Genomic DNA, 109,624 nt, shown 5'->3' with positions numbered 1-109,624 from the left:
ATGACTATACACATATTCATTCATATGTGTATATGTACATGTATTCATGGCTGTTCTTCATTATTCAATAATTCTTATTGTGTGCTTATTATAAATCAGGCAGTGTTCTAGGGATATGTCAATGAGTAAAAGTCCACTGGACATATTGTACTGCACATATATAGATACAAAATAGCCTCAAGAATGTAAGTAATTTTTTTGAGAGAGTGTGAGAGCCTGTGGGAGCAGGTTGGCAGGGTGGGAGTCACAGTCAGGGAGAGGAAATAAGAGAATCTTTTTTTTTTTTTTTTTTAAGATTTTATTTATTTATTCATGAGAGACACAGAGAGACAGTGAGGCAGAGACACAGGCAGAGAGAGAGAAGCAGGCTCCATGTAGGGAGCCCAACATGGGATTTGATCCCAGGTCTCCAGGATCAGGCCCTGGCTGAAGGCGGCGCTAAACCACTGAGCCGCCCGGAAGTGAGAGAATCTTAAGCAGGCTCCACGCCAGTTTCAGAGCCCAGTGTGGGGCTCCATCTCACGACCCTGAGATCATGACCTGAGCCAAAATCAAGAGTCAGACACTAAGAATGTAAGTGAATCTGGAAATTAAGCAAACTGTATATGTTATTATATATAATTTTCAATCATCAAAACATTTAATTTGGTTAATCAATGATGAACTCGACTTCATGTTATAAATTGGTAACCTTTCCCAATTTCATCTATAAGCTTCATAGTTGAAAGCACTGAACTGGATAGCTGAATAAGTATATTTTTGACGCAACATCTTAAGACCCTTACCACATGCCAGAATTTGAACCTGAGTTCTCAGTTCCAGACTTGTTGTATAATTTCTTTTAAGTAGGTTCCATGCTGGGCTCGGGGCTTGAATTCACAACCCTAGGATCAAGACCTGAGCTAAGATCAAGAGTCAGATGCTTAACTAACTGAGCCACCCAGGTGCTCCTAGTATTGCAATATTAATTAATTTAGATATACAAATCTTTTCTTTCCAACTTGTGGAGCTGAGAGGTTCTGGAGGTCAGGAACTGTTTTCTCTTTCCTCGCAATCATACATCGCAGTTTACTCTTTCAGGAATTTGACCAAATGCTTACCTCAGCTTCCTCAACAAAGAACGTACACTTAAACTAAAAATAGAAGGCAGATCCTTTGTGCTTTTCAGTCATAATCAATATGACTATTCATGAAGTAATTATTTAAAGCTTAGCAGTTTAGACATAATCCCATCATTGAATTAGTCTTCATATCGTAGAGAGAAATTTCAGGATGTTTATTCACCTCAGCTCGCTTCTAAGCAACTGTTATCCTTCAAACTTATAGCCCCCTTGATAAGCATCATTTCTAGGGAGCAATTTTAGCTTATATAATAGTTTTTTGGAATACACTGTGGAAAGTACCTATTCTGTTTTAGGAAAACTATGGTCTCTCTCTCTCTCTCTCTTTTTAAAAGAATTCTTCTATGATGATTTCCTTGAACTGCAGACTCAAACAATAATTAAAGGTAGCAAGAAAGATGCTGGGAGAAAAGCCAATTTAATTGTACTAGCCCGAATAATTGTTTCTGACTTCAGCTTGCCCATTGTGATTTTTTTTTTGGCAGGAAAAAAATTAATATCAGACTCCAACAATCTTCAAACAAGTAAAAATTATAATCTGGTGGGTGTCTATTTAAAGTAACAGAATCCAAGGCAACACAAGAGGCTTAATTTTAGACATGCATGTTATTAACTAAGAGTAGGAAAGAGCATTATCTAGTAGTGAAGAGCCAGGAGATTGAAACAACCCTTTTAAAATTTATACTCTAGTTTCTTCAAGGTTTAAGTCGGATTAAACAACTTCAACTCCTTGTATTTAGCTGCTCTGTCCTTAAATTTGGATAAATTTGCTTACCCCTTTATCACTATGCAAAGTTGTTGACTAGCAAGACGACCAGAAAGCAAACTCTTTGTCTTAATTCAGGCTGCTACAACAAATTACCATAGATGGGGTGGCTTAACCAATAGAAATTTATTTCTCACAGTTCTGAAGTCTGGGAAGCCTAAGATTAAGGTGTCAGCAGATTGGGTGTCCAGAAAGAGCCCTCTTCCTGGTTTGCAGACAGCCATTTTTGCATTTTGTCCTCACAAGTGGGTGGAGAAGCAGTGAAAAGGGTTCAGAATCTCTTAGTTAGTGATACATGTGTATATTATATGGTTGACAGCTAGAAATGTTAAACTATTGTGGAGTGACCTCTTCAGCATTGTTGGGTAAAAGAGTGAGTTTTGGAGACTCCTCTAAGGCAAAAATATGGTTGGGTTATTATAAAGAACTAATAACAGAATTTAAAAATTCTAACCTAAAAAAAATTACTGAAAAATGAAAAGCTTGCTAACTTAGCATCTGAATTTAGACACTAAAATGTCTGTCTTGTCTAGTGATGTATTTTAAAATGTTATCACTGGCTACAGGCAGGCAGTAGCTCCACAAAAGTAGCAATTAATGTGACAGCAGTTAAATGTTAAGACCAAATTAGGGGGAGTTATTTACTCTCATTGCTATTATTGGAAGCATATAGGAGGTACCCAGAAGCTACTATAAAGGAGGTTATGGATAAATACACACTACTTTTTATACTCATCTTGAAATGTACAATTGCTCACAATCCTCTCAAGAAAAAAAAAAACCTAAAGTGAATAAAATATAGAACAATTTACAGTCTTGGATCTTGTGTGTTCTTTTTTAAACAGCAGCCACAGTCTCCAAACATTGGATAAATATTGAACTCTTTTCTTAAACTTTTTGTTATGGAAATTTCCAAACATACACAAAGTAGAAAGAATAGAATGAGTCCTCATGTTTCTATTACCTGCATTCAACATTTACCAACATATGACCAGTCTTGTTTAATACCCTCCTGTCCCCTGACCCCAACCACACTAAATTACTTAAAATCAACTGTCAGTCCTGAAGGTAATGTAATACTGTGTGCCAAGTATATTTCAATTTTAAAAAAATTCTCTCAGCAATGGGGTCTAACTTCAAATATTTCTTAAATCCAACCACTCTGTACCACCTACATTGCTATTATCTTAGCTTTAGTAATCCTCAAACTTCTCTGTCTCAGAATCCCTTTCCTCTCTTGGAAACTATTGTGGACTCCAAAGGCCTTTCTTTGTTTATGTGGTTATGTTAATATCTGTCATCATTATTAGAACTAAGGGCTGCAACAAATGTAAAACATTTATTCATTAAAAAATAATAAGTCCAGAGATGCCTGGTGAGAGACACACAGAGAAAAACAGAGACATAGGCAGAGGGAGAAGCAGGCTCCCTGCAAGGAGTCAGATGTGGGACTTGAACCTGGGACTCCAGGATCACGCCCTGAGCTGAAGGCAGATGCTCAACCGCTGAGCCACCGGGCTGTCCAAAGTGTGGCTTTTCATATCTACTTCTGCATTCAATAACTTCTGCTTGAATGTATCACATGTCATGTAGCCTCTGGAAAACTCTATACTCATGAAAGAATGAGAATAGGAAAGGCAAAAAATGTCTTAGTATTATGAAAATAGTTTTGACCTTGCAGATCCACTAGTATGTCTTAGGGATTCCTAGGGTTCCTCAGGCCACACTTTTTAATGTTCTTTTTAACATTAAAGTTACATACCATAAACTTCACCCTCATAAATTATACAGTTTAATAGTTTTCAAGATATTAACAAAGATATGCAACAATCACTATTATCTAATTCCAGAACGTTTTCATCATTCCATTAGCAAGCATTACCCACTCCCCCTCATATCATCACCTGGTATCACCGGTGATAACCACTAATCTTTTTTCTTTTTCTATGAATTTGCTAATTCTAGACACTTCATAAAAGTTGAATCCATACAATATGTGATCTTTTCTTTTTGGCTTCTTTTACTTAGCATGTTTTCAAAGTTCATTCATGTTGTAGCATGTATCATACTTCATTTCTTTTTGAGGCTGAATAATACTCCCTTCTATGAGTATATCACATTTTAATTACTCATCAGTTGATGGACATTTGGTTTGCTTCTCCTTTTTGGCTATTACTGGTAATGTTGCTATGAACAGTAGTGTACAACTGTTTTTGTGGGCAGGTTTTCAGTTCTCTTGGGTACATACCTGGGAACAGAGCTGCCAGGTCATATAGCAACTCTAAACTTAACTTTTGAGAAACTGGAGAATGGAGAGAGCACATTTTGAGAACCACATCCCTAGTGTGAGCCACTCTCACTTACTGTCTGGACTATTCCAAGACTTGCCTAACTAATTTCCCTGATCCCACCCTGGTGCCCTTGAAGTTTTTTTTTCCACACAACTGCCATTGCCATCTTTCTAAGAACTCACATTAGAACACATCCCTCTACTATATAAAAACATTCTGATGGTCTTCCATCACAGGTAGAATAAAATCCAAACGCTACCAGGGTTCAAACATGATCTAGTCCCTCCTTACCTCTTTGATTTACCTCCTCACTTGCTGTGGGCTAGCCCAGGGACTTCTGCTTTTCAAACATGCCAAGCCCCTCCTCCCACCTCAGTGCCTTTTAATTCATCCCCTTCATCTGGAGCCTGCTTCCTACTAATCTTTGTTGTGATTGGTCCTTCTAATTTACATTCAGATCTGTGCTTGAAAGTAACGTCCTGAGAAGAGCCTTCCTTGGCCTCCCCGTCTAAAATAACCACTCCCACCAATCACTCTAATCACTTTATCCAACTACATTTTATTTAGTGTACTTACATTGTTTACCTATGTTTAATTGTTAATTTCCATCATTATATCTAGTTCCTAGAGATTCAATAAATATTTTGGCATGAGTGCAATAAAAGCCAAAGGCGGGTGTTCCAGTTATTTATCACTGCATTACAAACTATCCCAAAACGTAGTGGTTTATTTAGGCTAGGCTCAGCTGGGTGATTTTTCTGTTGGTGTTGACAGTAGTTACTTGTGTAGTTGCCAGGGACAGCTGAGGCTGGGCTCAGCTGGACTTCCCTTCCCTCACCACATGGCTTCTGCTTAGGATCTCCACAGCAAAGTAGTCGGATTTCTTACATAGCAGTTCAGGGTTCCCAAGAGGGAAATGGTGGAAGCTACTGTCCTTTCAAGACTTAGGAACTAGCACAGCATCACTTCTGCCATAGTGTGTTGTTAATAGAGTCAAAAAGGCCAGCCCAGATTCAAGGGATTATTCAGGGACATGAACACCGGGTGTGTATCATTGGGATGGTGGTGGGAGTGGGGGGCAACCAGTGAAATTGGCAAGCACTCCATGCAAAGGCTCAGTGTATTTTGCTTATTGTTATTACAACTATCTGATAGCTGGAGGAGGAGATTCCTTAGAGAGTTGGCTGTATTGCAAATTAGAGCATCTTTTCTAATGCAGAGGTCTATGAATCAGAATAAAGAAAAAGCTTGGGGGATCCCTGGGTGGCGCAGCGGTTTGGCGCCTGCCTTTGGCCCAGGGCGCGATCCTGGAGACCCGGGATCGAATCCCACGTCGGGCTCCCGGTGCATGGAGCCTGCTTCTCCCTCTGCCTGTGTCTCTGCCTCTCTCTCTCTCTGTAACTATCATAAATAAATAAAAATTAAAAAAAAAATTAAAAATATTAAAAAAAAAAAAAAAGCTTGGGATCCCTGGGTGGCTCAGCGGTTTAGTGCCTGCCTTCCGCCTAGGGCGTGATCCTGGAGACCCGGGATTGATTCCCGCATCGAGGGAATCTGCCTGTGTCTCTGCCTCTTTCTCTGTGTCTCTCATGTATAAATAAATAAAATCTTAAAAAAAAAAGAAAAAGCTTATTAATTATTTTGAATATAGGAGTCATTACTGCAGGGGCTCCTGGGTGGCTCAGTTAAGTGTTTGCCTGCTGCTCAGGTGATGGGAATCTCTGCTCAGCGGGAAGCCTGCTTCTCCCTATCTCTCAGCGCCCCCCCCCCTCCCCCGTGCTTGTGTGCTCTGTTAAATAAATAAATAAATAAATAAATAAATAAATAAATAAATAAATAAATAAATAATAATAAAGTCAGTCTTTGCTGCAACTTGATCAGAAACCATACACCTGGAGATGGACACGTTTTATTATAGACTCTGTAGCTGTATTTTTAAAATGGGATTCTAATGAAATCCTTATCCAGGCAGCATAGCACAGTAGTTAAGTACAGGACACTGGAGCCTGACAGCCTGAGTTTGAGTCCTGACGAGACAGCTTACTAGCTGGTGATCTTTTTTTTTTTTTTTTTAATTTTATTTATTTAAGACCGAGAGAGCGAGAGGCAGAGACACAGGCAGAGGGAGAAGCAGGCTCCATACAGGGAGCCTGTGCAGGACTCGATCCAGGGACTCCAGAATCACGCTCTGGGCCAAAGACAGGTTCTAAACCCAGGGATCCCCACTAGCTGGTGATCTTGAACAAGCTGCTTAACCCGTTCATACTTCAGTCTCCTCGTCTGTAAAATGAGAAGAGCAAGAATGATAACTACATAACGGGTTTTTGAGAATTAAGTTGGTTAGTATCTGTAAAGTACAGGATAATGCCATACAGTAACTGGTACGTAAGCATTTGTTAAATGAAACACAAATTTCAAGAAAAAAAATACTGAAATGTTAATTCTAACAACATCAGTAGTTACATTTATCAAACAGTAGATAACCACTCCTTTTTTTTTAACTTGCCAAAAGGCAATTGAACTAAATCAAAATAATTTACCAGGATGTAATCTAAACCCTTCTCTCCTCCCAAGTTTTCTCCAATCATTAACTATATAAACACAACTAGTGGTCATGCCAACTAGTCAGATAGGTTTGGTTTTTTTTTATTATTCATTTTTGCAATTACTTAACATGACTTTAAGACTTTGACCTTTATTGCATTTTCTTCCACCTTCCTTAATAACCCTTTTAAAAGCCTTCAGAAAAAGACACAATAATGACTAGCAAGTTAAAGTAATATTAAAAAGCAATGCTTGTTCAAAGGTTGGGTTTGATTATGGAGGGTTGGAGGTCACACACAGCTATGAGTGTCATAGTCCCAAGAGGGCTGGTCCATGGTCTCTGACACCCAGGTTAATTCAGGGCCACTCCAGGAAGTTCGCTTGCAGCTTCATGAGCATAGACTATTCCAGACTCCACAGTCTCTTCCTCTATAAAACATGGAATCCTAGGCAAGCAAGAGCTGTAAAAAGGGGGAATAAAGTTAAAGTAGCTTTCAATGGAGCATTCAAGGGTAAATTTGCAGGCCATATCACCACTGGTGATTTTAGAAAGCCTGGGTAAAATGGATTCCTTATAAAAAAATGAAACTATCATCTTATGTTTATATGTCATAGTAGCTTTTCAAAGTGTTTTCAGCCTTAAAAAAAAAAAAAAAAGATTTATTTATTTATTTGAAATAGAGCAGGGGAGGGGCAGAGGGAGAAGGAAGATCTCAAGCAGACATCCCCCCACTGAGCATAGAGTTGGATGTGAGGCTTGATCTCAAGACCCTGAGATCAAGACCTGAGTCAAGACCAAGAGTAGGATGCTCAACTGACCAAGCTACCCAGGTGCCCCTAGAGTGTTTTCAGCCTTACCTCATGAACAGCTTCAGGAACACAGCAAGACTAATATAATAATTATTGCTTCCATGACAATCAGCATTCCAAAGATGAGTAGTCAAGGCAGAAGGTTAATTATAAATAAAAAGAGGTGTGGATCCACTGGCCTGGCAGTTTGTCCGAATCTGAATGAATTATACGGAGTCCGTGGGTTCCCTTGTCTTCTCTGCACCTCTTCAATACCTGCCAAACATTGAGCACAGACAATTACGACTTCTATTCTCGTTTCTTCTAATTTCATTTTTCGTGAAGCTATAACAATAAAGGGGAAAATGGAAGGCATGTATAATCTTACTTCAATGCAATTCATTCCTACATATTTTCTTCCAGAATTTGCCCAGTTGCATGCAGGTTTTTATATAATTAGTGTCACAGTGCACGTGCTTTTCAATTTTATTTTTTCTCCTCTTATAGCAATATTTGTTCATGTTATTTCATAATCTTCTTAATTATTATGGCTTCATATTCCTGTTAGTTGTTATGTAATAACTAGTCATTTGGCCATAAAAGTTGTAATGACCATCTCTGTTTTTATACCTTCTTTGGCATAATTTCCATGTGATGAATTCCTAAGATTATGAATTGTGGCAGGCTCTATGTTCTAAAGATGACCACAACAATATCTTCCCATCCCATTGCTCTTCTGCAATGTGACTGTGACACTCCCCTTTGAACATGGCTGAGTTCTGTGACTGTTTTGACTTATAATGTGGTAATGGTGACACTATGCCTGTTTTGCGTGTAGCCCTTAATGGGCCTGATAACACCTATTTCCTGCTTCTAGAAAGCATAACTATCCTGAGATTACATGGTGTGCAAGACCTAAGCCACATGAAGAAGCCCTGGGGTCTGAGATGCCACGTGGACGATAGGAATAGCACAACAGCAGTGAGACATCAGACATATGAACAAAGACACCACGTTGGAAATGTATCATTTAGACCTCGCAACCCCACACGAAGCCAGGTGAACTGCCCAGCAGAGCCCTTCCTACAGAACTGCATGAAAAAATAAATGGTTGTATTAAGCCACTAAGTTTTGTGATAGTTACCTGGTCATAGGTATTTGAAACATGAGTGTAGGGGCCAAGGGCAGACTGTCCTAAGATGGACCACTTTGGTGTGATTGAGTTACAAAGCAATCAAACCCCAGCAGATTCTGGAAAAGCTCTTTACCTCCCCCCCCAGCTGCCTAAAAAGATAGATAATCTGTTCTAGGAAGAGAGCTATCACCATAGATAATTACATTTGAAGAGGAACTAGTATGGTAGACAGGGAGGAACCTAGGAAGGAGGGTCTGACCAAAGTCCCCTACATCCCATTGTGTCTGAGGGGCCCACCAAACATTTGTTCACCAAACACTTTGTTTCATCTTCCTGTGAATTGTAGTCCTTCCTTTTGAAGTCCCAGACTCCTACCCACTTCTCCTTAGTTCAGAATGACACGCATACCTCATTTTGCCTGTCTTCTGTGTGGATTCCTCCTACACATGAAATTAAATTTGATTTTTTCCCATTAATCTGTTTCATGTCAATTTAATTCTCAGTCCAGCTAGAAGGATCTTGAAGGGCAGAGGAAAGTCTTTCTCCCTGACGTGGGTCAAAAGATTAAAAGAAAAAAAAATCCCAAATGCTGGCAAAAGCATTTCTAACAGAACTGAACCAGTTTGTACAATTTGCAGTGCCTTAAAAAGTCTACACTTCTCAAGATGCAAGCCTAAGAAGGATTGTATTGTCTGTGCTGTTTCTGAATTACTTCATTTAAAGAGCATCCAACTCCTTTTTAAAAAAAAAAAGATTTTATTCATTTATCCATGAGACACACATACACACAGGCAGAGAGAGAAGCAGGCTCCATGCAGGGAGCCTGATATGGGACTCGATCTGAGGACTCCAGGATCATGCCCTGAGCCAAAGGCGAGTGCTAAACCGCCAAGCCATCCAGGGATCCTCCAGAGCATCCAACTCTTAATTTTGCTTCTATTCTGAGAAGGTAAGTGCTCACTTTGGAGACCTCTGATTTTCTTACCCTCACCATCTCTGGTATATGTCCTTCCTTCTTGCCCCATTCACCTCACCCCCACCCCCCATTTTAGGTTCTGCTTATCCTCAAACAAAAATAATATCGGCCGCTCGCCTACTTTGAATTGAAACATACAAAGCAATTTGAAATTCCTTCAAGAAAGGAACGGAGAAGGGCTGAAGTGTGTATGGATACCTCTAAGGTACATCAAAGATAAACATACACTTGATTTATCAATTCATTCCAAAACCTTCTGGAGCACCTCCTATGTGTTAAGCATATTGATTTGCTCAGATACTCAGGTATCTAAGTGGTAGACACTAAGTCGAATCAGATTAAGGCTAAGGGGAATTTACTGGCACATGGAATCGAGGATTGGTTTCAGGTGAAGCCCGACCCAGGGCCAAACAAGACAAAGGAGGAACAGATTTATCGTTTCTTGGGCTGACCCTTGGTTGAGCGCTGGTTCTTTTCTCAGGCTCTGCATAGTTGGTTGAGGCAATAGTAGCTCCAGCCCTGTGGCCTCTTGAGTTCCAGTTCAATGAAAGAGAGAAATTCTTTCACGGGGCCAGGCACAAGCCCTGGCATTCAAGGACTGTAACCTCCCCGATCTTGCACCCATTTCTGAACCACTCCTGTGGCCTGGGCGGGGGTGGGGTGGGAAGGGTGAGGATGCACCGATGGGCTGAGGCTGGGCCACACAGTCCATCTTGGTGGTGAGTCAGCCTCTGAACCAATCACGTGGCCTGGGGTGAGGTGAGGGTGTGTTTGGGGAAAGGATGAGGATGCACGGATGGGCTGAGGCTGGGCCCCGCGTTCCATCCCGGCTCTGAGTCAGCCTCTTCTAGAGGTTAGACACTGAGATCCGGGGAGGGGAAGTAGGAGGACAGTGTCCCGAATGCAGCTGCCAAACACCGCATCTGGCTGTCTCCTGTTCCCATGCAGGAATTCTCCTACCACGCTATGGTGTTTGACTAAATACTGGGCCTGCCCCTCCCCCCCATATAATGAGAGTCTGAGTGTTGTCTCAGACACCTGCGGTTCACACTGCCTCGGCTTTGTTTCAGTGCTCTGGATGCAAGGATATTTCTAAACGTTTAGTCACTTCCCCTTTGAGGTGCCACCACACATCCATCTTTCTCAGGAGAAGCAGCCTCCAGGGGAAGGAAGGCAGCCAGCAGATGAAAAGCTACTTCTTTCCTTCAGCTCCTAGGAAAATGCATAATTAGAATCTTCCAAGATGTGAAGGAAGAGGGTAGAGCTAGATTTCCAAATGTGGGGTGACAAGTATTTTACAGAAGGACGGAGTTGGGTTAGACACCACCACAGTTCTTGCTCAGTATAGTAGTCTGTGGTCCACAGTCTGTCTTTCAGGACAGGCAGTTTGGGTGCTGTTTTTAAGAAGGGGAGAGGGCATTGGCTCCTGAAGTGGCTGGTGGGGAGGGAGGAGTCTCTTCAGGAGAGAGGGAAGGGTGAGTGGAGACAGGAAGACACGCTTCAGCCAGGTTCCAGTTGTAGTTGTCAGGCGGCTGCTGCTCCTGACTCTGGATTTTGAGCATTTCCACAAATCCTCAGAATTAGTTCAAATCATCAGCTGGCACTTGACAGCTTTTATTCCCTTGGCTCTTGAAAGGGAAAGTAAATCAGAGCTTGACTGCTCAGAACCTGGCAGGAACACTTTAATAAAGATGTTTATGGGGAGTGGGAGCAGGCTTGAGGATCCACTGTCATCTCTCAGGGTCCACTTCGATCCAGGCTGGCTTCCAGAAAAATAACAGCAAGTTGTGAAAATTGCAGGATGGCCCAGCTCTACTGCAGAATGGATTATCAGCCCTCGAGCTATGTCACTGCAAACAGAAGGCTATGAAAAGGGGAGAATGAGAGGGGAGATGTTATAGGGGCAAATTGGTCGAGAAAGCCCTGGTTCGCAAGGGCAATGTTTACATTCCCAAGGGAAGCAAAGTAAGCAGCACAGGAAAACAGGCAGCTATCTAGGAGAGGCAGGGGGAGCTCTGCAGGGGAAGTCACTGCCTGGCCAGTGAGCAGCATTTCGATGCTGAGCTAAAGGCAGAGGCGAGGCCCAAGTGTCGAAGTGTCCGGGGGGAGAGAGCTGTTCTCTCAGTATGGGTTGAACTGAAGTGCATTTCAGCATTTGGGCTGATGTTGCCTCATTTTAAGTTTTATTTCTCATGGATCGTCTTGTGGATCAGAAGAAACACAAGAGCCACACGAGCTGTGCAACAAGCGAGTAGATTCCAAACAGTTTGCCAAGGGCATTACAAATAATTGAGCCCTCTCACCTACCCTGTTGCCTTACAGACCTGTGTCTCTGTGTAAGGATCTAGAATGTCTCAGATCATACTAAAGCCCAAATTTTGTCTTTTATCTGAACTAGAACAATTTGAGCAATAGGAAACATGTTGAATTTGACCTGAGCCCTGTTTTCCTGGAAAAGAGTAACGGGAATTAAGAAATCCCCAACCCTTTCTGTTCTGGAACAGGGCTTACTGCAAAGAGCCACCCTTCCCCATAGGATTTAGATAAGACTCACTGATGTCCCCTTGTTTACCTGTGAAAAGCCTGGGCACAAACTCAAAATTCCCTTTGTAGCCTCATAAATGATTAGCTGAATTGCTTGTCTCCATTGACCAATTGCAACAAAATGCTGTTAACCAAATTTTGCTTAAGCTTCTCTACCTCCAGGTCTATGAACTTTGGCCCACCCTTGAGGCTTGCATACAGCCCGTGGTGATAATGGACAGGGCTCAGGGTCAAACGTTCTCTGACCCACCATCTAGTCATGCAGTCTTTCATCTCCTTCACCAGGGGTTCTTCTTTGCCTGGTTCACTCTTCTCTATAACAGAAAAACTCTTTTTACCTGACCCTCAAACTGCTTGCACACCTTATGGTCACAGCATTCTCCTATTGCTATAATTCCTTCCCCCATCCCTCTTGCCATAATCCTTTTTTTTTTTTTTTTCATAATCCTTTTGAATACAAGTCTCTTACTAAGTCTGGAATTTTTTTTGTGTGTATGTCAAACCAGAAATGGACGACAACCCATTAGCTCCTTTTCTGAACTCCTTCTATCTATAGATGTTTATAGAAATCAAAAATTCTTTTATTCTTTTGCCCCTTGAATGGGTTTCCAGCATGACTGCAGCTTACCAAGAAAAGACGACCTCTGACAAATGGTGAAAAGGGTAAATAATCTAAGTTAAATGCTTATCATGTGCTGGGTACTGTTTTAAGTGCTTCTATGTGTTATCTCATTTAATTTCCCCAAATTCCATACAAGCTAGATATTATTTTTAGTTCTGCTTTACAAAAATGGAAACTGAAGCAAAGAGAAGTTAAATAACTTAGTCAAGGTCAGATAGCCAATGAGTGACAGAGTTGGGACACGAAGTCAGGTTGGTCCAGGGCCACAGCTTGGAATTTAACCACCATGCCATGGGCTTTCCTTGGGGATGGCTTCGTGGGGATGCTCCTTCTATAGATAGGAAGCATGTGAAAAGAAAAAAGAAATCCTGGCAAGTGTAAGCTAGGCACTGACCTGGCATCAACAGCTGGGAACTGGTTTACCACTTAGCAAACATAAACCATTTCCCACAGCAGCATGTCTAGTAAGGTCCCTCTGTGACTGACCTGGAGTGATGCGAAAAAGAGCCCATACCATAGTGGTACCTTTTGCACAAAAACAAGATCCTTGGGCAGCCCCGGTGGTGCAGCGGTTTAGCGCCGCCTGCAGCCCAGGGCGTGATCCTGGAGACCCTGGATCAAGTCCCACGTCAGGCTCTCTGCATGGAGCCTGCTTCTCCCTCTGCCTGTGTCTCTGCCTCTCATTCTCTCTCTGTGTTTCTATGAATAAATAAATAAAATCTTAAAAACAACAACAACAACAAGATACTTGTATGAACCACAGCAAGGACCAAACATCTCCCTCTCCCTCTCCTGGCTAACATGAGCAACTGGTAGTTTTTTATCAATGACAATATTAGCCTGATCCCACTCCTGCCACCTCCTTGATAAAAATCAAGATTCTCAATCACTAAAATACCCCCACTTTCTGACAGAACCCAATCCAGAGCAATCTTCAGTTTATCGAACCATTCCCCAAATCATCTAACAGAAACCCCAATCCTAATGTAAGTCCCTTCTAATTCTCTCTTACTAGATACTACCAAGTTCCCAAGGTTTATAGTTATCTTTGCTACAGCAAGTAATGAACCCTACTTTTTATGATTACAAGTGTGAACCTAGTGGGCTGGTGGGCTTTAGCACAAGCCTATAGTTCCCTAAGGCATGGATTTGATGCTTCCTGAGGCCTCACCTGGTAGTTCTATCTTGTAATGGCAGGAGCTTCTACTGGGTCTTGCTTCTGCCTTTCCAGAAGCAAATTGCTTGCTTCTGTCTGCTTAGAACTTTCCTCTCCTTTTTCTCTTCTTCTTAACCATTCTTCCACCCCTACTCCTGCCTTCTTCCCCTTCAAATTCCTCTGGAAAAGGCTTTATTTCCTTTAGGATACTGTAAATGGTTTACCATACTGCAGAGGTCTAACTTGGTTATCTTCAACTCAGATTGGCCAGCTCGGGAATCCAAAGTCTCCCTGCAGTTTCTTGACACACCGAAAAATGGAGGAGACATGTCAACAGAGACTTCTGTTGGTATATTCAGATTCTATCTGTTGAATAAGAGACTCCAGAAGCATTTCTTCCCAGTCTACTTCTTTTTTTTTTTTTTTTTTTTAATTTTTATTTATTTATGATAGTCACACACAGAGAGAGAGAGGCAGAGACACAGGCAGAGGGAGAGGCAGGCTCCATGCACCGGGAGCCCGACGTGGGATTTGATCCCGGGTCTCCAGGATCGCGCCCTGGGCCAAAGGCAGGCGCCAAACCGCTGCGCCACCCAGGGATCCCCCAGTCTACTTCTTATGTTACATTTGGGCCCTTGGGATGAAGGAGAAAACTGTTCAAACAGCTAAATTATCATTCTTACTATTATTCCCAAACACTAATCACAGAAATCACAAAAAATTTTGTTTAATGGGCAGAACATTGGCTCCAAATTTAAAAGTTTTACTTTTGTTGAAACTTTCTTTTATTATCTGTAGACAATGTCCTATATAACAACTCATAGCTGTGGCCCCAATGACATAATGACATGTATAGAACACTTTGTGTCACATGCATATAAGTTTATGATGCAGAAATTCAAATATATATGGCGTGACCATGGCAAAATGAAGACAATAACCACTGTATTCTGCAACGTGGTAGTGAAAATGGATAACATTGTCATGTGCTTGACTTCCGTTATGATTATACTACATGAGATTTTTGAAGTGATGTGACTGAGCATATTAATGCAGGTCTCTATGACACTGCTTTAGGTATTTCCTAAAGCAATAATCCCTTATGGTAAAAATAATCCCTTATGGTAAAATCAATATGATTTTTAATCACATTTGTATTTTTTCTAGATATTTTCGGTTTATTTTAGAAAATACAAAACATGTATTATGTACTGAAATGATGGATATTTTTAGTATATGATGTGATGTTTTCTAACAGTGCTTTAATGACCACTCATAACCTGCATATCACTTTTTTTTAAAGATAGATTTATTTATTTATTTATTTATTTATTTATTTATTTATTTATTTATTATAGACTTAGACAGAGAGAGAGAGAGGCAGAGACACAGGAGGAGGGAGAAGCAAGCTCCATGCTGGGAGCCCAACGCTGGACTCGATCCCAGGACTCCAGGATTGTGCCCCGGGCCAAAGGCAGGTGCTAAACCGCTGAGCCACCTAGGGATCCCCCTGCATATCACTTTTAAAGTTCCACAAATAATTCATTGATAAATAAATTCTCATTGTAGAAAACTAAAATTCAGAAATATACAGAGTAAATATACAGAGTAAATAAAAAAGTCACCCGTAATTCTGGACTCTTTCCCCCAAAATCTCACTTCCCTAGAATAACCACTATTTCCAGTTGTGTGTGCTTCCTTCCAGATCATTTGCTTTGCATTTATATCCTTGTATATAGACATATTTGGTAGATAATAGTAAACGTTTATTCTGTACTGAAATGTTTCAGATACATTGTTATCTTATTTAATCCATGTAGGGGAGGCAAAAACTTACCTCTCTCCTCTAAGACTTTTCATCTGGGCTTGAAAATTAATTTGACAAAGACAGATTAGCAGGAGAAAAGCATACAGTTATTTAACATAAGATTTATGTGACATGGGAGTCCTTACAAGGAAATGAAGATCCAAAGAAGTGGCAAAATCTAAATATGCCTTTATACCAAGTTGAACAAAAAGAAGCAATTGTAGAAAAGCAGCTAAATATATGGGGAGGCTAAATGAAGATAAGAATTATTTGAATGAGGTCTGTTTGTACTGAATTCTCATGCCTCCAACTTCCTGCCCTTGATGATAAAAAAGTTGCTTTCATTTTGCTATAGGGAGAAAATCTCCAATATGGGGGTTTTATCTTCTGCCATTAGGAAGAAAAAGGAGAGAGAGTGCTATTCTTGACCCTACCTTGTTTTTAAGTGCCTTTAGCTCAAAGTAATCCTTATGCCAAAGCACCTATTTTGGGGTGGCATATATGCCACCCTTCATCTTCATAACACCCTCTATCTTCACAACAACCTTGAGGCTGGTGCCATTATCCATTTACTGGTGAGGAGCTGGAATCACAGGGGCAGTAACTACATTGTTTAAATCATACCACTGTAAATAATGAAATCAGATTTTGAACCCAAGCTGTCAGTTCAGTGTCACAAACTCCCAACCACTACACTGTGCTGCCCCCCAATGGCAAGTCAGTATCACCCCAGCTGCTTTTTGGTTTGCTAGCCACAGAAGTTAACTACCTGCATGTTCTGTGTAGATAATCACAACTGATTACTGGGCAACTTTGGGCAGCTGAACCAGAACTATTGGGATGCTTCCCTGTAGTATAAATACAAAAGAAACACAGTTAAAAGTGCTACTAGCTAAAATTGCATAAAAAATAATAACATTCTTTTTTTTTAATAATAACATTCTTAGGAATAAACAGTCTAAGTTAAGGTGAAAGATCTGTACTCTGAAAATGATAAAACTTTGATGAAAGAATTGAAGAATACAAATGGAAAGACATTCCATGCTCATGGATTGGTAGGAGAAATACTGTTAAAATGTCTATGCTACCCAAAGCACTCTATACATTTAATGCAATCCCTGTCAAAATCCCAACTGCATTTTTCACAGAGCTAGAACAAACCCAAAATTCATATGGAACCACAAAATACCTCAAATAGCCAAAGCAGTCCTGAAAAAGTAAAACAAAACTGGAAGCATTACAATCCCAAGGCTTCAAGTTATATTACAAAGTTGTAGCAATCAAAACAATATGGTACTGGCACAAAAATAAACACATAGATGAGTAGAACATAATAGAAAGTTCAGAAATAAACTCACAACTATATGGTCAATTAATCTTTGACAAAGGAGGCGAGAATATGCAATGGGAAAAAGAAATCTCTTCAACAAATGGTGTTGGGCAAACTGGACAGCTACATGCAAAAGAATGAAACTGGACCACTTTCTTATATTATACACAAAAATAAACTCAGCATGGATTAAGAACTTAGATGTGAGACCTGAAACCATAAAAATCCCAGAAGAGAGTACAAGCAGTAATTTCTCTGACATTGGCCATAGCGATAGTTTTCTAGATCTGTCTCCTGAAGTGAGGGAACAAAAGCAAAAGTAAACTATTGGGACTACATAAAAATTTAAAAATTTGCACAGCAAAAGAAACAACCAGTAAAACTAAAAGACGACCTATGGAATGGGAGAAAATATTTGCAAATGACATATCTGATAAAAGGTTAGTATCCAAAATATATGGAGAACTCATAGAACTCAACAGCAAAAAAAACACAAATAATCCAATTAAAGATAGGCAGAAGACATGAACAGACATTTCTCCAAAGAAGACCTCCAGATGGCCAACAGACACATGAAAAGATGCTCAACATCACTATTCATCAGGGAAATGCAAATCAAAACCACAATGAGATACCACTTCATGCGTGTCAGAATGTCTAAAACAGAAAAGAAACAAAGGTTAGTGAAGATGTAGAGAAAAGGAACCTTCATGCACTGTTGGTGGGAATGCAAACTGGTGTAGTTGCCATAAAGGGCAGTAGGAAGTTGGTAAAAAAAAAAAAAAAAAAAAAAAAAAAAGAACTAGAACTACCCATTGATCCAGTAATCACATACTGGGTATTTACCAAAGAATACAAAACACTAATTCTATGGGATAGATACACTCCTATGTTTATAGCAGCATTATTTATAATAGCCAAATTAGGGAAGCAGCCCAACTACTTATCAATAAAGAAGGTGAATATTATTCATTCATTTAAAAAAAAGAATGAAATCTTGCCATTTGCAATGATGTGGATGGAGCTAGAGAATATTATGTTAAGAGAAATAAGTCAGTCAAGACAAATCCATATGATTTCACTCATATGTAGAATTTAAGAAACAAAACAAATTAACAGAGGAGAAGAAAAAAAAAAAAGACAAACCAAAAACAAACTTTAACTATAGAGAACAAACAGAGGGTTATTTGAGGGGAGGTGGGTGGAGGGATGGGTGAAATAGGTGATGGAGAGTGGGAGTATACGTGTCTTTTTTTTTTTTTTTTTTCCTGATTCTATTTATTTACTTGACAAAGAGGAGAAGCAGAGGGAGAAGGAGAAGCAGGCTCCTTGGATCCCTGGGTGGCGCAGCGGTTTAGCGCCTGCCTTTGGCCCAGGGCACGATCCTGGAGACCCGGGATCGAATCCCACGTCGGGCCCCCGGTGCATGGAGCCTGCTTCTCCCTCTGCCTGTGTCTCTGCCTCTCTCTCTCTCTCTCTCTCTCTCTCTCTGTGTGTGACTATCATGAATAAATAAATAAAATCTTAAAAAAAAGAAAAAAAAGAAGCAGGCTCCTTGAGGATCAGAGAGCCCAATACAGGGCTTGATCCCAGAATCCTGAGATCATGACCTGAGCCTAAGGCAGACACTTAACTGACTGACTGAGCCACCCAAGTGCCTTGGAAGTATACTTGTCTTGATATATGAAATTGTTGAATTGCTATACTGTACACCTAAAACTAATATAACACTGTATGTTAACTATACTGGAATTAAAATACTACTATTACTATTACTACTACTAAAGTGCTGCTAGCTTGAAGCCACAAATGCAACCAGTCTAAACCTGTATGTATCGTCAAAAACTGAGGTCAGCTTCTCAATGAAACTGCAAGGTTTATTTAGCTGTCATAGTTCGTTGGTTGAATAAAATTAAATTTGGGGATATTTCATCACAACCCCTTTCTTGCCACATTCCTGACTCCCAGCTGGGTTCTTCAGATACTATTCCAATCTATTAAGAGCCAAAGAGTAGATTTGTCCTTGAATCACATTTTATACTCCCATCTTCATCTTTCATCTATATAATGAGGATATTCCTGGCCCTTTTCCTTCAGAAAATTGTGAGGATAATATTAGAGGACATTTAACCGAAGGCATTTTACCAACTGGAAAGATCTCCAAGTGAAGATGGGTGAATTAGCTCTGTGCTTCAATTATTTTTTTTAAAGATTTTATTTATTTATTCATAGAGAGAGAGAGAGGCAGAGACACAGGCAGAGGGAGAAGCAGGCATCATACAGAGAGCCTGACGTGGGACTCGATCCAGGGTCTCCGGGATCACGCCCTGGGCTGCAGGCGGCGCTAAACCGCTGTGCCACTGGGGCTGCCCTGTGCTTCAATTATTAAGAAACAATTAATGAAAGTCATCAGACATGATTAGTGTTTTTTTTTTAAGATTTTATTTATTCATGAGAGACCCAGAAAGAGAGGCAGAGACATAGGCAGAGGGAGAAGCAGGCTCCCTGCAGGGGGCCTGATGTGGGTCTCAATCCCAGGACTCTGAGATCACGACCTGAGCTGAAGGCAGATGCCACCCAGGTGCCCTCATGATTAGTGCTTTCCACAGAACATTCAAACAACTCAGTCTACCTCTGTAACTTCTTGTTAAAAATATGTGGTTCAGGGTTAATATGTGGCTCAGTTGGTTAAGCATCTGCCTTCAGCTCAGGTTCCAATCCTGGAGTCCTGGGATCGAGCCCCATGTCAAGCTCCCTGCTCAGTGGAGAGTCTGCTTCTTCTGCTTCTCCCTCTCCCTCTACTCTTCCTCTCCTTCTCCTCCACTCATGCTCACATGCTTTGTCTCTCTCTCAATAAATAAATAAAACCTTTAAAAAAATTTAAGAAAATCTGGTTGAAATATGGTAATGATAGAAAGCTACTCTTTTCTGTTACTATAAGTGCATTCCCTCCTAGGGAGTACAGAGCAATGGGGGAAAAAAGTTGCATTAAGTGCCTAGCACACAGTAGGCATTCAAATATCTGTTCAAAGAATAAAAAGGAAACATTAGTCCGAGTCCAGCCCTATTACATGTTGAGACATTTAATTTTTAAAATATTTTATCTAGGGCAGCCCCAGTGGTGCAGGGGTTTAGCGCCGCCTGCAGCCCAGGGCGTGATCCCGGAGACCCTGGATCGAGTCCCACGTCAGGCTCTCTGTATGATGCCTGCTTCTCCCTCTGCCTGTGTCTCTGCCTCTCTCTCTCTCTATGAATAAATAAATAAAATCTTTAAAAAAAAATAAATAAAATATTTTATCTATTTATACATGAGACACACACACACACAGAGAGAGAGAGAGAGAGAGGCAGAGACATGGGTAGAGGGAGAAGCAGGCTCCATGCAGGGAGCCTGACGTGGGACTCGATCCTGGGACTCTGGGATCACACCCTGGGCCGAAGGCAGGCAGTCCTGAGACATTCAAATTCATCACACTTTCCATATGCATTAGTTTTTCTCATCTTAAGAGAAAGAAGAAATAACATCTGCCGTTTTCTTAGCCTCTCAGAGACATCATGAGATGAAGATGACATATAAACTATTTTATCTCAGTGTGCAGATTTAAGTAAGATATATATGCACGTATTGCCCATGAAGGCCCCCACAGGTGAGGTGAGTTATCACCATGAGTGTGTCACCTGGACATCAGTAAGCGCTAGCAGTCCTCAGATCTAATTGTTAAGCAGGGGGACAAGGCTCCCTAGCAGTGTGTAGGCAGGAAAACGTGAATGGGGACTGTGAGAAGGAAGGGTCCTGATGGGGATGAGTATTCGGATTTGGGAGGACTAAAAAAGTGAATAGGAACTAGACAATAAATACTGGGAAGAGGATAAGAGGCAAAAGACTCTTCCAAAGGTCAGCCCTGGGACGCCCGGGTGGCTCAGCGGTTGAGTGTCTGCCTTCAACCCAGGGCGTGATCCTGGAGTCCCGGGATCGAGTCCCACATCGGGCTTCCTGCATGGAGCCTGCTTCTCCCTCTGCCTGTGTCTCTGCCTCTCTCTCTGTCTCTCACGAATAAATAAATAAAATCTTAAAAAAAAAAAAAAGGTCAACCTCAGAGTAGGAGCCTGGCAGTCAATGGGAGCAAGCTGGCAAACAGGTGACTGCAGTGAGCCCTGATGCAAGAGCTTGTCCTGATTCACTGCATCTGAGTCAGAATTGCTTTCCAGCTTTTCTTGGGAAGGTTTTGCTGACGTATGGAGATGAGGGTTGACGTCAGCACTTAGAGGTGGTCACGGTTTAATGGTCAACATTGCTTGTAGTTGTTGCCATGTTATTGTGTGTATTCACGGCCCTATCTGCTGCTAATGGGAAGTCATCCGTGCAAATAAAGTAAATATTGACATGTTTATGTACATGGTATATGTTTTTTTTTTTTAATTTTTATTTATTTATGATAGTCACACAGAGAGAGAGAGAGAGAGAGAGAGGCAGAGACATAGGCAGAAGGAGAAGCAGGCTCCATGCACCGGGTCTCCAGGATCGCGCCCTGGGCCAAAGGCAGGCGCCAAACCGCTGCGCCATCCAGGGATCCCTACATGGTATATGTTATTCGAATCATATGAGTGGTGTCATAGAGATAACACATTTGGGAAGCAAAATGAATGCTTAAGTTGGCAATTTCCAATGTGATTTGGGTAGTGCTATTAGAGATCTCAATGTCACATTATTCAAATACTAATGTGTTCACTTGTGGTTCTTCAGTGTTTGACTACTGCCTATAGGCTACAGTTTTTTGAAATACTACTAGACTCAATGTCAATTGATTATTAAATTTATGTCAGATATAGGGGTGCCTGGGTAGCTCAGTTGGTTAGGCGGCCGACTCTTCATTTCTCCGCTCAGGTTATGATCTCAGGGTCCTGGGATGTAGCCTGAATTGCAAGGCTCCACGCTCAACAGGGAGTCTGCTTCAGGATTCTCTGACCCTTCCCACCTCTGTCTTTCTCTCAAATAAATAAATGTTAAAAAGAATTTGTATCAGATATCCATCACAATGAATAAAGAGTAGGACCAATGTTGGGAGTGTTTTAAAAACTAAAGATTTCTGAATTCCTGGGAACTCTGATTTCTCATGCCTAAATCCCAAAGACAAGATCTGTCGGGAATTTGGAAACATTATTCTAGTTTTTTTAAGATTTTATTTATTTATTCATGAGAGAGGCAGAGACACAGGCAGAGGGAGAAGCAGGCTCCCTGCAGGGGAGCCTGATGTGGGACTCCATCTTGGGACTGGATCTTGGGACTGGATCTTGGAACTCCAGGATCGAGCCCTGGGCCAAAGGCCAAGGCTCAGCCGCTGAGCCTCCCGGGTGTCCCCATTATTCTAGTTAATGTTCTTTGTTATGTATAGGAGGGTTAAGGCTTTGCAACTGCGGAGAAGCAAGAACCTACATGTGATTTTTAGGTTTTAACCATAACATGGTTTAAAGTCTAAGGGAGAGAATGGTGGGGTGAGAGGAAGTAGGGTCAGTGATCTTCATCTATGGTCAGTGGTTTATTTCTTCCAGGTTAAGTAAAATCTTACACAGATTAAAATGCTTATGCAGGTTAAAATGTTTTTGATAATGTCACAAGGAGGCAAAAGTTCTACTTAACTCCTCTGTTATTAGAAATTTTAGGGCAGCCCGGGTGGCTCAGCGGTTGAGCGTCTGCCTTCAGCCCAGGGCATGATCCTGGAGTCCCGGGGTCGAGTCCCACGTTGGGCTCCCTGCATGGAGCCTGCTTCTCCCTCTGCCTGTGTCTCTGCCTCTCTGTCTCTCTGTGTCTCTCATGAGTAAATAAATACAATCTTAAAAAAAAAAATTTACAGAATTGGAGGGAATGCCTGGCTGGCTCAATCAGAAGAGCATGTGACTCTTGATGTGGGGGGTCATGAGTTCAAGCCCTATATTGGGTATAGAGATAAAGTAAATATTGACGTGTTTATGTACGTCAATATTAAACAAACTAATTAACTAAAAAAAAAAAGAGAAAAAAGTCCTAGAAATTTTACAGAATCCGAAAGGTAAAATTGAAACAGAAAGATGAAATTGATATTTACAGAAAGTTCCTTTGGTGAGAAATAATGATTAATAATTGTGGCAAAGCCAGTTTCATGTGTTCCATTTCATTTTCCTTTTGAGCTCTTGAAGAAGACTACAGTTCCCAGCATCACTTGCATAAAATACCTCTCACCATCTTTCAGGCTGGCTTGTTTTCCATGTGCATGGCTCGAAAGTAAGGTTCCAGGATGACAGAAGCACATAGAAGAAGGAGCACCCATCCCTAATTTGCTGCTTAGAGAACAACTGCCTGCTGAACCCTCTGACCAGGAATACATGAGAAAGGAACCTTTATAGTGTTAAGACCCTGAGAGTTCAGGAATATACAGTATGGTGAGTACAAAGTAAGGCACACTCATATTGTAATATATGGGATATTACAGGAAAAGGTATTCCCCATACCTGGAAATAATGTACCCACTGGGAAATCATCCAACAAAACTCACACTTAATAGATTAGGCAGCCATCTGTTTTTTTTTTTTTAAGATTTTTTTTTTAATTTATTCATTCATGAAAGACAGAGAGAGAGGCAGGCAGAGACACAGGCAGAGAGAGAAGCAGGCTCCACGCTGGGAGCCCGACGTGGGACTCGATCCCGGGTCTCCAGGTTCACACCCTGAGCCAAAGGCAGGCGCCAAACTGCTGAGCCACCCCGGGATCCCCTGCCATCTGTTAAAATAACTTCAGTAACCCAACTTTAATAACTCCAGAGCTCTTTCCATTTAACAGTGTGCCTCCACCATTACTTCTATGCCCTAGTTGTTCATTATGATTTAATAAATTGCAACTTATTGTTTTTCATGCAACAACCGCTTGGGAATGTGGTAGTATAAGACTCAACCATCATGCCCTGCCACAGTTGGTTTTTGGACTGTGTGGCAAGAAGGACCAGACTCTGGAATGTGAGGTCCCCGCCTGCTTTCTGCTCCAAGGAAGCCCTACCTTAGTGGCCACCTAAGCTTACCAGCCACAATCTCTCACGCAGCTCAGCTGTCCTTTAAGTGGTTTAAAGTAACTGAGGCCTTAAAAAAGCAGATCGTCAGCAAGAGGAAATAGCTGAAAGGGAAAAGCAAACTACTGAACTGTACGAATGCAAGAGAAAGGGGCCCCGTACCCATCATGCAGCAACAGTACATGCCTTCACGACAGGCAGAGCCATGGAAACTGAGTGGGGTTGGATGACTGCCATTTCCTTGACTGGGGGTTTGGTTTGGTCTAGAATCTGAGTCTTGTCTTGACATAAATAGCACTACTTATGCAAATAAATGTAAGTGCAAACCGTTTATTTATTTTAAAGATTTAATTACTTATCTGACAGAGAGCTGCAGGAGCAGGGGGGAGAGGCAGGGGCAGAGGGAGAAGCAGACTTCCCTGAGCAAGGATCCCCCCCTGGGGCTTGGTCCCAGGATGCCAGCATCATGACCTGAGCGGAAGGTAACCGCTTAGCCAACTGAGCCACTGGTGTCTCCCATTTATCTCATTTAAAGAGATAAAAATCTAAGGTCAGATTCTTAGATTTGGTGTTTCAGAGTTCAAAGAGATAAGATTATCTACTCGGGCAGATAGAAGTTACAGGGCCAAGCCAGAACTGGAATAATTCTACAGGCTCTTGAGAGAATGGAGAAGTCAACTACTCCCAAGACTACATTTTAAAAACACATAAACAAGGTATCTTAGTGACACAGTGAACCCCTAATCACACCCTGAATCTCTGGCAGTCTCTAGGTTACAAATACTAGTTTGTAAAAATCTCAGCTGAATGAATGCATGAAACAGCAGGTTGGTGGTTTTTCCTACTGCAACTGCCCTGGAAACGGCCCTTCCCCACTCGCAGCGCCGCTTGCCAGGCAGTTACGGGCCGAGGGCGCCCCCTGGTGGCCACCCGGGTGACCCATCAGGCGCGCGTGCTGCTCGCTTTGGGCTTGCCCATCTCTTTCCACTTGTACCTACTTATGTACAGCATTTCTTTTTTATTTTTGAAAAAAAAAAAAGATTTTATGCATGTATGTATGTATTTACGTATTTATTGAGAGAGAGAGCGAGCAGAGGGAGGGGATCTCAAGCCGACTCCGTGGGGCTGGGTGGAGCGAGGGGCACCAGGATCCTGAGATCATGATCCAAAGAAATCAAGAGTGAGTCATTCAACCCACTGAGCCACCCAGGCGCCCCGCTTTTTTTTTTTTTTCACATTTTTAAAATTAAAATAATGGAAAACAAAACAGGGTATTAAATCACATGGCAAACAGCACCAAGCAAAGACGGCACACTGTGCTGCTGGCTGTTAGAAACCTCTGCAGAGGGGCTCAACTTCCTCATTCGGTGGGTTCCAATATTTACTGTGTAGCAGTGCAGGTTTGAAACGTGCAGGGGTTGAAATTATGAAAGTCAAGAACTGCTGCAATATACTTTTTTTTCTTTTTGGGGCCAACTAGCTTGCCCTTCTTTCTTTTTTTTTTTTTTTAATTTTTAAAAAATTTATTTATGATAGTCACACAGAGAGAGAGAGAGAGGCAGAGACACAGGCAGAGGGAGAAGCAGGCTCCATGCACCGGGAGCCCGACGTGGGACTCGATCCCGGGTCTCCAGGATCGCGCCCTGGTCCAAAGGCAGGCGCCAAACCGCTGTGCCACCCAGGGATCCCGCTTGCCCTTATTTCTTAATGAAGAACTTAGTTCCATTCCAGACAGTTTTTTCCTCCCACATGTATACACATAGTTTTAAGAAAAATATAGCTTCTTTTGGTCCTCTTCTGTCCCTAATTCCGTGTACAGGTGCAAAACCACTTTTTTTTTTTTTTTAATATTTATGTATTTGAGAGAGACAGGGCATGGGGGGAGGGGCAGAGGGAGAGAGAATCCCAAGTGGGCTCCCCGCTGAGCCCCTAGGCTGAGGGTCGGGGTGGGGGTGGGGTGGGGAGGGGCTCCATCTCACCACCCTGAGATCCTGACCTGAGCTGAAACCAAGAGTGCAATGCCTAACTGTGCCCCCCAGGCACCCTGCAAAACTACTTTTAATAGTGGCTGAAAACAAAAGCCATATAAGTAGTGAATAAAATAAGAGTTTCTAAAAAAACTGAAGTGTCAACCCCTAAAAACTTTTAAGTACCTAGATGCTTCTCTTCCTCTTGTCACACGTTTCCACATTCCTTTTCATCCTTTTATTTATTTTTTATTTTTAAAATATTTATTTATTTTCCTTTAGATCCTTTTATTTTATTTTCTTACAAAGTCACTCTTTAATGACTTTTTTTTTTTTTTAAGATTTTGTTTGTTTATTCATGAGAGACACAGAGAGAGAGACACACGCACAGGCAGAGGGAGAAGCAGGCTCTGTGCAGGGAGCCCGATGTGGGACTCGATCCTGGGACTCCAGAATCACACCCTGAGGGAAGGCAGAGGCTCAACCACTAAGCCACCCAGGCGTCCCCCTTTAGATCCTTTTAAAACTCTACTCTTTTTCTTCAGGTGCCAACTTTCAAGATAAATAAAAAGCTACTGATTATATTTTTAATCATTGTTCCATTTATTTTCTGTTATTACAATAGAATAGTCTTAAATTTGTTTTTAAACTAGCATGGCATAATGAGCCTTTTGTTTGAGGGCCTGGGAACTAAGAATCATTTATTACAATGTTATTGTGTAAAGATATACTCCAACTCCTGAAATAACAAACAGACAAGGACTTCAGGTGGTGAGTTTATAAAAATTTTAGCTGATTGATTCATGTAGGGATATAATACTCATTGGTAGTTTAAATAATTATTATTACTATAAACACTTATTGAGTATTTCTTATGGTCAGGCTTTAAGAAGCTTGTATGCATTGACTCATATAATATTTTTTTGATTATTTATTTATTTGAGAGAGAGACAGAGAAAGCACAAGCAGGGAGGGGCAGAGGGAGAGGGAGAAGCAGGGCAGTCCTGGACTCAGGACTCCATCCCAGGACCCCAAAATCATGATGTGAGCTGAAGTCAGAGGTTTGCTGAAGTCAGAGGCTTAACTGACTCAGCCACCCAGGCGTCCCCGCATTGGTTCATTTAATCCTCACCACAGCCCTATGATGCAGGTACCTCTCACTGTCTCATTTTATGGGCAAGAACAGAACTTTGAAGCAAAGAGAGGCTAAGTTACTTAATCAAGGTCACTGTTAAAGGCAAGGACCAAGTCTTACCCATTTTCATTTCTCCCACAGTGTCTGCCCCTAGCAGATTCTCAGCAGAGTGTTGTTGACGAGTGAGCTGGTTGGGGCGATCTCTCTAATGGTTATCATTAGCCATCATACACGAGGTTTCTATGTTCGCAGTAGGCCCCTGAGGGACATGGACTAGCAAATTCAAAAAACGTCAGTGCCATATGTGTTGATTTCATCAAAGGAGCACTGGCGCTGTCCCCAACGTTCAGCTCCCAAGGATCACTGTGGGCTGAGGGTTGGGGACAGACTGTGAGATGCTGCTACAGAGGCAGACATGGCTCAATAGGCAGGGCACTAGAGTCTAGTGACTCCAGTCATCTTCAGATGTTGTAGAAAAAAATTGACATATGTGGGTGACATGAAAGTTTCTTTTCTGTTATTATAACAGCCTAAGATTCTAGAACTGAGCATCATGTTCTGCATAGATTAAACGAAATACTTTATGTAAAGGACATGAAATGAAGGACATGGGTGATACTAGGTCATGATTGTATCATCACTGCTAACAATGGCTAATTATTGACTTGTACATCTGTCTTTTGCAGACAGGGAAAGTTGGTGATACCTGGCTGTCTTACCATCTTTTTACAACGCATAATTAAAACACAGTAGTTTGAGCTTGGTGATGAGAAAGCTTTTCCTTTATCTTTCCCAATGGTCCTTATTTTGTGTACTTTATTTTCAGAGGCCATTAACATGTTGACAGGAACTAAATTGCCATCTTCATTTTGTTACTCCTCTGATCACCCACCTGCCATGATTGATTCCCCATTAAAATTACTAATGGAATCTAAGCTTCTAAGCCAGGCCATTGAGACCCTCTACCAACTGGCCCCCACCTTATCCTAATTTCATCTCCCACTCCCTGGCATCCGTGAATGCTCTTTATTCACTCCAGAAAAAAACATGTAAATTCTTGCCTTTCACTCTGTGCTTGAAATATCTTTCTCCTTTCTCATTACCAAGTCTAAATCCTGGAAGGCTAAGGGAATAGAGCCTGGTGCACAGCTTATAAGGGAACAGCTCCAGAACCAGACTTTGCCATCCCAGCTTCCTTGCGAATCATTTCTGAGCCCTCGAGCATGTTATCTAACCTCTCTGGGCCTCCATTTCATTACCTGTAAAACAGAAGTCATAATAGTTCCTACATTCTAGACTTATCTTGAAGCTTGAAAGAGACGATTTAAGTAAAGGACTGAGAACATTATCTGGTGGGTAGTGTGACCACAGCACGTCCGCTCAGCTGTTACTGTTCGTGTTGTCTTCTCTGGCCTGAACCTTTTCACAATAACAGCTCCTTTTTCTAAATTCATACACTGTCTCTGTTACTTCTTTGCTACATATTCACTCATTCCATAAATATTTGCTGGGTGCCTGTGATGTGCCATTCAACGTTCTCAGTGTTGTAAGCAAAACAAAGTCCCTGTCTTTGTGGAGCTTATATTTTAGCGGGGACACAAGCAGTTGGAAAATTAGATAAGGAAGCCATATGGTTTGTCAGATGGTAATAAAAATGTTGGGGGAAAAAATAGGGGAGGGTTGGGGAATGCTGGGGTGGGCGTGGCAGTGTCATCTTATATGGGATGGTCGAAGAGACCCTAGGACAAGGTGACCCAGAGCAGAGCTCTGATGGAAGCAAGGGGGAATCTTAGCTGTCTGGGTGGGGAGCAAAAGGGCAGTGGGAATGCTAGCTTAGCTCATGGGAGGAGCAGGAGGAAGGCCAGGGTGACTAAATCCTCAACAGGGCCAGGGGAGGAGAGTTGGGGGTGATCTCAGAGGTGCAGTGGTGGCCTTAAAACTCATTGTAAGGACTTTGGCTTTGTTCTGAGGAGAAAAGCAATTTGTACATACATTTATTTTTCTCCCAGGTAACTATTTTTTTTTTAATTTTTAAAAGATTTTATTTATTTATTCATGAGAGACACACAGATAGAGAGAGGCAGAGACACAGGCAGAGAGAGAAGCAGGCTCCATGCAGGGAGCCTGTGGGACTCGATCCCGGAACTTCAGGATCATACCCTGGGCTGAAGGCAGGTGCTCAACTACTGAGCCACCTAGACATCCCCCATCCTGTGTAACTTATGAAACATTTGTTCTGACATCTTTTTACTTCCTTGACCCTTCCTATGAAACATTATTGTGGAATGCCTGGGTGGCTCAGTGGTTGGGTGCCTGCCTTCTGCTCAGGTTGTGAGCCTGGGATCTGGGTTCGAGTCCTGCATCAGGCTCCCTGCGAGGAGCCTGCTTCTCCATCTGCCTATGTCTCTGCCTCTCTCTCTCAGTCTGTGTCTCTCATGAATAAATAAATAAATCTTAAAAAAAGGAAACATTATTGCATATTACACTTTAACACATTTTTCTCTAATCCTTTTATTCTGCTTTTTTCTTAGAAAATTTTTTTAGAGGTACTTGGGTGGCTCAACTGGTAGAGTAGCTGCCTTTGGCTCAGGTCATGATGCCAGGGTCCTGGGATGGAGCCCTGCATCAAGCTTTCTTCCTGGTGGGGAGTCTGCTTCTCCCTTTCCCTATGCCTGACTCTCCCCCTTTGTGCCACCCCCCCTCTGTCAAATGAATAAATAAAAATCTTTAAAAAAAAAGAAAAAAGAAAAATTTAAAGATCTTATTTATTTGAGAGAGAGAGAGAGTGGACAGAGAGAATAAGCATGAGTAGAGAGAAGGGCAGAGGGAGAGGGAGAAGCAGGCTCCCCACTGAACAAGAAGCCCAACAAAGGGCTCCATCCCAGGACTTGAGCTGAAGGCAGATGCTTAATTGAGCCACCTAGACATCCTTTTTTCTTAGAAACTATCAATAGTTGACATATGCCTTTATGTCTTCATTACCTGTCTCCTCCATGAGAAAGAGGACTCCATTAGGACAAGGATTTTGTCTTCAAAACATGTGCCAAGGTGCGCCTGGGTGGCTCAGTGGTTGAGCATCTGCCTTTGGCTCAGGGCCTGATCCTGAAGTCCTGGGATCAAGTCCCACATCGGGGTCTCTGCATGGAACCTGCTTCTCCCTCTGCCTGTGTCTCTGCCTCTCTCTCCCTGTCTCTCGTGAATAAATAAATAAAATCTTAAAAAGCAACAACAACAATAAAAAACATGTGCCAAGATTGACCACAGGTAACTGAAATCATGGAAAATGAAATCCTGGATAAGAGGGGGACTACTGTTATTCAAAAAATATATATTACAACAAATAACAAGGGGATTAAAATGGTACACAAGAAAATATTTACTTTACACAAAGGAAGGCAGTGATAGAAGGATGAAAGAACAAAAGAGACACGAGACAGAACACAAGTAGCAAATTGGGAGAAATCCTTCCTTATCAGTATATGCACAGTATAAATGGATTAAAACTCCAATTAGAAGGCAGAGATGAGCAGAGTGAACTAAAAAAATCCCACATGATCTAAGTATATCCTGTCTCCACGAGACTCACTTTAGATTCAAAGACATAAATCACTTGAAAGTAAAGAATGGAAAACTATATTCCATGAAAAGAGTAAACAGAAGATAGCTGGAGTGGCTAAAACAATATTAGACAAAACGGACAATTAAGACAAAAATAGTTATGAGAAACAAAGGACATTATATGATGACAAAAGGGCCAATCCATCAAGAATGTATTATAATTATATACACACTTAATAATGAAGCCACAAAATACATCAAGCAAAAACCGACAGAACTGAAAGGAGGTGTAGAAAATTTAATAAGTGGAGACTCTGGGACACCTGGGTGGCTCAGCAGTTAAGTGTCTGCCTTCGGCTCAGGGTGTCCTGGGATCAAGTCCCACATCAGCTCCCTGCATGGAGCCTGCTTCTCCCTCTGCCTATGTCTCTGCCTTTCTCTGTCTCTGTCTCTCATGAATAGATAAATAAAATCTTAAAAAAAAAGTGGAGACTTTAATGCCCCACTTTCAATAATTAGAACTAGGTGGAAGATCAACAAGGAAACAGAAGAGAAACTGCAAATCAACTAGATTTAACAGACATTGATAGAACCCTACATCCAATGAGAGCAGAATACATGTGCTTCTCAAGTACACAGGAACATTCTCCAGGATAGATAATATATTAAGTGAAAAAACAAGTCTCAATAGGTTTAAAAGTATTAAAATCATACAAAGTATGTTCTCCAATCAAATCCAAAAGATAAGCTGGGGCACCTGGGGCTAAGTTGGTTGAGTGCCCAGCTCCTGATTTCGGCTCAGGTTGTAATCTCAGGGTCAGAAGGTTGGGCCCTATGCTGGGCTCTACACTCATCAGGGAGTCTACTGGAGATTCTCTCTCCTCCCTCTGCCCCTCTCCCCACTCATGCTCTCAAGCTCTCTCTAAATAAATAAATAAATCAAACCTTAAAAAAAAAAAAAAAGATAAACCACAAGAATCCCTTCATAACCTTCATCTTAGAGACTTGGCATATTGAAAATCATATCAATGTAAGACTGTTCTCCAACAGTATCAAGAAGAACTCTATCAGAAAGAGAAGACATTGGGATGGCCGGGTGGCTCAGTGGTAGAGCATCTGCCTTTAGCTCAGGGTGTGATCCCGGGGTCCTGGGATGGAGTCTCGCATCGGGCTCCCTGCAGGGAGCCTGCTTCTCCCTCTGCCTGTGTCTCTGTGTCTCTCTCTGTGTCTCTCATGAGTAAATAAATAAAATCTTAAAAAAAAAAAAAAAGAAAGAAACAGAGGACATTGTGAAGATCATTTTTTCAAGGGCCTCAATGTACCCAGTAGGTGGCTAGCCATGAATAGCTTCTACCCAAGACCTTGGAAACAATGCCCAGCTCCATGCCTAGCATGGAGCCCAATCTAGGCTTGAATTCACAACCCTGAGGCCGAGACTGAGCTGAGGTCAAGAGTCAGATGCTTAACTGACTGAGCCACTCAGTTGCCCCTAGTTTAAAGCTTTTATTGCTAAAAATAAATAAAGTTTCCTTCTCTAATATTTGATACTTTGGGTAACGAAGGAGGATGAACAAAGAAAATGTTACACAAAACCGTTAATATCAAATTTCATTTCTCTATAGGCTTAGGATGAGGATGAGATTGGTTTTCCCTCCTAACCCCAGGTGGTCCAGGTCAGAATTAATAAAATACCATAGGCTGGGTGGCTTAAATAGCAAACACGTGTTTCTCACAGTTCTGGAGAGTGGAAGTCTAAGATTAGGGTGCCACATGGTTAGGCTCTTGGTCAAGTTCCTCTTCCTGTTTTACGCATGGCCACCTTCACATGGTGGTGAGCAGAAGAGAAGCAAACTCTCTTCTGTCTCTTCTTATAAGGGCACAAATCCCATCATGAGGGCTCCACACTGATGCCATAATTGATTCCCAAAGGCCTCATCTCCAAATACCATCAACACAGGGAATTAGGGTTCGAACATATGGATTTGGAGGGGGGTATAAACACACAGACCCTAAGAGCCGTTATGAACAGGACTTAGAGGCACTGTTCAAGACCTTCAGATAAATCTCATGCTAATACTTGTCTCCATAGTCATTCCCTATTGTCCCCTTTGTGCTACCACTCACTTGACAAATGACTGGAATTTAACCACAAAGGTAAAAGGCACAGGGAGCCTTGATGCTCATTCCTACCAGAGTCCGGGATAGCAATCTTCAGGAGTCATGTAGATCTCGTGAACTAAACAAGCTAAGATGGTCAAACCAAGATATGAAATTAGAGATCCCTGTTGACCAAGATGAGAGATTTCAAGACCCTGAAAGGCTGGACATTTTCCTCCGAGGACCTGGCAGGTGTCTGTCCAGTAGCTTTCTGCTCCATCCCTCCTGTACAGGACTTTAGCCCCATCTGATCCTGCCCATCATCACTCTAGGTAAAATCCAGATTGCTCAAGGTATGGCTGCTGAGCCTCCAGAACAATTCCTCTCTATTTCCAAAGCCACCTGAATTTTGGCAGACTCCTCTTGCTAACGTCCTATAAAGCATTCCACTCTTCTTCTAAACTGACTGCTCCTCTTGAGAGTTCTCATGCCAGGCATTCTCTAATAAAAGGTCATGCTAAAATTCTTGGGTTATTTTTTTTTTCCTATGTAAACAATAATTAAACTTTCTAAACTGCCCTCTGGGGGAATGCTTGAGTTCCTTTTAGAAACACCCCTGGAAAGTCTGATTAAGGTCAAGATAAAGAAACAGAGCAGCTTATCAAGACCTGGAGGAGATCATTCAGAAGTTAACAGGGATTTCACATGAATGAAAGAATGAAGAAATCTGAGAGCTGGAACGCAGAATAGAGTGGCTTTAAAATTATGTTTGATGTCCACTGTCTGTCAAACTTTTGGTCTCCTACGCAGCTGTGTCTTTTATAAAATAGACAGATTCCTGGGTTGCAGTCCCACACACCATTTTAGGTCGTCATCTCTAGGCCAGAGTCTGGGAACTGGAATTTAATCAAGTGTCTCAGATGGGTCTTATCACCAAGGGAGTTTGGAACACATGGTTCTGGAATTGTGTTTGTAAATAGAACTGGCATTGGGAGCTTTAAAAATTATAGCTCCCAGATTCCATTCTGAGGATTCTGTACCTAAACATGTGTTGAGGAGAGTGCTGTGTGTAATTTAAAACTCTTTTTCGGTGATACCCACTGATGGCACTGCCTTCCTGGAGGACCTGTGAGAAATGCAGACTTTCAGGGGCACCTGGGTGGCTCAGTCGTTGAGAGTCTGCCTTCAGTTGAGGTCATGATCTCGGGGTCCTGGGATTGAGCCCCGCATTGAGCAATTTGCTCAGTGGAGAGTCTGCTTCTCTCTCTCCTTCTGCCCCTCCCACCCCACTTGTGCTCTCTCTCTCTCTCAAATAAAATCTTGAAAGAAAGGAGCAAAGAAAGAAATAGGTACCTCCTTGACCTGAACCAGAATCGGATGTTTAACAAGATTCCTAGGTTGGTTGGTATGCATGTCCTGGTTTGAGAAGCACTGCCATGGGGTACTTGGAACTGCAAGTATTTTGATTCCCAATTTTATGTGGGACAAGCAAAGGTCTCCTTCCAGGGGGGAGGCACCAAGTCAGCTGGGAGAAGGGGCCCACCACACCTTTTTAGGTTCTGGGGTATATTTCATTTGAAAAAAGATTTTGCTGATGAGAAAATTGGCAAAGGCTCAGTGCTGCTGCAGGGCCATTTTTGTTTTAAACAAATGAAACATTAAAAATCAGCTTGGGGGCAACCTGGGTGGCTCAGCAGGTTTAAGCGCCTGCCTTCCGCCCAGGGTGTGATCCTGGGATCCCGGGATCGAGTCCCACGTCGGGCTCCCTGCATGGAGCCTTCTTCTCCCAATGCCTGTGTCTCTGCCTCTCTCTCTCTGTCTCTCAGGAATAAATAAATAAAATCTTAAAAAAAAAAAAAAAAAACTTTCTTAAAAAAAAAAAAAAAAATCGGGATCCCTGGGTGGCGCAGCGGTTTGGCGCCTGCCTTTGGCCCAGGGCGCGATCCTGGAGACCCGGGATTGAATCCCACGTCGGGCTCCCTGCATGGAGCCTGCTTCTCCCTCTGCCTGTGTCTCTGCCTCTCTCTCTATGTGACTATCATAAAAAAAAAAAAAAAAAAAAAAAAAAAAAACTCAACTTGGTTTAGGGGCACCTGCATGGCTCAGTCAGTTAAGCATCTACTTTAAGCTTAGGTCGTGACTGGCCGTAGAATTCAACACTTGTTTGCTGTCCCAAAACTTTTCTGTATGATTTCATATCAGTCTGGGGTCTAGGGTTTCAAGGGGAAGGAAGACAATTCACAGGGGGATGGGAAGAGCAAATGTTTGATAAATAAATGTTTGCCATGCTATGCAGATAAATCTTTCTTTCTTTCCTTTTTTTTTTTTTTTTTTTTTTAAGATTTCATTTATTTATTCATTCAGAGAGGCAGAGATATAGGAGAGGGAGAAGCAGGCTGCCTGTGGGGAGCCCGATGTGGGACTGGATCCCAGGATCCTGAGATCATGACCTGAGCAAAAGGTAGATGCTTAACCACGGAGCAACCCAGGTGCCTCAGCAGATAAGTCTTTCTGATGTAAAAATTTCTCTCTGAGAATAGCTCTCTTTCTGGTACAGGCTCCCTATCTAAATTCTTTTAGTCAGTTAAGAGGGAGGTCAGAAACTCTTTTTGAGTCTGTTGGGCTTTGTTGTCTTCAGCTGGAAATAATCTACATGCCAAAGTGGAATGTCCTGGGGCAGTTTGCCCTGAACCCCATCACCTACCCTATAGTCCAGCAATTCCACTCCTAGGTATTTACGTGAGAAATGAAAACATATAACCATAAGAAAAGTCCTACAAGAATGTTTAAGCTGCTTCATGGCTTTATCTGTAATAACCCCAAACTGGAAACAACAGAAATGTCAATAAGCAGAAAAAGAGGTAAAGTCTGTTCACACAATGGAAGGCTACGGAAAGACAGCAAAGAGTAAGGTACCACTATCAGCAATAACATGGTGAATCTCCAAAACATAATGCTAAGCAAAAGAAGCCAGATACAAAAGAGTACACACTGTGTAATTCCATTTATGAGAAACTCTAGAACAAATAATACAAACAAATGGTGAACAGACATCCAAACAGTGGTTGCTGAGAGATGGGTGGATGGATGGATGAGATTGGCTGAGAAGGGGCAGGAGGGACTTTCTGGGGGCAAAGGGAATGTTCTGCATCTTGACAGGTGTGGGTACATGCATGCATACATTTGTCAAAACTCTATCAGAGGCACCTGACTGGCTCAGTTAGGTACAGCATTTGAATCTTGATCTCGGGGTTGTAAGTTCCAGGCCCATGTTGGGTGTGGAGATTCCTTAAAAATTAAATCTTAAAAAAAAAAAAAAAAAACCACCCCAAAACCCAACACCTCTCATCAGACTGTTTGCTTGAGATTTGTGCATTTCAGTGCATGTGAATTAGGCCTCAATTAGTGGGAAAAAGAAAAGGAGACAAATTCCTGTCCTCATGGAGAGTCCTTCTGCTCATTTTAGTTCAATAAGCAAAATAAGTGATGAATGCCTGTGGAGAAAAGCAGAGCAGGGAAAGAAAGCATTGCAATTTCAAGTACGGTGGTCAGACCTTGTGGAGATGTTAGCATCTGAGCAGACTTAGAAGAGAGGAGGGGTAAAAATCTGCAACAAAATACCAGAGAACCGAATTCAGCAGCCTAGTAAGAGGATTACACATGATGACTAAGTGGGATTGATCCCTGGAATGCAGGGATGATTCAACATACAAAAATTGATCACTGTCATATACCAGATTAACAGAATGAAGCAGGAAAACCACTTGATCTTCTTAATTGATGCAGAAAAAGCATTTGACAAAATCAAGCGAAATGAGGGATTTAGTGGTGTTCATTTTCCGAGGGAAGACCATTCCAGGCTGGTGGTATAGCAAGCTGGGAAACAGCAAATGTGTTTGAAAACAGCAAGATGGCAGCAACATGGTGAGTCCAGTGCATTGGAAAAGGTATTATTGAAGGGAGAAAGTAGCAGGAATGGAAGCCAGAGAAGGCGCCAGGCATGTGATTGGAAGGCATGGTGGGTGGAGGTGCTACTGGAGGGTATTCAGTGGGGCAGTGACATGACCTGACTTCCTTTTCAAAGGATGGATCTGGCTCTCTGTTGAGAACAGACCTCAAGGAGCAAGGATGGAACTGGAGGAGTTAATTAGGATGCTGCTGTAATAATCCAGGCTATAGGCGATGGTGGCTTGGGCTAGAGTAACAGTGCAGGTGGTAAGAAGTGGTTAGATTCTGGGTATATTTTGAAGCTATCACTTAGAGGATGGGCAGGTGGATTAATTGTGGAGTGTGTGTGTGTGTGTGTGTATGTGTGAGGCCGAGAATGTGTCATGGATTGTGTCACCAATTTTTTTTTAAGTAGGCTCCAGGGGTGCCCGGCTGGCTCAGTGGCTGAACGTCTGCCTTTGGCTCAGGTTGTGAGTCCTGCATCGGGCTCCCTGCACGGAGCCTGCTTCTCCCTCTGCTTGTGTCTCTGCCTCTGTGTGTGTGTGTGTGTCTCATGAATAAATAAATACAATCTTTTATTTTTATTTTTAAAAAATTTTATTTATTTATGATAGGCACACAGTGAGAGAGAGAGAGGCAGAGACACAGGTAGAGGGAGAAGCAGGCTCTATGCACCGGGAGCCCGACGTGGGATTCGATCCCGGGTCTCCAGGATTGCGCCCTGGGCCAAAGGCAGGCGCCAAACCGCTGCACCACCCAGGGATCCCTTAAAAGAAAAATAAAGTAGGCTCCATACCCAGTGTGGAACCCCACATAAGGCTTGAACTCAAGATCCTAACAAAAAAAAAAAAAAAAAAAAAGGTCCTAAGATCAAGAGTCCAATGCTTAACCAACTGAGCCACCCAGGCACCCCAACACAGTCTTTCTTTAAACTTTAGGCTTTAACTATTACCAGTGATAAGTATTTCCACTGTATTTTACAACTGAACAAGTGTACCAGTGTGGTAACATTGTGGGTGAGAATCTGCTCTTTATACAGAATTAAGTCTATTTCACAGTTTCAGTTTTGCTGTTTTTTTTTTTTTCTTTTTTTTTAGTTTTTTGCTTTCACCATTTTAACTGACACACCTGGCAGATGTTAAACTAAATTTTCACTAGATGGCACTATAGCTTTAGTTGGCTGATGACTGAGCAGCTCTGCAACTTCTCAATCCCTTTTATAGCAAACAGGTCTTAAGGGACCCGCAGTCAGGATTTTTAGGTGTGACTTAACTCTGGATTTATAAGTGTGCCTCCTGAAGGAGCAGCAAGTGCAAACCTCAGATGAGGAACTGAAAAGAGGAAACTTGCACATTCACACAGACATGGTGTTACAGAACGGTTGCAAGGATAGTTTTGTGGAGAGAAGTTAGGAGGAAGTTTAAGCTCTTAGAAAACCCCAAACTTCACACTTGACAAGTTTGGGGAGAAACACATTCTGAGATGGCAGAGGCAAATTCACGCTTCCTTGCGTGTGTGTTATTTTTTTTTTAAAGTAAGCTTTACACTCAGTCAAGGACTTGAACTCAAGACTCCAATATCAAGAGTTGCATGCTCTACAGACAGCCAAACAGGCACCCCTTCTTGGGGGCAATTTATGTGTTTTCTGCATCTCAGGGCTGATTTTATTTTAAGATTTTTAAAAATTTATTTATTTATTTATTCATGAGAGACACAGAGGGAGAGAGAGAGGCAGAGGGAGAAGCAGGCTCCATGCAGGGAGCCCTGATGTGGGACTTGATCCCACGACCCCAGGATCACGCCCTGGACTAAAGGCAGTGCTAAACCGCTGAGCCACCCAGGCTGCCCTCAGGGTTGATTTGAAAACAAGACTGAAATGTCAATATTTTACTAGAAATATATTTACCAAAAAAATAAATGAATATATTTATATTTGTCATTTATATTTATAAACAGTTAAAAGCTGTTATATTTATAAACACTAGTCTCCCAAAGTGGCAAAAGAAGTTATGTTTTTCTCATCATTCCAGATAATTCCATTAGCTTTGTTGAATTGTTCTCCCAGCATTGAGGAAAAACAAAAATACAAAGCACTTATTTTTAATGTACCTGAATTGTGTAAGAACAGAAACACACACACACACACACACACACACACACACACACACAAAGAAAAACAATGCAAAAAGTTGGACTTAAAATGAGACACAATTTGAATAGAAGATGAATGGATGGCAAAGAAGCATAGAAAGATGCTCAAACAACATGGATGAATCTCACAATAAGCATGTTGAGTGAAAACAAAGACAAAAAAGAGAACATATTGTATGATTGCATTTATATAAAAATCTAGAAAATGCGAACTAATCCATAGTGACAGAAAGCAGATCAGTGACTGCCTGGGGATGGGATAGGGGGGATGTGGGCAAAGACAGGGGGGCACTGAATATGCTCACTATCTTGATTTTGGTGATGGTTTTATGAGTGTATATGTATATCGAAACATCAGACTGTATACACTTTATGTGAAATTTATTGCCTGTCAGTTATACAATAAAACTGTTAAAAATAAAATTTAATAATGAGACACTGATATGTAATGTTTGCTAATTTATTCATTTGTTTGCTTGTCTTTCATTTAACAGAATTGTCTTAACTGTGCCAGAAGATAAAAGAGGAAAGACATAGACTTTCTCTAAGTCTAGTAGAGAAGCCAGGCAATGGTAGTTCTGCTTGATATTCTCATTGGATGTACCCATAGGAAGCTAAGAAAATGTCGAGATTAGTGTGTGTATGTTGCAGAAGGCTTTTCAGAGGGCCTTGATCCGGACCTGAGCTCTGAAGGTTGAGAAGGTGGATGGAACAGTGAAGATGGGTTGTTTATGGGGCAGTGTTCACAGCTTGCTGTCTTAACCAAGGAGAGAGAGCCTACAGAGAGAACAAGGCCCTGCGCCAAAAATCATAAAGCCACATGATAGCTCAGTTGTTATCAGTTGACAAATCTGCTTGGTAGCACTTGGGTCCATTTTAATAAAAGCATGACAGCTCTTTCTTTTAATTAAACAACAATACATCAATACCCCGCAACAATAGAAAAGAAAATCCAGGTGTATTTTTCATGGCTTATCTGGTTTATTTTATAGGAATATAAGGGCTTTTCTGAACTATAGAATAGTCCAGAAAAAAAGAAAAACCCAAAACAAAAACATTTAAGTTGTACTGTAGAGAATGAGAGAGAGAGGAAGGTAGGATTGGAAAGAGACCAGTTCTAGGAATTCAGGCAACGGATCATAAGACTGAACTAAGGCAATAGCAGAAGGAAAAGAAAATGGATCAATTTTAAAATTACTAAAGTGGGGAAAGGACATTTAGCAGTCCCTTTAGCCTAGTTCCAAGTTTTAGTTAAGGTGTCTTCACTTTTTTTTTTCCTTCACATTATTAAATGCATCTTCAATGATGAGCACTTAAGATTTTTACTGGAAACCCTCTTTTGTAGAAATGTTAGGTCTGTCTCCTCTCCCTGGTGTCTTGGGGAATAATTGGGAGGTCCTTGCTATTCACAGGGATAGAATACAGAAGCGAGTTAAAAACAATTCTTTGACCAATTGATCTTGAACATGTATTAAGGTTTATTGCTAGTAAGATAATCGGAGTGCAGAAATGAGAAATTCTGGTTGAGAAAACAAAGGTATACATCAGCAGCTTTTTTTTTTTTTTAAATAGCTAGTTAATAAATACAATTTTATTCATAGTCATGAGTTAGGGGCAGATGGTGCTAGGCAGGGAAAGATAAGGGAAAGGCCCCAGAGTCAGGCTCTTACCCATCTCAAGAAAAGGGACACAAGACAGTAAAAACAGAAAAAAAATAAACCTGGCTCCCTAGCTCCAACATGTTAGGAGTATCCCCCTTTAATGGCTACTGAGTAATCGCAGAAACTCACCAGACTACAAAGAAATGTCATTAAGGTGTTATTGATAGTCCCTGCTCAAACCAAGATGGCATAAGATGGCATCTCAAGGCCAAGGGCTACCTGACTAGGCTCAGAGAAATCCCAGATGTAGAGAAATGTTATGCAGGAGATACTAATCAGAGAGAAGGGAACACCTTGTTTGGGCTCATGATATTTATAAGAACATCTTGTTTGTTATTGTGATAGTTACAAATTCACCATGTTGTTTCTAAATATAGACATGATATTTACAAATCCACCCTGATATTGATGAGAAATCTACCAAGTTCCCTGGTCAGTTTCCTATAAAAGACCATAAAAGGCCTCAGGGGGCAACCCTCTCAGGACCCCTTTCACCTTTAAGAGCTTTCTCTGTACCTCTGCTTAATAAACTTCTACTTCTTTGCTCACTTTGTTGTCCATGAGATTCAGTCTTCGACTCTGTGAGACAAGAACCAAGCTCTCCCTTATCAATATTAGTTTTTATAGAGGAAATGTAGGGCAGAGGGACTCAGAGAGGCTAGGTGCCTATCCTTCCTTCTAAAAGAAGCACAGCCATTCCTGCAAAAGCAAATGAGAAGGATGCCTCTGGGGTTGTTACCTGGAACAAGGTTTCATCTCCTTCTAAGTAGTTCCTAGAGGTTCCAGTTTGTAGGGAAAGTGGGAAACCCCTCGAACAGAGGGCCGAGATGGAGAACAGAAGCAACAGCCTCTAATTTTGAACAGGGTGGCTGCCAAACCATTCCCCCAATTGCAGATTCAGGTGCAGAAACCCGATTTGCCTGTTCCTTACTGGAGGTCAATTTTCTTTCTCCTTTGACACCCCAGAGAGGGTTTTCAGGGTCAGGTAGGGAGGCGAGTGGAGTTTGGAATAGGTGGAGGGTTGCAAGATGGACACGTGGGTCCAGAACTTGAGTGATAAAGGTTGCAAACAGATTTATAGTGTATATCTATGAAAATTAGAAAAGAGAGGACGTCCTTCGGGATTTAAGCTGTCACGGAGGGCTTACGGTGCGTCTGGGTTGCTCGCGCTGCATGCCTGGTGCCCAGGTGTGCGTAGGGGCTGTGGAGGAATTGCCCCGAGAGATGCCACTTTGGCTTGTGGATCTTTTTTTTTTTTTCATATGTGTGTGTGTGGATTATTTGGCTTGTGGATCATTTCTTTTCTTTCTTTTTCTTTTTTCTTTTCTTTTCTTTCTTTCTTTTTTTTTTTTTTTTTTTTGTTTTGTTTTGTGTGGATTATTTCTGAGCTGAAAACCATCAAGGTATAAAAGACTCAGGGAGAAACTGGCCTCCTCCAACTGCTTAAAAGAATTTAAACATGGGACGCCTGGGTGGCTCAGCGGAGGAGCACCTGCCCTCGGCCCAGGGCGTGATCCTGGGGTCCCGGGATCGAGTCCCACGTCGGGCTCCCTGCATGGAGCCTGCTTCTCCCTCTGCCTGTGTCTCTGCCTCTCTCTGTGTCTCTTAATAAAAATAAAAAAAATAAAAAATTTCAACAGAGGACCTGCTCCAGAAGAGATCTCTCACCATAGGTAACTGCAGTACCGTGGGACGCAGGTGAGACAGGTAGGAGTTTAGCAAAGTCTGACGATCGCTCTCGCCATCCCCTTGCTTCTGTGCGGCCCAGCACACATTTACTCCTTGTCGTCTTCTGTGAATTACTCTCCTTCCCTTTGAAGAGCCCAACTCCCTTCTCCTTAGTTCAGGATGACACCCAGAGCTCCTCGCCCCTTCTGTCTCCGCACTGGCGTCCCCCCAGGCACAACATGCAACTCGGGGTTGTTCTGCGGATGTGTTTAAGGCCAATGTAATTCTGCGAGCAGCTGGAAGCAGCTTTGTAGGGTGGAGGAAGGGAAGAGCAACGCTGCCCCGTCTCCAAGGCGTGGCTGGCACAGAGCAGACGCTCCACAGTTTGACAGGATTTCGCAGGAACCGGAGCTCGGGGTCCCTCCCTCGCTGAGCGACCTCAGGTGCCCCGCTCCTCCTCGGGAGGCCCGGCCCCTTTAAGAAAGGTAGGCAAAGGCGGAGAGGCTGCTGGGAAGGGGGGCGGGACCCGCGCTCCGCGCTCCGCACTGGGAGCCCAGCGTCCGCCTCCCCGCGGGGCCGCCGCGCGCCCGGTGCGGCTCTAAAGCATGCCGGGAAAGACGCTCAAAGGCGAGGGCTTAGCTTCCCCGCGCGCTCATAGCCCAGCCTGGGAAGGACAAAAGGACTGCGCCTGCGCCTTTAAGGCGGACTCCCGTTCTCGGAGGGAAATAACGTGGTCACGGACGCGTTTGGAGCTTCCCCCTTTTAACCCGTCCTCTCTCCTCAACAAGGAACGCAGGTACCGACCGAGTGTGCCGCGCCCAGTCCCGGGTTCCCAGAGGATGCTTCACGGGGGCGGGGAGGCGCCGCGCTAGCCCGCGGGGTGTCCCGAACCACAATCCTCTTTGCTGTGTTTTAAAAAAACATTTCAATTAATTATTTATTTTTACTTATTCATGAGAGAGAGAGAGAGAGAGGCAGAGGGAGAAGCAGGCTCCATGCGGGGAGCCCGACGTGGGCCTCGATCCCGCGACCCGGGATCCCGCCCTGGGCCACCCGGGCGTCCCTGCTGTGGTTTTGGTTTTGGTTTTACGGATTTTATTTATGCCTGCGCCTCTCATGAATAAATACATAAAATCTTTAGGAAAAAAAATAAGGGTTTTATTTGAGAGCGAGCACTGTGTGGGGAGGGGCAGAGATGGAGGGAGCAGCCGAGTCCCCACTGCATAGGGAACCCCTATGGGACTTGATCCCGGGACCCCGGGACCCCGGGGTCATAACCTGAGCCAGACGCAAACGCTCAACAGCCTGAGCCGCCCAGGCACCCGCTCCGCTGTGTTTTTAAGCTTAGGCCTCGGCCCTGAAGGGCAGACCCAGCACTTCCTAACGGGATCAGTCCAGTGAGAGAAGCGAGGCTGTCGGAGACCCTGGGATCCCGGGGCGTGGTGGGGGGTGACACCCACTGAGAATCTAGCCCGAGCTCACACACAGGTGGCCTGACGGGCATTTCGCCTGCCTTGTGTTCTGATATATTTATATATACGAATTAAATGTATTAATATACTAAATATATAATACATAATCTTATGTCACATTTAATTTAAATATATATTAAATATTAAGTATATATTAACATGTAATTTAACCATATATACTATATTAATACATCAATATATATTAATTTAAATTAAATATATTGTATAATATACTATAACGCATATAATGTATTATAATGTATATATTATATAATCATATAATTTATATGATTATATAATAATAAATATATGATAATCTATATTGACACAATATATAATTATAATACATATTTAAAGATTTTATCTATTTATTCATGAGAGACACACAGAGACGCAGGCAGAGGGAGAAGCAGGCTCCACGCAGGGAGCCCGACGTGGGACTTGATCCGGAGTCTCCAGGATCACGCCCTGGACTGAAGGCGTCGCTAAACCGCTGAGCCACCCGGGCTGCCCTGTGTGTTCTGATATTTTAATTGACCGCTTGCATCTACCATGTGGTTTGTAGATGCAAATATCTGGATTATCTTGAGAGCTTGCAAGATGTGGCAGGCCGTGTGCTTAACCGGGAAGCAGTTTGCTGGCCCCTTTGGTCTGCTCAGAAGCAGGCTCAGGTCGCCAGAGCCGCTCTGTTACAACCAGCGGCATCAGTTGTGGGTCAGCCCTCTGGCCCCTGCGAGGCATTTGCGTTTGGGGCCTCTAAATATTTGGGTGGATGGATGTAGGGATATTTAGAACATTTATGCGGATTTGGTCAGAGGTCCCAGATAACTGGACATATAGTTCAAACTGCTGTTTCTTATTCTTTTTGTTTTTTAAATCTTTTAAAGATTTTATTTATTTATTCATTAGAGACACACAGAGAGAGGCAGAGACACAGGCAGAGGGAGAAGCAGGCTCCATTCAGGGAGCCCAACGCAGAGCAGAACTCAATCTCGGGTCTCCAGGATCACGCCCTGGGCTGAAGGCAGATGCTCAAGCACTGAGCCACCCGGGCTGCCCTATTCTTACTCTCATCAAGGTGTTTTTCCTATTGGAACAAGCCTTTTTGGCCCAGGCTTGGTTAACATGAATCAGGAGATATTTACGGGAAGATGTTTGTGAATTGATATTCTGTAATGACAATTAAATCTGTAAAAATTTCTTTAAAGAAAAAAATTTGAAGCTTGATTACCTTGATGTTTTATGCTACAACAACCGTTATTGAAATAGAGGGTACTGAGGATAATTTGTATTATCTTTGTCCACAATTATGGTTTGGTAACCTCCACAACTCTTGGCAAGACTTCATATAGGCAAGAAGCGTGTTTGCCCTGGTAATAGCTCTACCTCACCTCTAGTCTAAGGTTCCTGAAGTCGGAGACTTCTTTTATTCACAGTGCCTGCTTAAAAGTAAGTGGTTTATTAAATGTATCTTGTGTGTATGTGAGAAAGGATTTTAAAGGTAAACCTTATTTTATGTAACAGGCATATTTCCGAGGATTTCTCTCAAAATCAAACGCTTGTATATTTGTTCTAAAGTATTAAAAGGCTTTTGTTGTGAAAAAGGCTTGTGTATGTGTGTGTGTGTTTTTTTTTTTTTTTTAAAGATTTTATTTATTTGAGAGAGGGGAGAGCGAGCGAGCACGCATGAGTAGGGGGAGAGGGAGAAGCACATTTTCCACTGAGTGGGGAGCCTGATGCCGGGGCTCCATCCCAGGACCCTGAGACCATGACCTGAGCTGAAGGCAGCCACTTAACTGACTGAGCCACCCAGGCACCCCAAAAGGCTTCCTTTAAAACGGTTGGATTTTCCTGAGTTGATGTACCAACACTTCCATCTGAAATGGACTTGCACTTGTGAATCCTCTGCTACAGATTTTTACACTGCACTATTTTCTTACTACACAATGGGATGTGGAAGTGTCCATCAGCCTTGGGATTTTCAGTATTCTTTCTGTTTTTAGAGACCCACCAATTCCAGTTGAGATCACCGTGGCAGCCAGACCTTTCCTTCCTCACAAGAAGCAGCAGCTCTTATCAACAGCAACAGTGACAGAACCTGTGGTTTGGAAAAGGACTCATGGCTTTGAACCTAGGCCGGAGAACATTTGCACCATTTGCCACGAATCACTGTAGTGTCTTTCTGAAAGCAGTGAGGAGTAGTGGTCTTTCCTTGTTTCCCTGGGGCCGCTGCCCTTGGAGACGAACTGGAAGCTTTTTGGACCCTGAGATGAAAGCTTTCCTGGAGGAGAACACTGAAGTCACCAGCAGTGGCAGCCTCACCCCTGAAATCCAGTTGCGGCTTTTGACACCCAGATGCAAGTTCTGGTGGCAGAGAGCTGACCTGTGGCCCTATAGCGAACCATACTGGGCAATCTACTGGCCTGGAGGCCAAGCCCTGTCTAGGTACTCTCCTGACTGAAATGGGAAGCCTTAAGGCCCTTCCAGATCCTTTCTGTTTTCTGCAGATTCTTTTTTCAGCCCCTTCCAACTCTATATTCTCCTTTCTCCTCACACAAAAATAACCAAACAGTAAAACCTCAAAGTCTTGTCACATACGGAGCAGTTTAAGCATACTCCAGATTTATCAAGCTATTTCCTCAAATACAGTTCTTTAAGAGAAACCCTAGGATTAACTGTCAAGACCCTAGATAGCTGTAAGTAATCTAAATTCACAGTATTGTCTGGTTCATGGTTCATAAGGTATGGCCAGTGCAGTTTCAAGATGGACCCCAAAGCCCCAACCCTTTAGTTCTCCTAGTTTAATCTCATAAATGTTGCTCCTTGAGTCTTATACTCCCACCCTTGAGCCTCTTCTCAATCCCAAAGAACAAGAGATGTGAGTGGGCCCCGCAAGGATTCCCTCTTTAGTGGCTTACTGACATCTCAGGTGAACTCTGGACTTGAATCTGCATTTAAAAAAAAATTTTTTTTTTTCTAAATTAAGCTTTATGCCCATCTTGGGGCTTGAACTCACAACCCCAAGATCAAGAGTTGCATGCTCTGCCTACTGAGCCAGCCAGGTGTCCCTGAATCTGCATGAGGTCTCTTCCACCTCCTCAGCCCCCATCCTGCAGAAGTGTGCTTTAGGACATTCTCTCACACATTCGCACTATGCTTTTTATTAAAACACAGCTGCTGAGACAAAGGCAAGAGTTTTCAGCATTTCAATCTGGTTTTTTGCTCTTATATTGGTAAATGATTAAACGTGCTTATACCTTGAGGTTATAGAGCTTTGAAAAGGATAAGGAGTTGCAGCAAGGGTATGGCCTAACAAAATTAATGTTGTATGTAGTTTTAAATGCAAAATAAATAAATGCATATTATAGTTTTTCGGGGAACCCTGGAGATGGGAGCTTTGTAGGTAATTTCTTTTTTTTTTAAATTTTTATTTATTTATGATAGTCACACACAGAGAGAGAGAGAGAGAGAGGCAGAGACACAGGCAGAGGAAGAAGCAGGCTCCATGCACCGGGAGCCCGATGTGGGACTCGATCCCGGGTCTCCAGGATCGCGCCCTGGGCCAAAGGCAGGCGCTAAACCGCTGCGCCACCCAGGGATCCCTTGTAGGTATTTTCAAACAATTCTGATTTTCTGGTTGTTGTTGCCAAAGTTTCAAGCTTTATTACTTACATCATACCTCAAAAATACTGACATTTTCAGTGACGTCTATTAAAGTGATTGTTTATCAACTTTAAATATAAATACAATCAAACTCCTTAACAGACTGAATCAGAGGTCACAAGTTGGTGCACTCACAGATGTGTTTTGTTTGGCTTTTACTTGTAAACTTAAAACAAAAAAATCAGTTTCTAGCATTTAAAACTTGGGAAGTTTTAAATGTAAAAATCTCTGATTTGAGGAACAGGAGTATCTGATAACATAGAATTTCTACATGGCAGTAGTGAGGTGAAGATGGGTAGCAGCTTTCCCTTTAGACAGGCCATATACACCCCTACTTTGCCATAATCCCAGATATTCTTTATTTTCCAGTGGTTTTGCTCAAGTGTCAGTTGACACTTTATTTCAGGGTTTTTCATCCATCTGCATTGTTTGATAACTATTTTGCCCTTGTCCAAATTCTTTGGTTGAACTGGACTTTGTGCCTTACCAGAGGTTATTGTAACACAAAATAAGCAGTAGGAAAAACACTCATGATGAATAATCAAGAGGACAGTGAATTTTGGATCTAGCTTACTGAGTCCACATTATAGCAGCATTCTGTTAGTCTGTATTCTTGGGGCTTGACAGTTTGTGGATCATAGGAAGTGCTCAATATTTTAAAAAGACATTTTTGAAAAAAAGATTTTTGGGGGGAGGGTGCTGGCTTAGTCATTAGAGCTTGCAGACTTTTGATCTTAGGGTCAGGAGTTCAACCTCCATGTTGGGTATAGAGCTTAAAAAAGACTTTTATTTAAACCTCTTACTGACCTTCTCCCATCTCAGTGTTTTTTGCTTTCTTTCCAAATTAGGTACCTTTTGGATAATCCTGATGTTGTTAGAGGAAAGTCTGTGTTAGATCTTGGGAGTGGATGTGGAGCTACAGCTATTGCTGCTAAGATGAGTGGGGCATCAAGGATCTTGGCCAACGACATAGACCCTAGTAAGGATTTCATATTTAAAAATATATTTTTTAAAGGTTTTATTTATTTACCTGAGATAGAGAGCAAGGGGGCATGAGCGATGGGACTAAGAGGAAGAGGGAGAAGCAGGCTCCCTGCTGAGCAAGGAGCCCAACCTGGGGCTCAACTTGGGGCTCAATCCCAGGACCCCAGGATCATGGCAGACACTTAACCAACTGAATCACCTGGGTGTCCCACTACTTAAAAATATTTAAAGCTTATCTTTATTCTCTTTTGGGATAATTATCTATAGATGCCTCAACGTGATAGCTTGTTTCCATGTGTATTTTGTAATCTGATATTGTGAACTTATTACTGTGAGGCTCCTATGAGGCCTGAATTGAAGTGCATATTTCTTAAGAGGATTTGTATTGATGTGTGTACCAACCTGGGAGTGCTTACTGTTAATTTCTGGGCTAGAGATTTCTTGAAATATGTAGGTTGTGTGTATTTGACCCAAAACCCAAGTAAGGATGGGCCTTGTGTTTTGAGGGAGATTTTATTCCATTAAACCCCAAGTTGAGACAGGTCAGTTTTAATCTTATCTGATTTTCTTTTACTTTACAGTTTTACTGAGGATCTAGCTCTTGATTATCCTTATTTTATTTTATTTTTCAAAGGGGTTGGGGAAGAGGAGAGACAGAATCTTGAGCAGGCTCCACGCCCAGTGCATGAGCTTGACACAGGGCTTGATCTCACAACTCTGAGATCATGATCTGCGCCGATATCAAGAGTCTGATGGTTGATGCTTAATAGACTGAGCCACCCAGGGGTCTCAGTTCTAACTTGCCACATTGCTCAAGCTCAAGGCTTGATTCCCTGTCTCCTGGACAGCTATAACAAACCAAACCTCTTGGTTATTAGATCAGCAAATGTTCCTGAAAGCCTCCACGTTTCTAGGTGTTTTGTATTGTTTGTTTTGTTTTCAGGATGTCCACTCATGCATTTGAAAATTGTAGTAAATAGTTTGTATTGGTAGAAACTTCTTTACCTAAAAAACCACTTTCAACAAAAGGGAAAAAAATATTATTAGGAGATTTTCTAAATTACTTAATAGGGGATTAAAACTGCCTAGCATATACCAATTCATTATATGCTTTTTAAAGTTGCAGGAATGGCTATCAGACTGAATTGTGAATTGAACCAACTGAATCCTTTTCCCATTTTAACCAAAAACATTTTGGATTTGGAACAAGATAAGTGGGACCTTGTTGTGCTTGGAGATATGTTTTATGATGAGGACCTTGCAGACAGTCTTCATCAATGGCTGAAGAATTGCTTTTGGACCCACAGAACTCGAGTACTGATTGGTGACCCTGGACGACCCCAATTCAGTGGACATAGCATTCAACATCAGCTACACAAACTGATAGAATATTCACTTCCAGAGCCCACTAGGAGGGAAAACAATGGATTGACAACAAGCACAGTATGGGATTTTCAGCCTTGAGTTATCCAAGTGCTTCCAAGTATGAATATATTATGTTTGGGTTTAACCCTAAAAGACTCTCCAGTTTAAAGCATGTAGTTCTTGTAAAATGGCAAATCTTGTTTCTAAAATATGAAGTCTTAAAGTTTTGTCAGCCTTTGTCATGTAATTTTGTTCTGCATTACATCAAATATACAAATCTCTGTCTGCAGTTTTCTAGTTTTACTGCTGTAGGAATAGATCCTAGAGGACAATACCGAAATGGTAGCAACATGTGATTCAAGTAGTGGAGAGGAATGAGAAAGTGTAGCGAAGTCTGTTTCAGTAGTTGAGGACAACTGTAGGTTGTATCTTTGAATTGGATACAATAAAAAATATAGAAGAATACTGTATGTCAAAAAAGTTACCTGTAAAGATCAAAGAGGCATCAAATTGCCTCATACAGTATTTAGTACATAATAGGACCTCAACTGGCAGTCCTGGATAAAAATAAAGATTTTAGAATATCCTATATACTGTTACCTTATGATTCATGCCTCTTTATGGCTCACCAAGGTTAGCTAGAAATTGGTTATGCTATCTCGACATGTACCAACTTGTCAGGATCTTCTATATCAATAAAAACTCTAGGACATAAATGAGAATGTGAAGAATAGGTATAGGACCCTGCTATTTGTATAGGAAAGATATACATATATAGCTACATATGAATATACATATAAAATACATGAGTTGCTTGCAACATACATAGAATGTCCCTGAAAAGATAAATAAGTAACTGAACAGTGGTTGCCTTTTGGGAGGGTACAGAGTAGCTGGTAGACTGGGGTGAGAGAGAGACTTAGGTTTTACCTTTGGGTCTTACTTATGATTTTGTACTAATTATGTACTGTAAATTTTCTAATCTCTAATTTAAAACTGAATACGAGCATTATATGTGTTGGGAGAAAAATATAAAATGCAGCCTTGCTAATGTCCTCTCATGTTCTTACACACTGCATAGGAATGGTTTACAACATGTGCATCATATATAAACTTTCTAATAATGCATGCACACCACTGGGATTTGGGTACCAGGGAGATGTGATCACAGTTACAGATATAGCAGAAATGTGGAGAAAACAGTGAAGAGCAAGTTGTTGCTTAGATAGGAAAAGAGGATAATTGGATGGGAGTTTTAGAGCTGAGGCTGCAGAGGATCTTGTGATTCTTGAACTTGGAAGCCAGAGTTTATTCCAGTCCAGGGAAACAACTCTTGTGCATCTAATTCCCATTGGTCTACTGGGTCTTAAACGTTATCAGCTCTGAATTTTGATTCAGCTTTGGGTTAAAATTAATAGAAATTACAGGCTACACTGGTGATATTTGAGAGGAAAGGGTTTTGTTGACCACGTCCTTTGAAAATTCAGAGTACTCTGTTGGTTATTGCCCTTCTCAGCAAGATAAAGAGAAAATTATATTCTGGAGCACTGTGGAAATCAACTTGATGGAACAAAGAGAAGATTTAAGTTTAAATATCTATTTCTGTTAACTTAATGACTTTTCAGGAGGGCACAAGAAGGTCTTTGAGATAATCCAAGTGTTACTTATTTTAAAATCTCCCATGGATATAATGGTGAGCCTTGAATGACTTCATAGTTTAACAACCAGGTTTGTATTAAGACCATTCATGTTTAAAGTGGTTATTGATATAGCTGGATTAATTTCTACCATATTTATAACTGTTTCCTATTTGTTGCCCTAGTTCCTTGTTTGTTTTTTGGTGTTTCACTCTTTTCTTTTCTTCTCTGTTATTTATTTGTTTGTTTGTTTGTTTATTTACTCATGAGAAACACAGGGAGAGAGGCAGAGACCCAGGCAGAGGGAGAAGCAGGCTCCCTTTGGGAGCCTGATGCAGGACCGATCCCAGGACCCTGGGCTTATGCTCTGAGCCAAAGGCAGATGCTCAACCAAGGAGCCACCCAGGCGTCCCTATTTTTATTTATTTATTTATTTATTTATTTATTTATTTATTTATTTATTTATTTATTTATGAAAATGACAGAGAGAGAGAGAGGCAGAGACATAGGCAGAGGGAGAAGCAGGCTCCATGCAGGGAGCCCAATGTGGGACTCCATCCCTGGTCTCCAGGATCAGGCCCTGGGCCAAAGGTGGCGCTAAACCACTGAGCCACTAGGGCTGCCCCATGTATTTTTCTTTTTAAATTTTATTTATTTATTCATGAGAGAGACAGGCAGAGACACAGGCAGAGGGAAAAGCAGGTTCCATGAAAGGAACCTGATGTGGGATTCGATGTGGGACTCAATCCTGGGTCTCCAGGATCATGCCCTGGGCTAAAGGCGGCGCCAAACTGCTGAGCCACCCGGACTGTCCAATGATATTTTGTATTTACTCATTCTTACATGTTCCTGAATGCAGTATTTAAGGAAGAAATTTCATAGGTGAATAGCAACTATTTGGGAAAAGTAGCCATAGAAATCAAATAAGTATCTGGGCAAAGGCCTCTCAGAACGGTTAAGGTGGATGATGTGGGTTTATGACATTAAACTATTATATTTTATTTTATTATTATTTTTTAATTGAAATAATAAATTCTGTGAGGATTTACGGGCCTGATGTTCAGCTTTGCTTTTGGCCAATGAACATTTAAATGCTTATGGAAGGTAGGGGCCAGAAAATAGCAAGGAAGATAATTATGCTTTTAGAGAGAATTTGCCTAATGGTTATTCATAACGGTAAATTTCTCTTACAACAGCTCAAATATGTAGGTAGGAGAAGGAAATCTTCAGGGAAAACCGGTAATTTAAAAGTTCGTTATTTAAGGAACAAACACAATAGTCCCTGCCCACCCCCCCCCCCCAATACTTTAGCGGGCATGCTAGGCTTACCACGTCAAAAACAATGACTCCGCAAACAAACAGGATAATGCGCTATTAAAATGTTTAAGAGTCTGTTAACTTCAAAGCAAAAACCACATTATTGGAAAGCCAATCTCTTAAAACCATTGTTTCCTGGGAATGTAGTATGAAGATCATTGCTTTGATAAGCTTCAATAAGCATCAATAAACAGTCCACGTCACTTGCTTTAGTTTGTTTGGGCCTACTAATTGCTCCAGGACTTCTCGTGAATGATCTACAGAAGAAAACAATGACAGTCTGTTAATCCGCAATAATCAAAGATACTTAATACGTCTTCAGGTATAAAGTAGGAATGACGATTACTATATCTCATAGAGTTGTTGAAAAGATTAAAGGGGATGATATATAAAGAATCACATACAACTAAAAACAATTAGTGGTAACCCTCCTTATTAGCTGCTGTGCGCATACCATAGTAATACTTGTAAAAAAATAGGCATTCATTGTTTTCTCTGTAATTTTGTCTTAATTTCATCAACTAGAGAGTAAAGGTATAATTTCACCATTAACCTGTAAATAAACTTTCTCAGGGTTCTGGGAAGCAACAGACACACTAACATGAAGAGCTTGAACAGAGTTTAACAAAGCAATTATTTACAAAGGAGTGAGCAGGATTAAAAAAAGCCTATAGGGGTGGTAAGATACAACTTGCCCAAAATGGTTAGGGGAAGGAGCAGTTACTAGAAGAGGGTAATCTGACCTGTAGGTAAACATCTTCCACATCGTGCAATAGTATTATAAAGCATGATTTTTTAATAGATAACTTATATGAATTCAATATACTTTAATAATTAGGGCATTTAGATTCTCTGTTATTCACAATGTATAGTAGTGATTTTAATATGGTTTACATTTTTTTTAATTCTTTTTTTTTTAAGATTTTATTTATTTATTCATGAGAGACCAGAGAGAGAGAGAGAGAGAGAGAGAGAGAGAGGCAGAGACACAGGCAGAGGGAGAAGCAGGCTCCATGCAGGGAGCCCGACATGGGACTCGATCCCAGGTCTCCAGGATCATAACCCGGGCTGAAGGTGGCGCTAAACCACTGAGCCACCGGGGCTGCCCTGGTTTACATTTCTTTTGCAAAGTCAATTTTATAATGTCTTTTAAGAACATGAATTAAAGCAAAAATACCAATAAAATGTTACTACTTTACAAATTATTCATAAGTTTACCAAGCTTTTTTAATAGATACAGCCTATGTTGCATAGACATCAGAGCTCCAAACCAGTCTTGGAAATTTTCTAGTTTAGTGGTTGTTAGTTATGGATTTCACAAACCAATAGAAAAAAAAGTGGGCCCTACATATGGTTCCTAAATTTTGTTTTAAACTAAACAAAAATAAGCCAAATACCAAGACGCAGTGCAAGCAAGAGAAACAGAATGTATGGAAATGAGAAGTAATTACAATTAAAAAAACAAAGGTTTACATCAACAACTAATTTTCAAAAACAGCTCATAAGAGAACAAATGTAGTTTTGTGATAATATATCCTTTATTATAGAAGAAATCCATTATATAGGATTTCAATTTTTTTTTTGATTTCTAAATCAAAGAGAGGTTTCAATTAGGTTGAAAGTAAAAGCACAAAGATATATCATGAAAACCGTAACTATAACAAAGCTAGAATGGCTTTACTAATAGCAGATATGGGGAGTACTTCCTAACTCATTCTATGAGACAAGTATTACCCTGATGCTAAAGCCAAATAAAGACGTCATACACATACAAAGCAACAGACCAGTATCTCTTAGGAATATGTACTCAAAAATCCTCAACAATACATTAGCAAGTCAAATCTAGCAACATATAGAAAAGCTCCTATGCCATGATCAACTGAGATTTATCCCAGGAATGAAAGGTTGGTTTAACATCTGAAAATCAATTAATGTAATACACTGTATTTCTTTCCCATTGCCTACTTTAATAAATTACTACAGCCTTATTGGCTTAAAGCAACACAAATTTATTATTATATAGTTTGGAGGTCAGAATTCCAAATTAGGTCTCATTGGGCTAAAATAAATCAGCATTCCTTTTTGGAGGCTCAAGGAAGAGAATTCACCTCCCTGACTTTTGCAGCTTCTAGAGGCTACCACATTCCTGGCATTCCTCCACGTTCAAAATGAACAACAGTAGCTAGAGTCCTTCTCAGACTGCCTTCTCTAGGATTTTCCTTTTGCCTGCCTCCTTCCCTTATAAAGACCCTCATGGGGACCCGTGGGTGGCTCAGTGGTTAAGCATCTGCCTTTGACTCAGGGCCTGATCCCTAATTCCCAGGATGGAGTCCCACATCGGGCTCCTTGCATGGAGCCTACTTCTCCTCCCTCTGCCTGTGTCTCTGCCTCTCTTCCTGTGTCTCTCATGAATAAATAAATAAAATCTTAAAAAAAAAAAAAAGACCCTTATGATTACCCTGGGCCCACCTGGATAATTCAGGATAATCTCCCTGTTTTAAGGTCAACTGATTAGCAACTTTAGTTCCATATGCAATCCTATATAACATATTCAGGTTCTAAACACTTTTGGGTGGGGGCATTATTCTGCCTATGACATATACCATATCAATAGAATAAAGGACAAAAACCACATAATCATCTCAATAGACACAGAAAAAGCATTTGACAATACTCATGATTAAAACATTCAGCAAACGAGGAGTAGAAGGGAAGTTCCTCAACTTAATAAGAGTATCTATGAAAGAACTAAAGTTTTAAGATTATACTTAATATTGAAAGATTAATGTTTTCCCCCTAGGATGAGAAATAAGGCAAGAATGTCTGCTCTTTCATCTTTTCTTTTCATTTTAATGATTTATTTATTTATTTATTTATTTATTTATTTATTTATTTATTTATTATTTATGAAAGAGCAAGTGTGAGAGCACTAGAAAGAGATTCCACCCTGAGCAGAAAGTCTGATTCAGGGCTCAATCCCAGGACCCTGGGATCATAACCCAAGCCAATGGCAGCCGCTAAACTTGCTGAGCCACCCAGGCGCCCCCGCTTTTTCCCCTTCTATTCAACATTGCATTGGAAGTTCCAGCCAAGGAAATTAGGGAAGGAAAAGAGATAAAAGGCATTCATGTTAGAAAGAAGTAAAACTATCTGTATTTGCACATACATATAAAATGTCTGTATATATAATGTTCCAACGGATCCACTAGAAGATTAGAATAAATGAGTTCAACAAGGCTTCACAGTACACAATCAATATACAAAAGTCAAACGTATTTATACACTAGCAATGAAAAATCCAAAAATGAAATTAAGAAAAGAATTATGTTTATGTTACCATCAAAAATAATAAAATACTTAGGGATATATTTAATAAAAGAACTGGAAAACTTAGTCTGAGAACTATTAAGCATTGTTGAAAGAAATTCAAGATCTAAAGAAATGGAAAGACATCTGTGTTCATAGGTCAGAAGATAATATTAATATGGCAATATTCCCTAAATTGATTGCAGATGCAATTCAATCTCTCTCAGAATCCCAGTTGTCTCTCTCTTTTTTTCAGAAATTGACAAGATGATCCTAATATGTATGTGGGATTCTAGGGATCCAGAACTAATACAATTTTAAAAAGAAGAATACAATTGGAAATTTATACTTCCCAATTTCATTTTATTTAATTTTTTTATTTTTTTAATATTTTATTTATTTATTCATGAGAGAGAGAGAGAGAGAGGAAGAGACACAGGCAGAGGGAGAAGCAGGCTCCATGCAGGGAGCCCGATGTGGGACTCGATCCCAGGTCTCCAGGATCTTTGGCCCTGGGCCGAAGGTGGTGCTAAACCGCTGAGCCACCCGGGCTGCCCCCAATTTCATTTTAATTGGTGTTTTTAGGATTATTTTGACATTTTTACTAATTATGAACATGTTATCAAACATTACAAATACATATTTGTTTCCAACTTTACTTGTGTCATCCTTCTGTAGAAATCTATTATTGCACATGAATTGGATGATATTTTTCCCTCCAATAAACCATACAGTATATATATATTTTTCCATACAGTATATTTTTATGTAATTTTAAAATTCTGTAATGTAATACTGCTAGGTGGCAGTATTACATTACTCAAAGTCTTGTCAGGCACCCTTTTCCTGAGAAAATGCTGAGTAGTTAGGACTGAGTTTCAGTAGTAGGAATAATCAATGCTCCAAAGAGAAACTGTGGGTTGGGTTCTCTAAGGATTTGGTGATCCCTTGCCAGAACAATGTAGAAACTGTAGGAGAAGAAAAATAATTTCCCTTCTATCTTTGAGTTCTTGGCTGAGACCACCCTGTAATAAAAGATAGATTAATCAGAGAAAAACAAACACCTTATCAATATGTATACCTCATATATGCATGAGAGATACCCAGGGAAAATGAGAAACACTCAGAGATGGCCCTAGCTACAACCTTAAGTACCATCTTCGGCTAAAGACAAAAGAAAGATATTGGGGTGGGTAGGGGTGGGAAGGCCAATTACAGGAGGTTACTAGACAACTAGACATAGCACAGTAAAAAGTAAAAGGTAAGGTTTACTATATAGATTTATGTTGGTGTCTTCGCCATTGATAAGATTCTCTTGTGATTTAGAGGCACCCATTTATTCCTAGTATATAGAGGGAGATACTTACAAATGGAGATTTTTCTTTATAAATGCAAATTTCTCTTACAAAAGGGTAACTTCTCCATATTCAGAACTCCTCTAGTGTCTGCTGTTTCTCAAAAATAATCAGGTCAAAAAAGTCCTTATCCTGAAGAAAGCATATTTTGGGGTGGCATATTGTGGCACCCTTCCAAACACAGATTCTCAAGATTGAAAAAGACTCAAAACATCATCAATACGAATCACACCGCTGTTGCTTGATGTCACGCTCCTTTTTCCCTCCCTTTTCTAGTAATAGTTAAGCCACTGGACATCAATGACTCAGGAAATTGTTCCACTAGGGAAAGAATTAGAGATTGTAGATAAGGTCACTTAAGGTTTTTATTTCCAGTTCTACTATCAAGTATTTCCACTTAAGCTCATTCTCTGTTCCCTTATCCTTAAAACAAGGGTGTTGTGTAGATGAAGTCTCTGGGAGATTTTACTATCTCTCAAAATATATGATTAATATAGATGGAGACCACCTTTTGAAAGAGATGTATGGCAGGAGATTTAGAGCACCAAGAAAAAGAAGAAACTGTGGGAAATATAAATTAGATTTTTCAATTGATCAAGGAAAATGTAATTTAGATATTTTTGTAGAATATACAATGAAAAAGGTAAGGCTGGCAGATTTTTACAAATAATGGTCAAGGCTATAATGCTTCATTACAGTGTCTGGAATAATGAAATTCTGTGGCACAGTATCGGTAATGAATAAATAATGATGAGGAAACAATAATACAGGATTTAGAAAAAATTAAAATATAAAATAATGAAAGAGTTGTCCTTTTTAAAAAAATTTTATTTACTTATGATAGTCACACACACACACAGAAAGAGAGAGAGAGAGAGAGAGGGAGGCAGAGACACAGGCAGAGGGAGAAGCAGGCTCCATGTCGGGAGCCCGATGCGGGACTTGATCCTGGGACTTTGCCCTGGGCCAAAGGCAGGCGCTAAACCACTGCGCCACCCAAGGATCCCAAAAAAGTTGTCCTTTAAGCAAGGAATCAACTTTACTTAAAGGAAACTGAAGGAAACCACTTGGGTCTTAAAATACTTTTTGTTTTGGGCTCTATGTGGTAAATCTTGACATATTTGCGATCTAGGAATCTAAGTAAAAAACCTCTTGTATAGTAATCAGGCTGAAACAAATCCTCACGTGTTACTAAAATTTGGGTCAGTTCAATCACAAGTGGCAGATTTCCTGTTTTTTTCCTGCCTTTCAGTGTAAGACATAAATTAATTTAGTGCTGTCTTATTGCTTTATTGTCCTTCTAAAATCTAAACCTCCATGCCTGCAAACACTCTGGAACATGTTTAGAGAATTATGAGAAACTGAAATGCATGTCTGTTGTAGTAGATTAGTAAAGGTGAGTGGGTTGAACTTACTGATTACCACTGCAGACATAATTGAATTAAAAAGAATTTAATAACTTGTAAGATTATTTTCCTGCTTCCATAACATCTATAAAAAGTACATTATGTTAAAGAACAAGTGAATTACTGGTTTTATTAAACAACTCATGAATCAGCATCCCATCTAGCAAGTAGAGAGTAGCTCTAGCAACTTGTACAAAATAGAGGGTTTTTATAGGAAGGAGAGTAGGGCAAGAAGTTGTTATCAAAAGAAAAATAGGGATTGGCTTCAGTGAGCTCACCTTCTCACAGGAGGAGAGACAAAGGGTCCTATGAAGTGGATTACCTCACCCTTCTTTGAGGGGGATGAAGAGGGCTCACGTGACAGATTATCTCATTGGTGCTGACCAGAAAGTTTTACATTGATTGGCTCAAAATTTTACTTCTGGAAAAGCTGAAACTGCAATTAAGTCTTAGTTTGCTGTACTGTGGCAAATGACTCTACCTTGGGCCTGTGGCTTTCTTTCTAAAAATTATAATTTATAGTATTTTATTTTATTTATTTATTTTAAAGATTATATTTATTTATTCATGAGAGACACACAGAGAGAGGCAGAGACACAGGCAGAGAGCGAGAGGCAGAGAGAGAGAAGCAGACTCCGTGCAGGGCGCCCAACGCATGACTCGGATCCCCGGTCTCCAGGATCACGCCCTGGGCCCAAGGCAGGCGCCAAATCTCTGAGCCACCCGGGCTGCTCCAAGTCAGAGTGTTTCTAACAGTTTAAGACCTGATTTATAATGTCGAGTTTTGTTTATAGTCTGACTTTTAAGGTTAAGAAACTTAAAAAAGTACACAGAATTATGGTAGAGAAGATAAATCTATTAATTTAAGGAATTTGAGGAGAAATGATGGTGACACTGTCAATTTGGGGGTCAGATTGCTTTGAGGATAACATTATAATTGAACATACTTATATACATATATTTTCACGGATAATAAATCATATTGTTTTACATCGTCATATACAAACAACCACAAAACTATATAAGCATGAGGAAAAATGTCATATAAGTTATCAAGAAAGAAAAAAAAACTTTCATTTACCAGCCTAGGTAAGGGGAGGGGGACTCTAATAAATAAAAAACCATTTATTTTCTTTGGAAAAAAATAAATAAAAATTAAAATAAAAGGTGAATATATTACCCCATTTTATTTTCATTCATTAATGGTAGCAATAATATACAAGGGAAGAGTAGAAATGATCTGGGTAGTTGAAAAACTTCAACTGCTTTTCTCTTTATGAGCCTTTATTAATAAAGCCATGGTGTATGAATTCTTTTGCATTATTATCAAATTTCCCAATTTTATAATTGATAATTATACGTAAGGGCAAATTGAGGTCCATAAAAGTGTTCTATGCTAAAAAAATTTTGGGAAATGCTTGCATAAAGACAGTTAAACAAGTTTCTTAGCTATAATTTCTCAGAGCCTTTGATAAATTAACATTTGAGTTAGGGACAAACAGGGCTAGGCTAGGGCTAGGTAGGGGGCCACGGAATCAGGCTCACAGAAATACCCAAAATGTTGGCAACCAGACCACCCTGCCCTAGGTGTGGATGGGGAGGGTGTCTTTTTATGACGGTCATATATGGCCAACAAAGAATAATCAGACCCCAAAGAAGAAGTAAGCCATTAAAGATGTTATCATCTGTTCTAACTCAAACCAAAACAGCACAAGAGTCTCAAGGCCACAAGTTTCCCAGTCAGTTCTCATAAAAGGCCAATCAAAAAGCCCTTAGTGTCATCCCTGTCAAGACCCCTCTCACTTCTGAGAGCTTTCTCTGTATCTCTGTTTAATAAACTTCTATCTCTTTACTCACTCTCTGTTGTCCACCAGATTCATTCTTTGACTCTGTGAGACAAGAACCAACCTTTCCTGTATCACATTCATTATAGTGGTATGTTGCATTTCTCAAACTTTTTTGGATGCATGAACACTTCTAGGTCTGGGGTGTCTGGGTGGCTCAGTTAGATAAGCATCTGACTCATGGTTTCAGCCAAGGTCATAATCTCAGGGTCATGAGATCAAGCCCTACATTGGGCTCTGCATTCAGTATGGAGTAGGCTTGAGATTCTCTCCATCTCCTCCCACTGCCCCTCCCTCTGGTCTTGCATGCTTTCTCTCTAAAATAAATAAATAAATAAATAAAATCTAACACCCCCCCCCCCCCCCACCAAAAACCACTTTTAGTTCTACGCTATTGTTGTGGAAGAAAAATTTTCCTCTACCCTTCAAGATTCTTCTGGCTGGTCACTGAATTAAATTAACAGGAGACAGATTAAGAGGAGAAAATTAAATTAAATTTGCATGTATGCAGTTCTCAAAGATATGGGACATAAGATATGACCAAGACAGACAGCTTTATACTTCTTCTTTTTTTTAAAAAGATTTCATTAAAAAAAAAAAAAAGATTTCATTTATTTATTCATGAGAGACACACAGAGAGAGGCAGAAACATAGGTAGAGGGAGAAGCGGGCTCCTCACAGGGATGTGATATGGGACTCGATCCCTGGACTGGGATCATGACCTGGGCTTAAGGCAGGTGCTCAACCACTGAGCCACCCAGGAGTCTCAAGCTTTTATACTTCTTAGACAGAGAAACAATAACTTTGTGAGGAACTGACAAGACAAAGAAAACTTATGTTTGAGAGCTTTGAACAGAAATCTAAACAGAATTGAGGCTGGGAAAGTAAATTATTAAAAGTAACAAGGTTTGTTTATATAGTCTTCTTAGGCCCTGAATTCCCCATCTCTGACGATAAGGATGTCTTTCTAGCTCCTGGTGCAGGGATGGTACCTTTCACATGTAAGATTTGTTTCCCGGTTTTTGGAGACAAAAGAAGGTCAGAGTGTTCTTCTTGCACTGGCTGTTTCTTCAGTAACTTTAATTCAAAATAATATACTCCATGGCATATTTTGGAGTGGTCTGCCCTAAGCCCTAGAATTATCCCTATGGTATTTTCTAGAACATCATACCATGTCACTGTAGTTAAGGGATTTCAGGGCAGAGCAAGGAAAAAGATATGACCACAAGGTGGCAGTAGGACACAACAAGTTGTATTTGGGCCGCACTTTGACAGATTTCCTTTCAGAAGTCCCTCACAACATGAGATTTTCCTAAGACAAAATGTGTGTGTGTATGTATGTGGGGGCACTACTGAGAAAGGAAGGAGGGTAAAGGAACTCCCAGAGGACTGGAGAGAAGGTTTATGTGTCATAATGTCGCTCAGCATCAAGATAAGGAGTCTCTGGGTCAGAGAGTTCCAAAAACTGGCCTGAGTGCAGTTTTTCAGGATACGCAGAGCAGGAAGGCTATAGATGACTAAAAATCTGCTTTAGGTTGTGTTTAGAATCATTGAATGGGGCACCTGGGTGGCTCAGTAGAAGTCTGCCTTCAGCTCAGGTCATGACCCAGGTCCTGCGATTGAGCTCTGCTTCAGGCTCCCTGTTCAGCAAGGTGTCTGCTTTTCTCTGTCTCTCTGCTCCTCTCTCCTTTCCCCCATCCTGTTCATGTTCTTTCTCTGTCTCTCTCAAATAAATAAAATCAAATCACTGGGTGAATAGATATTTGGTGCCAGTGGGCTTTTGAACTAATAGTCCCAATCTGCTGTGATGAAACAACTACATAAGACCATCTTTGTTGGTAAATGCTGGCCTAGATAACCTTCTAGGTTAAAACTACTGTTATCCTATTCCAAGTTTTTTGAACTCTTGTCATTTTAATGTCTACTTTCACTTCCAGTATAGCCACATGGAAAATATAAGAAGTGATTTGGAAGGGATATTGTATTCCTGCTCCAACTGCTAAAGTTAACTGATGATTGTTCTTTATTGTAAAGCAGTGGTTCTCAGAGTATGGTCTATAGCTCTTACAGTCTGAAAGTCTTTTAGGGTTATGAATTAAGACAGTCACTTTATTCATGGAACATCTTTTCTACTTGAAAGAACAGCTGAAAACCCAAAGTCGTTCAGACTCATCAGGCTATTTCTTTTCTTTTTTTAATTTATTTTTTATTTTTATTAAAGATTTTTTTTCTTTTTTTAAATTTAAAATCAATTAGGGGTACCTGGGTGGCTCAGTGGTTGAGCATCTGCCTTTGGCTTACATTGTGATCCCAGAGTCCTGGGATCGAGTCCTACATCAGGCTCCCCACCACAGGGAGCCTGCTTCTCCCTCTGCCTATGCCTCTGCCTCTCTCTGTGTCTCTCATGAGTAAATAAATAAAATCTTAAAAAATTTTTTTTAAATCAATTAATTAACATATAAGATATTATTAGTTTCAGAGGTAGAGTTTAGTGATTTCTCAGTTGCATATAATGTCCAATTCTCATTGCATCAGGTGCCCTCCTTAATGTCATCAGTTACCCTATGGCTCCAGCACAGATTATTTCTTGGAAAAGAGAAAAATGAGCTTATCACTTCAAATAAAACAAATCTCAGAGTTTGTGGCCAATGATAAAATTTTAGCTTTCAAATGAATTTTGGAAAATTTGTAGCTGCCATTATGATCTTGACAATTACCTAATACTGATATTAACAAATGTGATTTTTTTTGCTATAATAAAATGTCAACATTGGAGGATCCATATTACTAAGAGAATCAATATTTTCCAAACTGCCAATGCATGACATTACAAAATCATGTATGGGTAAAAGATCCAATCAAAATACAAGATAGACCAATGGATTATAATGTGAGTGTATAAAAATTTCATTGATATATTTTCACTTTCCACACTGAAACTAACCTTTAAGGAATGACCACTTATTGAGTTTGGGGGTAATATCAAAGAAGAGTGTCCACAGGGTAACCAGAAAGATAATGAAAGTAAAATTAGCAAAGATTGATTTTATATGTTGCCTAGCCAAGTTATTCTGAGATGAATATAACAGAACATTAAAATAGAACTATTTCAGCTCAGGTTCCAGGACTAGAGGTACCAGCTACTCTCTCATTCCAGTGAGATTCCAGATCACTTATATGTGACTTGCAAATGCTTGGTTGAAATCTGATTTTGGAATCCATGGCACTTCATCCATTCAAAGATACAAAAGTATTAAAGTGACAAGGGATGGAGAATTGGAAATTGAAGAAAGAATTTCTTTGAAGACAGCTGTGATTGGAGTTGTCAAAAGAGGGCTGGAGATGCTTGCTTTTCCATTTAAGCCTAGTGAAAGGAAACTCTGAGAAGATCATTTGGAGAGTCTGACATGTCCCTTGGAGCTTGGGGAAACACAGGGCACTAATATCTGACCCACCACTGAGAAAACTAAAGGGCAAAAGGCTATGGTGAGAGTCTCTGCAGCTAAAGAGAAGATGGAGGTTGGGATGTACCTATACTCTCATTGCCTAAAGTATGGGTTTCCTGTGGACAGATGGGGTTGCCTTATATTTTGCTCATGAAAGCAACCCAGCTAAGTTAGGAAACCGGAACAGAAAGCGACTGAAGGTATATTGCTGGATGCCTGGGGACAGAGGAAGAAAATAGTAGCTACTAGCCAGAAGAGACATGCTGGCTTGAATAAAAAAGAACAGCAGATAGGGGATGTGTCCTGGAACCCCCAAGTGCCCCACTTTTGAGAGAATATGGATCAGCTCACCCATAGGGCTTGGAGTGCTGACACTTGATCACAGTAGCACTGGTCAGGTAAGATTTTTCCTTCCCTTCCCTCTGTTCCTGCTTATCTCCATCCCACCCTGTACTAACACTGGTGGGATCAGAATGGTGGGAAAGCTGGGGAAAGAAGAGAAGTGAGGGATGGTAAAATGCAGAAACAACAATGTTCCCTTACCCACTGCAGCCAAATATGAACTGACTGGAGGAGCAAAATCTTTAATTTGAACTTGCTTGGAGTACTGCATGTACCTAAGACATTCTAATTACTGAAATGAGCAGTTTCAGTGATATGAAATGGCAAGACATTTTAACTATCTGAGAATGATAAGAAAAGTCAATCACACCTGAGATTTCATCTGGCAGTAGGGAAAAATCAGCCTCTTTAGAGCAGATTTGTAATAAAGTAATGTGAAGAAAATAGAGTCACTTTACGAGTACCCCTTGCTTGATATTGATCAAATGCACATATAATTCAGTGGACAGATTTACACACTTTGGTTGGTATTCAGGAAAGATTATCAAAGATTGCTGTTATCACATTCCATGTACTATGGTCTCCTCTATCTTAAAATAAGATCCTACTTGTTAGAATACATTTTTTTTTGCCTTCTTTGATGATCAGAGAACCTCTGCCTTCTCACAATCCTCAGGATAACATTCACAGGTACCAGTCCCCTGCACTCAGTCCTATGAGCTTTTCTTGTTCTAAGTAATTTTCTTTAAATTATTATTACTAATTTTAATAGATAAAACTATCCACATGATATAACATTCAAGAGGTACAAAGGTTATATAGTGCAAGCTTTTTCTTACACTTGTCCCTCCATAATTTTCTCTGGAGGTAAGCACTGTTAACAGTTTCTTTCTTTCTTTTTTAATTTTATCCATCCACTCATGAGAGACACAGAGAGAGAGAGAGGCAGAGACACAGGCAGAGGGAGAAGCAGGCTCCATGCAGGGAGCCTGACACGGGACTGGATCCTGGGACTCCAGGATCACACCCTGAGTCAAAGGCAGATGCTCAAATGCTGAGTCACCCAGGCGTCCCTGCCCAAAAGATTTAGTCTTTTATTATTATTATTATTATTATTATTATTTTATTTTTTTTTATTTAGTCTAAATTATAGATGTCACTGATACCAAATACAACTTGTATTGTAGGCTTGGTAGGCTTGGTTTACATTGACAGTCCAAACATAAGAAAGAACAGAGGTTTAAAAAAAAAAAAAAAGAACAGAGGTTAAAAGGACTTCTAGGATCATAACTCAACCTGGAGAGTAACTGTTTAGACTGTAATTAGAGAAACAAGCTAGAAGGACTGGGCATCAGTGCTGACTCACAAGTGAGGTACAGGGCAGTCCCAGTGGTGCAGCGGTTTGGCACCGCCTGCAGCCTGGGGTGTGATCCTGGGGACCTGGGATCGAGTCCCATGTCGGGCTCCCTGCATGGAGCCTGCTTCTCCCTCTGCCTGTGTCTCTGCCTCTCAGTCTCTCTCTCTCTCTGAATAAAATAAATAAATAAATCTTAAAAAAAAAAAAACCCACAAGTGAGGTACAGGTTATATACTGTGGTACACGGCCCACTGCAGGTATAATGCAAAAGGGCTGACATGGTCATATATAGTATCGTGGCTCTTTTTTTCACCACAATAATATTGTAGTTTATTAATTATTTTATGTAAATTATGACACCAAAATGATATTTTTGCAATTTTAAAATTTATGTTCTTATATATCACTATTAGCTCAACTAGATTTTATAAACAATAAAATCTATTATTACTTATAGATTACTTAAAATCTATTATTACTTATAGATTACTTATAGATATAATAGATTGACTCAGGGCAGAATCTTAAAGGTAGAATCTTTTTTTTTTTTTTTTAAATTTTTTTTTAATATATATTTTTTTATTTATTTATGACAGTCACAGAGAGAGAGAGAGAGAGTGAGAGGCAGAGACACAGGCAGAGGGAGAAGCAGGCTCCATGTACCGGGAGCCTGATGTGGGATTCGATCCTGGGTCTCCAGGATCGCGCCCTGGGCCAAAGGCAGGCGCCAAACCGCTGCGCCACCCAGGGATCCCAAGGTAGAATCTTTATATTTTACTATCTTTAGTAGTCCTTTCTTTTTCTTTTTTTAAGTAGGCTCTACACCCAGCGTGGGGGCCCAACATAGGGCTTAAACTCAATACCCTGAGATCAAGAGTCAGACACTTAACCAACCAAAGAGGGCTAACCAAAGAGGTACCCCTCTTTTCTCTTTTAAAAAAGTTTTTTTTTTTTTTTTTAATTTGAGTATAGTTGACACACAATATCATATTAGTTTCAGGTATACAACACAGTGATTCAGCATCTCTATATGTTATGCTATGCTCACCACAAATGTAGCTACCATCTGTCACCATATAAAAATATCACTGGTTATGTTCCCAATGCTGTACCTTTTATTTCCAGTATCATGGCTCTTACACAGACCAAATGGGCTGTAACTAATTTATTCTCCTTCAGTGAAGGATCACATTAGCCTAAGCATCCAAACTGCTCTGAGTATGTTAGGCTATGTTCACCACAAATGTAGCTACCATCTGTTACCATACAACATCATTGGCTATATTCCCTATGCTGTACCTTTTATTTCTGGTATCATGGCTCTTATACAGGCCAAAATGGGCTGTGATTATTTTGTTCTCCTTCAGTAAGTTATCTATCACTTTAGTCTAAGAGTCCCTATTGGTTTGAATCGCAATGGCTATAGTTTGATGAGATTAGAATCGACAGGTCATTTGGCACATTTTATAGATGTAATACAATAAGCTTGATTTTTTTTTTTTGGTCTACATAAAACATCATGTTTAATATCAAGACCATTACCATCATCATCATCATCATCACTAACAGTTATTGAACCCTCACTATGTGCCAGCCACCATATAAAGGATAATTATCATGACTAAGCCTATGAGGTAGGTACAACTATTATATCCATCTTACGGATGAGGAAACCGAATAATGAAATGGGTGGAGTAGTTTACTTAAGGTCATGCAGTTGTTAAAAGATGAATCCAGAACTTGAGCCCAACCAGTCTATCATACTAACCTGTTATTAGGGGGCATCCATGGAAGAGTAATATACGTATCTGAGGACAGCAAGTAAGGACAGCTTCTACAGCCTCATCAGTCAGATTCACACAATGTCCCATATGAATCTCCTATTTAAAAATAAAGAAAGGATAGTCAAAAGAAAAAACAGATTTATGATTACAGCATGAAAAACTTAGGAAATACTCTGATACAAAAAGAACCAGGGGCTCCTAGCTGGCTCAGTTGGAGGAGGAGGAGACTTTTGATCTCAGGGTCATGTTTAAGCATCATATTGGGTGTAGAGATTACTCAAATAAATAAAACTTAATAAACAACAAACAAGGGTGCCTGGATGGCTCAGTCCATTAAGAGTCTGTCTTTGGCTCAGGTCATGATCTCAGGGTTCTGGGATCAAGCCCCACATTGTCACGCTCTCTGCTCAGCAGGGAGTTTGCTCCTCCCTCTCCCTCTGTCTGCATGTGCTTTCTCTCTCAAATAAATAAATAAATAAATAAATAAATAAATAAATAAATAAATAATCCTTAAAAAATAACAGCAACAAACAAGACAAACAAAAAGAACCAAATCTCTCCTTGCAAGAAAAATTCTAGAGAAAGGACTAATGTAAGTATGCAGTAATTTGGAAAGTATAGATAATTTAAAAGTTAAGTGCACAACCATTTTATAAAGCAATATGGCAAAATCTATTAAAGCTGAAGGTGAGTATACCCCAGAACCTAGCAGTTCTAATTGCAAATGTCCACTATACAGAGTAGCTCCTGTATATGTGGACAATGAAACAATTTATAAATGTGTTCATTTAAAAAATTTTTTTTTATTTGCCCTCCCCCTCCTGCCTCCCAGGGCCACCCCCATTTAAAAAAATTTTTAAAGATTTTATTTATTCATGGGAGACACAGAGAGTGAGAGGCAGAGACATAGGTAGAGGGAGAAGCAGGCTCCATGCAGGGATCCTGATGTGGGACTCGATCCCGGTACTCTGGGATCATACCCTGAGCTGAAGGCAAACACTCAACCACTGAGCCATGCAGGCATCCCTAAATGTGTTCATTTTAATATTATTTGTAATAGTAAAGAGGTGGATAATTAGTAAACACATGGTGGTTTGTTAATGGAACAGATGAAACAGTTAAAATGAAAAATATCTACTTGTATTCATAGCCATAAATCTCAAACATGTTAGTTGAGACACTTTGGAAAATAGTATGGTGGTATCTTTTATTTTTTTTTAATTTTAATTTTTAAAAAGATTTTATTTATTTATGAGAGACAGAGAGAGACAGAGAGAGAGAGAGAGAGAGAGAGAGAGAGAGGCAGAGACACAGGCAGAGGGAGAAGCAGGCTCCATGCAGGGAGCCCAATGTGGGACTCGATTCTGGGACCCCAGGATCACACCCTGGGCCAAAGGCAGGTGCTAAACTGCTGAGCCGCTGAGCCACCCAGGGATTCCCCCCTGGTCGTATCTTTTAAAGCTAAATGTATACTTATTATATGGCCTAGTAATTCCATTCCTAGCTGTTTACACAAGAAAAATGAACATGTATGTCTATTATAAAGACTTGTGTGCAAATTTCCATAGTAGTATTCATAATACTCCAAAATTTGAACAACCCAAATGTCCATCAAATGGTGAATGTCTAAACAACTGTGTCATATCCCCACTATGGAATATTACTCAGCAAAATAAATAAATAAGTAAAAGGAATGAAATATTAACAATGCAACAACATAGATGAATCTCAAAAACATGCTAGGTTAAAGAGGTAAAAGAAAAAAGTGAAAAAACAAACTGTGTGTTACATGATTCCATTTATATAAAATTCTAGAAATTTTAAAAGCATAATGACAAAGTAAATCACTGATTGCCTAGGGATGGAGGCATGGGAGAGAACTGATTGGAAAGGGATGGAAAAAATGTTTTAGGGTGGTGGAAATGTTTTATACCTAATTGGGTGGTCAAAGGCTGTACAACAATTACCAAAATTCATCAAATTGTACACTTAAAATGGGTAACTTTTTAAATGCAAATTATAACTTAATAAAGCATGAAAAATTAAACACAGTTTTGAATGAAAAGCAAACTGTAATAGAACACATACATTATAAAACTATCATGTGAAAGTTTAAAACATAAGTCAATACTATATCTTGTTTATCGATCTATATCTATATTTGTCTATCCATATATATGGAAGTATACAAACACACAAGGTAACATATACAAGTGTCTTTAGAATAGTGGTTATTTTGAAGGAAGAAAGGGAGAATAAATGTGGGAGAAGCTTTATACGTGATATATTGTTTTTAACAAGGAACTGAAATAAATACAGAAAATGTTGAAATTTAAGTGGTTGGTCCATAGGTTTGTGTTATATTTCTTTCTGTCCTTTTCATATGTTTGAAATATCATATACCCCTTGTTTGATGTTCTAATTTGGAATCCTTCTGCACTGCTGGTGGGGATGTAAAATGGTACAGCCACTGTGATAACAGTATGACAGTGTCTTAAAAAATTAAACGTGGCATTACCATATAATCCAACTATTTCATTTCTAGGTATAAATCCAAAGGATTGAAAGCCAGGAACTAGAACAGGGATTTGAAAGTCAGGGATTTGTACACTTATGCTCTTAGCAGTAGTAGTCACAATGGTGGAAAGGTGGAAACAAATATTGATAGATGGATAAACAAGACATTTACATATATACATAACACACATAAGCATGTATATAAACATATACATATATAAACATATATACATGTGTGCATATATATGAATATGTCATATATATACAATGAAATATTATGCAGCCTTTAAAGTAATGAAATTCTGATACATGTAGCAACACAGAAAAACCTTGAACACATGCTAAGTGACATGTCAGACAAAAGGACAAATATTGTATGATCTACTTATGAGTTATCTAGAATAGGCAAATTCATAGAGAACAACTGGAACAGAGGTAGTTAGAGGCTGAGGGGAAGGGGTAATGGGGAGATACTGATTAATGGGTAACGAGTTTCAGTGCAGGATGAGGAAAAAGTTCTGGAGGTGGATTGTGGCAATGGCTACACAACAATGTGAATGTATTTAATTCCACTGAATTGTACCCCCAAAATAGGTAAAGTGGTAAGTTTTGTGTTGTGTATATCTGACCTCAATAAAAAAACATTTTAAGAATTCTGGAAATAAGATTTATCTAATAGTTGACACATATATGATATTAATATTTTTTCCTCCTGAAAAGTTATTAAGTTGGTGTATATATTATAATCAGTCATATCTTATAAATAAAGGAAATGTGAGTATATTGAAAACTCATAAAAATTGAGAAAAAAGGGGTGCCTAGATGGCTCAGTTGGTTAAGCATCTGCCTTCCTCTCAGGTCAGGATCCCAGGGTCCTGGATCAAGCCTCACATGGGGCTCTCTGCTCAGTGGGAAGTCTGCTTTACCCTCTCCCTCTGCTAATCTCTCCTTCTCCCCACCTTGTTTGTGATCTTTCTCTGTCTCTCTCAAATAAATAAACAAAATCTTTAAAAACATTTGAGGAAAAAAGCATCTTGCTATAAATTGGCAAAGTCTACAAAGAAATACAATTTGAGAACAGATGGAAGGAATAGTGTTCAACATTTAAAATATATCAAGGCACAAAAAAAAAATGCTGCAAACTGGAGTCTTGGCAAAATTGTGAATTCACAAAGTAACCTTCACAGGAACCAATTTTACAATATGAATTAGGACCATAAAGTATCCATATCTACTGATCCACTTTTTCTGGGTTTTGGAGTTCATTACAGAAATGGAAGAAAAAAAGTATAAACCCCAACATATAGCTCTAATAATAGCTCTAATAGCTAAAAAGTAGAAATAACCTGAATTGCCAACAACAAAAGGAAAGAATGATACATCCTATGAATAGATTTTGTTCTCTGATATATCAATGCCTAGAACATAGCAGGTACTTAATAAATACTTGTTGAATAAGTGCCTGGAATTGCAGTAAAACATGAGGATAAAAAGAGGATAAAATGATGAACAAAATGGTCTCTGGTCACTGGAGCTCAAATCAACAGAAATTTCAGAAATAATCATGACACTCAATATATGTTGTAACATGTTTGTGTGTTTGTCAATCTTTAGAAGAGGTCCTTAGGTTTTTTTTTTTTTTTTAATTATTATTAAGTAAACTCTACCCCCAAGAGTAGAGAGCTTGAACTCATAACTCTGAGATCAAAAGTCACATGCTCTGCTGACTGAGCCAGCTGGGGTGCCCTGAGGTCCTTAGACTTTAAATCAAATTGATTTTCAAGTTATAAGCAATTAAACAAGATTGATAATATAATTTCCAGGAATAGAATATATGAAAAGTGAGAGATTAAAACAGAGCATGTGATAAAAAGCAGGAATCCATATTATATTGTCCACTAGAGAAAAGTCAGTAAAAAAGATGAAAAAATTTGTATTTCAATTTGAGTCAGAAATTGTGGTCACAAAAATACTGGATGCTATGAAACAAAGATTAAAGTATATTCACCTTGTTTAAGGAAGGAATTAAGTTCTAATAAAGTTTAGAAAGATTTCCACTGAAATGTCTTGGCACTTACAGAAATAAGATTTGGAAAATTGAAAAAAAAAAAAACAAAACCCTTAATGATATGGCAGTATAACTGCCAACACTTATTGGTAACTGAATCTTTTTTTAAGTCTGCTTAGGTTGGTGCTCCTAATTTTATTTTAGTTTATTTTTTTTTTAAGATTTTATTTATTTATTCATGAGAGACAGAGAGAGAGGCAGAGACATAGGCAGAGGGAGAAGCAGACTCCCCACAGGGGACTTGACCCTGGGGATCATGCCTTGACCTGAAGGCAGACACTCAATCACTAAGCCACCCAGGTATCCTGGTGCTCCTAATTTTATAATGCTGAAGTAAATATGTAGGTGTGTTTTCTATCACTGCATGACCACTAATCTGGTGGTTTTATTAGGGAATGATAAACTAGGTTAACTGTTTGGGAATTTTATTAAAAATGATTATAAGATAATGTTATTGTAAGAATTAAAAATCTAATGAATATAAGGCAATAGTATGGAGGCTGGAATATAGTTAGTATTCAATAAATGTTAGTAATTTATTTATTTATTTATTCATTCATTCATTTATTAATTTATTTTTAGATTTTAATTTATTTATTTATTCATGATAGACATAGAGAGAGAAAGGCAGAGACACAGGCAGAGGGAGAAGCAGGCCCCATGCCGGGAGCCCGATGCGGGACTCGATCCTGGGACTCCTGGATCGTGCCCGAGGCCAAAGGCAGGCGCTAAACCACTGAACCACCCAGGGATCCCCCCAAATGTTAGTATTTTAAACAGTAAACATTATGGCAGAGTTTATTGCTCCTACAGTTAGGATCAATTTGGAATCTGGAACTTGGTATAAGAAAATATGGTAATTTCTTAATCAAATGATTTGTAAAAATATATGTGCTATAAATATATGCTATATATATGCTCTATACACATACTCATGCACACACATACATAAAAACATGATGTAGATATAAAAACAAAAAAATTGTCTCTAGGCAATAACTCAAGGAGAAATATTTTGGCAAAAACATGGTATTGCTATTCTTTCATGATAGTTATTGGTAACATTTATAATTCATGTATAGCCTGTTTACTTCCATAAAGAATTTGATGTGGCTTATCATTGAAAAGCATATCTATATTAAATAAGACTAAAAACCTCACTATAAATCGGGAAAGGAGGAAACCTAAAAACAGGTTGTAGGTGCCACATGAGTCACTGAATAGTAGGGCTGAACACTAATTTAGGATCTTCTTTTTTTTTTTTCTTTTTAGTTTATTTATTCATGACAGACACACACAGAGAGAGAGAGAGGCAGAGACACAGGCAGAGGGAGAAGCAGGCTCCATGCACTGGGAGTCCGACGTGGGATTCGATCCTAGGTCGTGGGATTCGATCCTAGGTCTCCAGGATTGCGCCCTGGGCCAAAGGCAGGCGCTAAACCGCTGCGCCACCCAGGGATCCCCAACCAGGCATTCCTAATTTAGAATCTTCTTAAGGAGCTGTAAAATATGGCTGTTGGAGAAGAAAACCTTTTTCCTCTTAGGTTCTCTTGGGTTTTATTTTTGGGAGCCTGTGGATTAAAATGACAAAGACTAGCAAGAGAAAAGGCAAATTTGGTCACACACAAGCTCACAAAGAAAGTGGCTCAAAGAAATGGCTACAATATAGAGTTTATATATCATCTTCATAGGAGAAAAGGAGGAGGAGAAACGACACTTAGAGAAAAACAAATGACTTTTAGGGAAAACAAAGTGCGCCTTTAGAGAGTAGATGGGAGTATGATAGTCTTCTGACAATGTTTATGTAATTTCTCATTTGATTCCTGCAGTGAGAGGAGTAATCTTTTTGGTATTGGGTAGTCTTCCTTGAAGGGGGTTTGATGGAAGTTGAAGTCTTTTGACTCTGTTTTTAGGTAGATGGAAGGAAAGTATTTCAGACAAAGCCTCTTTTAAAAGCATCTGTTGATTCTGAAACATCTAGCTCAAAATAATTTTTATGTGACAGGTATATTCTGGATCCCTTCATGTATATTAAGAAAATAGGATGGCAAGACACTAAGTAGTCCTGGTAATGAAAATTCTAAATAATATCTCTTTACATTGATAAACTTTCATAATCTTTACTGTAATAAGATTATCCTCAGATGTGTTAGAAGCTAAAACTTCTGGAAAATGAGAACTTTCATTGGAACTAAAATGGGTTTTTATTTAAAGTGTGCTTTACCTCCTAACTTTAACAGTTTTTCCTCACTCTGGAATAAAGAGATGGAGGCAAAAACCAAACCAAACCAAACCAAACAGGTGGCATGGGAACCCCTAATGCTATTAAGGGGCTGGTTGTTTGCTATATACAAAAAGCAATTTCTGAGGATAATATAAAAATTTAGTTAGCATCAACTTTATAGAGATTTTAAAATTACCTCTAATTTCTTGGCACAAGGTCCATTAACAAGAGCAACCACACCATCATCAGATACCTAAGCAAAGAGAACATGCAACATGGCACATAAATGGGAAAGCTGAAAGTAAAATTTTCGAAATATTACTAATTATTTATATGTGGTTTTATTGCCTCCCCATTCAGCAAACATGTGTTTTAGCCACACTTACCTTTTTTGCCTTTACTTAAAGTAATTGAGGGGACTGTGCCAAATTATATTGCAATTGTATAACCACTGAAGCATGAGGTGGTCAACAATTTCAACAAAAACCAAAAAATTAATTATGTTCTTCTGATGAGTCACTGAAATTCACTGGGCAAACATATGCAGTCTTTATATCTCAAGTCTGTATTTCACTTACCTGAGTAGCTGAAAAATCAACACACTGCAAAAATGGGCAGTTTTCTCCCAATGCGTGTAAGGACACATCAGTAATTCCTAAACAGCCACCTAAATCAATGATCTTTAACAGCCGACAGTTGAGTGCAAGAGCAAGGACTCCTTCGTCAGTAAGATTGCAGCATCTTTTCAAAGAAGCTTCATGGAGGTATGAACAAGAGGAAGCCACAGCTTTTATTCCTGGGGGAAAGCACGTACATATGTATATATAGGAGAAATGCAACTGGTTTTCCTTTTAGCAATCACCTGTATTGACATGCCCAACTATATGTTAGCCTTTTGCTAAGGAGTCCATTTCTGAGGTTATACTTACTTTCTAGTGATGCTGTGATTATTAAAACTTTTTTGGAATATTTCAGGAATTCTCTACATAGTCTGTAATATATCATTCAGAATATCTGCAAAGAATGGCCAGACTTTGTTGTTGACCAGTAAATCTGCCTTTAGGAGATAGCCAAAAGTCATTCAGAATCAAATTAGCTAATTAAATAATAGATGAATCTTCTTTTTGTTTTAGGGGCACCTGGATGGCTCAGTCAGTTAAGCATCTGCCTTCAGCTCAGGTCATGATCCCAGGATCCTGGGATCGAGCCCCATGTCAGGCTCCCTGCTCAGCTTGGAGTCTGCTTCTCCTTCTCCCTCTGCCCTCTCTCTTACTTGTGCTCTCTCTGTCTCTCAAACACATAAAAAAAATTTTTTACACCTTAAAAAAAGTTTTAAAGTAATAAGGTTAGTGAAAGGGAAAGGAGAGAAAATGAGTGGGAAATATCAGAGAGGGAGACAGAACATAAGAGACTCCTAACTCTGGGAAACGAACAAGGGGTGGTGGAAAGGGAGGTGGGTGGGGGGTGGGGGTGACTGGGTGACGGGCACTGAGGGGGGCACTTGATGGGATGAGCACTGGGTGTTAAAGTATATGTTGGCAAATTAAACTCCAATAAAAAAAATAAACTGAAAAAATAAATAAAGTAATAAGGCTAGTTTTCTTGTGCACTCTGAAGGGAAATTGCCCAATGTCTTAGGTAACAGTTTTCATGCTTATCCTTAAGAATCATATTTATGTCTCTCCATTCTCTCTTCCCTTTTGACTTTTAAATCCAATTAAATTGATGTAAATGCACATTGGAGACTGGTACATAATGTATCACAAAAATAAAAGAGTACTTTGGGGATCCTGGGCATGCATACACATTATAACAATGTTAAAAGATGCCTTTATGAGCAAAATACACAAAAAACAAGATGATGAATTCATGTGTAGGTAATTTTTACTGTTTTCCATATCTTAAGACAGGACTTTTAATTAATCAATTAATTTTTATGCCCCTGAAAGAACTTTTGTTTTATTCATCAATGTCCAGCATAAAAGTTCTTTTTAGTGAGCTATCATTTGTGTAAATATTTAAAAACTTATGTTTTTTTGTAATATTATGAGTAGCCTACTTGCTAACCAAGATGATTGCAAAATATAGCAAACTACTCACAAAACTTTCTAGAAAGAAAAGAGTTAAAATCCTTTTTGGTCAGAAAAAGAGGGATCCCTGGGTGGCGCAGCGGTTTGGCGCCTGCCTTTGGCCCAGGGCGCGATCCTGGAGACCCGGGATCGAATCCCACGTCAGGCTCCCGGTGCATGGAGCCTGCTTCTCCCTCTGCCTGTGTCTCTGCCTCTCTCTCTCTCTCTCTCTGTGACTATCCTAAATAAATAAATAAAAAAAAAAAAAAAAAAAAAAAAAAAAAAAAAAAAGAAAAGAATAAAAATCCTCTAATTTATGTAATAGTTTCACTAAAAAAATGTGGTTTGACTGGTTATAAAAAAACTATGTGTTATAAAAGGTACAGCATAAAAGGTACAGCATAGGGAATACAGTCAATGGTATTATAATAGTGTTGTATGGTGACAGATGGTAGTGACACTTGGGGTGAACACAGTATAATGAAATACAGTTTGTCTAATCATGAAGTTGTACATCTGAAACTAATGTAACATTGTACGTCAACTCTAATAAAATTTTTTTTCAATAAAAAATAAGCTATCATTGTACAGACTGATAGAAGAGTGCTAGTAAATTTAATCTGATGATTTAACTTTCTCTTGTAATTTTGCATTGAGAAAGCCCTAACAAAGTATGAACTGGTCAATGGCAAATCAATTTCAAAGTGTTCTGAGCTCTCTTACACAGATGTCCATCCACGTTTACTTTAAATTTGTTTCTCTCTCTCTCTTTTTTTTTAAAGATTTACTTATTTATTTGAGAGAGAGAGCATGCACGAGAGAGCACAGGGACTGGGGAGGAGGGTCAGAGGGAGATTGGAACTCTAAGAAGATGCCTCACTGAGCATGGAGCTGGATGTGGGGCTCAATCTCATGACCCTGAGATCATGATCCTGAGCCAAAACTAAGAGTTGGATGCTTAACTGACTGCACCACCCAGGTGCCCCTATATCAGATACATTTAAATTACTAGTAGTGACTTATCCAGGGTATTTCTTAACTTTTAGCAATGGTTATAAACAGGAATTCTAATTTGGAGTCTTTATCTTAGTTTGAATATTTTTATTGATACAGTTTTTATTTCTTTAACATCTTCATACTCACTTTTGACATATTTACTACTCCTTTGTTCCAAAATTATACTAGATGGTGAATAGTAATCTACTGATTTATTCAGTGTGAATAAACATACCTTTTGAAGTTATGGAAATTCTGTTTTCTTTTGAGGAACTTATATTTAATTTCTTTAATTTTCTGCAGTTGCACAGGTGTAGGAGAGCAGTATCTGAAATGTCACAGCTTCTTAGATCTAGTGTTTGGACTTCAGGATGTAAAATCTGTAAAAAAAAATACGTGATTTTGAAAAATTAATTTTTCTTATAAATATACATGTATATTACATATTCAGTGTCTTGGTGGTCATGACAGATGGTAGATGGAAAATATAACAAAGAATACAGGGATCCCTGGGTGGCGCAGCGGTTTGGCGCCTGCCTTTGGCCCAGGGCGCGATCCTGGAGTCCCGGGATCGAATCCCACGTCAGGCTCCCGGTGCATGGAGCCTGCTTCTCCCTCTGCCTGTGTCTCTGCCCCTCTCTCTCTCTCTGTGACTATCATAAATAAATAAAATCTTAAAAAAAAAAAAAAAAAAAAAGAAAAAGAAAGAATACAAAAACCTATCTGAGTGGAGACACATACATTAAGCAGGAAAAACAAGCCTACTTTCAACTGGAGGTGCAGTTTCTAGCGCCCCCAAAGTCTTTACTGGAACACATGGCATTGTTGAGATGCCTGGTACAGAGTAAGGATCCACTAGACCTGTGAAGCAGAATCAAGGTGGTGGCATGTGCTTATCTTTTTCTAGTAGCTCCTGACTCTCATTAGAGATTTTCCCTATGTGCCTCTACTCAGCAGGTATGAGTCTTTAATTGCTACGTATTGATGGTTATAGTATGTTGGTATTGTTTATCTAGAACATTTACCTCCTTCATTCTTATTGTGAGTACAAACAAATTCAGTATTACTGAATGCTTACTTGAGGGCAACAAATAGCAAATTTATTTCAAAGTGTTCTGAGCTCTTTTCCTTGTCTTGCTCTTTCCCTCCCTCCCTCCCTCCCTCCCTCCCTCCCTCCCTCCCTCCCTCCCTCCCTCCCTTCCTTCCTCCCTCCCTCCCTCCCTCCCTCCTTCCCTCCCTCCCTCCCTCCCTCCTTCCCTCCCTTCCCTCCTTTCTGAGAATGAGGGGATAGGGAGGGGCGGAGGAAGAGGGAGAGAATCTTAATCAGGTTGCACATCCAGCCTGGAGCCAGATGTGTGGGGCTCCATCTCACAGTCCTGATCATGACTTGAGCTGAAATCAAGAGTTGGATGGTTTACTGGCTGCCACCAAGGTGCCTCTCTTTCTTTTTTTTTTTTTTTTAATATTTTATTTATTTATTCATGAGAGAGAGAGAGAGGGAGAGACACAGGTAGAGGGAGAAGCAGGCTCCATGCAGGGAGCCCGATATGGGACTCGATCTGGGACTTATTTTAAAAATATTTATTTATTCATGAGAGACACTGAGAGAAAGGCAGAGACACAGGCAGAGGGAGAAGCAGGCTCCACGCAGGGAGCCTGATGCGGAACTCGATCCTGGGATTCCAGGATCATGCGTTGGGCCGAAGGCAGGCGCCAAACTGCTGAGCCACCCAGGGATCTCAATACTTCATTTAAAAGAAATGATTTTTAAAAGTTTATTTAAATTCAATTAGCATAATGTATTATTGGTTTCAGAGGTAGAGGTCAGTGATTCATCAGTCTTATAAATAACACCCAGTGCTCACTACATTAAGTGCCCTCCTTAAAGCCCATTACCCAGCTACCCCATCTCCCCACCCACCTCCCTTTCAGTGAACCTCAGTTTGCTTCCTATAATTAAGAGTTTCTTATGGTTTGTTTCCCTCTCTGATTTCACCTTATTTTATATTTTCCTCTCTTCTTCTATGATCCTCTGTTTTGACAAACACTTCAATTGAACATTCAGGCTGATTTAGAAGCCAATATAGTGTAGTGTTAAGAACATGTCTTCTGGAGGCAGACTGCCTGATATTGAACCCTATAAGTATGATCAAGCTCTTTGTGTGTGTGTGTGTGTGTGTGTGTCTGTGCGCCTCAATATCCTCATTCTTAAAATGGGCATAATATTTTGTGAGAAATAAAGGTGGCTTGCTTACAATATATGCTATATATAACTGTCAACTATTATTATAAATGATATTTTGGTAGGCATACTTGTGTGCTTTCCCAATTATTTTCTGGGGATTAATCTCAGAAGTAAATGGTAATTATATAAAGTGATGGAGATGTTAAATAACCCTATTGTAATCATTTTGCAATGTATAAATGTATCAAGGGGTGCCTGGGTGGCTTAGTTAAGCATCTGCCTTCAGTTTAGGTCATGATCTTAAGGTCCTGGGATTGAGGCCCCATCAGGCCCCCTGCTCAGTGAGGATTCTGCTTCTTCTCCCTCGACTCTCCTCCCCGCTTGTGCTTTCTTTCTTTCTCTGTCTCAAATAAAACAACAACAACAAACACTTAAAAAATAAGCATGTCAAATCATCACATTATATTGCATGCTTTAAACTTATACAATGTTACATGTCAATTATATTTCAATAAAACTGGAAAAATACTGGAACTAAAATTGTTGAGTCACAATAGTAAGCACATTTTTAGGACTTCTGTTAATGGCAAGCTGTCCTTTTAGCTAAAAGTTTTTTTTTTTTATTTTTTTAAAAATTGTTTTCTAAAAGGTTTTTTAAATCAATTTACACTCTCACCAACAGGAGATAAAAGTGACCATTGCCCACACTATTATCAACACTGGATATTATTATTTTTTAAGTCTGCCAAACTGAAAGGCAAACTGTGACTGTTATGACTAATACGGTTTTTTTCCTTTGAGTACTTCCTGATTCTTTTTAGTATTTTTTTTAAAGATTTGTTTATTTATGATAGACATAGAGAGAGAGAGAGGGAGGCAGAGACACAGGAGGAGGGAGAAGCAGGCTCCATGGTGGGAGCCCGATGTGGGACTCGATTCCGGGACTCCAGGATCGCGCCCTGGGCCAAAGGCAGGCGCTAAACTGCTGAGCCACCCAGGGATCCCCTAGTATTTTTCCTTTGAGTACTTCCTGATTCTTTTTAGTATTTGTTTTGATTTTTCTTATCAATTTGTAGGGATTCTTTAAATTGTCAAGATAACAAACTTATGGAGTTGCATGTGTGTGGCAAATATTTTTCCTAGTTTGTTACTTGACTCTGCTTCTTGTTTTTTCTTCTTGCTATAAGTTCATATTGTTACGTAATCAAGTCCATCAACTTTTTTCTTCTTGGTTTCTAACTTTGGTGTCATGTTTAGAAAGGCCTCCTCCATCCAACTATAAAAAGAGTTAGGAAATATTTCAAAGAGAGCCATCCAATGATGCATGCAACTTTGCAACAGATGTTAAATCCGGCTTTTTGAATAATTTCATAAGCAGGACTCATACGGATAGAGATTTGAGGGAGAACAACAAAGAAATCATACTTCTGGGCTTTAAAAAATATTTTATTTATTTATTTGAGATAGAGTGTGAGAGAGAGCATAGCTTGCTGGGGGTGGAGCAGAGGAAGGGGGAGAAGCAGACTCCCTGCTGAGCAGAGAACCTGACAAGGGGCTTGGTCCCAGGACTCTGGGATCATGACTGAGCTGAAGGCAACAGCCAACTGAGCTACCCAGGCACCCTGAGTCTTTTTTTTCCTATCTCATTCACTCCTTAGCTCTTTTCTATTTAGATTAAAATTAGGTTTAAATGAATATTAAGGATTGCCATAAAACAAAAATTTAAGCCACTGGAATATAGACTAAAGGATGAGAACAAAATGGAGATGATGGGAAAATGAAGAAAACCACCAGTTTTGGGTAGTGTCATAATATTTCTTCTTTGGGCCACACACAAACTATATACATCCACAGAACCATCAACAGTAAGAACCTAGGGATATTATTCTATCTTTACAGAGCTAAGCAGACTACAACACTAAAATGTCTATGTTCCAATGCAAGCTGTCATGAAGAAAACAAAGCATTCGAGGTACATCGGGTTAATGTTAAAAGAAACAGTAATGGCACGTCTAAGTGCATTTACAATACGAGGTTACAGGGACAGTCATGTACTGGAGTGCTATCATCAGTTTGTTCTCTTTTGATCATAGGCTTTGGTCATTAGAACCAGAGTTTCTGTAGTAGACTAGTCTAGTGCAGAGTCTCAGCAGACAGTGATGATGGCTGCAAACCCATTTTACAGTTAAGAGAACTGAGACTCAATGTCAGAAAGAGTGGCAGAACCAGGATTTTAATTCAGGCTGGAGGGCCTTACTATACTTATTGCCTTATAGAATAGCCAATTTTAGCTATTTTAACTTTAGGGAAGTTTAGAAGAGTGGCTTTTAACTGCTGATTGTTTTTTTTTTTTTTTTAAAGAAAAATTTTTTAAAGGATTGTATTTATCCATGAGAGACACAGAAAGAGAGAGAGAGGCAGAGACATAGACAGAGGGAGAAGCAGGCTTCACCAGGGAGCCCGATGTGGGACCCGATCCCTGGACTCCAGGATCACGTCCTGGGCCAAAGGCAGATGCTAAACCACTGAGCCACCCAGGTGTCCCTAACTGCTGATTGATAAAATCAATTTAGTAGACTCTGATCAACACTTCTGTAAATTGAAATAAGATAGAATAAAGTAGAAAGTATCCAAGTGTGCTATACATAGTATGGTTACATGTAAATGTGGTTTGTGGACCAGAGACATAATATAGCATGTATTCCTTACTGTAGGTTTTTTTTTCTTTTTGCCATTTGTGTATTCATTTTGCATTTTTATTTTTACTTTTTCCAGATTTATTGAGGTAAAGTTGATCAAAAAGCTGAAAACTTTTTGAAAATGTAGAGATCCAGGGTGCTGGTAGGATGAAGACAAGGGGAGCAGCTAAAAGAATGGTGAGAGAAGATATTTTTAGTAACTATTACACATGAACATTTTGGTTATCTGGGGAAAAAAAGAACCCCATGTTTCATTATATTTTAAAATTATTACTAATCCCACCATATGTCATTGCTCCAAAAGTCTGAAACCATATCTTTTTTTTTTTTTCAAAATTTTATTTATTTATTCATGGGAGACACAGAGAGAGAGGCAAACACGGGCAGAGGGAGAAGCAGGCTCCATGCAGGGAGCCTGACCTGGGACTCAATCCTGGGTCTCCAGGATCACACCCTGGGCCAAAGGTGGCACCAAACTGCTGAGCCACCTGGGCGGCCCTGAAACCATATCTAAACAGTAAAATATAATATGCTTGCTTTGCAATTGTACACTCTTACCTCACTTATATTTGAATCTGTTATCTGCCCCTGGGTACTCATTATTTTAATCAGTCTATCTTTTATGTTGGGAGGCAAAGGCTTAATGTCTGTGATATATCTGGAAATATTCTTCATGAAGCACCACAGGCATCTGAAATACAAATACAATATAATAAATTACATGGTACTGGTACCGATTTCTAATAACTTATGCTGTTTGCTTGCACTTAGTCTTTTCATAAACAGGGTGTACATGGTTTATTAATATTTGCAACTAAAGCTTGCTAAGATTCAAAAGCCTTGCACATGCCTGGTTAGGCTCTGAGGCTTTTCCCTTTGCATTTTTTTCTCAGCAAACCTCATTTACTAAAATGCATTCTAAGTTACAAAAAAAAAAAAAACCTTTTCCTAAGGCAGCCTCTGTAATTCCTAAGATATAGTTACTATCAAGATTTCAGTTACATATTCCTAAATAAATATTGAGCTAGGGCCTACGAACTGACAAGTTTTATCTATTAATGCAGCAAAATTTTCTCTATTTTTCTTAAAAGTTATGTATATAATGAAATCATGAGAGAACTACAACCACAAAGATTGCACAAATTGTACAAGTCATAGAGATAACAAACTTGGTGCCAGGAATGTATATGCATAAAGCAGAGTTATCAGGCAATAACCAAGGCCCATATGACCAACATATCTCATATGTAGTCTGAAATTCCAACTCTCTGAGAAACTCATACTATAAACAAACAAACAAAAAACAAACATAAATCTTACTTAAACCTCTGATGACAAATACTTCCACATATATATAATTTTACGTTCATGAATTTCTCTGCCCTATCCCTTCCCCTTCTGTTAGATTAGTTCCTCCCACTAATAGCTAGTGTATATTCTTTTTTTATATATATGTACGTGTGCACACACCTGCATTTTGGGGGTGGATCACTATTTCCTAAAATAGCCTCACCTGTAGACTCAGTTTTCTGTACCCTTTTTCATTCAATAATATCTTACAAAATTCTTCAAATCAAGTATAGTTCTAATGCTTCTTTACTGGCTTTATATATTTTACAGCATGGAGGATTTATTTAGTCATTCTCCTACTTACAAACATTCCACTGTTTCTAGGACATGTTAATATACATTGTCAGATTGTTTTCTAGAAAGTCTGTAATACTTCATATTTTTATCAGCAGTACTAGAGTACTGTATTCCTCTACATCTTTCAAGCAACAGGTTCATTTTATTTTTCCATTTATCTCAGTTTTCTCCGTTTCCCAATCCCATCTCCCACCACTCGAGGAATCCATTCTAATGTCTAATGTGTATCCTTTCATTGTATGTGTCCTTTTAACATGCTTGTTGTATTTCTGATTTACATATCTGGTATTTGTCATAGATTTGTTTAGTTTTTTTTTTTAATTTTTATTTATTTATGATAGTCACACAGATTGAGAGAGAGAGAGGCAGAGACACAGGCAGAGGGAGAAGCAGGCTCCATGCTCTGGGAGCCCGACGTGGGATTCGATCCCGGGTCTCCAGGATCGCGCCCTGGGCCAAAGGCAGGCGCCAAACCGCTGTGCCACCCAGGGATCCCAGATTTGTTTAGTTTTTCACTTACCAATGTTTTTAGGATCTACCTATCCTTGGGGGGTGGGGGTGAATGGGTGACGGGCACTGAGGGGGGCACTTGACGGGATGAGCACTGGGTGTTATTCTGTAAGTTGGCAAATTGAACACCAATAAAAAATAAATTTATTAGAAAAAAAAAAAGATGTACCTATCCTTAAATGTTGGACAGTCTCATGTGTGAAAAGTGGTATCTCATTATTACTTTAATTTTTATTTCTCTCATTACTAGTAAATTTGATATCTTTCCATGAACTTGCTGGCCATCTGGATATGCTTTTCTCTAAATTGTCTATTAATTTCCTTTGCCTATTTTGCTATTTTTTGACTTAAATTCCTAAGAGTTGTTTTTTATTTGCCAAATAAATGACTAAATTTGTATTTATGAGTATTCAGAGAATGTATATTCTTGAAGAGATGTAATGTTGTATTTTACATGTATGCCTAAATATATCTCTACATGTATATGTATATGTACACAGATATATTATGTGAATATGATAGTATTATTTAATTCTTCTGTTATTTTTTCTACAGTATTTATAGAACTCTTTTTTTAAAAAAGATCTTATTTATTTTAGGGAGACAGAACAAGTGTGAGTGGAGGGGAAGAGCAGACTGCACTGAATATGGATCTGGACACAGGGCTTGATCTCACAACCCTGAGATCATGCTGACCTGAAATCAAGAACTGGATGCTTAACCAACTGTGCCACCCAGGCGCCCCTAAATTTGTAGAATTTCTAATTTACAATACTTGTACTTTTAAAAAAGATTTTATTTATTTGAGATGGACCATGCATGGATGGGGGGCATGCAGAGGGAAAAGGAGAAACAGGTTCTCTACTGGGAAGTGAGCCTGATGTGGGCTCAATCCCAGTACCCCAGAATCATGACCCGAGCCAAAGGCAGATGCTTAACTGACTGAGCCACCCACATGCCCTGACAATACTTATATTTTGAAATCAAATTTTACTTTCCTTTCTACTGGTTTTTGTTTTTTGTACATTACTGTTTTATAATGAAAAATTTAAAAATACATAAAAATAAACTAGGATGACATAAAATCTATGCAGCATAAATCTAGAATTTTAAATTTTTAATAATTCTAAATAATTTTTAATAAATTCAAAATTTATTCTTTATCATAGTGTGTCAGATCTTTCTTAAGAAATAAAATATTTCAGGGATCCCTGGGTGGCGCAGCGGTTTGGCGCCTGCCTTTGGCCCAGGGCGTGTTCCCGGAGACCCGGAATCGAGTCCCACGTCGGGCTCCTGGTGCATGGAGCCTGCTTCTCCCTCTCTCTGCCTGTGTCTCTGCCTCTCTCTCTCTCTGTAACTATCATAAATAAATAAAAATAAAAAAAAATTAAAAAAAAAGAAATAAAATATTTCAGGTATAAATAAAGCCTCCTGTGTACATCCACATAGGTTTATTCTTTATCTCCCTTTGCAGAGGTAACCACTACCATGAAATTTTTAAAAAGTTTGTATCCATGATTTTATTATCATTTTAACTATAGTATATATGCATAAATAATATTGTTTTCTATACTTGTTTTTTTATTTTTTAAGTTTTTATTTATTTATTCATAAGAGACAGAAAGAGAGGCAGAGACACAGGCAGAGGGAGAAGCTGGCTCCATGCATGGAGCCCAACGTGGGACTTGATCCCAGGTCTCCAGGATCATGCCCTGGGCTGAAGGTGGTGCTAAACTGCTGAGCCACCAGGCTGCCACTGTTTTCTATACTTGTAAAATGTAGAGAAGTGTATTAAGTTTCCTACCATGGCTGAACTTGTCAATTGTCCTTGTATGTGACAATCTTCCTGTTTTATAAGACTTGGGTGTTAATGGCAAATTCATGATCATTACATCTTCTTGTGGAATATTCCCTTTATCATTAAGTAATATCTCTCTATCCATATTATTTTTCACATCAGATTGTATTCAGTCTGCTTTTAATATTGTTCTACCATCTTTCTTTGCTGACATGATTACAAGAACCATCTTGTAATTGTTGCAGGTAGCTGTAGTTTGTCCATTTGAATTTTGTTTATGTCCATTTTCAATGCTGCATAATACTCCATTGTTTGAACTGCTGATGTACAATTGGGTGGTTTATAATTTACTATTATGAATAATATTCATATGAATACTCTTGGACAGGTCTTTTGGTGCATGTGTTCCTGTGTTTTGATCGAGTACATGCCTAGGAGTGGAATTGCTGGCTCATAAGGTATGCAAATGTTTAGCTTAATGCCAAACGTTTTCTGAAATGACTGTACTGATCCTACTTTCATTCAATAGGAGTTTCTGGAATCCATATCCTTGCCAACACTCAGCATTATCAGTCTTTTTAATTTTAGCCAATTTATGAATATAATGGTGGCAATACAGTATGACTTTGAATTGTAGCATTCAAATCAGGGATTTGAATTTATTTATTCATTAATTTGAGCATGTTTTCATTTTTTTATCGTAATTTGGATAGTCTCTTGAGGAGTATCTGTTCAAGTATCCTGCCCAGTTTTTTGGGGGGTCTATGTTTTACTTAGTGGTATGTAGAGTTCCTTTTATATTTTGGATGTGAGCTTTCTGTTGGTTATATATGTTGCAAATATATTTCCCATTCTGTGGATTGTCTTTTCATTTTCTTAATTATGTCTTATGTTGAAGAGAAGTATAATCTAATGCAGCCTAATATATTTTCTTTATGATAAATTTCTTTTGTGTTCTGTTTATGAACTCTTTCAATGTCCTAAGTTCATGAAGATATTCTGCTATGCTTTCTTCTAAAAAAATTCATTACATGAATTGTTTTACCTTTCACTTAAAAAACAAATTTTTTAATTAAGTGATCTCTATGCCCAACGTGGGGCTCAAACTCACAAACCTGAGATCAAGAGTTGCATACTCTACTGATTGAGCCAGCCAGGCACCCCTAGTTTTCGACTTAAAAACTACCTGGAGGGGACGGCTGGGTGGCTCAGTGTTTGAGCGTCTACCTTTCACCCACGGCATGATCTTGGAGTCCCGGGATCGACTCCCACATTAGGCTCCCTGCATGGAGCCTGCTTCTCCCTCTGCCTTGTGTTTCTGCCCCTCTCTCTCTGTGTTCTCATGAATAAATAAATAAAATCTTAAAAAAAAAAAAGAAATAAAAAAATAAAAACTACCTGGAATTGATTGTTGCAAGTGTAAAAAACTATGCAGTGTCTGAGTTTTACCCCACTTACAAACTTACAAGTGAGCCTATTACCAATTTCTGAAAGCTGGCAGAAAACAAGAAATTCTTGGGTCAAAGAAAAAGGGCTTTATTACTCATGACAAGAGCAGTAGCCAGAGCTTCACATTTATGTTAGTTTCCCATGCCCTCCTTTTTTTTAAAAAATAGAATTTATTTCTTCCCCCTATGCAGTCTTAAGTCCTACAGTATAATGTAGATAGAGCTCAGACGAATGCTTGCTCACACAGCAGGTTATATTGTAGAAGACGACACTAAGCTTGGGTGATTCACAACTTTTATAGTAAACTGAAGCAAGTCTGCTTTTTTGGGGGGAAGGAGACAATATTTGCTGCACAAACAACCTTCAGCAATGCCCCAGCTAAAGAGTAGTCAAGATCCTACATTCTTGGGACGCCTGGGTGGCTTAGCAGTTGAGTGTTTGCTTTTGGCTCAGGGCGTGATCCCGGAGTCCCAGGATTAAGTCCCACATCAGGCTCCCTGCATGGAGCCTGCTTCTCCCTCTGCCTGTGTCTCTGCCTCTATCTCTCTGTTTCTCATGAATAAATAAATAAAATCTTAAAAAAAAAAAAAATCCTACATTCTTGGCATACCCATAAGGTTCATGGCAGATTGCTTCTCCCAATATCTACCCAAGATGTTCTTGGCTGAACTCAAATATTTGTATGAGTATACCACTGTCAGCTACTCTAATTAATTTGACCAACAAAGGCAGAAGCCAAATCTGTTCAATTTGTCTCTTAAAGCATTTAATTAAGGCTACTATCAATAGTATTCCAAGTAGCAAGATAAAGCCCATCTTTAGTAATGACCTTGACAGCACCCCCAGGGTCCCAGACTCAGGTAACTGTGAATAAGTATGCAAGAGGGGGGAGGAACAATAAGTCTATTTTAGACAGACAAGATGTTGTCCAATCTATCATCCACTATGAAACATGCAAAGGAATTTAAATTGTTGTTTCAATGACTATATTTTTCTTTTGTAGGGATTCTATTGTTTTTTTTAGGGATTCTAATTAAAAGGAAAAAAATTGGGGTGCTTGGGTGGCTCAGTCAGTTAAGTGTCTACCTTTGGCTTGGGTGTGATCCCATGGTCCTGGGAGTCAAGCCCTACATCAGGCTCCCTGCTCTGTAAGGAGTCAGCTTCTCCTTCTGCCTTTCCTCCCTGATTGTGCTCTCTTGCTCTCTCAAATAAATAACATCTTTAAAAAAAAATCTATTATTTGTATTCTCTTAAGGATAACTGTTCCTTTGTTTTTTTTAAATTTTTTTTTATATTTATTTATGATAGTCACAGGGAGAGAGAGAGAGAGGCTGAAACACAGGCAGAGGGAGAAGCAGGCTCCATGCACCGGGAGCCCGATGTGGGATTCGATCCCGGGTCTCCAGGATTGCGCCCTGGGCCAAAGGCAGGCGCCAAACCGCTGCGCCACCCAGGGATCCCCTGTTCCTTTGTTTTTAAATACTTTCAATACATTTGTTTTAAAATACCTTTCAAATTATTCTATTATTTGTAGTTCTTCAAGTGTCAGTTCTATATTTTCTGCTGAGTCTCTTTCGTGCTATTTTTTTGTAGATTTTTTTTTTTAATTCTTTAATCTCAGGAAGACTCCCTGCTGAGTCTAGAGCCTGATGTGAGGCTGGACACAGGGATCTAGGCAGGGCTCAGCCTCACAACCCTGAGATCATGACTTGAGCCAAAATCAAGAGTTGGTCCCTTAACCAACTGAGCTACTCTACTCAGGTGCCCACCCACCCTCCTTTTTTTAAAAAAAAGTTTTTATTGTTAAAGTCTTTTACTCAAGTAGTTTTGCACGAGAGACCTGTGTGTTGTGATGTGAAGCCATTCCCATAGTGAAGGTTTGAGTTTTCTCTGATTAAGGATCTTGTGTTTGTCTGGTTGGGCTTTAATCACAAAATACCACAGACTGGCAGACTCATAAACAATACAAATTTAATCCTCACAGCTCTGGATGCTGTAATTCTGAGATCAGAGTGCTAGCTAGCATGGTTGAATAAGGGCCCTCTTCCTGGTTCATATTCAGTGCCATCTCTCTGTCCTCACATGGTAGAAGGGTATGGAGATTTCTCTGGAAATTTTTAAAGGGCACTAATTCCAATCATGAGGTCTCTACTCTCATGATTTAAACACCTCCAAAAAGCCCACACCTACTAATACCATCACCTTTGGGGGTTAGGATTTTATTTTATTTTTATTTTTTATTATTTTTTTAAAGATTTTATTTATTTATTCATGAGAGACAGAGAGAGGCAGAGACACAGGCAGAGGGAGAAGCAGGCTCCATGCAGAGAGCCTGACCCGGGACTCCAGGATCACTTTCAGCCCTGGGCTGAAAGCAGGTGCTAAAACGCTGAGCCACCCAGGGATCTCCAGGGGCGGGTTTTAGGATTTTAACATATGAATTTGGGGCTTACAAAAACATTTAGCCCATAGCAGATCCCAGGAGTATTCACAAGTTCCAAAGCAAAGTTAATGTCATTTATTCACCTTGAGCTTTCTGCAACATATTCATGGTGAAAATTCAAACCATACACCTATGCATAATAAATATGAAAGATCAATTTTTCAACAGGAATTTCACTTTTGGCTGGGACTTTACATCCTTGTTAGGGGATACGGGTTTCTCTTGGCGGGTGGGGCATTAACCTCAAGCTAGGTGGTTCTGCAGCAGGGGTATATTCTGAAGGAGCTGAGTAATGCAAACTATCTGTTGACTATTCTCTCCACGGGTGAGCAGCAAGTCCTTCCCAGAAGAGTGATCTGAGTGGCACATCTCCATGTGTATCACTCTCATTTTCCAAAACTACCTTTCATTTAGGTGTTTGTACATTTTAAGTAATTCATACTGAATGGGTAGTAAGTTCTTATTTCCCAATTCTCATTCTCCTTGACTTTGTTATATTGAAATCAGATACTCCATCATCAACAGAAATTTATATCATTTATTCTAAAAGTTAAAAGCTTAATGAAAACATTCCCAGATTTTGTAATGGCTTTATTAAGATCTAACTGACATAACATTGGTGTTTTTTTTTAGCATATCCAGAGTTGTGCATTTGTCATCACTAATTCCAGAACATTTTCATTACTCTAAAAATAAATCTTTGGGCAGCCCGGGTGGCGCGGCGGTTTAGCACCGCCTGCAGCCCGGGGTGTGATCCTGGAGACCCAGGACCGAGTCCCACATCGGGCTTCCTGCATGGAGCCTGCTTCTCCCTCTGCCTGTGTCTCTCTGCCTCTCGCTCTCTCTGTGTCTCTCATAATAAATAAATAGATCTTAAAAAAAATAAATCTTGTACCCATTAGCAGTCAGCTGCCAATCTCTCCCATCTCCCACCAATCTATTTTATCTCTCTAGGTTAGCCTATACTGCACATCCACATAAATTGAATCATATATGGTTTTTTATTACTGGCTTCTTTTACTTAGCATAACATTTTTTAAGTTCTTCCATTTCAATTACTGTACTTTTTCAATTCCAGAATTTCCTTTAGGTTCTTTCGAATATACAATTGCTATTTCCTTACTGATATTGTCTATTTGATGAGACACTGTCATCATCTTTCCTGAAATCAAGGTGAAATTCATAAAATATAATTAAAGTGTACAATTCGGTGGCATTTTGTACATTCACAAATGTACAAAATATTGTGCAACTGCCACCTTTATCTAGTTATAAAACAGCTGCACTAGCTCAAAAGAAAATGTGTACCTATTAAGGATTCAGTCTCCATTCCTCTCTCCACTGGATATTTGACAACTACCAACTAGCTTTCCATTGCTATGGATTTATCTATTTCAGATATTTCATATAAATTAATTCATATAATATGTGGCCTTTTGTTTCTGGCTTCATCCACTCAGCATAGTTTCCAAGGTGCATCCATGTTGTTGCATGTATCAGTACTTCATTTCTTTTTATTTCTTTTTTATTTTTTTAATTTATTTTTTACTTCATTTCTTTTTAATGGCTGAATGGTATTTCATTAATGTGTATACCACATTAAAAAAATTATTTTTAAGTAATCTCTACCCCCAACAGGGGACTTGAACTCAAAATCCTTCTGAGATCAAGAGTAGTATGTTTTACTGGTTGAGCCAGCCAGACACCCCCCACATTTTATTTATTGATCATTGGTGATGGACATTTTGGTTGTTTCCACTTTTTGGCTATTGTGAATACTTCTGCTATGAACATATATATACAAGTATTTGAGTATCTAGTTTCAGTTCTTTTGGATATATACCTGGGAGTAGAATTGCTGCGTAATATGATAATTCTATGTTTAACTTCTTAAGGAATGGCCAAGCAGTTTTCTCCTTTATGTCTTAATATATGGCTTCCTTTAGTTCTTTGAATACATTTATAATAATTTCTCTGAAGTCTTGCTAACTCCAACATCTGGGTCCTCTCTAAGGCAGTTTCTACTGCCCATTTTTTCCCTATGTATGCGTCAAAGTTTCTGTCTGTCTCAAGTTTTTTTTGAAAACAGGACAGTTTAGATAGTATAACGCAGTAACTCTGGATACTGATCCCACACATTTCTGATTATTTACTTTAGTGACATGGTTGGAATATTTTAGTGAAGGCCATTTCCCTCACTGTCTGCAACCTCTGATTTGCTTCTTAGTGGGCCCAGCTTGGACATAAGCCTTATTCCCCTAGGATGTCAGTGGTTTCAGTAGGGCTCTCTGCAACTATCTCTTTTTCTGATTATTCTGTTAAGTCTGTATAAGTATCACACAGCTGTCAACCTTGGCTCATTACAGATTAATTGCTCTAATGTTTTCAATAATGTGTGGAGTATAAATTGCTCCACAATGTCATCCACTTCATTTTGGACTCCTTTGTAGTATTCATTTCTGAGATCAGTGTTAAGGTTTGCTCTGACTGTAGGGCAGGCTCTTGTTGGATGTCCCTTTCCCTGGTTCTCTCTGGTGAATTTCCTGGTCTATGGTTCAGCTTGCATTTCACATGAAGCTATCAGACTGTTAATACTTATTTAGATTTGAATTTCCTCCACTCTCTGTTTCAAATAAAATCTTCTTGACAGCTTTAGAATTTTTTGCAGCCTATCTTTGTTCCTGAGACAAATCTCAAAGCTACAATTTCAGAGCTGGAAACAAGGACAACTGATTTCTTTCTTTCTTTTCTTTTCTTTTCTTTCTCTTTCTTTCTTCTTTCTTTTCTTTCTTTCTCTTTCTTTCTTTCCTTTCTTTTTCTCTCCTTCCTTCCTTCCTTCCTTCCTTCCTTCCTTCCTTCCTTCCTTCCTTCCATCCATCCATCCATCCTGGTTTTATTTATTTATTCATGAGATACACACACACAGAGGCAGAGACATATGCAGAGTGAGAAGAAGGCTCCCTGTGGGGAGAGCCTGATGTGGGAATGGATCCTAGGACCCCAGGATCACGACCTGAGCCAAAGGCAGATGCTCAACCAGTGAGACACCCAGGTGCCCCAAGGATGATCTTTCTGAGTGAAATCCTACTTTAGGATCAGAGTGCTGGGAACTGCCTCTGGTCTCCCTAGCTTGCCTCTCCTAGGATGGAACCTCTACCCATGAATGAGCTGGGATAAGGGAGATCAGCATCCCAGTTCTCAACATGCCATGCTGAAATAGAGCCTCTACCCTAGAAGCAGGGGTTAGGTGAAGGTAGCAATCCCCCAACTGTCAATCATACTCACCCATAATTTAGCCTGTGAACAAGTATCAGGGGGAGGAATGTGACAAGAAATGCTGGCATTCTGTTCTTCTCAGGAAAATACTGAAGTCCTTGACTAGGAGCTGGGCGGGGAGAGGTAGCCCCATCACCTTAGCCATATCCATCTGGAGTGGCGTAGACTCTCGTTGTTCTTATTGAGTTTTATTTTATTTTTCTTATTGACTTTTAAAGGATTATATTGAATGAATGTTTTTTCATTTGCTGTATGCCCTTAGGAAGATTTCCAGAGACTTTAAGCAGTTTGTTGTCTTTTATAATTTTCAACTTTTATTCTTACTTAACGAGGGAGCAAATGTGGAGTTCCTCATGTTGTCTTTTTTAAGTCTTCCAAATACCATCAATCTTCTCATCCATGTAACACCTGTATCCTATTAATAAGAAACATGGTAACTCCTTTTCTTTCAAAGATGTACTTGGACTCTTTAAATAAATTGGTCATTTTAGGTTTGATTACTTTTCAGTATGAGGTCTTTCTATCCCAATTGATTCTAGAATTCTCGGAAAGAAATGGTGAGAAACATTTCACCAAAAGACAGACCTACTCATGTATTTTCAAAAATCCATAAAACTGGTAAATTGTTTAAAAAATTGAGGTGAGACAGTTTTCCAAATTCTGGCTGGGGGGTCACAGTTAGGTCTTTTACATCCATTGGTATGCACAGAAGGTAAGGTCCTGACTGCTCTTTATTTGGGCCATTTCTCAGGTAGATTGTGTTTGCAGCAAACAGTTCTGAGAGATAAGGCATTGTCTCCCTCCAAGAAAGGACAGGTTTGCTTATTTCTAGTTATGAAACTGTTATCACTCAAGCTCAATGTTTTTTTCCTGTAAGATACCCACTGTGCAGGCATCCATCTGAGCCCTCTGTTGTTACCCTTATAGGATTTGGGGAAGAAGGGCAACTGAGGCAAATTGCTCTTGTGGCTTGCTATGCCTTAACAAAGTCCTTTGTCACTAGCCCAGAAATCTTGTGTCTTCTGCTAGTATCCACGAAACAGTAACAGTCTCAAGTAAAATCAAGTCGTAGATCTAATGATTTTTGTGATGAGAACTGGATGCTAATGGAAACAAAGCTTTATGGAAGAGGGAAAAGAAAGGTTCTGTGGGCCAGGTCTGGGGATATGAGGAGATTGAGACCTGGTAGCAAATGCTCTCCTCATTTATAGCAATTTGTGCTCCAACCCAAAATGGTATTTAAAAAAAAATACCACCTCTAGTCAATGTACTCTGGCAAGACAATTTTTTGATCCACCTGACGCAAGCAGCAGCTGCAGCTGTTAATCTGACTTGCTGTGGGGTTTCTCATCCCTGTCCAGAAAAATTTGCATGGATATGGATGGCTCTGAACTTCCTTGTATTACAATTAAGGCTGCAATTAAGCAGTGACATTGCCCATGTGGCATAAGCAAAACGATGTCAAAGTGATCCAAATTAAGCTTAACGATAAATTCAAACTAGAGTGACTTGTGTCTCTTTAGTCTATATGGATATATGTAGAGAAGAATAGGCTATGGAATATTTCTCAGTTGGATTGAGGATTTCTCTTTGGCCCATCTATTGTCCCTCGTAATTACTGATGATATTGTCAAAGATTAATGGGTGAGCTTAAATTTCCTTGTGCAGGTCATAATGGATACTATTCTGGGCTTATTCTACATCTTGGCTGTCTGAAATAAGATCTATTGGTCTCCCTTGGGATTTATTCAGTTAGCCGAGTCTGGGATCTTGGGGGCAGAACTGAGGTCAACACTGCAGATTGGCCTCATCCTGCTTCTTGAAACTCTATTAATAGCCTTTGTTAAATGCTGTATGATACAAATTGAATACATTTGGTCCTAGCCTTTGCTGATCAAATTAATCAGTGAGGTTGAAAAAGTGTCATGCTCATGTGATAATTTGTCAGGAGCCAAGATGGTAGGACCAAAAGGTAGGATGTTGGGAAAGGCAGTTCTTTCTGGATTTTTCATCATCATGCCTGTCTTGCTGTGAATGACAAGAATACATGGTCCTAATATGTTTTATCTGGTCCATTCTCAGGGTTGTGTTTATAATGATCAACCCTGTCCAATAAAGTAATGTCTCCCTCCAGGACAAAGAGGTTGCTTACTGCTTACTATACAATGGCAAGTCCCCAAATTTCGTTTCTGTAACGCACCTCATGGCTTGATTAGACATTCATTTGGGCTGGGTTTCTCTCCTAGAATGCTACCCACTGCTTGTGTTGGCATCCATCTGAGCCACCTGTGTTGCTTCTGTGTGTCTTGGAGGTCAAGAGGAAGTGACATAAACATGCTAATGCTCATGCTGCTTGTTGTGCAATAAATAATAAAGTCCATTGTGCCTTTGACCCAAGAGACTTTGTTCTATCAGCGTCCATGAAACAAGACCAGGCTAAAAAATGTATTAGCTTATAAGAAGGGTAAAATCAAATTCTATACTAATATTCACTCCCCTTATATTTTCCTTTATGCAGATTGCAGCTATATTTTAAATGTTTCCTTTTTCCCCACAATGCCATCCTTTTTTTTCTGCCCCATCTCTCTCCCTAAGTCTTTTTCATCTGAGTCCTTTAGGGTCCTCTTTGAGCTCAGCTGTCTAGCCTGTGTCATGTATTCCCACAGTCAATGGTTTCCTCTTTCTGCTCCAGTTCCCTCCAGCAGCAACATCAGTGAGCTGGGACACAAACAAATTCAGCATTTTGAAAAATGCTGCCCTGAGAAGTGTTACATAGCTCATGAAGACTATCTAAAAGTCTGTTGGTCAAACCAAGAAAGTTTATTAAATTTACCACAGCACAGATTTGACAGGATTTGGGTAGTGTCTCAATAGGGAAGAGCTACATAAAGAGTACATCAGGATTCTCCCTCCAAGATGGAGAATGGGTTAATATTAGGCATAATCTGTGACTTAGTAGTGTTAAGACTGATGGACACAGGGTCTCAAAGCAGGTGAACAATCTATCCTGATAAACATAATGTTTGCTTTAACAACCAAATGTTTGTTTAGATAAAATGGTTGCAAAAATTTTCTGGAGCAAGTTATATTGACATAAGCGATCTCAGTTTTCAGGCCTAACAGTTGACACAGGTGGTCTATGTTCTCAAGACAAAATGAAAACTGGCCAGCTAAAACTTAGCAAAATCTTCAAAAGCTGTAAAAAAAAAAAAAAAAGGGTGAGGTGGGGAGAGATAGATATCCAATATGAACTGCTCCAAATTTTGTAGTTAAAAGAAACAACTTATTTATATTTAACCCATTAATTATATGGTGAATTAATATAACAAGAAACGATTTTTGGCAAAATGGCCTACTTTTATTATGAATATTGCATAAAATTTAGTCTTGGTCTTCTTTTCTCCTCCCCATATTCTCTCCCTTAAACTTAAAAATGGCTTCATCTATTACTTATTAGATATTACTTCTAATTTTAGACTCAATCCTTGATCTTGCTTTCAGATTATAAATTATAGTATCTTTATCTGCTTGTATGATATTTCTACTGGATGTTCTGATTCATTTTCCTCATAAGACACTTAACTTCTCCATGATTATCTAATGACATCACAATTCTCCTGGTCAACAAAGCTAAAAACTTTAGAATATGTTTTGCCTTTTCTTTTTTTTTTTTTAAATTTTTTTATTTACTTATGATAGTCACACAGAGAGAGAGAGAGAGAGAGAGGCAGAGACACAGGCAGAGGGAGAAGCAGGCTCCATGCACCGGGAGCCTGACATGGGATTCGATCCCGGGTCTCCAGGATCGCGCCCTGGGCCAAAGGCAGGCGCTAAACCGCTGCGCCACCCAGGGATCCCTGTTTTGCCTTTTCCCTTTCTTTCATCCTTCTATTCAAAACTATTGACCACATCCCGGATCCAAAGGAATCTCTAAGGCAGTGCTATTCAAAGTGCTAGTAAGTGAGGAGACTGGGATCTCATGCAAGGATGTAAACCAAGCAGTTTCCTTCACAGAGAAGTTCCATTCTCTGGACTAAACAGTACACTCAGTAAGAGTTGACTGTTAACCTGGATCAAGCTCCTTACCTTGTTACAATCTAGAAATAGCTTGCTGACCAACCACCAGCCAGAACATCCATTTCCCCAAAAGGATTAGGAAATATGATTCTCAAGGCAAATATGGACTCTCATATGGGGAACACTTTAGTATGACAATAAAGGTCATATGGTCATTTTTTGCTTTATTTCCAAGGTCTAGATAATTTTCCTAATGTGTTATTGTTTCCTCTTTTTCACTAAGTACTGTTTTATTTATTTATTAATTATATGTTAGTTATTCATCAAGAGAAACTATTCCATAATCCAATATTCATGTTTCATAGTTCAGGAATACAGGTGAGTGACAAACTCCCATGGAATTCAACCCAAACAAATTCTTTATGTTTCAAAATCACTTTGCACTCTGAAAGATACCAGCCTTCTTCACCTCCTCAAAATCTTTCAAGGAATCATAATTTCTGTATAAATCTGCATACTCCTTCTGTATTGATTAGACCACAGCAAAATTACAGAAAGATGCAACCCCAGGGATACAGTGAATGTTCCAACAATATGAAATCACAGATGCTTGGCCAGAAAGCCTCACATCTGAGGTTTTGTCAAAGCATTGGAAGTCATGGTCGTTATTCTGAACACCAACCTCAAACCTAACATTCTTCCTAACTCACCAAGCACTATGTTTGATTTTTTAAAAACTTACTTACTTACTTATTTATTTATGAGAGAGAGAGCACATGCGCACATGTATCTGGATACGGGGCTTGATCCCACCACCCATGAGATCATGCCTGAGCTGAAACCAAGAGTCTGACACTTAACCAACTGAGCCACCAGGGTGCCCCAGCACCATGTTTTGAAGCTCTTCATTTTCCTAACAGCTGCATAATATTCAATGGCACCTCTCCCAGTGATGGGCAAATTCTTTGTCACCACAGTGGAATTCTACAATGAACATCTTCATACATGTGTGTCTCCAGTTTAGGCTCTCCTTACCTCTTTCCAAGATTTTGCAACAGTTTCCTAAGTATCTCTTTATTCCCAATTTCTCCCTAATTCAAATCTTTCTCTACTCCAGTATAGTTCCAAAACCTTTTATAGCTCCCATGGCTACATACAGAATTAAACACTGTTATAGCATTCTGGTCCCCAAAGTTCTACTCCTAATTATATGGCTTTATGTCTCAATACTCTGCTATTCATATTGTATTCCCCAGACAAATTGAAATGCTACTTTCTGGCCTTCTCCCATATTTCTACCTTTCCTGCTTGTCAAGGCTTTGCCCTTATTATTCCACTCCTTCTTGGATGTATTTCTTTCCATTTCCAACTGTCAGATGCTACCAATCTTTAAATACAACCCCCTTTACAAAGCCTTCTCCTAGTCTTTATATTCTTTTCCTCATCAGAAATTTCAAAACTTTGTTAATCCCTCTTTTGTGCTATTATTCTAACTATATTATAGTTATTTATATATTTGCTTTATATTGGTTCCACAAAACTGTACCTTTTTAATGCTAGTTACTTCCCACAATCATCAGCATAGTGCTTCAAATGCCAAATATGCACTTTAAATACATGCTTAATTGAATATTGAGCATCTCCTAAAAATAAGGAACTGTGGCTATGAAGAGATAAAAGACTTCTGGCCATAGAAGTTCAGAGGATCATTGGTATGAATGTGTCAGGGAAGTGTCAGGATAAAGACAGGAATTAAAAGCCAGGTATTCAGCTAGGCTTTAGTCTGTCTTTTTAACTTGCACTCTTTTTTTTTTTTTTTAATTTTTATTTATTTATGATACTCACACAGAGAGAGAGGCAGAGACATAGGCAGAGGGAGAAGCAGGCTCCATGCACCGGGAGCCCAACGTGGGATTCGATCCAGGGTCTCCAGGATCACGCCCTGGGCCAAAGGCAGGCGCTAAACCGCTGCGCCACCCAGGGATCCCCTAACTTGCACTCTTAACTATTTCTCCAACAGTTTGTATTGATAGAAAGGAATTCCAATTTGGATTAGGTATAAAATTTAAGCCAAGAATGAAAGCAAGATACTTTTCTCAGGACTCTACACAAGCTTGAGTTATATAAAAAATCAACAAATTTCTCTTATAAAAAATGACTGTGGGGGTGCCTGGGTGGCTCAGTTGGTTAAGTGTCTGCCTTTGGCTGAGATCACAATCCCTGGGTCCTGGGATCAAGCCCCATGTGGGGCTGCCTACTCAGAAGGGAGTCTGCTTCTCTCTCTCCGTTTGCTCTTCCCCCTGCTTGTGCTCTCTCTCACTCTAACAAATAAAATCTTATAAAAACCCAAACAAACAAACACATGACTGTGGACTGAGGGCCAGAAGTTTATGAGATATAATGTAAATGTTACATCTCAGTGATTTCAAAAGCACTCAGCAGATTACGATAATTGTTCTCCTCAGCCTTAATTTTTACATGGCAATACTTTTAATGTAATATTAACAAACTGAAAGCTCCTGGAGAGAAGCAATTGCCATTGTAACTGCAAGTTCCAACACAAAAATCTCATGTGAAATAATAACAGTAACTAACACTTAGTGGTGTTTAATTACTTGCTAGCATTAAAATAAAATAACACGGAGATCAGCCTGAAAATTCCTCAAGCAGACAAAACCAGTTAGGTCACATAAGTGAAACTTAATCTAGCTTATATCATGAATGCAAGAGAAGCTTAACCTAGGTTATTTCTTGTAAATATCTCTGTAATGATAACACTTAAATCATCTTCCTAAAATGGTATGAGAATCACTTTTAAATAATCCCCTGCCATCTATAAACTCCCATTTAAAAAAAATTTTTAATTCCAGTATACTTAACATATGTTGTTACATTAGTTTCAGGTGTACAATATAGTGATTCAACAATTCTTTTTTTTAAAGATTTTTATTTATTTAACTTTTTCATTTTTAAAGGTTTTATTTATTTGACAGAGAGAGGGAGAGTGTACAACCAGGAGGAGTAGCAGGCAGAGGGAGAAGGAGAAGCAGGGAGAGCCCAACGTGGGGCTTGATTCCAGGAGCCTGGGATCATGATCTAAGCCAATGGCAGATGCTTAACTGATTGAGTCACCCAGGTGCTCCTATTTATTGATTTTAGAGACAGAGAGAGAGAGTGCAAGCAGGGAGAGTGGAACAAAGAAAGGGAGAGAGAGAATCTCAGGCAGACTCCACAGTAAGCATGGAGCCCAACGTGGGACTCAATCTCACAACTCTGATATCATGACTTGAGCTGAAATCAAGAGATAGATGCTTAACTGACTGAGACGCCCAGGTGCTCTGTGATTCAACAATTCTATACATTACTCAATGCTTATCATGATAGGTGTACTCTTTAATCCCCCTCACTTATTTCACCCCTCCCCCTGCCCACCACCCCTCTGGTAACCATCAATCTATTCTCTGTATTTCAGAATCTGAGACTTGGTTTGTCTTTTTTCCTTTGCTCACTTGTTTTGTTTCTTAAATTCCACATATGAGCGAAATATTATGGTATTTGTCTCTGACTGCCTTATTTCACTTAGCATTATATTCTCTAGCTCTATCCATGTTTTGCAAATGGCAAGATTTCATTTTTTTCATGGCTGGATAATATTCCAGTATCTGTGTGTGTGTTTGTGTGTGTATCATATTTTCTTTATGCATTAATCTATCAGTAGATACTTGGGTTGCTTCCATAATTTGGCTATTGAAAACAATGCTGCAATAAACATAGGAGTATATATATATATATATTTTTTTTTTGAATTAGCGTTTTTGTATTCTTTAGGTAAATACTCAATAGTGATATTACTGGATCATACAATGATCCTATTTTTAACTTTCTGAGGAGCCTCTATACTGTGTAATTTCCTCTTGTAATAACCAATCATTGTAAAGGTTAAACAATTTCCTCGTTCTCACTTTATAAGCCATCCTCTAATGACATACCTCTGAGATTCTAACCACTTTTCATTTGAAGTCTCTCTGTTTGCTAACAAATTGTTTCTCAGCCAGTAAAATATTCATATCAAGTAAAACTCTGAATTTTCTTTTGATAGTTTCTGGTGTCAGAAGTGGGATCCAAAGATGACCCCTGTTCAGTCCCAAGGCCAGCTGGTGCAACACCCATGAAACCCATTGCACACTCCTTTCTTATTAACCATGGAATTCCAGGGTAAATCTTTCTCAGATCCAAACTCTACTCCCTTTGTGTTGACCTCTCTGGTTTTTACTGAGCAAACTTTGTTGAAGTTTTTCAGTAAGTCATGCTATTCTGTTCAAAAGAGGGGGAAATGGGGATCACTGGGTGGCGCAGCAGTTTGGTGCCTGCCTTTGGCCCACGGCGCGATCCTGGAGACCCGGGATGGAATCCCACGTCGGGCTCCCGGTGCATGGAGCCTACTTCTCCCTCTGCCTGTGTCTCTGCCTCTCTCTCTCTCTCTGTGACTATCATAAATAAATAAAAAAATTAAAAAAAAACCAAACAAAAACAAAAGAGGGGGAAATGTGTGATTCCCTCTGTTTTGGAACAGCTGTTGAAAAACAGAACCCCTGATAATTAAGATTTTTTAGGGAATATAAGACAAAGATGGTTTCTACTTTGTCTAAAACTCAGACCAGGATCTTATGCCTTTCTGGAAAATCGGCAAACTTTACAAAGAATAACTGGAACTGCAGTGATCACCTGGGAAAATCCTTAACTTAGATAAAATAACCCACCTTAGGCACCTTTTTCCCCCCCTTAGGCACCTTTTTTTTTTTTTTTTATGGTTCAGAGTTTCTTTTTTTTTTATTTTTTATTGGTGTTCAATTTACTAACATACAGAATAACCCCCAGTGCCCGTCACCCATTCACTCCCACCCCCCGCCCTCCTCCCCTTCTACCACCCCTAGTTCGTTTCCCAGAGTTAGCAGTCTTTACGTTCTGTCTCCCTTTCTGATATTTCCCACACATTTCTTCTCCCTTCCCTTATATTCCCTTTCACTATTATTTATATTCCCCAAATGAATGAGAACATATAATGTTTGTCCTTCTCCGACTGACTTACTTCACTCAGCCCTTAGGCACCTTTTTAAAAAAAAGGAGACCACATATTTCCTAAAGACAATAAATGTATTCTTTAGTTGGTATGCCAAGTGTCTAAAAGACAAAATGACTCCAAAAATAGGTTCTCTAAAGAATTCTTACAGCATACAAATTATTCTTAAAACTCTCAGAAATATAGAAACTAACCCAAATGCTTTTCAAGTTCATAAGATCTGGGATAATCTTTAATGCATAAAAGCTTTGCAAACAATTTAAATGTGTTGACTTAATAAAAACAGGATGCCTTCACAGTAGTCAACATTAAATATAGTGCAAACATACAATCTTTTCTTCTTGGGTTTACTAGTCAAATAAGCTGATGCTATCTATCTCTGTTACAAAATTTGTAAGCAAGAAAAACTTAAGATGTTAGTTAGGTATTTCATGTTTAATCCAAGCATAAATATTAAAAACAAATAAATAAACTCGATTAGATTAGATAATGGATATTCATCTAATCTAAAGAAATGAAATGTACATGCTTTCCAAATTAGGTAATATATTAAAACACATGTTTAAATTTATTATTTTTTTTGGCTGCTTAAACTTTATAAAGAGACAAAAGATACTTCAATTTATTTGTTTTTTTTTATTTGGATACATGTCTTTTGCTGCATTAAAAATATACTAGGAAGATGCAGATGTCTCTAAAAATATAATTTTTAAAAATGTGTTAATAAATCTGCTAATCTACTACAAGATGCTGATATATTCCAGACAGTTCACAACTTTCTGCTTCCTAGTTTTCACTGGAAAATAAAAGTTTCTAAAGGTTAAAATTTATAATCCATATATAAAAATAAGCCTATTAGAAACAAGAATGAAAGAAAACAACTTTGTATGCAAAGTATGAGAGGAGAATGGGATGCGTTTTTTATATGAAGAGAATGCAAAGAATGTAGGATGTGTTTTTATTAAGGAAAGAAAAAAGGAGTAAAATGACTGGTTATCCCAGAATGAGAAAGAAAAAAACGAATAAAAAAAAAATCTAAATAGATACAGAAAGTTGTAGAACACTTGTGAAGAAATTTAATGTTGGATGGCCAAAGTTAGCTAAAATTAAACGGATTTATAAATTATAAATATATAATATGTAATATTATTGTAATTTATATTTTATATAAATATATTTATTATGTATAATTTATATTCATATATAGTTACAAAGTTTTCCAAAACTGAGTTGAATAATATACTAATACAAACCACACTTTTTTTCTCTGTTAAAAGAACAAAGTTTCTGAGAGTGTTAGTCTGCTTTTAATAAGAGATTATGAAAGGTTTTTCTTTACCTTATGTATAGTTTGTCTAGGAAACAGATTCCATATCTTATGAAAATAACTTGTGTTTCACTTTGTTTTTATCAGATTTTTGATTGCTTAGGAAAGCAATCTTTTTAATATTTAAAGAGCTAAGGTTTTTTTTTAAACAACTATGTGCTTTTTATATTTGCTTTTGAAATCTTTTTGTCACTTTGGTTGAATAGATGACTAAATATTGTTTCACAATGATTTGTGATCCCATTTAATCAAATGAGGTTTTTGTTTTTGTTTTTTTTGAGAGAGGAAGGGGGGGAGAGAGAGAGACAGAGACAAAGAGTAGGGGAGGGGGACAGGGAGAGAGAATTTTTTTTTTTTTTTGAGGCCTTCAAATTATTTACTGGTGTTCAATTTGCCAACATATAGAATAATACCCAGTGCTCATCCCATTAAGTGCCCCCCTCAGGGCCCGTCACCCAGGGTAGAGAGAATCTTAAGCAGGCTCCATGCCTAGCACAGAGCTCGATATCGGGCTGGATCTCACAATCCTGAGTTCGTGACCTGAGCTGAAATCAAGAGTCAGACACTTAACTCACTGTGCAACTCAGAACCCCTAATTAAGTGATTTAAACCTTTTGACAGTTTTTACAGACTTTGTGAAATCAAATTCTAAATGAAGTCTTTTTGACCTTGAACTAACTTTGGGATATTTCCAAGGCTTCCTGGAAGATCTCAAAGTTCTTTTTCTCTTTTTATAAAAAGGGAGACATTAAACTATAGATTTTTCAAATGTTAAATTGCATGGGAAACATTATCAAGTAAAGAGGATGCTTAATCTTCTTAGGTTGTATTTGAATGGATATATTATTAATATAAATGTTCCAGAAATTGCATAGAACTCCTAGGAATCTGATATGCCCTGATATAATGTTACCAATTATTTTTAAATGTTGTATGCCACAAGAGTAGCCAAACTTACCTGTATATATGTATGTGTGTATATATATATGTATGTATATATATATAGAGAGAGGTGTGTGTATATATATATATATATATATATATATATATATGCTTTTCACAATTTGGTAACCTTTTGTAAACTAAAATTAAACATTTATCATTTTCTTTCTGCTGATCCTTTCAGAATTAAAGACAAAACAAAACAACAACAACAAAATCCCTTACTGAGTATACTCATTTTTATGGCAGTGTAGGTATTTGCATAAATTCAATAAAAATTTATTCTCTTCGTAACAGGATGCAATTGGATAAATCCTTGGCTTGGCTTCTTGCCCTGAAGGGGTGTTTAAAGATCTAATCTGAGATTTATTACCAGATAGTTTTTAGGAAACTAAGGTTTGATTTGTAGAGCCAATAAAACCGTTTGAAGTACCAAAGCTTGGACTGGAATATCATATTTGAAAATGTGCATAAAATCACTATTCTGCTGCACTTATATAAATAACAAGCTAAATGTAATAAGACTAGACTTATTTTACAAACAGTCTTATTGTGATCATCTTTAGTAAAAACGAAGTGACTATGGAGAGAAAAATTATGTTTCAATAGAAAACTATAGCATACCTGTAGCAGATTCTAGTCCTGTTCATTATCTTTGAGATTTTGTTATCTATCTGTAAACTGTAATGGATCCTGAATTCTTCTAGTTTCCTCCAACATCTGGCTACAACTTTCCAAACTAACATTTCCAATTGTCTCTTACCCTTCTGAATAAAAACTAACATTGCCCTTTAATCCAAGCCCTACAACCTAAAGCCAGACGACTTGATATAAACTTCAGAGAGATCACCATGACAGATCATGTACAGACAATCTTCCTGCCTATTTCTATACAGGCCACTCATAGCGTTCACCGGAACACCTAATGACATCATCAAAGTCATTCAAACTGCAAACCAGGAAAATCTAACAGATAGAAACTGCCATCCTCCCTCTACTATCTATACGTATTTTGAGCTCAAATCTAGGAATTTTCTTTACTGGCTGCCCTCTAGACTCAGAAACTGAGTTTGTAATTTGCTCCAATGATTAATTTTTATATTTCTTTTGTTTCCATAGAAATGCCTGATTGCTCATACCTTATAGAGGCCCAACTTAGGTGGAAGCTCATATGTAACACTCATGAAATAAGACATTCTCACGTTCATCCTAAGTAATCGTAACATGATCCAATAATGTAAGGCACTAACGCAATATTAAAAATTATTTTCCACCAGGTCTAATAAACTTTCTGTGATCATTCCAAAGAAGACATTAAAACTTAAAGACTTAATGGAAAAGACACCAACAAAAGATCGCTTTTAAATCTTTTTAGGAAAGATCTCTTCTGCAAAATACCTACAATTACAACAAAAATCTAGAAACTCTCTAGCCAGAGTTATATTAGACAATTGCACAGCCTTAGATACCCTAACCGCTTAACAAGGAGATGCATATGCTCGTTTTTTTTTTTTTAATTACCATGTTAATAAATTAGGAGTTATTACCCCAGTTTAAAAGATCTTAAAGATCAGGGGTGCCTGGGTGGCTCAGGGTGTGATCCTGGAGTTTTGGGATTGAGTTCCACATCGGGCTTTTATTTATTCATTTATTTATTTATTTATTCACTTTTTTAAAAACTATTTATTTATTCATGAGAGACACAGAGAGAGAGAGGCAGAGACACAGACAGAGGGAGAGGCAGGCTCCTAGCACAGAGCCCGATGTGGGACTCAATCCCGATGTGAGATCATGCCCTGAGCCAAAAGCAGAAGCCCAACCGCTGAGCCACCCAGGTGTCTCAGATTTTATTTATTCATGAGAGACAGACAGAGAGAGAGAGAGAGAGAGAGGCAGAGACACAGGTAGAGGCATGGAGCCTGATGCAGGACTCGATCCGGGGACTCCAGGATCACCCCCCAGGCCAAAGGCAGGCGCTAAACTGCTGAGCCACCCAGGGACTCTGCTCCCAATAATTTTTCAATCCTTGTCTGTTATTTTCCTCTTAGACATCATATTAACCTCACTAGTTGTAGGAGTGCTGACAACGCTGACTCCATCTTTGGCCCTCCGTTTTGTTTATGCTGATGCAATGACCTCCTCAGGGCTACATGTTCCAGGCCTCTTGGACGTTAATGTGTGCCCTGACCAGAACGCAGGAAGGCTTGTGCTGATCTTCCCTCAAGTGGCACACAGAAGGCGCACTTTAGATAACTAGTAGGCCAGACTGGTGCACAAAAGGCGCCACTTTAGATAAGTAGGATAGATGACTGGTGCATAGATGGGGCCTCTTTAGATAACCACCCTTTGACCTCACCACAATGCCCCTTGCACTATAAAAGTATAGCCTAAGGTTTGGATTGGGTGGAGAACAGGTGCATAGCACCTGGATCATCTATCCACTGGCTCCCCCTTGTCAATAGTTACCCTGAATAAAAGGTCTGTGTAAACAGTATGGAGTGGCTTTATTTTTCAGCTTCAAAGCGCCTACTCGGTCTGGAGGGTACTTTACCTCTTCCACCTTCTAACACTGGTGCGTGGTATCCTCTTGAGAATTTCAAATGCCTTTCAGCAGCCACTCACGCACTAAACGACATCCGTCAGGACTGCACAACTCAAGGAACTCCGTAATCCCACTGCCCATGTCTACGATGACTATGCAACTACACGACCGTGCAACCCAGTGACTACATCACTAGTGGGAGTGAAGGTAACAGGATACTGGCTCCCACTTTCAGCTTGCTGAGGGAATGACCAAAAGGGGGGGGGGGGTGTCCTTTTTTTTTTTTTTTTTTTTTGGTGAAATAAAATGGGAGATCATGCTTGAAAATTCCCCAGCCCGTTAGGTGACATTTTATTTCATGAACATGAGCGAATTTAACAGGTTGTATTTCTCGCTAAGCTCCTCTGATAATCATCATGATCATTATCATAATCTGATAATAGTCGTAAGACTTAAATCGTCTCCCTGTTAAAACAGTGTCAGATAATCACTTTTAACCAACCCCATTGCAGGTCTTTAAACTGTAGTAACCAGGCCTTGTGATAACCAATCACTGTGAAGGTTGAACCACCTGGTCGTCCTGTTTGTAAGTCATCCTTCAACGACATAAACTCTGAGATTCTCGTTTCTCCCTCACTGTCATAGTTTTATCAGGTAAAGCTTCCTTGAAATTTCCTTTGACACCAGGCATCCCTCTAAGGGCTTTGCACCGATTAAACGCATTCCCCACTGCAACTCTACGGGAGAGGCTCTGGCGCTTCGCGGATTCGGTGGGTCCAGTTACTGTCTCCATGGTTACCCAGCTGGCGAAGGGCCAGCCATCGCAACCCCGCGAGCAAGGTGGGGCGCTGCCTCGAAAAATCGCTATCTATCCCCGTCACACGAACCGGTGAACCTTCCGAGAGCCACGTGTAGGGGTTTGTTTTGTTCCGCCGAGGCTTTCAAGCTCGCGTCGCAAACAGGCCGCTGCCGGGACTGCTGGGCGCGGCGCTGCCGAGACCGACCCGCCCAGCAGCCCACCTGGCACAACGGGCCTCTACGAAGAGAAACCGACAAATCAGGACCCCAGGCACAGAAACACCAGCCGGGCCTTTCTCAGAGGTGCAGGGGAGGGGGAGCGGGCGGGGAGGGAGGGCGAGCCCAGAGCTCGGCTCTGGCGGGGCGGGGCGGAGGAGAAGGCGGGGACCGGGTGGACTCACAGATCCAGGAGCTGACTGACCCGCCGCGAGCTAGGCATCGCGGCCGCCCCGGGAAGCCTCTTCCGCGGTCCCCCGGCCGCCCCGGAGCAGCCAGAGACCGTCCGTCAACTCCGGCCCCCGGCGCGACGCGTAGGCCCTCGTGACGTCACACGGCTTCTTCCGGCGACCGGGACGCAGCCTCGCTCGTGACTACGGAGGGCAAGGAGAGAAGGGAAGGTGATAAAATGTAGAGCAGCCCTAACCTCGGTGAGGCACGACGGGAGTTGTAGTTCTCCCGCCTCGCGGCTCCGTTTAGGGGCGGAGCCCAGCGCGCAGCCTAGGCGGGGCCACGTGCGGCGGCGCTCTGCTCCGAGGTCGCTGCTCGCTCTGCAGGGATGGGGTTGCTGCGGCTCCGTGCTTCTGGCGGCGCGCACCGGAGACCCCCCCCCCCCCGCCCCTTGCATCGTGGACTCCATTAACGTGAAACGGAGACTTTTAGAGCAAACAGGACTGACCGCGGCTTCCCGAGTACTTTCTCTGAGGCATGTTCCGAGCTACGTGCTCTGAGTTCTTAACTACATTCATTTAATCCTGCGAAGTCGGAATTATTTAGCCTCATGTTACAGATGAGGACACTGCATGCCAACAAACAAGGCTCTGTAAGGACGTCATCGTGGGGGGCGGGGCGGGGAGGGGGAATCTGTTCAAATCAGAAAGGATTCTGAAGAAGGGGCACTATTCCCCAGGTGGAATTATTTCTCTTTGGTTAGTGATGCTGCAGAGTACCGGCTGCTTTGCAGTGTTTTGCATTCTTCCTGGTGGATTAATTTGTTGTTTATGTGTCTGTCTGCCTTTTGTAAGTTCCTGGAAGTTGGAACCCGGTTTTGTTCCTCTTTTCAGGATGCTACTCCTTCTTCGGTCTATACACATTTATCAAGCACTGAAGGAGGGTAGAGATAGTGCTGGTGCTGAGGGGTCAGTGGTGAACACATGCAGCAGACCAATAGAAGGGCAATGAGAATAACTGTTAAATGCTAAGATAAAGTTAGTTCTGTGCAAACACCCATGCCTGAGTA

The 109,624-nt window shown here is 39.8% G+C and overlaps 2 protein-coding genes and 1 long non-coding RNA gene across 15 annotated transcripts; 1 reads left to right on the top strand and 2 right to left on the bottom strand.

The window, feature by feature from the left end:
• Positions 1-336: 336 nt before the first annotated feature.
• Positions 337-41,513, bottom strand: LOC112665586 (uncharacterized). Its single transcript, XR_003140478.3, has 3 exons — positions 41,375-41,513; positions 7,581-7,787; positions 337-7,183 (listed from the first exon to the last, which is right to left on the bottom strand). It is a non-coding gene; the product is annotated as an uncharacterized LOC112665586 (long non-coding RNA).
• Positions 38,537-52,472, top strand: ETFBKMT (electron transfer flavoprotein subunit beta lysine methyltransferase). 8 transcript variants are annotated; one of them, XM_049102307.1, is made up of 6 exons: positions 38,537-43,099; positions 44,155-44,289; positions 44,685-45,224; positions 45,779-46,220; positions 48,287-48,417; positions 49,543-52,472. In XM_049102307.1, exons 4-6 carry the CDS (start codon positions 45,895-45,897, stop codon positions 49,884-49,886), a joined length of 801 nt encoding a protein of 266 aa, XP_048958264.1. In that variant the 5' UTR covers positions 38,537-43,099; positions 44,155-44,289; positions 44,685-45,224; positions 45,779-45,894; the 3' UTR covers positions 49,887-52,472. The 8 variants fall into 8 exon arrangements, with proteins under 8 accessions (XP_048958264.1, XP_025311321.3, XP_048958265.1 ...); XM_025455536.3 differs by having other exon boundaries at positions 44,155-44,332; XM_049102308.1 differs by lacking the exon at positions 44,685-45,224.
• Positions 52,473-52,788: 316 nt separating this feature from the next.
• AMN1 (antagonist of mitotic exit network 1 homolog) lies at positions 52,789-108,772 on the bottom strand. 6 transcript variants are annotated; one of them, XM_025455540.3, is made up of 8 exons: positions 108,570-108,714; positions 93,472-93,877; positions 82,898-83,030; positions 77,691-77,835; positions 74,969-75,186; positions 74,587-74,643; positions 67,566-67,677; positions 52,789-52,998 (listed from the first exon to the last, which is right to left on the bottom strand). In XM_025455540.3, the coding sequence occupies exons 2-8, from the start codon at positions 93,528-93,530 to the stop codon at positions 52,925-52,927; spliced, it is 798 nt and encodes a 265-aa protein (XP_025311325.1). In that variant the 5' UTR covers positions 93,531-93,877; positions 108,570-108,714; the 3' UTR covers positions 52,789-52,924. The 6 variants fall into 6 exon arrangements, with proteins under 6 accessions (XP_025311325.1, XP_025311326.1, XP_035563265.1 ...); XM_025455543.3 differs by lacking the exon at positions 52,789-52,998 and adding an exon at positions 55,638-57,072 and having other exon boundaries at positions 108,570-108,721; XM_025455541.3 differs by lacking the exon at positions 93,472-93,877 and having other exon boundaries at positions 108,570-108,772.
• Positions 108,773-109,624: the final 852 nt, after the last annotated feature.

The sequence above is a fragment of the Canis lupus genome, chromosome 27, assembly GCF_003254725.2.
Source record: "Canis lupus dingo isolate Sandy chromosome 27, ASM325472v2, whole genome shotgun sequence".
Lineage (NCBI taxonomy): Eukaryota > Metazoa > Chordata > Mammalia > Carnivora > Canidae > Canis > Canis lupus.
The sequence above is the reverse complement of the archived record's forward strand: the minus strand, read 5'-3'. Positions and strand labels throughout refer to the sequence as shown.

Coding starts and splice junctions, on each gene's coding strand:
- ETFBKMT (XM_025455535.3), top strand. CDS start 45,895: ATGGCTTTGAACCTAGGCCGGAGAACATTTGCACCATTTGCCACGAAT. Junction 46,221..48,286: donor GGAGGCCAAGCCCTGTCTAG/GTACTCTCCTGA, acceptor TTTCCAAATTAG/GTACCTTTTGGATAATCCTG. Junction 48,418..49,542: donor GGCCAACGACATAGACCCTA/GTAAGGATTTCA, acceptor TGCTTTTTAAAG/TTGCAGGAATGGCTATCAGA.
- AMN1 (XM_025455540.3), bottom strand. CDS start 93,530: ATGCCAGCATTTCTTGTCACATTCCTCCCCCTGATACTTGTTCACAGG. Junction 77,836..82,897: donor CAGATTCAAATATAAGTGAG/GTAAGAGTGTAC, acceptor TTTTTTTTACAG/ATTTTACATCCTGAAGTCCA. Junction 52,999..67,565: donor TGGATGCCCCCTAATAACAG/GTTAGTATGATA, acceptor TTTCTTCTGTAG/ATCATTCACGAGAAGTCCTG.